General features: G+C 43.5%; 6 protein-coding genes across 8 annotated transcripts; 3 read left to right on the top strand and 3 right to left on the bottom strand.

Annotated features, from left to right (window-relative positions):
- Positions 1 to 11,495: 11,495 nt before the first annotated feature.
- LOC138789487 (transmembrane protein 272-like) lies at positions 11,496 to 23,139 on the bottom strand. 2 transcript variants are annotated; one of them, XM_069968149.1, is made up of 6 exons: positions 23,092 to 23,139; positions 18,790 to 18,826; positions 18,174 to 18,233; positions 15,591 to 15,767; positions 13,739 to 13,907; positions 11,496 to 11,714 (listed from the first exon to the last, which is right to left on the bottom strand). In XM_069968149.1, exons 2-6 carry the CDS (start codon positions 18,815 to 18,817, stop codon positions 11,705 to 11,707), a joined length of 444 nt encoding a protein of 147 aa, XP_069824250.1. In that variant the 5' UTR covers positions 18,818 to 18,826; positions 23,092 to 23,139; the 3' UTR covers positions 11,496 to 11,704. The 2 variants fall into 2 exon arrangements, with proteins under 2 accessions (XP_069824250.1, XP_069824251.1); XM_069968150.1 differs by lacking the exon at positions 23,092 to 23,139 and adding an exon at positions 21,310 to 21,340.
- Positions 23,140 to 43,557: 20,418 nt separating this feature from the next.
- SART1 (spliceosome associated factor 1, recruiter of U4/U6.U5 tri-snRNP) lies at positions 43,558 to 64,444 on the top strand. The gene is made up of 21 exons (XM_069965235.1): positions 43,558 to 43,631; positions 47,368 to 47,613; positions 48,337 to 48,391; positions 48,568 to 48,623; positions 48,709 to 48,835; positions 49,303 to 49,408; positions 50,771 to 50,845; positions 50,939 to 51,035; positions 51,128 to 51,273; positions 53,474 to 53,680; positions 53,809 to 53,924; positions 54,448 to 54,569; positions 56,485 to 56,606; positions 57,347 to 57,517; positions 57,616 to 57,726; positions 57,934 to 58,021; positions 58,891 to 58,981; positions 61,562 to 61,697; positions 61,780 to 61,869; positions 62,447 to 62,568; positions 64,093 to 64,444. The coding sequence occupies exons 2-21, from the start codon at positions 47,370 to 47,372 to the stop codon at positions 64,109 to 64,111; spliced, it is 2,301 nt and encodes a 766-aa protein (XP_069821336.1). The 5' UTR covers positions 43,558 to 43,631; positions 47,368 to 47,369; the 3' UTR covers positions 64,112 to 64,444.
- Positions 64,445 to 65,794: 1,350 nt separating this feature from the next.
- On the bottom strand, positions 65,795 to 78,314 carry EIF1AD (eukaryotic translation initiation factor 1A domain containing). Of its 2 annotated transcripts, none has more exons than XM_069965232.1 (6): positions 78,221 to 78,314; positions 77,724 to 77,891; positions 75,646 to 75,754; positions 72,102 to 72,210; positions 70,883 to 70,936; positions 65,795 to 66,302 (listed from the first exon to the last, which is right to left on the bottom strand). In XM_069965232.1, the coding sequence occupies exons 2-6, from the start codon at positions 77,808 to 77,810 to the stop codon at positions 66,131 to 66,133; spliced, it is 531 nt and encodes a 176-aa protein (XP_069821333.1). In that variant the 5' UTR covers positions 77,811 to 77,891; positions 78,221 to 78,314; the 3' UTR covers positions 65,795 to 66,130. The 2 variants fall into 2 exon arrangements, with proteins under 2 accessions (XP_069821333.1, XP_069821334.1); XM_069965233.1 differs by having other exon boundaries at positions 78,179 to 78,225.
- Positions 78,315 to 78,387: 73 nt separating this feature from the next.
- Positions 78,388 to 83,762, top strand: BANF1 (barrier to autointegration nuclear assembly factor 1). Its single transcript, XM_069965234.1, has 3 exons — positions 78,388 to 78,508; positions 82,395 to 82,535; positions 83,410 to 83,762. Exons 2-3 carry the CDS (start codon positions 82,410 to 82,412, stop codon positions 83,554 to 83,556), a joined length of 273 nt encoding a protein of 90 aa, XP_069821335.1. The 5' UTR covers positions 78,388 to 78,508; positions 82,395 to 82,409; the 3' UTR covers positions 83,557 to 83,762.
- Positions 83,763 to 88,287: 4,525 nt separating this feature from the next.
- LOC138789486 (cystatin-2-like) lies at positions 88,288 to 101,714 on the bottom strand. Its single transcript, XM_069968148.1, has 3 exons — positions 101,412 to 101,714; positions 93,837 to 93,944; positions 88,288 to 88,425 (listed from the first exon to the last, which is right to left on the bottom strand). Exons 1-3 carry the CDS (start codon positions 101,625 to 101,627, stop codon positions 88,342 to 88,344), a joined length of 408 nt encoding a protein of 135 aa, XP_069824249.1. The 5' UTR covers positions 101,628 to 101,714; the 3' UTR covers positions 88,288 to 88,341.
- Positions 101,715 to 114,372: 12,658 nt separating this feature from the next.
- ZDHHC24 (zinc finger DHHC-type containing 24) lies at positions 114,373 to 121,660 on the top strand. The gene is made up of 5 exons (XM_069968147.1): positions 114,373 to 114,564; positions 115,695 to 115,952; positions 117,904 to 118,181; positions 119,697 to 120,052; positions 121,587 to 121,660. Exons 2-4 carry the CDS (start codon positions 115,705 to 115,707, stop codon positions 120,008 to 120,010), a joined length of 840 nt encoding a protein of 279 aa, XP_069824248.1. The 5' UTR covers positions 114,373 to 114,564; positions 115,695 to 115,704; the 3' UTR covers positions 120,011 to 120,052; positions 121,587 to 121,660.
- The last annotated feature ends 22,519 nt before the right edge of the window (positions 121,661 to 144,179 follow it).

The raw sequence follows: 144,179 nt of genomic DNA, 5'->3' as shown, positions 1-144,179 counted from the left end.
AATAATGCCCCCTGCTGTGCTCCCATATAGTAATAATGCCCCCTGCTGTGCCCCTATGTAGTAAAAATGCCCCCTGCTGTGCTCCCATATAGTAATAATGCCCTCTGCTATACCCCTATATAGTAATAATGCCCCCTGCTGTGCTCCCATATAGTAATAATGCCCCATGCTGTACCCCCATATAGTAATAAAGCCCCCTGCTGTGCCCTCTATATAGTAACAATGCCTCCTGCTGTGCTTCCATATAGTAATAATTGCCCCCTGCTGTGCCCCCATATAGTAATAATGCCCCCTATATTGTAACAATGCCCCCTGCTGTGCCCCCATATAGTAATAATGCCTCCTGCTGTGCCCTCTATATAGTAACAATGCCTCCTGCTGTGCCCCATATAGTAATAATGCCCCCCTGCTGTGCCCCCTTATAGTAATAATGCCCCCTGCTGTGACCTCTATATAATAACAATGCCTCCTGCTGTGCTCCCATATAGTAATAAGGCCCCCTGCTGTGCCCTTTATATAGTAACAATGCCTCCTGCTGTGCTTCCATATAGTAATAATTGCCCCCTGCTGTGCCCCCATATAGTAATAATGCCCCCTATATAGTAACAATGCCTCCTGCTGTGCTCCCATATAGTAATAATACCCCCTGCTGTGCCCCCATATAGTAATAATGCCCCCTGCTGTGCCCTCTATATAGTAACAATGCCTCCTGTGGTGCCCCCATATAGTAATAATGCCCCCTGCTGTGCCCCCATATAGTAATAATGCCCCCTGCTGTGCCCTCTATATAATAACAATGCCTCCTGCTGTGCTCCCACATAGTAATAATGCCCCCTGCTGTGCCCCCATATAGTAATAATGCCCCCTGCTGTGCCCTCTATATAGCAACAATGCCTCCTGCTGTGCTCCCATATAGCAATAATGCCATCTACTGTGCCCCCATACAGTAATAATGGCTACAGTAAAAAAAAAACAAAGACAGCACTTCATGTGCAGGATCAGATTCAATGGGATGGAGAGAATTCCAGTAACGGAGTAAAACCGGGTCCCCTCTCACCTGGCTAAGTTGTGCAAGATCGAGGCACAACTCTCCATGCGTATACTCAAGAAGGGAACCAGTGTGCAGCCTTCCTGCAACAAGATGACGTAACAAGATGCAGTTCTCCTCTCGCAATTCCAGCAGGATTAACAGGTGCAGCTTCTCCCAACAGATGAAGAGACCGGTCCGGTCTAGAAATGAATGATGCTGAGCCTTTTATATATGTTTTTATTATTTTAATACAGTCGTTTTTTAATACTTCATCAGTTGGGAGTAGCTGCACCTGTTAATTCTGCTGGAATTGGGAGAGGAGGGTTGAGCGGCACAGGAGGGAGACCATGGGGTGAGCGGCACAAAGGGAGAGGAGGAGTGAGCGACACGGGAGGGAGACGGAGGGTTGAGTGTTACGGGAGGGACACAGAGTGGTGAGCGGCATGGGAGGGAGAGTAGGGGTGAGTGGCATGGGAGGGAGACGGTGGGGTGAGCAGCACAGGAGGGAGAGGAGGGGTGAGAGACACAGGAGGGAGACCGAGGAGTGAGAGGCATGGGAGGCTGAGGAGGGGTGAGTGGCACAGGAGGTAGAGGAGGGTTGAGCAGCGGCGGGTAGGAGGTGGAAGGGTAAGCGGCACGGGAGGGAGAGGAGGGGTTGAGCGGGTAGTGGTGGATGGCCTTACTTTCGGAGGGGGGGCTTATTTTCGGGGGGTGCCTTACTTTGGGCTACTTGGTAGATTAATTGGGGTGTCTTATTTAAGGAGGATGCCTTATTTTCAGGGAAACATGGTATATGTGAGTACAGATGGGCCTAACTACTATATGGAGGCACAGAGGGGCCTGACTACTATATAGGGCCACAGAGTTACCCTAAATTCTATATGGAGGAACAGGGGGACTTGTCTACTATAAGAGAGTACAAATGAAGGCCTTTCTACTATGTCAGGGCATAGAGGGGGCCAGCGTACTATCATTGTGCATTGGGCACAAAGAGGGCATTATTACAGTTTGGTGCAATAAGGATAGGGACTTTGTACATAGGTGAGGACAGTGCTGTAGCCAAGAACCTAAAGTGTTTGTCTGGTAGATTCTTCAGAGAAGAGGCATTACCAGTACAAGTATTCATCATGGCTGGGCCAGATGGAGAAGAAAAGGAAAATTAGGTGACTTCAATCAGAGAAGATGCCTCCTGTGAGTCACTTACTGAAATTGCACTGTAATCACTTAAAGGGGTTATTCAGGATTAGCAGAACATAGGTTGTCTGCAGTATTAAAACATGGCTTAGGAGAGGTGTTGTAACCTTTTCGCCCAGTTCCCGGAACTAGCTGGTATATTAACATTTGGAGGAACCGGAGACAACCACTACTAGTAGCTTCAATATAGATATCAATATAGTTATATACAGTATATGGCTATGTTCACACTACGTATATTTCAGTCAGTATATTTCAGGCAGTATTGCAACCAAAACCAGGAGTGGATTAAGAACACAGAAAGGCTCTGTTCACACAATGTTGAAATTGAGTGGATGGCCGCCATATAACAGTAAATAACTGCCATAATTTCAATATAACAGCCGTTGTTCTAAAATAACAGCAAATATTTGCCATTATATGGCGGCCATCCACTAAATTTCAACATTGTGTGAACAGATCCTTTCTGTGTTTTTAATCCACTCCTGGTTTTGGTTGCAATACTGACTGAAATATACTGACTGAAATATACATATACTGACTGAAATATACGTAGTGTGAACCCAGCCTAAACCTGTAATTACAACATATACTCAGAAAGTTGAAAAAAAAAAAAAGAATACACACTTACAAAGGGTAGAAGAACTGGATCGCTCCATTTTTCCAGTCTGTAAAACATAATTTTACATGAAGGACTGATAAATTTATTGTATGAATAGCTAGGAGGAGAGTGCTGATGGGTTTCCATGTCAGCCAGGGCCTGTAAAATACAACCCCCCCCCCCCCCCCCCCACACACACACACACACACATATTGAAACTGCAATTCACATTAAATTATTTAAAAAAATAAGGATTGTATAGCTGTCTCTTGAGCTTGTTTGAGGCCAAATAGCAATTGTTACTTTATAATGACTTGCCTGAGCTGCATTAACAGCATTTAGCGACATGCTTTACAGCAAGTCTCATGGGCATAGATTGCAATAGACAGACTCTGTCCCCTTAAGATGAAAGTAAAACACATGATGCTGTAATGTTGTACAGATCACTATACAGCAGCCTCCTCTTATCATTACAGACACAACAGGAAGTCCCAGCTTAGTTTTAGCCCCAGTGGTGGGAATGAAAACTAGAAGAATTCCAGATTATTTTATAATATAGAGAGAAAAATTGAAAATGAGAAAAAAAGTTACTAAAAATTCTTTAAAAATATGTTTATCTGAGATGCTGACAGTGTGCTGTAGTTAGTAGTCCCCTTGTCAACATGGTGTGGTGTCCCACTAAGGGTGTTACTATTATCCACACCCTTCATAAAAGTCTGTACTTTTTGAAGTCGTATTGCAGCTAAATTGTTACTGGAGAGGACCACTAGATGTCGCTGTATTGTATAACTGAAGTGTGAAAGCTGTACAGCTGAAATATCTTAAAGGGTTATTGTATTTGTGTATACCAGATTCTGTGAACCAGTAGGATCTCTACTTTCTTCTATCCTATCACCTCTTTCCCTTCTGCTCTTCTATTGCACTCTTTCCACCCAACCACAGCGCGCCTCACACGTTAGACGAAAGGGGAGGAGTTTTTAGGTTTAGTCCGATTCTTAGTCAGTACCCTGCATGGGTAGGACGGAGGACAGTCACCTCTTACAAACTTCTTTCTTGAAGCACCACACCTGCATTATGCAGTGCTAAATCCTTCAGGAGAGGACTAGTGTAATTACAGTGCAGGACAGTGTCCGCAAAAGAGCCAGAGAGCTAGGAACTGATCCGGGTGGAGCAAAGTTACAGAAAGTCTATTATTTTCATCTCGCAGCGCAGGTGTAACCAGAAAATTCTGACCATTTCGCTCATCCCAGATAACGAGGTCTGGGGCCTGTGTCACCCATTAGTACGGTTCAGCCAAAGCTAGTTGGCATAAGGTGGTGTGAAGACTATAGGAAAGTCAATACATGGGCACAGGTTGTTGTTTCTTCTTCTTCTACAAGTATTCTTCTATGCACTCCAACATCCCGGCAAAGCACATTACTACTTGGGTTGAGACTCTCACGGCACTCTCCTCTGTACTACGCTACCTCAGTACTACCCTATCAACTCTACTACATCCTACTCTGCACTTATCGTGCAGATCTGGTGGTTCTATGTTTGTGTATTTATTTGAACTATATCAAGTGAATCTCAAGATTTGTTGTATTACCTGCTGCATATTAACAAGCATTAAACCCAGTCAACGTTATCAACTGAGTCTGTGATTATTCACTACCACCTGCACAGCACCTCTACCGCAACCTTGGGACATTTTCCCTTTCTGTGGGTGGCGGGTCCTACTATTACTTGGGAGGGTCATTACACCGCTCTGGCCACCTGTGATAACAACATCTGTGACTATACTACCCCAAGGGACCCTGCAGCCACCCGACAGGACACTGACCACAGGGGAAAAGGGTACAACAGGCCCTACACTCTAAAAGCAGGTGTGCCATCACACCTGTGTGCCCACCAGGCACTGGCGTCACGTGACAAAACCCTAAGGTGTTACTGTATCTCGGCCATCCACCACAGTAGTGGTGTCACACTTCCGTCTAGCAAGTGACCGGCCGTCCCACCGCTAAAACATCATCCGGGGGCTCACCACAATGGTACCTTTTGGAAATTTGTCCATGTAGTGGGTTATGCACAATCTCAGGTCTCCTACTGTAATGAAGAGTCAAACAGGTGTTGTTTGTGCCGCACTCTGGCACCCCTCACCACTCCTTCCCCCTTCCTCCTCTTCATGAATAATCAATGCTGCCCGGCCTCCTGCTGGCTCAGCTGTCAGCCAGTGTCTCTGATTGCAGATCAATCCTCTGTAGGCAGGTTATGTCTGAAAGAAACACTCAGATATAGTCGAATCTCTGACCCCAAATGTGTAGGAGCTGTTTTAAAGGGGTAACTTACCTGTCTAGAAACCTGCCAGCAGTTCATTCTTTGGTTTAAATCCCTACTGAGTGGATGGCTGCCACTTAATGGCAAATAATTGCAATTATTTTAAAACAATGGCTGCTGTTTTGAAATAATGGACGTTATTTGCCATTAAATGGCGGCCATCCACTTAATTTCAGCAGTTTGTGAACATAGCCTTTCTGTGTTTTCAATCCACACCTAGTTTTGATTGCAAAATACTGAGCAAAAATACTGTGTGTGAACATACCCTTAAAATGATACAATAATGAGAAAAAAAATTAAAAAATACGGAGTATATATTTAATTTCCATCAAGGGATTTGAACCAAAGAATGTACTGCTGGCAGATCTCTAGACAAGTGAGTTACCCCTAGACCACGGCTACATTATATTTGGGTGCAAAGATTCAACTATATCTGAGTGTTTCTTTCAGACATAAACTGCCTACAGAGGTCTGATCTGCAATCAGAGACACTGGCTGACAGCTGAGCGAACAGGAGGACGGGCAGCATTGATTATTCATGATGAGGGGGGAGGAGAAAGGAGTGATGAGGTGTGCCAGAGCATAAAAACATAATTAATTAATTAACATAAAAACATAATATAAGCTATGTAATTTTATGATGACCAATTCCCCAGGATAGCTTAGCAGTCACGGGGTGGGGGTGGGAATTTATTATCTTTTTATGAAGTAATCTGTACCCATGTAGTTGTTGCCACATGGTAAATTCAGCTCTGCCACTCCCACCTTGCGGGCATAGCAGTGTCTGAATACCAAATCTGCAGAAGAAAGTGGTGGAATAAAATGGCAGCCATTAGTGCTAAGACTCCTTCAACTCTCCAGACAAGTGAAACCAGTGCATCAGCATCTGAAGTATGTAGTGCAGATGTCTGTGCACCCTCCCCAAACAATACACAGAATACCAGCAAGCGGCCAGCACAGAATCTGTTCCTTCACCGGCACAAAAGAGAAGGAAACATAAAGGGAAGAAAAAATAGAAATCTCGAAACTATTAACAAAACTTTTTGTTGAACAGGCATGTGTTATGGCGACTAGACAATGTTGTACTACGCCAACGACTGCCCTATTTCCTTGTTCTGACGGGACATGTAAATTTTCCAAGAATATTATCTCTATTATGTTTAATATCCCCCCCCCCCCCCCCCGGTATAGTGGCCAAGATAGAGCTTAATGTGTGCATTAACCTACAAATCACCAAGCTGCAGGAGAATACACAATGAAGAAAGACAGATATAGCCAACATTTCGAGGTATTTATCCTTTAGGTCAAATTTGTCCTACAGTGGCTTAAAAATAAATAGTTTTTTATTTTGCTGGTTTTCTACTTTTACAGTTACAAATATTTTGGTTGTTCCTGTTACAGAGGTGGCAGCAGAGAGCACCGTTTCAGACTGGAGGGAATACATCACATCCTGCAGGACATACAGCAGCTGATAAGTACTGGAAGATTTGAGATTTTTAAATAGAAGTTATTTAGAAATCTGTGTAACTTTCTAACACCGGTAGATTACATAAAAAATTCTCCAGAATACCCCCTTTGCATGTTAATTCATAAAGGTTTGGTTTACACAAGCAGTGTCTGAAGCTGCAGAATGCAGCTGCCATTACCAGATGTCACTGTATTATTTGCACGGCTGACTGTTAACTGATTGCTTTGTTTATTGCATGACTCAGGGCTCACAGGGAATGGAAGAGTGTCCATTGCCTGCTAAAGGACTACTTCCAGGGCCTGGCCAGGGGACCAGAACCCCTGAGTGGGACTTTTATCTTTTTCTCCTAACCTCTGCTCCCCTAGCCATGTCCGACTAGAACATTGTGAGTTAGGGGCTGTGGAAAACACCGGGAATATATCCTATCCATGCTGGATAGCTGTTTTTCTACCGCTGAATGCTACACAAGATTTACTAAGGTACTATACATGTAAGTAGTTTAGCACAGTGCAAGGGCCAAGTCTCTACCGCAAACCTTCTAGGATCCCTATGGGGTACCCCCGATGGCTAGCTCTCCCACTAGGTGGGTCTGTAATCCCTCATCGTATTTAACTCTGTGCCCACAAGATAGCTTAGGCGGATGTTCATTCCCGTGGATCAGTCTTAGGGGCCTATTCCACAGAGCAATAATCGGCCGAATCGGCCCGATGATTAGAGAAAACGATCAGCCGATGATTGTGTCAATGGCTGATCGTTTATTTAGGCCCAAACCTAAAATCATCGGTCACCCACCGCGCATCGCTACGTGGAATAGGGGTGCGCGGCGGGCGACCAACAATTTGAGAAGCAGCATACATTACCTAGCAGGGCTTCTCCTCCGCTCCGTCTTCCTCCCTGGGTACCGCGGCACAGCATCAGCTTCGGTGCGGCCTGACTGAGCTGTCAGACCGCTTAGCCAATCACAGGCGGGTGTTTTTGATGCGCGGTGGGACCCGGGGAGAAAGACAGAGTGGAGGAGAAGCCCTGCTAGAGGTAATGTATGCTGCAAGGGCTGCAAGAACATCGGTAACGATGTCCCTGCAGCCCTCGCTAACAATTGTCGGGCCGTGGAATAGGCCCAGTAGACGAGCGCCGATCTAGCAGATCGGCGCTCGTTTACATTGTTGATCCAGCCCTGCTCGGCCCGTGGAACAGGACCCTTATCTTCTTTTGTCTGTCAGATATAAGCAGCATTTTCAATGATAAGTATTTTCATTCTGCAAGACATTTCCTATTAAGAATTTAGATAAAAAAAATAGTGTGGTACCGTGATAGGGTACATGCTCACTATGGAATGGCGACAGAAAACCCGTTGCAGATTCCGCAGCTCGCGGACTCTGGCGGCCACGCGCATTTATGCCTGTGCCATAGACTCCATTATGACATGTCATTTCTTTCGGCAGACAGCGGAATCGGCCCAACTATAGAATGGTGTCTGTGGCATGGGTGGAGAGTCTGTGAGCGGAAGTGAGCGAGTTTTCCATCGCCATTCCGTAGTGTGCATATACCCTTAGCCAGAAAAATCCATGTGGTGGTAAATACTTTCGATCAAAGTATTTTAGGAATGATATCCAAGTTAGTCAGACAAGACATTTTCATTTGTAAACTTGTCTGATGAAGGGATCCCAATTTTGAATCCCGAAAGCTCACAATTCTAACAATTTTTTTGTTGACCAATAAAGTTAATACTCCTTTTTTACTTTAAAGGGGTAGTGCGGCGGTAAAGAATTATTGACAGAATAACACACATTACAAAGTTATACAACTTTGTAATGTATGTTATGTCTGTGAATGGCCCCCTTTCCCGTGTCCCACCACCCCCACCCGTGTACCCGGAAGTGTGGTGCGCTATACATACCTGTCACGTGCCGACTCGTCTCGGATCTTCAGTCTGCGACGTCGTCTTCGGACGGCCGGGCCGAATCCCTCCGAGCGTCCTGAGTGCTGGCCGCCCTCTGCAGCGTCATCCGATGCTCAGCCGCGATTGGCTGAGCATAACTGTGCTCAGCCAATCGCGGCTGAGCACAGTTATGACGCGGCGGAGGGGGGACAGGCGGCAGCAACTCGGCCGTCCGAAGATGACGCTTGGCACAAGATGGCGGACGGCCCTCGACACGGATCAGGTAATGTATAATGCACCACACTTCCGGGTACACGGGTGGGGGTGGGGGGACACGGGGAACGGGGCCATTCACAGACATAACATACATTACAAAGTTGTATAACTTTGTAATGTGTGTTATTCTGTCAATAATTCTTTACCGCCGCACTACCCCTTTAACATTACCCAGTCGTCGCTGGAGCGGGGGTCCTTGTTTGAAAATGCTGCTTGGTTCCTGCCAGTTCTATGCACTGGAGGCGGGCCCGGTGTCGCCAGTGGAACGATATCCCCTCCGCTCTGTGGGCCGCTCCTGTTGAGTTAATGGAGGCGTGTCACAATGGGGGGTGCCCACCTCCAGTGCATAGAGCCAGGCCAATGCACGGGTAAAGATCAGAAAAAGGCGGGCACTTTCAAAAAAGGAGTGCACCATCAGGATCCCTGCATCTGCTCCGTCATGCCAACTCCAACCTGTAACTCCAATGTGTGCAAACATACCCTAAAGATTTGAGGGACCATTCAGAAAGATTTGATTTCCAAATCAAAGGTCAATCTAAAAGGTCTTACATTTTATGAGACCATGTCAACTGAGTTTTCTATGGTACCTCACGATTACAGGTAACGTTAATGTTTCGGACAATATGTAGTGTAATAGACAATATAAATAGAGATGAGTGAACCTCCAGCATGCTCGAGTCCATCCGAACCCAATCGTTCGGCATTTGATTAGCGGGGGCTGCTGAAGTTGGATAAAGCCCTAAGGCTATGTGGAAAACATGGATATAGTCATTGGCTGTATCCATGTTTTCCAGACAACCTTAGAGCTTTATCCAAGTTCAGTAGCCCCCGCTAATCAAATACCGAACGTTCGGGTTCAGATGGACTCGAACCCGGTTTGCTCATCTCTAAATATAAGATTCAGATTCCACCTTTCATTTTCTAAATACAGCGATACCTTGGTTTAAGAGTAACTTGGATTAAGAGTGTCTTGGTTTAAGAGCTCACAGTTTTTCAAAATTGTGACTTGGATTAAGAGCATTGCTTTGGTGTAAGAGCTCCCTGTACTGGGTGGGAGGGGTAGTGAAGTAGGGGCATGGTCTACACAGCGGGGTCTACAGCTCTGTAGAAGGAACGCTGCAATATGATTGTATCAGCTCACCATGCCTCAGTAATGGTTGTATTGCGGCTCTCCGGAATAAGAAGCACGAGAGACCTATACTGCGGGCCGTGTCCCGTGTAGATAATAGGAGAGGAAAGGATTTCGGTCTCCAGCTTCTTAAAAAGTACAAAATTTTATTGAAGCATCAACATCTAAAAATCCAAAATTAAAAACACGCCGACGCGTTGCGAGGTAGACACCTCTTAATCATGGCCATGATTAAGAGGTGTCTACCTCGCAACGCGTCGGCGTGTTTTTAATTTTGGATTTTTAGATGTTGATGCTTCAATAAAATTTTGTACTTTTTAAGAAGCTGGAGACCGAAATCCTTTCCTCTCCTATTATCTACAGCTCTGTACTCTGAACCAAGAAATCTCCCTCACCTTCCAAATCATAGCAGATCCACTTCAGGCTGGGGCTTACATCAGGGGACAGGACTGTGGAGGTAATCTCTTCATAGCTCCCCAGACAGAGAGTGCTGCTATATACTGTGCTCACTCTACACCCTGCTCAGTCCTTCATACTCCCTGTAGTCTCTGTCAGCCCTTGTGTTTCCCATCCACACCATAATGGGGATCTGTACCTCCATCCTGTATCCACAAACTGCTGCTGTGTTATCAGGTTTATGCCCTTACTATACATTATACTCCACATGCTGATTGATATACTGTACCTTATAATATCATATATTCAGCTGTTCTAAATGTTTGTTTCATCTGTTTTACCTGTTTTTCTAAATAAAAAAAAATCATTATTTTTGGGGTGTGGAACCAATTGTCTGCATTTCAGTGATTTCTTATAGAAAGTTTTGCTTTGGTTTAAGAGTAGATTTGGATTACAAGCGCGGTCCCGGAACGAATTATGCTCATAATCCAAGGCAACACTGTAGTCTGTGAGGAATGAAAGGTGGAATCTGATTGGTTGCTAGGGGCAACTGAGCCAGTTTCACTTTACACCATGTTTGATAAATCTCCCCCTATGTGTTTAAAGGAAACCTGTCACCGGGGACGTGGGCACAGAGCCGGCCCGACCCCCGGGTGCAGCCCCCGGATACTTACCCTTTCCGGCGAGTCCTGCTCCTGGAGCCGGTCCGGGGACAAAGATATCAGCGTCTAAAGCCCTGCGTGTGCGCACTGCTGAGATAAGTCCGACGCCCATAGAGAATGACAGCTCCATTCATTCTCTATGGGTGTCGGACTCTCCAGGAGAGGGACTCGTCAGAAAGGGTAAGTATCCGGGGTCGGCAACGGGGAGGTCAGGTAGGCTGTGTGCCCACGTCCCCGGTGACAGGTTCCCTTTCCCAATATCCAAGCAGGAATGAGTTATCTGGATACATTCTACAACCTATATAACATTGCAGCTGGGAGATTGGTCCTAGGACACTGCACAAAGCTCAGTCTCGCAGACGCAAGGCCCCAGCTATCTTATGAGCTTACACTTTACTTCTCCTCCACTGGCATCTCTTCTAAGAAATGAAGACACTGCAGTATCGGGGGGGAATCTGACTCACGGCTCCAGGACGGACTCCAGAGTAATCTGCACTTGTTAAGATATTACTTCCTATTACCAAATGAAGAATCTGCTCCATAGTTACACGTCACAATTTTATTACTATAAAAAGTATGTAAGCAAAGTCCGTAGTCCAGTTACAGATATCACGAAGCGAAATAACCGATAAATGTGGAAATTTTAATTTCTGTAAATTTTTCAGATCTGAACAATTCTGACATTTAATGTTCAATTTACTAAAATGGTTGAACCTTCTGGCAATTTTTGCCTTTATTTCTGTATGTGGTTTATCAATCCAACCTAAAACACAATGAGAAAGATCATCATTAGCAAGTAGCACAGGAGCGTGGACGTTCACACATACAGTGATACCAATTATATCTAATTTGTAATTTTTTGTTATTTGAAAAATAGCTAAAGGGGTTTTTTTTAGAATGTTTACCATGGGGAATTTTATTTACGTTTTTTAAAACTTTTTTTTAGTTCCCCAAGGAAACTTGGCTATGTGATTGCTTGTACAGTACACTGCAATACTAGTTTATTACAGCGCACTGTCAAATTAAAGGGGTGCTCCAGTGTAAATCTTTTTTTTTTCTTCTTCTTCAAATCAACTGGTTTCAGGAAGTTTTATAGATTTGAAATTTACTTCTATTTAAAAATCTCAAGTCTTTCAGTACTTATCAGCTGCTGTATGTCCTGCAGGAAGTGGTGTATTGTTTCCAGTCTGACAGTGCTCTCTGCTGCCACGCCTGTCTGAGAGAGGAACTGTCCAGAGCAGGAAAGAACAGGGGTTTTCTACTGCTCTAGACAGTTTCTGACATGGACAGAGGTGGCAGCAGAGAGCACTATGTCATACTGAAAAGAAAACACCACTTCGTGCAGGACACACAGCAGCTGATAAGTAGGGGAAGACTTGAACATTTTAAATAGTAAATTACAAATATACAAACCGGTTGATTTGAACAAAAAAGATTTTTGCTGGATAACCCCTTTAACAATCTCCTATTACAACTTACCAATGCAGCAAACTCAGAGTATTGTGTTAGGGAAGTGACATGATCAATTTCCTATTATTTAAAAGGATATTCCAATTTATAACATTTATACTCTGTCCACAAGATTGGGGATAAGTGGCATGTATGTGTTCAACTATCTCTGGTAGCTCCATAGACAATGAATAGAGCCTCAGCATACTTGTGAGACTCACTGCTCCATTCCAAGTGAGACTCAGGCTTCCATTTTTTGGGATCAGAGGGTAATCCAAGTGGGTGGACTCCCACAATCAGACCAATGCTTTACACCAGGGATGAGGAACCATTGGCCCTTCAGCTGTTGCAAAACTACAATTCCCATGCCTGGGCAGTCAAAGGTTTAGCTTTGGCTGTCAAGGCATGATGGGAATTGTAGTTTTGCAACAGCAGGAGGGCTGAAGGTTCTCCATCCCTGCTTTACACCCTTTAAAACCCTAAACACACTACTCAGTGAGCAAATTGAGGAAGAGCTGCTATTTGCTAGGGAACGCAATAATATCATTACATGAATTCCTAGTGTAGCGGGGGCTCCAAGGCATGCAGAAAGGATGCAGCCTGCATTTACTTTACATGTTTGTGTATAAAAATCACTAAAAACAGTAAAAAAGAATGTAAAAAGTAATAGATTGTTGATGTGTAAGAAGCCTTTTATACTGCCGAATGGGAGGCAGAAAAGGAGATCAGTTTATCTAACCAAGACCAGGGCTTCTGAAGCCCGTCAGTTCCAAACACGGCCACTGGAGGCAGCAGAGGGGCTGTGCTGCTGCTGCCAGTCAACAAAAACATTAAAAAAAAAATTTTAAAGTTATATTACAAAGTTAGGCTGGGTACACACTACATATTTGCAATTTGTTTTTTTCATTCGATTTAGCAAAAAACTGATGGAAAACCGGATGCAATTGTGTGCATCTGTTTTTCCATTGATTTCCATTATAAAAAAAGGGATCAAAACGCAGCTTTTTTTTTTTACGCACACAAAAACATACTTGACCTTATTTTTGTGTACGTAAAAAAAACAAAACGTTTTGATTCATCTGTTTTTTTATCCGTTTCATATCTAACAGATGAAAAAAAAATTATTTTTAAAAAACGTAGTAAGAACCCAGCCTTAGTTATTTAACTTTATGAAAGAAATGAACAAAAAAATTTTATTTTCTACAGAATACTTCTCTAACATAAAAATATTTCTCCTCAAGCTAAATAACTATAATAAATATATATTTTAAATAACACCCCCCCACACACACAAAAAAAATAAGAAAAAAAACCCAACAACGATAAAAAACAACTCACCTCTCATACCAAAATGTTCTTAGTGACCAACGAAAGCATGGAATTATCAGGCCTAGGCCAATAAAAACATATTCTAATATCAAGTACCCAAAGGCAAAATAGTAGAGATTCTGGTCACATTGGTCCGGGCCCTTCTGGTCATGATACAGACTGAACACCCAAACACTGCCTAAAATGGAGATAAAAAAAATAGATCCTTAAATAATGACATATTTTTGTGTTTCAATTACATTAGGCATACACAGCGAAGCGTAAAGATTCTGGGACCCCAAATTGCTAGAGTCCCATCTACCAGGTACCCCACCCCGGCAGAATTTTTGCCTTCTTGTTTTTTTTTCAGAGAACGTAAATGATGACACACAAACTTTTTTTTCCCACCACTCATGGTTAGTGGTTGGGTGAAGCCACTACTGTTTTTTTTCTCTTTTTAAATCATAATGACAACCAAAACCATCCAAATGACTGATCAAAAGTGTTGTGGATGAGGCTCTTTATTTTCTCAGATGGTAAAGCTGACCATTTTTCTTGGCAAAAAGCCTCCAGTTCCAGAAAATTCCTGACTGTCTTACATGAACTGTCCACTTGAGACCTCCCCAGAGTGGCTCAATGAGATTGAGGTCAGGAGACTGAGATGGCCACTCCAGAACCTTCACTTTGTTCTGCTGTAGCCAATGACAGCTTGATTTGGCTTTGTGTTTTGGATCATTCTCATGTTGGAACGTCCAAGTACATCCCATGCGCAGCCCCAGGGATGATGGGCGCAAATTTGCCTCCAGTATTTGCTGATAACCGGCTGCATTCATCTTTCCTTTAACTCTGACCTCATCTTTCCTTTAACTCTGACCAAGTTTCCTGAGCCTTTGTAGCTCACACATCCCCAAAATATCAGCACCTCTTCGCTTTACAGTAGGAATGGTGCTCTTTTCATTGTAGGCCTTGTTGACACCTCGCCAAGTGTAACATTTATGGTGGTGGCCAAAAAGTTTTGGTCTCATCCTTCCAAATGACCTTGTTCCAGAAGTTTTGAGGCTTGTCTCTGTGCTGTTTGGCATATTGTAGGCGAGATACTTTGTGGCAGCGATGGCTTTCTTCTGGCGACTCGACCATGCAGCCTATTTTTCTGTCCGAAAGTTTTGTTGTTCTACCTGACTGTGGTTTTTACACAGCCCCTGATTTGGAACGCTGCTGACTGGCATTATCAATCCCTTGGATATCAGAACAAAGTGAAGGTTCTGGAGTGGGTATATGAGTCTCCTGACCTCAATCTCATTGAGCCACTCCAGGTAGATCTCAGGCATGCAGTTCATACAAGACACTCCAGGAATGGGCAAAAAGAATGGGCAGCTTTACTATCTGAGAAAATAAAGAGCCTCATCCACAACTACCACAAAAGACTTTAAGCTGTCATTGATGTTAGAGGGGGCAACACATGATATTAAGGACTGGGGTATGTAAACTTTTGATCAAGGTCATTTGGATGTTTTTGGTTGTCATTCTGATTTAAAAAGATAAAACACGGTAGTTTGATAATAAATGTTTTTAAATCAACTGGTGTCAGAAAGTTGTACAGATTTGTAAATTTATTTCTATTGAAAAATTCAACTCTTCCAGTAATTATTAGCCGCCGTATGCCCTGCAGGAAGTGGAGTTCCCCTTCCATTTTGACACAGTGCTCTCTGCTGCTATCTCTGTCCGAGATGGGAACTGTCCAGAGCAGCAGCAAACAAATCCTCATAGAAAACCTCTCCTGCTCTGGACAGTTCCTGTCATGACTTTTATATTGGGAGGCCATGTCTGGTTCCATTGTAATCTTCCACTATTGGTTAATATGCAAATTCTCATAAATACCTACCTATTATAAACCAAACAAAGCTGAACATTCCAATCATGCCTTTTAGAATTTCGGTGCATATGTCAAAACCGCATTTTAGACAAAACAAAAATCCAATCACCAAGTGTGTGACTCCAGTGACCATAAGAAATATGGGTATGCGTGGCTGGACTGGACAATCATCTTTATAGATGGCTCCTGTAGATAGGTAAAGAAACAGGTTAGTTTTCATTTAATTATTAAAACAAAACTGATCTTGAGCCTGGCTATTATATAGGCCCCAGCCTGACCACAGGTCTCATCACCGGACTGACACCTGTCAGGTCAAGCTTTGTGTCCATAATATGGAGCTGTTGAACCTGAATTGAGACAAGCAGTGGCGTAGCTATAGAGGTCTCAGGGGTCACACCTGTGACCTGGCCCGTAATCAAGGGGGGCCGCACAGCCCCCATCACCTTATTGAGTGCAGCTGTAACTGTACCGATGGTTCTCACAGACCCAGCAATTCCGTTAGCAGATTGTAACACACACTGCATAAAGTGTATGCTGGATTAGCCCATAGTGTGCCTCCCTGTGCTGAACATAGTCCATAGTGTGCCCCCGTGCTGTACATAGCCCATAGTGTGCTCCCTGTGCTGTACGTAGCCCATAGTGTGCCCCCGTGCTGTACATAGCCCATAGTGTGCTCCCTGTGCTGTACGTAGCCCATAGTGTGCCTCCCTGTGCTGTACATAGCCCATAGTGTGCACCCTGTGCTGTACATAGCCCATAGTGTGCTCCCTGTGCTGTACATAGTCCATAGTGTGTCCCCTGTGCTGTACGTAGCCCATAGTGTGCCTCCCTGTGCTGTACATATCCCATAGTGTGCCTCCCTGTGCTGTACATATCCCATAGTGTGCCCCCTGTGCTGTACATAGCCCATAGTGTGCCTCCCTGTGCTGTACATAGCCCATAGTGTGCCTCCCTGTGCTGTACATATCCTATAGTGTGCCCCCCTGTGCTGTACATAGCCCAAAGTGTGCCTCCCTGTGCTGTACATAGCCCATAGTGTGCCTCCCTGTGCTGTCCATAGCCCATAGTGTGCCTCCCTTGTCTTGTGCATCATTCATATTTTGCTCCAGGGCCCATGAGCCTCTAGCTATGCCCCTGATGCACAAAGTTCTGCTGCACACAGGGCATGTCAGTCCCGTTTACTTTCGTGAAATGAACTTGCAAATGGACATTGTCTTTAAAGGGTTTGTCCAGTGAAAATCTTTTTCTTTCAAATCAACTGGTTTTAGAAAGTTATTTAGATTTGTAATTTACTTCTATTTAAAAATCTCAAGTCTTCCAGTACCTATCAGCTGCTGTATGTCCTGCAGGAAGTGGTGTATTCTTTCCAGTCTGACACAGTGCTCTCTGCTGACATCTCTAACTGTCCAGAGCAGGAAGGGTTTTCTATGGGGATTTGCTGCTGCTCTAGACAGTTCCTGTCTCGGACATAGGTGGCAGCAGAGAGCACTGTGTCAGCCTGGAAAGAATACACCACTTCCTGCAGGACATGCAGCAGCTGATAAGTACTGGAAGACTGGAGATTTTTAAATATAAGTAAATTATAAATCTAAATAACTTTTTGAAACCAGTTGATTTAAAAAATAAAAAAAAATTACTAGATAAACCCTTTAATGGAAATCTGGAACATGGAAATGTGGGGAGAGGTGCCTTTTCACAATTCTTCTCAAAAAGTAAAAAAAAAAAAAAAAAAGACTGGGAGTTGAATACTTAACATCTTGGATAGGTTTACATTGCGCACATTATTAACCAGTAGTAAGAATGTACAGATTGTCAACATAAAGGCTGCTTAAAGGGGTACTCTGGGATAAGGAAATAGTTTTAAGTAATAAAAAAAAATCCAAAGACATATAACTTACTAATATAGAGTTATCACTAATAATACTGGCTTCAGCGGTTTTTACTTGATTTACCCCTAGCAGGAAATGAAGAAAGATAGAACTACATAATGTGGTGTTGTCTCCAGCTTCCTAGCTCCTCCCTCTTTCTGGAGACTACACACCATCTATGCTACCTCAGGAGGATTGGCTGGAACTAACCTCTATGCTCAAGCCCCTCCCCCAGAGTGATGTCATCAGGGTACATAGAAAACGCTTACGAGGGCCTACCTGCTTATGTTTTTTAACTGAGTATAGGTTGCATCACAGAAAAGTAGTGAATTTGTGACGCCATCTTTCTCCTTGTGTCTTGAAATCGGTGTATGGAATTAGGGCTCATCCAGGCTTAGAAAAACATGGCCTCTTTCTTTCAGAAACAGCACTTCTCCTCAGTTTGGATGTAGTATTGCAGTTCAGTTCCATTGAAGTGAATGACGCTGAATTGTAATACCACCCACAACCTGAGGACAGGGGTGGCGCTGTTTATGCAAGAAATAAACAGTTTTTGCTAATCCTGGATAACCTCTTTAACTGGCACAGATTTCCCTCTGATCTGCATTGCTGAAGCAGGGGAGGGGTTTTTCGGCAATTGCACAGTATGGCCTTCTCATGACGCTAGACCTGGGTATGAATTAGGGCAAGTCTAAAATGTAATGACATATTTAATATCACTTACCCATTGCAATCAAAGCTGCGCTTAATCCAATCCAGATGATATACGAAATTATTTGTAAACCTAGAGATCAAAAAGATTTAAATCATTATATTTTGTATAAAACCTTAGGTTATGTTCCCACAGCTATTTTGTGTAATAATATAGTTCCACAGCCACACAAAATATTTTGTTGCATGACTTGGATGTGCCGGCCTCTCTGCTTCCTTAAATAAATAATATTGCCCTCCATGTACCCAGAAACAAATAATAATGGTCACTCAATTTCCTGAATATATAATATTTCCTAATAATATATCACTTTGCCCCCTGAAATAAATAATAACAGTCTGCCTCCTGAAATAAATAATGACAGCAACTCTGCCTCCTGAAATAAATAATGATAGCAACTCTGCCTCCTGAAATAAATAATGACAGCAACTCTGCCTCCTGAAATAAATAATAATTCTCACTATGCCTCCTGAAATGAATAATAATTCTCACTATGTCTCCTGAAATAAATAATATCCTCTCTACCAAATAAATAATTAGGAGAGAACCTGCTAGATCCCACTACCCTTATGCTTTATTGCTCTAATTTCAACACATACTGAGAGAGTTAAAAAGAATACACACTTACATAGGTTATTAGAACTGGAGGAGTCCATTTTTCCAGTCTGCAAAACATATATTTACATGAAAGATGGATGGATAAATCTATTTTTTGAACCGATAGATAGATAGATAGATAAATAGAAGATAGATAGATAGATAGATAGGAGATGGATGGATAGATAGATAGATAGATAGATAATAGATAGATAGATAGATAGATAGATAGATAGATAGATAGATAGATAGGAGATATATAGATAGATAATAGATAGGAGATAGATAGATAGATAGATAGATAGAAGATAGATAGATAGGAGATAGATAGATAGATAGATAGATAGATAGATAGATAGATAGATAGATAGGAGATAGATAGGAGATAGATAGGAGATAGATAGATAGATAGATAGATAGATAGATAGATAGATAGATAGATAGGAGATAGATAGGAGATAGATAGATAGGAGATAGATAGGAGATAGATAGATAGATAGATAGATAGATAGATAGATAGATAGATAGGAGATAGATAGATAGGAGATAGATAGATAGATAGATAGATAGATAGATAGATAGATAGATAGATAGATAGGAGATAGATAGATAGATAGATAATAGAGAGATAGGAGATAGATAGAGCGAGAGAGATAGATAGGTGATAGAAGATAGATAGATGTGAAGGTGCTCAGTGTTTTCAGAAGGTGGCCTTCACAATCACAGGATGGTTGGACACAGCATTGCCTCCAGCTATATGGGTTCGGCTCCAGTATTTTCAGAGACTGAAGTTGCAGAGGAACTTGCCCGTTTAAAGCTGAATAAGTCGATGGGTCCAGATGGCGTCCATCCCAGGAACTGGGATCTGTGATTGCTGCCCCCCTGACAGATCTGTATAACCAATTCCTGCTAACAGGAGATGTCCCCGATGATTGGAGAATGGCCAATGTTATACCAATCCACAAGAAGAGGAGTAGAGAAGAGCCCAGTAACTACAGGCCAGTGAGCCTGACATCTGTAGTAGTGAAAATGATGGAAACTCTTCTAAAAAAGAAGATAATGGATCACCTAAGAATCAACAATTTGATGGATCCAAACCAGCATGGCTTTACTGAGGGCCGATCATGTCAGACTAATCTCATTGATTTCTTTGATTATGCCACAAAAGTGCTGGATGAAGGTGGTGCTGTGGATATCGCCTATCTGGACTTCAGCAAAGCTTTTGATACAGTTCCCCATAAAGATCTGATAGAGAAGTTGGAGAAAATTGGACTTAAAGGGGTAGTTCACCAAAAAATTTTTCTTTCAAATCAACTGCTGCCATAAAGTGCCAGAGATTTGTAATTTACTTCTATTAAAAAATCTCAAGCCTTCCAGTACTTATCAGCTGCTGTATACCCAACAGGAAGTTGTATTATTTCCAGTCTGGAGAGCAGGAGAGGTTTTCTATGGGGATTTGCTCCTGCTTTGGACAGTTCCTGACATAGACAGAGGAGGCAACAGAGAGCACTGGGTCAGACAGGAAAGAAAACACAGCAGACACACATCAGCTGATAAGTACTGGAAGACTTAAGATTTTTTAATAGAAGTGAATTACAAATCTCTGGCACTTTATGGCACCAGTTGATTTGAAAGAAAAAACATTTTTGTGGACTACCCCTTTAATCCCTGGATAGTTCAGTGGATTTGTGGTTGGCTGAAGGATAGATATCAGAGGGTTGTTGTTAATGGTGTATATTCCGAGCAGAGACTGGTTACATGTGGTGTACCTCAAGGGTCTGTTCTGGGTCCTATTCTTTTTAATATGTTTGTAAGTGACATAGGAGAAGGGTTGGTAGGTAAAGTTTGTCTGTTTGCTGATGACACAAAAGTGCAACAGGTCTGATGTTCCTGGAGGTGTCAGTAATATGGAAAACGATTTAGCTTTGCTAGATAAGTGGTCCAAACATTGGAAATTGAAGTTCAATGTTTCCAAATGTAAAATAATGCACTTGGGGAGAAGGAATCCTCTATCCAAGTATCACATTGGCAGTTTTGTGTTGGAAAAGACTTTAGAAGAGAAGGATTTAGGAGCAGTGATTTCTGACAGCCTTAAAATGAGTCACCAGTGCAACCGGGCGGTGGGGAAAGCAAATCGCATGCTGAGCTGTATAACCAGTAGGAAGAGGGAGATTGTGATCCCGCTCTATAGAGCTCTGGTGAGGCCACATCTGGAATACTGTGTCCAGTTCTGGAGACCTCACCTGAAAAAGGACATTGATAAAATAGAGCGGGTCCAAAGACGGGCTACAAAAATGGTGGAGGGTGTGAGGCATAAACCATATCAGGAAAGACTGAAGGATTTGAATCTGTATAGTCTGGAGGAAAGAAGGGAAAGGGGGGACATGATAGAAGCCTTTAAGTATGTTAAAGGACTAAATAAGGTTCAGGAGGGAAGTGTTTTTAGTAAAAAACTGAGCTCAAGAACCAGAGGACACAGTGAGAGGTTAGTTGCGGGAAAGATCAGAAGCAATGTGAGAAAATATTATTTTACTGAAAGAGTAGTAGATACCTGGAACAAACTTCCAGCAGAGGTGGTTGGTAAATCTACAATAACAGAATTTAAACACGTCTGGGATAAACATATATCTATCCTAAGATAATAAGAAAGAAAATACTGAAAGGGCAGACTAGATGGACCCAGTTGTCTTTTTCTGCCGACAATCTTCTATGTAGATAGATAGATAGATAGATAGATAGATACAGTTCAGAAAAATACTCCACGGCAACTCTAATGCGTGTCAAATGTGATTCAAATTTATTCCATCGTGTGGTGTATCAAAGCAATAGTGCAGCACAGCAAATCAATATGCGACGTTTCGACAGTCTCTCACTGTCATTTTCAAGCACAGTGAGAGACTGTCGAAATGTCGCATATTGATTTGCTGTGCTGCACTATTGCTTTGATACACCACAAGATGGAATAAATTTGAATCACGTTTGACACGCATTGGAGTTGCTGTGGAGTATTTTTCTGAACTGTATTTGTTTGGTCCGTGGTCGGGACCTATCTACGGGCACCCACACTATTGAAAGTAGTGCCGCTTTGAGATTGAGTGAAGATAGATAGATAGATAGATAGATAGATAGATAGATAGATAGAGTCTTAATTTAATATACATATTTTTTACTATATAGCACAAAACAGGCAGATACATATAAGTATACATACATAAGATACATATAAGCATACATACTTAACATACATATAAGAATACATACATAACACACATAATAGCATGCATACGTAACATACATATAAGCATACATACATAGCAGGGGCGTAGCTAGGATTCATGGGGCCCCATAGCAAAAACTGTATGGGGCCCCATGAATCCTGTATGCTCCCCTACCCCCCCCCCATGCCAAACACAGACAATGACGCACATATACACACACAGAGGCACCATTAACATATATACAGATACGCCACTGACATACACACATATATACGCTGTAATGTGATTACACTAGTGCTGATGAATACACCATGAATAGACTGTATACAGGGAAATCATCTCAGTGTAATAAGAAATACTCAACCAGAAATAAAAGAAAATGCAGCAGATATTAATGGTGGGTTCTTTTATTATAGCCCAGCATTAATAGAAGCTGCTGCAGAACATCTTTGGGAGCAATTCTGTCAATCACTTGAGACACTACTGACATACACAAACACATACACACACATATACACCAGTGCTACAGACATTGCTGACATACACACACATATAGCCACAGATACATACATATACTGACATATACATATACCCACAGATACATATATACACTCACTGACATATACATATACCCACAGATACATATATACACTCACTGACACATATACACAGCACTTACAGCTCCCAGGCTTCCCCCCTCCTCCTCCTGTAGTCCGGGCTGATCTTCACATAGGTATTGAGGACCTTTGGGTCATGTGACCCAAAGGTCCTTCATCCCTCTCCTGTGCCGTCTGGCAGGTCCTGCTCCTCTGTTCAGCCCCCTCACCCGGCACTACAGTGAGGGGGCTGAACAGTGCAGTGGGGGTCCCTCTTCCACTGGACCCCTGGAGGTACAATGGTCCGATGTCAGTACCTACCATGAAGGCAGGGCAGGCTTCCTCGGGCCCCCTTCCTGCAGGGGCCCCATAGCAGTCGCCTTCCCTGCCTTCATTGTAGCTACGCCATTGATACATAGGATACATATAAGCATACATACATAACATACATATAAGCATACACATATAACATACATATAAGCATACATACATAGGATACATATAAGCATACATACATACCACGTATCATCAACAGACTACAACGGGACTGACAAGGTTACTAACATATTCCTCAACTTTGTATAAGAGAAAATTTTGTCAAATGGGAAGTGAAACTAGAGAAGCTGAGAACTCCAAAATGTTACAAGTTACATTGCCTCATGAAAGTGTCCCCCCCTCCCCCTTTGTGTTTTCCCTGCATTGTTGCATTACAGACTGTTACAGTTAAATGGAAAATATACCTTGCTTAACCCCTTAGTGATTGCCCATGAGTGTTGCTATGGTGACTAAGGGGCTCAGGGCCTAAAAAAGGCGGCAGCCTAGCAGCCCAGCATGGGTCTCCAATCCTGCTAATATAACTAGTTGCATGTGTTGGTCAAACTAAGGGGATCTGCTGATATTCCCCTATAGTACTGGGGATGCTGAGGAGGAAGGGATGTGTCTTGCCTCGGGGCTGGTCCAGCGCTGTTAGTCGTGGTAAACTCCGCTCCGGAGCACTGCCCCATCATCCGGCCAGCCCCTTCTAATGATAATCAATGAAAGAGGGTGGTCCGGAAGATGCGACAGTGCTCCTAACATGTAAGACCGGTGCAGAGGAGGAAGGAAGGTAAGACACATACCTTCCTCCTCAGCATCCCCGGTGCTATAGGGGGCAATCAGCGGGTTAGATTCGTCTAGCGATATAGCGAACAAAAAAATGCATATTTTTCATTCTCCTCCCCAAAAATTCCTCCCGGGCAAAATGTATTTTTTTATATGTTATTAATTATGGAAAGTTAGACAAATTTCTAATATACACTAATTATGGGAAATGCACATAAAGTGCTATTTCCCTCAATTTAGTAGATCAGGCAGACTTCAATTTTCCTAAAAAAAAAATTGACGTCACAAATCAGAGCAGGGCTGGATGTAATTCCTATGAAGCGTACAGCAGGGGGCGCAGTGTATGGAGAAATTACATAGTAAGAATAACTATCACAAGTGCCAGCAGCCCCATCCACGGCACATAGGATGGGGCTGCTGGCACTTGTGGTGCAGCTGCCCCTGTGCCTGCAGCCCCCCCAGTGAACACCCCCTAAAGACCCCCACCTACCCCCATCACAAGTGCCAGCAGCCCCATCCACGGCGCATAGGACAGGGCTGCTGGCACTTGTAGTGCGGCTCCCGCGCCCCACTCCACGACAGCAGACCTCAGACCAGCTCCCCCCATGGGCCTTATGGGGTCCTTGGGGGGAGTCACTGGTCTGAGATCTGCTGTTGCGCGGGAGGGGGGGGCTGCTGGCACTTGAAGTGCAGCTGCCCCCCCCGCGTCAGCAGACCTGAGGCCAGTGGGCTGAGGTCTACTGTCCGGGGGGGCAACCACACTACAAGTGCCAGCAGCCCTGTCCTATGCGCCGTGGACGGGGCTGCTGGCACTTGTGATGGGGGTAGTTTGGGGGTCTTTAGGTGGTGGGGGTGTTCACTGGGGGGCTGCTGGCACGGGGGCAGCTGCACCACAAGTGCCTGCAGCCCCATCCTATGTGCCATGGATGGGGCTGCTGGCACTTGTGATAGTTATTCTTACTATGTAATTTCTCCATACACTTCGCCCCTTGGACGCTTCATAGGAATTACACCCAGCCCTGCTCTGATTCGTGATGTCACGTTTTTTTAGAATTTGAGAATCGATTTGATTTTGTTTGAAAATCGATTTAGAAAAAAAATCATTGTGAGCGGGCGGGCGACGTGTTGGTCGGGCCTCCAGTTACTGAAGTAGATCTTGGGAAGAGAGAGTGCCCAGCAGTGTCCTCTGTCCCTGCCACTGACCCGCCCCCATAGCAGAATAAATACACGCGCTCCCCTCTCGGGTATGTGCCCTTTGCTCCCCCAGGTCTGCCCCATGTGTCCCATGCTCTCCCTCGTGTGCCCCAGGCTTTCCCCCGTGTGTCCCATGCTCTCTCCCTTGTGTCCCATGCTCTCCCCCGTGTGCCCCATGCTCCCTCCCCCCCAGTGTGCCCCATGCTCCCCACCACCACCACCACCGTCTGCCCCATGCTCCCCCCAGTCATCAAGTTTTCATGGGGCCCCATGCTCCTAGCTATGTCCCTGCCCCTCATCTGTTCCTGTACTACTAAACACCCCTCATCTATTCCTTGATCTTTACCTGTACTACTACTACACCCCTCATTTGTTCCTGTACTACTAATACTACACCCCTCATCTGTTCCTGTACTACTACTACACACCTCATCTGTTCCTGTACTACTACTACACCCCTCATCTGTTCCTGTACTACTACTACTACACCCCTTATCTGTTCCTGTACTACTACTACACCCCTCATCTTTACCTGTACTACTACACCCCTTATCCACTATACCTCCACAATACACTTGTCTCAAACATCATTAAAATAGTATCTGCAAATAGAAAAATGTTGTAAATCGAGATTTAAATCGAGAATCGGCCCCAAAAAATCTAAAATCAAGATTTTTATTTTTTGGCCATATCGCCTAGTCCTACTCTAAACCAGCAGTAGATGTGATATGAAGCAAGTTTGCAAATTGCATTCATAATTTTTTTAAATTATCATGGAAAACGCAGCATTTCCTGTGTTCTGACTTTTTTTTCCTCAAAGAGTGTAAACACAGGAAGTCCCGTGTTTCCCAGGTCATCTGAGCGCTCACAGAGAAGGCAGTCATGTGATTGAGCATTGAGCCGTGACTCTCTGTACTGGCCGTGACTTCATGTGCTCAGTCTCTTTTTTTCAATCAAAAGACTAAAAAGCTTCAGGAGACTGGACCTGGATTTCTGGTAAGAATAGCTGTTATATAGCTGCCTTTAGTAGACTGGACCTGGATACAGTAAGTATAGCTGTTATATAGCTGCCTTTAGTAGACTGGACCAGGATACAGTAAGTATAGCTGTTATATAGCTGCCTTTAGTAGACTGGACCAGGATACAGTAAGTATAGCTGTTATATAGCTGCCTTCAGGAGACTGGACCTGGATACAGTAAGTACAGCTGTTATATAGCTGCCTTCAGGAGACTGGACCTGGATACAGTAAGTATAGCTGTTATATAGCTGCCTGCAGGAGACTGGACCTGGATACAGTAAGTATAGCTGTTATATAGCTGCCTCCAGAAGACTGGATCTGGATACAGTAAGTATAGCTGCTATATAGCTGCCTGCAGGAGACTGGACCTGGATACAGGTAAGTATAGCTATTATATAGACTGGCCCTGAATACAGTAAGTATAGCTATTATATAGCTGCCTTCAGGAGACTGGGACTGGATTTCTGGTAAATATAGCTTTCCTTTACAGCATGAAAACTGAAAAAAATAATGCATGTATATTGCAAATTTGCTTTATATAACATACTGGTGTAAGCCAGTGTTGCAAGCTTCATAAATGTCTCCCATATGTCTGAGATGACCCTAGGTAGCGGGAAATGGCAAAACATTCCTCTTCCTTATTTCTCGGTATTATCATTGCACAATACAGATCTGTACACAGGACATTGTGCCTTTATAAAGACTGAAAACGGATTCTGTATATTGGGTCAGTAGCCTGTGTGTATATACCAGACCTCCACTTGAAGACATAAGCTTCAACATTTTTTTTCTTACACATTTTGACCATGGCAATTTTGACCTCCGATTTGAGCGCCAGCTTTACGTGACAGCTCTTGCAACAAACTGGTCATTTCCAGGGTGACCCGTGAAGTAACAATGTACGGTACACTTCCCTTTTCTGAAATCTGATGTTTGACAAAAAGAACCAGACTTATTATTGTGAAACACTGGAAACCATGTAGCATGTAGCCGATACAATAACTCACAATACTGCACTTTATTAGAGGCTTAACCCCTTCATGAAGTTCCATCAAGTTCTAAATGACTTAAAGGGGTTCTCCAGAAAATTTCTTTTTAAATGAGTTGGTGTCAGAAAGTTATATGGATTTGTAATTTACTTCTATATAAAAATCTCAAGTCGTCTAGTACTTTTCAGCTGCTGTATGTTCTAAAGGAAATGTTGTATATATATATATATATATATATATATATATATATATATATATATATAGGCTGGCCATAGCAACCAGTCACAGCTGGTAATGATATGAATGGGCAGCATACACTAGTCTTACACATGTGGTGGATAAGTCTGGTTCTTCCTGTTTATGGAGCCTGTCTCTAAGGCTGTGGTCACACAGTGCAGTTTTCCTGCATTTTTATTGCAATTTTTCTGAAACTGTTTTTTTTTTAATATGCCCAATTTTTTGCTGTCATTTTGGAAAAATCGCAGCAAAAACGCACAAAAACTGCACTGTATGAACAGTTTGAATGAAGGTCCAACTCAGGTAGACCTCACCTTGTGTAACAGGTCCATCGATCAGCCGATGAATGAGCAACCCTCGCTACTCAGCTGACGGCTTAAAGGGAATGTGACCTATTGGTTTTAAATTTGGTAAAAAATAGTTTTTTGGGGGACATTTATCAAGAGTGACGTACTCATACACCAGTCCTTAATTAAGCCCCGCCCTCTTGACAAAGAGACACACGACTCTTAGTAAAGCTGGCTGGCCATGTTCCCATTGTGGAACAAATTATACCTGCTTAGGCGTAGGTGTAGATTTGTATCACAATTTACGCATGCCCATCAGGCAAGCGATGAATATGGCTGGTGTACGCCACGAAAAAGGGGTAAATCTGAGCCAGGGGCCCATGATGATAAACATCCCCCCTTATGTTAAACCTATTTTTTAGAAGTTTTTTTTTCCCATATTACTATCAATATTATAGAAAAAAACTGAAATCTTACCATTTCCATTTTATTAGGCACTAGGCTTAAAACTAAGCTGAGGCTGGAATACAGTGATAAGTCACACCAGTATATAGGTAAAGCAGACAAGAGTATAGTGACACCAGTATATAGATAACACAGATAGGAGTAGAGTGATAAGTGATACCTGTATATAGATAACACAAACAGTAGTACAGTGATAGGTGACACCAGTATAAAGATAAAACAGACCAGTACACAAATAACACAGACAGAAGTACGGTGACAAGGAACACCAGTATATAGATAACACAGACAGGAGTACAGTGACAGGTGACACCAGTATATAGATAACACAGACAGGACTAAAGTGACAGGTGACTCCAGTATATAGATAACACAGACAGGACTAAAGTGACCAGTGACACCAGTATATAGATAGCACAGACAGGAGTACAGTGACAGGTGATACCTGTATATAGATAACACAGACAGGAGTACAGTGACAGGTGACACCAGTATATAGATAACACAGACAGGACTAAGTGACAGGTGACTCCAGTATATAGATAACACAGACAGGACTAAAGTGACCAGTGACACCAGTATATAGATAGCACAGACAGGAGTACAGTGACAGGTGATACCTGTATATAGATAACACAGACAGGAGTACAGTGACAGGTGACATCAGTATATAGATAACACAGACAGGACTAAAGTGACAGGTGACTCGAGTATATAGATAACACAGACAGGACTAAGGTGACCAGTGATACCTGTATATAGATAACACAGACAGGAGTACAGTGACAAGTGACACCAGTATATAGATAGCACAGACAGGAGTACAGTGACAGGTGACACCTGTATATAGATAACACAGACAGGAGGACAGTGACAGGTGACACCAGTCTATAGATAACACAGACAGGACTAAAGTGACCAGTGACACCAGTATATAGATAGCAAAGACAGGAGTACAGTGACAGGTGATACCTGTATATAGATAACACAGACAGGAGTACAGTGACAGGTGACACCAGTATATAGATAACACTGACAGAAGTGCAGTAATAGGTGACACCAGTATATAGATTACACAGACAGGACTTAAGTGACAGGTGACTGCAGTATATAGATAACACAGACAGGACTAAAGTGACCAGTGACATCAGTATATAGATAACATAGACAGGAGTACAGTGACAGTTGACACCAGTATATAGATAACACAGACAGGACTAAAGTGACAGGCGACACCAGTATATAGATAACACAGACAGGAGTACAGTGACAGGTGACACCAGTATATAGATAACACAGACAGGAATACAGTGACAGGTGACACCAGTATATAGATAACACTGACAGAAGTAAAGCGACAGGTGATACCAGTATATAGATAACATAAATACACAATAGCTGCTGCTCACAACGCAGCTCACAAATGCTGTTAATAGCAGCCTGGGTAATATTCCTGACCCCATAATGATGGACTACTAATAACATTTAAAAAATCAGGTGTCCTCTCTTCTGAAATACTATGAGCAGGATAGCCGCCGGCTGTGCAAGCATTCAGTCACAATGTAATAGCAATTTTACGGCTGTTTAATTTATTTATGAACGGATGTCAGACATTGTTGTAATGTAATGTAATGCAGGGAAATAATATAAGAGTAATATATAGGCTAATGTTTGTAGGAGGACCAGAATCCATACAGCTTCACGTCGTAGGGATTTCAGACTCAGCGGTTGTTACAGATTCTAGATGAAAAAATTAAATACATTATTTATTCTTTAGAATACAGTAATATGTTATTATAACAACATTTATGTTAAAGCGGAAAAAAATGTTTGAAATGATCTGGTGTCAGAAAGTTATAGAGATTTGTAAATTACTTCTATTTTAAAAATCTCAAGTCTTCCAGGACCTATCAGCTGCTGTATGTCCTGCAGGAAGTAGTGTATTCTTTCCAGTCTGACACAGTGCTCTCTGCTGCCACCTCTGTCCATGTCAGGAACTATCCAGAGCAGTAGAAAATCCCTATAGAAAACCTCTCCTGACAGTTCCTGACATGGACAGAGGTGGCAGCAGAGAGCACTGTGTCAGACCAGACATTTTTTTTAAAAAAGGAACCTCTTAATATTATATCAATCTATCTATGGAAGAAAGGTGAGACACAGCTCCTCTGCTATCATCAATAGCTATGTCACATGCTTCAATAGTAATACAAAGCCTTCCCTGATGTCTATATAATACATGTTAGCATTAGAATAGACATTACACTGGAGGAAGCTGTCTGTATCATTAGTGCTGCAGCCTCCTCTGATGTCTACATAATACATGTTAGTATTAGAATAGACATTTCACTGGGGGAAGCTGTCTGTGTCACTAGTGCTGCAGCCTCCCCTGATGTCTATATAATTCATGTTAGCATTAGAATAGACATTACACTTGGAGAAGCTGTCTGTGTCACTACTGCTGCAGCTTTTTAAACACTTTTTGAACATTTTTATGGGGACTGCCATCTTCCCTAAGCTGTTTTAACAGCATTTAGTGACATGCTTTACAGCAAGCCTCATGGATATAGACAACAACAGAGTCTGTCCCTTTGAGATGAATGTGAAACATTACTGAGCATGCTCTGTGGTCATTTCACAGGAAGCTTCTATTGACTTAGACTGATGCTATCTATCTACTGGTGTCACATGACGCTGTAATGTACAGATCACTTTACAGCAGCCTCCTCCACAGACAGGACAGGAAGTCTCAGCTTAGATTCAGCCCCAGTCATGAGAATATTGAAAGCAAAATGGAAAATTAGAAAAATGTCTCCACAAATTCTTAAAATATATATGTAACATAAAAAACATTATTTAGGCTATGTTCACACTACGTATACGTCCGGCTGCATATTTTCGTGGCCGGACATATATGTGTTAAACTCCGGCCGGGGATTTACGTAAGTTGCGGCCGGCTACGTACGGTTCGCGAACTTACGCCCGTAGTCTACTTACGCTTCCCGAACGCCCTATGTAGCGATCTGACAGCGGTCTTTTACTTGGAAATCTTCGCCTAGCCCCGGACACCCCACAGAACCTTTTGGATCGGCAAAGAAAAGTGCAAAAATAAAGAAATCACCACTACGTACGGGACCGCATGTTACGCTACGGGCGTAAGTTACGGCATTTTCGTCCTCAAACAATGGTCTGGTTCATTTTTTACGGCGCCGCGTGCGATCCAGGCGTAAGTTCTTACGTAGTGTGAACTGTGCAGCCGTAGATCGTATACTTCCATTGTACGCAAACTACGTAAATCTCCGGCCGCTTATTCACGGAACGCGCTACATCCGGAAACTTACGTAGTGTGAACATAGCCCCCAACAGTAGGTCATATTCTGATGACACATCCCCCTTAGAGGAAATATAGCTGGACGTATACACAACCCATAGGAGATATGCTTACTAAATGTTTCCTTACCTGCAAAAACAGCAAAAATGACAACAATGACCATAATCCCCAAAACGGCAAAGCCGATGCATTTAACAATGATCATTGCAATGACATAGTAATGAGTTGTATATTGGCAGCCGACAGATAGGTCTTGGAAAACCCAGACAGCACCTGAAATAAAGGAAATCATTACACAGCTAATAGAATGAGGCATAATTAAAGGGGACCTATTTCCTCCCTGATGTAGTGTGACCTGGCCCAAGTACCTTTTAGCTGCCAGACAGAGCTCACCGGAAATTTAAAAAAAAAATAATCCATGTTTAATGCTCAGTCCCGACGCCTGGTAACTAGGCATGAGGGTGGTAGTCACTAGTGATAGGGAGCATGCTCGCTTTTGTCATCTGCAGCCAGTCTGCAGGGTTGCTTTATTTTTTAGTGCAGCCATAGCCAACCTCACTGCTTATTGTCCTGTGTAAGAGGTGGCATACACCATATAGCACCACTTACACACAGACTCTATACGACTACCTCCAAAAGTAGTCGGAGTAATATATTTTCTTGGCTTGCTGTGATCTGTAGTGCAGCTAACTCAGTCTTGAGTGTGCAGTGTCCATAAAATGGTGAACCCCAGGGGTAAGGGTCGAGGACAAGCGCGTGGGGTTCCAAGCGATGCAGTGGGCAGAGGCCGTGGTTCTGGGCAGGGTGACACAACACCTGTTGAGGAGGAAGCAGTGGCACACCGCAGACACTCACTCCCTAGCTTATTCTCAGGGTCCACCGCTATTGAAACCGCAGCATTTTGAACAGGTGATGACGTGGATAGCGGATAATGTGTCCGGTAACTTATCCACCACCCAGGGTACCCATGCTCAATTCTTAGCTGTTGAGCGTGTATGGCCTGAAGAGGAGGAATTGGTGGAGGAGGAGGAGGAAATTGAGAGTCAGCCTATTGAGGAGGGAATTCTTGCGTGTTGGGACCATGGCACACATGGCTGACTTCATGTTAGGCTGTCTTTCCCGTGAGCCTCGGGTTAAAAAAAAATTCTTACCGCCATGCTGTGTCAGGCCTAATTTTTGGGAGGTTACACGCCTGCCTTATGTACCTTGTTCACTGAGTTCTCACCGCAATGCTGTGTCAGGCCTAATTTTTGGGAGGTTAAATGCCTGCGTCATCTACCTTGTTCACTGAGTTCTCACCGCCATGCTGTCAGGCATAATTTTTGGGAGGTTCCACGCCTGCCTCATCTAAACGCCGGAAAAGGACACTTTATGGACTTTTTTTTTTTTCAATCTTCGATTTCAAATTTCAAATTAAATCGACTTCAAGTCAAGTGCTATTTTGCAGAGCTGTCCGGTCATCTATTATATGTATCTCCAAGATACAAGCCACAGCAAAAAGGAACAGACAGTGAAAATGGTGGATCCTAATTTAGAATCCTTGTGTTGTCCATTTCAAACCATATAAATGATGGATGTTAACTTGCGGGTGTCCTCTGCCGTCCTTTCATTTTGTAGCTGTTTCAAAGGCAGAAGTCAGCAGCTCGGTAAAGGCCACTGTATGGGCTTTTTTTTTTTTTTAAATCTTCGATTTCAAATTTCAAAACAAATCAAATCGACTTCAAGTCAAGTGCTATTTTGCAGAGCTGTCAGGTCATTTATTGTATGTATCTCCAAGATACAAGCCACAGCTAAAAGGAACAGACAGTGAAAATGGTGGATCCTAATTTAGGATCCTTGTGTTGTCCATTTCGAACCATACAATTGGTGGATGTCAACTTGCGGGTGTCCTCTGCCGTCCTTTCATTTTGTAGCTGTTTCAAAGGCAGTAGTCAGTTGCTCAGCAAAGGTCACTTTATGGCCTTTTTTTTTTTAATCTTCAATTTTAATTTTCAAAACAAATCGACTTCAATTAGACTAATAGCCTAATTCAAATTCGACTATTTTGCAAGGCTGTCTGGTCATCTATTGTATCTCCAAGATACATGCCACAGCTAAAAGGAACAGACAGTGAAAATGGTGGAAAAAGTCCACCCACTACTATCGCACTTGCCCTCTCTTAGATACTCTTTAACCCTTTAAGGACGGAGACAGTTTTCATTCTTGCGTTTTCGTTTTTTTCTCATGTTTAAAAGGCCACTGCGCTTGCATATATTCCCCTACAGACCCATATGAGCCCTAATTTTTTGCGACACCAATTATACTTATTTTTCTATAAAATATGCTGAAAAAACAGAAAAAAAATATAAATCAGAGGGGTCAGATGTAGCATTTAAACATTACAAAGAAGTCAACAAAACCTGTAAAAATGTAATAAAAGCAGCAAAAATTCACAATGAAAGGCAGGTAGCTATAGAAAGCAAAAGAAACCCCCAAAAAATCTTCAAATATATTAATGCAAAAAAACCAAGGTCAGAGCATGTAGGACCCCTAAATAATGGTGAAGGGGAATTAATAACTGGGGATCAGGAGAAAGCTGAGTTACTTAATGGGTTCTTCAGTTCTGTATACACAAAAGAGGATGGAGCTGTGGTGGGTGGGGCCAGTACTGAGGTGGGTGGGGCCAGTGCTGCTAACACATGTAATGTACTGAACTGGTTTACTATAGATATGGTCCAAGATAAATTAAACAAACTCAATGTAACCAAAGCTCCAGGGCCTAATGGATTGCACCCCAGAGTTCTTAGGGAACTCAGTTCTGTAATTTTTCTACCCTTGTATGAAATATTCCGTGATTCTTTGCTTACTGGTATTGTGCCGAGGGACTGGCGTAAGGCAAATGTAATGCCGATCTTCAAAAAGGGCTCTCGAACTTCCCCAGGTAACTATAGACCCGTAAGCTTAACGTCCATTGTGGGGAAACTATTTGAGGGGCTTATAAGGGACTACATCCAGGAATATGTAGTGGCTAATAGTATTATAAGTGATAACCAGCATGGTTTTACTAAGGACAGAAGCTGTCAAACCAACCTAATATGTTTCTATGAAGAGGTAAGTAGAAGCCTGGATGGCGGCGCGGCTGTGGATATAGTGTACCTGGATTTTGCAAAAGCGTTTGACACAGTTCCTCATGGACGTCTGATGGGTAAGTTAAAGTCTATAGGTTTGGAAAATGTAATGTGTAACTGGATTGAAAACTGGCTTAATAATCGTACCCAGAGAGTGGTGGTCAATGATTCCTACTCCGAATGGTCCCCGGTAATAAGTGGTGTACCCCAAGGGTCAGTACTGGGCCCTCTTCTGTTTAACTTGTTTATTAATGATATTGAGAATGGAATTAACAGCAATGTTTCTATCTTTGCAGATGACACCAAGCTTTGTAGTACAGTACAGTCTATGGAGGATGTGCAGATGTTACAGGATGACTTAGACACACTGAGTGTTTGGGCGTCCACTTGGCAAATGAGGTTCAATGTGGATAAATGTAAAGTTATGCACCTGGGTACTAATAACCCGCATGCATCATATGTCCTGGGGGGAGTTACTCTGGGAGAGTCACTGATAGAGAAGGATCTGGATGTATTTGTAGATAATAGACTACAGAACAGCACACAATGTCAGTCAGCTGCTTCTAAGGCCAGTAGGATATTGTCATGCATTAAAACAGGCCTGGACTCTCGGGACAGGGATATAATATTACCGCTTTATAAAGCTTTGGTGCGGCCTCATCTGGAGTATGCTGTCCAGTTTTGGAACCCGATTCATAAAAAGGATGTTCTAGAGCTGGAGAGGGTACAAAGACGGGCAACTAAACTAATAAGGGGAATGGAGCATCTTAGTTATGAGGAGAGATTAAAAGAATTACATTTATTTAGTCTGGAGAAGAGACGTTTAGGGTGCGTTCACACCTACCGCATCCGCAGCTTATTTTTCCGCGGAAATCCGCAGGTCTGGTGGTGCAGATTTCAACCTGCGAGAAATCCGCGTATGTGTGCGTTTTGCGGTTTTTCTGCAGCAAGTTTATCGCAACTGAAATGTCCATTTAGAATGAGAGACATTTTAAACTGACATTTCAGTTGCGATAAACCTAATGCAGAAAAACCGCAAAACGCACACATACGCGGATTTCTCGCAGGTTAAAATCTGCACTACCAGACCTGCGGATTTCCGCGGAAAAATAAGCTGCGGATGCGGTAGGTGTGAACGCACCCTTAAGGGGAGATATGATTAACTTATTTAAATATATAAATGGTCCCTACAAGAGATATGGGGAAAAGATCTTCCAGGTAAAACCCCCTCAAAGGACAAGAGGGCACTGCCTCCGCCTGGAGAAAAAAAGGTTCAATCTCCGGAGGCGACAAGCCTTCTTTACCATGAGAACTGTGAATCTGTGGAACAGTCTACCACAGGATCTGGTCACAGCAAAAACAGTAGAGGGCTTCAAAACAGGGCTAGACAAGTTCTTAGAGCAAAATAATATAAATGCATATGTATAGAACCTATCGCCCCTCCCCCTTCCCTGTATCCATCCCCTCCTTGGTTGAACTTGATGGACATGTGTCTTTTTTCAATTGTATTAACTATGTAACTATGTGCAGTGAAATTTGAAAAGCAGGTGCAATTTCTTTTGTTTCGAGGGGTTTCGTATTTACGTCGTTCGCCCTATGGTAAAACTGACATGTTATCTATGATAATATAATAATAATAATTTTTATTTATATAGCGCCAACAGATTCCGCAGCACTTTACAATTCTGGGGTACATACATAGACAAAAATAGACATTACAGAGAGATACATATAATTATCCATACATGAGGAGTGAGGTCCCTGCTCGCATGCATGAGCTTACACACTATCAGGAGGGGGTGCGAGAAAAAATGGTAGAGGGGCAAAGTGCATCATTGTTCTTATGGCCCAGCCATAATTATAAATAAGGCAGTGCAGGTAAGGGTGGGTGAGCCTGTCACCAGACAATGCCTGCATGCACAGGTCTAAGTGCTTAAATGCTTGGTGTGTGTGTGTATGTATGTATGTATGTATGTATGTATGCGTGGTGGAGGTAGGTAGGTGTGTGTGTGGGGGGGGGGGGGGGAGGGTAGCAGTCAAAATTAGGGAACCTGGTAAGCCTGCTTGAATAGATGAGTTTTGAGGGTACGTTTGAAGCTTTGTGTATTGGAGGTGAGCCTGACAGTCTTGGGTAATGCATTCCATAGAACTGGTGCAGCTCGGGTGAAGTCCTGGAGACGGGAGTGAGAGGTGCGGATTAAGGTGGATGTTAGCCTTAAGTCGTTAGAGGAGCGTAGGGCACGGGTAGGGCGGTAGACAGGGAGGAGATATAGGGAGGTGCAGCACTGTGGAGAGCCTTGTGGGTGAGCAGGAGGACTTTATATTGTATCCTGTGTTTAACAGGGAGCCAGTGTAGTGACTGGCACAGGGGGGGAGGCATCGGTATAGCGGCTGGACATGGGGATGAGCCTGGCCGCTGTATTGAGAATGGACTGGAGAGAGGAGAGTTTAGAGGAAGGAAGGCCGATTAGTAAGGAATTGCAGTAGTCAAGACGGGAATGGATCAGAGCGACATTGAGAGTTTTAGCAGATTCAACAGGAAGGAAGGGACGGATTTTAGAGATGTTTTTTAGATGCAGATTACAGGAACGTGAAAGAGATTTAATATGAGCAGTGAAAGAAAGATCTGAGTCAAATATAACCCCAAGGCAGCGGGCTTGCTGTGTAGGGGTTATGGTCGCACCACAGACAGAGATGGAGATGTCAGGTGGAGGGTGTTTAGCAGAGGGAGGGGAGACAAGATCTATGTTTCCCATATCAGTACAATTACAATGATATGTAACTTGTATAACTTTTATATTATTTGATGGCTTTTAAAAAATTAAAACCTTTTAAAAAAAACTAAATGTGTTTAAAATCGATCTATTCCCATCCTTATAACGCTTTTACTGTTTGGTCTATGGGGCTGTGTGAGGTGTCATTTTTTGTGCCACGATCTGTTCTTTCTTTTGCTACCTTGCTTTATATAGTTTTGAAATTTACTTCCATTTTAAAGTCTCAAGTCTTCCAGTACTTATCATCTGCTGTATGTCCTGCAGTAAGTGGTGTATTCTTTCCAGTGTGACACAGTGCTCTCTGCTGCCACCTCTGTCCGAGACAGGAACTGTTCAGAGCAGTAACAAATCCCCATAGAAATCATCTACTGCTCTGGACAGTTCCTGTCTCGGACAAAGATGTCAGCAGAAAGCAGTGTGTCAAACTGGAAAGAATACACCGCTTCCTGCAGGACATACAGCAGCTGATAAGTACTGGAAGACTTGAGATTTTTAAATAGAAATAAATTACAAATCTATATATGTGTTATTGTGTTTTGGGAAAGGAAGGCAAAAAAAATTGATGTTTTTAAAACTTTTCACACATTAAATGTCAATTTTGTGAAGAATACATTTGCTATTTGGTAAAAAAAAAAAAAAAAAGGTGAAATATGTTCAATTTTCAATATTTTACAGAAGCCTAACATCTATAGTGTCTGCACATACAGAGGAGGACATCCTGCACTGTCTTTGTTTCCACAGATGCCTTGCTTGTAATATGATCCTGGAGCTAGCTACACGATGGGACTGAGCTACTTTTTCAAAGTAGAAGAGAATCTAGCAGCAGGATGCTTGATAACAAGAAAAGGAAGCATTTTTGTCTGATAAGATATATTACAAAGTTTCTTATATTCTATTAATCTATGTAAATTTAGTTGAAATAAAAGTGCCTATTTAACTAGTGTATGAAAGAATAAAAAAAAAAAGTACCTGGTCATTAGGGCCGGGAATGTCATTCAGGGGAAAAGGGTAAAATGTGTCGGTGGGGATCATTCAAATGCTCACTGCCATATGCAGAAGATGTGCACCATTATAAGTCTATGGGGCCGTTTCCTGCAGCTGTCGATCACACTGTGTGATGCAGGCGATCACAGAGAGCCGGTGAGTGAAGCGCACAGCTCTTTCTAGTGATCGGAGGGGGTCTAATCACTAGGACAGTGACCAGTCAAAACTTTTGACGTGCCTCTGTGACATGTGAAAAGTTATATTAAAGGGGTATTCTGGAAAAATTAGCTTTTCCCATATTCACAGGACAGGGGAAAAGTAGGAGGTCATGGGGGGGTTCCGACCCCTGAGCCCCCCACGTAACCCCCTATTGGGCCCCGCCAGCTTGGTTATAAATAGAGCCCTGGGTCGGCACGTGACCCTCAGCTCTATTCATTCCTAGGGAGCGATGGAAAGAGCCGAGTACTCCATAAAAATGAATGGAGGAGCGGGTCGCGTGCCGACCTGGGGCTCTATTCATAACAGAGCTGGCGGGGCCCAATAAGGGGATCACGTGGGGGGTTCAGGGGTCGGATCCTCCACCACCGCCTACTTTTCCCCTGTCCTGTGGATATGGGGAAAATATATTTCTCCCGGAATACCCCTTTAAATGACAGGGACACAAATGAATGTTCTTTGCAACGCGAACAGAAACTGCACAGCTCTTTAAATCATGAACAGAATACCCACTAACCTGCGATGACCCAGCAAAAAGCGAAGGCGATCAAAACACTCTCTATGGCAATGAATACTTTTCTATAGAAAAGCTTCAGAGGAACCAAAAGGCAACATAACGCATCGACGACTCCTCCGACTATCATATATATTGGTATGTACGGCTGACCACGGCAGTCATCTATGCGTATACCACCTAGAGAATGATAAAAAGAATATTCATAAATGAAAATATTTAACAATAATATTAAAAGAAATTGTCAGTTCTATCCCCCCATAATAGCCAGGGGAAGGCATGGTTATAAATGAACTATAGCCCTATATAAGTATAATGGAGCTTATCTCATGCTGCAAGGGGGAAAAAGTACATAACCACTTTCTTCCCCAGGCTATATCGAGCGATCAGTGGGGTCTGAGCACTGAGAGTCTGAACGATGAACACTGCTGACACGTTCTTGTGACACGCCAATAATCCGTTCCAGGGGCCACAGCCCACAGAGCTCTGGGAGTCGGGTCGTGACATCACCATTTTATCCAGGAAGTGACATCACCATGTTATCTAGGAAGTGAAGCCTTGATGCAGTAGTAAGTGCAGGGGAAAAAGCACTTTATAAGCATTTCCCGTAATAAGCGTATATTGGTAATTTGTATAACTTTTGGGGGGCAATACAGTACAAAACTTTTCGCTGAACTTCTCCTTTAACTGTTTAAGTGCAGCTGTCAAAACTGACAGCCACATTTAAATATAGTGAATGCGCGTCAGTGGCGGTATAGTGGGACTGCAGGCTACTAATGACATGATTGCTGTCATGGCAGCCCAAGGCCTGCACTACAGCTCTGTGGCTACCGGGACGGCTCTATTTCTACAGCTTGGCATAATCAGGCTGTAGTAATAGAGTGCCAATCTGATGGCTCAATGCAATACTACAATATTAAATTGATCCCTATGAGTAATCAAGCAGATGCTGATAGAAGTCTCCTATAGGGACTAAAAAAGTTTATTAAAAAATCCCCTCCCTAATAAAAATTCTAATTAATTAAAAAAAAAATGTAGAAAAAAAATTGATGTCTCCGCGTGTAGAATTGTCCGATCCATTAAAAAAAAAAAAACGCCAAAAATTGGGTATCATTGTACCACAATGCAATGTACTATAAACGGCATAAAAATACCCCCCCCCCCCCCCATCATCTCAACATTTATACAGATGTAGGTCCCACCTGTTTAACCCCTACCTATCCTTAAAATGTGGATTTATCTGGCATGCGTCAGGAAGACAGTCAAATGGGCTGCCGTGCACTCACATTACGTAACTCCCATACTGGACCTAAAGACGTGTCAGTAGGACCCCTGAGGAAGCTTGATAGGATGTTTATTATTTCTATGCCACCCAGCAAAATCTAAAAAAAAGTATCCCTTTAACAATGAATAAAAATGTTAAAAAAAAATATATTTTTCAAATATCTGTTCCAAATAGAGTGGCGAGTTCTATCTATGACAAACACTAGGGGCCCAGGGGGTCCCAGCAGTTAGATAAATCCCCTGACACTTATCTCCTACCCTGTGAATAGGTGGATAGATTGTTTTAACTTGGAAAATCCCTTTAAATATAATTATATGGCTAAAGAATCACATAGTATGTATGTATTAGTCCCTAGAACCATTCAGCTCTATTCTACAGCAAAAAGCACATGAGAAGCAGCGACTATGTCAAACTGAAAATTCTTATTCTAAGATGATGTTACCTATAGGGTATCTTACCTACAACAGCCATAGCAATATTCAGTATAAACCAAATCACCACCGACACGCCAAACTTAGCCGCTGCAATGTAATAGAAACAGGGTTCAGTCATGTACAGCCATCTGCCTGTAAAAGTTATATTTATATAATATATTTTATATATGACTTACAGTCTAAGTCCATTGCGGGAGAATAACGTATTCTGATGTGGAGGCTGAGCTGGACAAAGGTTTGCTTCCTCGGGCGTAAGCAGAAATGAGGCAATCATTTTACAACCATTAATTGCACTTGATAAGTATAATAAAATACAGCTTTTGTTAGATGAAGAAATAAAGGGGTTGTCCACAGAGAATTTTTTTTTTGTTATACCCACCTCCAGGGCAATTTCAAGGTAATTTGGCCAATAGGGCGAATAAAAAAAAAAAAAAAAAAAGCCAACCCCTGCCCCCTGGCCCCCCCTCCCTGGTTTAAAGGAGAAGTACGGGCAGACCACTTTTTTTTCCACAAGTCCCGGGGAAGCCAGGGAGGTGAGAGCATGTTACTTCTTTTATCCTCCCCTTCCCCGCAACTTGTGAAAAAAAGAGGTCTCCGCAGACTTCTCTTTTAAATATTTCTGAAAATCAAGGGCTTCCAGAGGCCCAAACCGAGTCCCCCTTATAATATACACCATGTTCCCTGAAATTCATTACAACATACACCATATCCCCTAAACCGCCTCAATTATAATATACACTGTGCCAGGCCCTGAATTCTGGTGGGCCACTTTTGGGCCGCAGCTTTAGTAATAGGGATTCCATAGGACTACACCAATAATATTAATATAAGTATACTTTCAGGAATAATAGGCTAAGTGTAATGAAAGGGTAATGATAATAATAAATATTACGAATACTGGGGGAGATTTATCAAACATGGTGTAAAGTGAAACTGGCTCAGTTGCCGCTAGCAACCAATCAGATTCCACCTTTCATTTTACAAAGAGTCTGTGAGGAATGAAAAGTGGAATCTGATTGGTTGCTAGGGGCAACTGAGCCAGATTTTTACTTTACACCATGTTTGATAAATCTCCCCCACTATATTGATAAGTTTGTGTCGTCTCCTTTCTTTTTTGGTAACTAAGAAAAAGATGTAATATAATTTCCATATACTGTCTTTTTCAGACTATAAGGGTATGTTCACAGTGAGTCAAACAGGTGGAATCCCGCCTGCCTCAGTGTGTCAGTGGGATGGCCTGCACAGAGGCGGAGCTCCCTGACGTCCTGCTCAGCCAATCAGTGGCTGCAGCGGGAGAGCGCACTGATTGGTCGGGAGCCACAAAAGCAGGCCAGAGTATGGATGGGTAAAGTATACACCAGTCAGCAGTGGGTTAAGGGGGGGATGGGGTTCACATACTCACAACGGAATGAAAGATCTGCTGCGCGTATGTAAACCCATACAGTAAGTAAACCCATATCCATTCATGTATGTGTGGAGACACTCTTATGGTGCGTTTACACGGAATGATTATTGTTCGAATTTTCGCAATAACCATCGCATTTGAGCGATAATCGCCTTATGTAAACACGACAAACGATCAAGGGACAAGCGAGAAATTGTTCATTGTGATCTTTCAACGTGTTCTCAAATCCTCGTTGGTCGTTCGCTAAAAATTCACAGATCGCTTTGTGTAAACAGTCTTTCAAAGATTCACCCTATGTCTGAGATGGGCTTAAGCGATCTTAAAAATGATCGCATAACGATTTTTTAAATGATTTTTTACTTCGTCGTTATAAAAACCAAATTGTTGCTTCAAAATCGTTAAACGATTGATTGGGCGAATAATCGCTCCGTGTAAACAGACCATTAGGCTATGTTCACACACAGTATTTTTGCTCAGAATTTTTCAACCAAATTCACTCAATTTTAACAGTCTGTGAACATAGTTTTTCTGTGTTTTCAATCCACTCCTGGTTTTGGTTGAAAAATACTAAGCAAAAATACTGTGTGTGAACATAGCTTAAAGCAAATGTACTATTCTAATAAAGCTGCGTCAACCTGCCTCCAGTGCTTCAGCCTGGTGCCCGGTAATAGACTGGCGCCACGCATTGGAACCGGGCCATGGTTAAAAAAAATTACCGATGCACCGGCTTTCCTGTGTCTGTGCCGTTCTATTGATATGCCACACTTAAAACGAATGTACCTGATGGTACATTCGCTTTAAGGCTGTGGCTACGTAGGGGCCACATGACCAAAAATCACCATGTCTTACCCATCGCAGTGCATCATGCCTAATGCAAGTAAACCCCAAGGTAACAGCGACCATGACCAAGAAAAATTCATGTTGAACTGACTTCTTGAGATTGCTCAGTCACGGTCGCCGACTTGGGTGAGACATGGCGATTTTTTTGTTGCACGTGTCCCCAGCCTAAGGGTGCGTGCACACTGCGGAATGACGACGGATAACCCGTCATGCATTCTGCAGCTCACACCCGCCCGCGGACTGATGGGGGGCACGTCTTGCCCTTGTCATATACTCTATTCTATGCACGGGCGGGGTCCACCCTCCGTCCAAAGAATTAACATGTTCATTCTTTGGACGGATGACGGAATCCGGCCGTGCATGGAATGGAGTCTATGAAACAGGCGGAATTGCCAAATGCGTGCCTGCACCAGTCCGCCGGCGGGCGTGAGCTGCGGAATGTGCGACGGGTTATCCATCGTCATTCCACAGTGTGCACGCACCCTTAGGGTATAAGAAAACTCCATACACACCCTATTGGAGGCACTGTACTATGTACTATAATATTTACATATATGTGGAGTTATATATCTATACACTTAGGTAGACATATTTAGACACCATTTTATTTTTAATAAACTCCTCATCAGGAGCAATATTCAGCATTGCTTCTCAGCCACTGGGTTCTCCAGCTCATCTAAAGTAAGGAAATGATGGAAGTTCCTGGAAAAGAAACTCCTAAAGCGCATGCGCGCTCAGCGAGGAGCTGCCCCGGAAGTGATTACTTTCCAGCGCCCAGGTGATGCGCACGCATTTCCGGAAGCGCCAGTGGCTGTGCTGTCGTCATTAGCGCGACTACTGTGCGACCATCTTGGGGAACGGAGCCGAGACGCTGCTATAAGTAAGTGGATCGGGCCGGTATTCGGCAGGAGATGTATGTTAGTAGAGCCGCACGGTCATTGCTGCCGTATAGAGGGGTTCTTACATCTATAGCAGACTGTCGCCTCCTAGTATGTGCGCAGCTGCCGCTTGGCTTGTGCTGTACTAGGTCAATGTTTACACCGGCAATCTAATAGCGTTATTCTGTGATAGCTGTGAGGTGGGGTCACGTGTTAGTGGAGGGCTACCCTATTGAACCCCAGATCTGTAATGTGCCCCATAGAGCGAACCTTTAGGTGTCTCTCAGTATGTCAGAGTGAACATCCTACTTAAAGGGCTTGTCCAGGATACACATTTGATTCCTTTAAAAAAAGAGAAAAAAAAACATGGCGCCACATCTGTCTACAGGTTGTGTGTGGTATTACAGCACGGCTCAATTCACTTCTAAGGCAATAAGATGCAATTATAATTGTAAACTGAGGGCAGGTGTGGCGCTGTTTCCTGTAGAAAGCAATGACAGGAGATAGTTATCCGCTAGTCATACAGTAAGAATGTTCTTTGTTGCCCATAGCAACCTGTAAGAGCATATTATATACCTGTAAGTACCCCTGCTGGTCGGATCACCATCAAATTCCTATCTTAATCCAGAGGTTTGGGGTCTCCATGGATACAAGCGAACATGAGACCGCAATGTACAGAGAAGAGATGAGTCCCATGTCCATAGGAAATCATTGAGCAGTGACTTCCTATGGACATCGATCATCTCTGCTCATTGGCATGATGGGCTGTGGGGCTGACATCCAAAATGCCACCGGGAGGAGAGGATAAGGATCGGGTGCTGTATAAACAGGAAGTGTGGGTTTGGCCCCAGTCTCCTGGCTGACAGGTTCCCTTTAATAGATCTCCCCCATTTAAAGGGTACCTGTCCCTTTAAAAAAAAAAATTAAAAATTAAATTTCTGACATTCAGAAATTTTGATTGGTGGGTACTATCGAGCCAACCTGACAAAGTGTTTGGGTTCAGCAGTGTTATTCTAACCCGCACGCACATCGTTTGATTTTGAAGTTGGATGCCGCTCTAGGGCTGTCAGGAAAATATGGATTCAGCCTATGGTTGCACCTATGTGTTCCAGGACTCCCTAGGGTGGCGGCCGCAGAGAATCAAATGCTGAGTGTTAAAGGAGAAGTCCGGCAAAATTTTTTATTAAAGTGAGTGACTGTACCACCAGGCCCAGGCTGAAGCACTGGAGGCGGCCGACCCACCTTTAGTGGGAAGAAACTCCAGTCCCTGGCCATGACGTGACTCCATTAGAATTAATGGAACCCTATCACAGAGGGGCTAGGGTTTCCTCCCACAAAGGGTGGGTCGGCCCGTCTCCAGTGCTTCAGCCTGGGCCAGGTGGTACAGTCACTTTAAGAGTATTGTATCGTCCCCCAAAAGTTATACAAATCCCCAATATACACTTATTACGGGAAATGCTTATAAAGAGCTTTTTTCCCTGCACTTACTACTGCATCAAGGCTTCACCTCCTGGATAACATGGTGATGCCACTTCCTGGATAACATGGTGATGTCACTTCCTGGATAACATGGCGATGTCACTTCCTGGATAACATGGCGATGTCACTTCCTGGATAACATGGGGATGTCACTTCCTGGATAACATGGTGACGTCCCGACCCAACTCCCAGAGCTGTGCGGGCTGTGGCTGCTGGAGAGGATGATGGCAGAGGGACACTGAGGGACACAGGGCACTGGAGGGACACTGAGCATCCCCCTGCCATCATCCTTTCCAGCAGCCACAGCCCGCACAGCTCTGGGAGTCGGGTCGTGACATCACCATGTTATCCAGGAAGTGACATCACCATGTTATCCAGGAAGTGACATCCCCATGTTATCCAGGAGGTGACATCTCCATGTTATCCAGGAAGTGAAATCCCCATGTTATCCAGGAGGTGACATCCCCATGTTATCCAGGAGGTGACATCCCCATGTTATCCAGGAGGTGACATCCCCATGTTATCCAGGAGTGACATCCCCATGTTATCCAGGAAGTGACATCCCCATGTTATCCAGGAAGTGACATCCCCATGTTATCCAGGAAGTGACATCCCCATGTTATCCAGGAAGTGACATCCCCATGTTATCCAGGAAGTGACATCCCCATGTTATCCAGGAAGTGACATCCCCATGTTATCCAGGAAGTGACATCCCCATGTTATCCAGGAAGTGAAGCCTTGATGCAGTAGTAAGTGCAGGGAAAAAAAGCACTTTATAAGCATTTCCCATAATATTGGTGACTTGTATAACTTTTGGGGGGCAATACAATACTTTAATAAAAATTTTCGCCAGACTCCTCCATGAAGGTTTGGATAACGTTGCAGATCCCCCAACATTTAGCGTTGTTTTCTGGAATGATTGGGCGCCGCTACAGTACACACTTTTTTGGTGAGATGCTGATGTACTACTGCATGAACACAGTGTTAAGCTGACCCTAACGGACGATAAGAAGCTGAAAAAAAATTACAAAAATTTCAGTTATCCAAAACATCTCCTTTAAAGCGAATGCACCATTACTATCAATACAGCCTGCGCAGACTGTGATGGTGGTAGTCATTTTTTAAAGCGCTGCTCGGTTCCTGAGATTAGCTCCTTATATATGCAGATTAAGTTGCTTGGTGCAGTGGAGGCGGGCCCAGTGCACCGATATTTCCTCCCCTGGGAGATGTTCAGAGTCGGGCCGGATTTGATTCAGAAGGTGGCGCGTCACCCAGGGGAGGAGATGGGGAGCTTTCTGTGCACTGAACCCGTCAGGGTCCCATTCACTTATATTATGGAACGTTGATCAAATTGCCATGAAAAAATACAGGCTTCTCGTGGGACACGGTAAAAGTTTTTAAAAACTTTGTGACCCATTAACCCCTTCATGACCGAAGTCATTGATGCACGGATGTTCAGGTCAGATTAATGCAATGTTGCTCCTCTCCTAAGAGCCATAGCGCTTTTATGTTTCCATCCACAGGGCTGGTTGAGCTGTAATTTTTGTGCCATGATCTCTAGTTTTTATTAGTATCATATTGGTGTAAAAGACATTTTTTGATGACTTTTTATTATTATTTTTTTCTGATATATCATTTAAAAAAAAAAATCAGCAATCCTGGTGTTTTTCTTTTTTCCATTTACTCCGCTCATTGCGGGGGGAACACTATTGTTATATTTTAAAGATCTGACAATGCCGCACACTACGATATATAATATGTTTGTTTATTTTGCATATTTTTATTTTTATAATGGTTAAGTAAATATTTTAAACTTTTATGGGGGGGATTATAAAAGGGTTTTTTTAATAAAAATTTTTTTACACTCTTATTCTACAGTTAAACATTCAATCATTAGATTGCATATACTGATGAATGCTATGCCATAGCATAGCATAGATCAGTACTATTGGGGATCTGTTCATAGAGTCTGCCTGTGAGCAGACTCTATCTACAGATGGCCTATCCAACAGGACGGAGGTAAGAGTCTTACGCCTGCCGGTACAAGAGATCGGAACCCGATCAGTCAGTGACAGGTGCCTAACCTGTCACTGACTTCATCCAGGGGTAGTGGGCGGCATTGTCTGTGAATCTTCAGTATATTCATCTTATCCACCTCCTATATAAATCTCGGCACGTGTGCCTTCCCTTTGACCCTGATAGGAGTTAAATAAGGCAGAGTAGATGAATAAACTTGTTTCATGTCTTGTCTTTTCTCAGTAATGGGTTCCTCTAAGAAACATAAGGAGAAGGACCGCGATCGGGACGCCTCATATGGAGGCGGTGCAAGTGAAGATCGTCACAGAGAGCATAAGAAGCACAAGCATAAGGAACGAGAGCGAGAGAGACGCAAGAGGTCTAGAGAAAGGGAAAAAACTCGGGACAGTGATGGAAGATCCCGCTCACGTAAGGACACAGAGTCCCGCAAGATCAAAAAGGAGACGATGGACCCCGACTATGAGCAGAGTGAGTGATCGGTCACAGGTGGCCTAGTACAGGTTTACTTTATATATGTGTAACTGGTACAGAGCAAGTTTTAGAGGTTGTCTCCTCCCGATCAAGACGCTTTGGCTGATAGCAGCCGGGAGGAGCACAGTACAGAGTCCCTCTTACTTGTAAGAAGGATTTGTCTGGCCCGTTCAGCCAGTCACTGATGGGTTCTTTATGTTCACGTTTGCACACCCTAATATAAAATAATGCAAGTATCTGAATTGCCATGTTAAAGCAAACCTGTCACCCCTGAATGCTGGTGATACCGCTGGATAGATGTTAATAAAGGCAATCATATCATAACTGGGAAGCCTGTGTCTGTGTTTTTATATCCATAAAAATGTTTTTTTGTAGTGAGAGTGTCAAGTAGGCGGGGCCTAGTACTGTGCCTCACTGTGGTATATGCTTGGCTCACATTATCAAGCCCTGCCATGTACTCTAGTGTCAGCACAGTGAAGGTTTTGAACCCACAGGCCAAGTTGTCAGCCTTAGTGAAGTTTTTTTTATTTATTTATTTATTTTTTTTTACTCAGCTTCTTATTGTCATAATGTTGCTTCGTGGATTTGAGACATGGTCCGATTTTCATTTATATTGCTGTCCTTGTACACATCTCGTGCGCTTTGTTACTGTGGTTGATATGTTTTGAATTTATCATATTAATTCAGATACTGACTACATGTTCCTGTGTTCATGTACAGGTGTCGCTCCAAAGTCATCCGGTGGGGATTCATCATTAAGCATTGAGGAGACAAAGTAAGTTTACATATAGAAGCTCCTCCTATGTGACTACTACAGTGTTGTATTAGGTCATGTGATGTAGCAGTACAGACATCCTGATGGAAAGGATGTTCAACAGGATGCAAAAACATGATGTGAACAGGGCCTTATGGGCTTATCGGATATCAATTTATTTTCTCCTTTTTCTCTAGTAAACTTCGAGCTAAACTTGGATTAAAACCCCTGGAGCTAAATACAGCTAAAACAGGTATATGTGTGGTATATTGCTTTATGTGTATATTGCTTATGTCATCTTACTGTTACCACATTCAAACCTTTGTTTGGTTTTGCAGAGAGCGGCACTAAAGAAGACCCAGTTGCCGCCGCAATTATTAACCCACTGATTCTAAGGCAGCAACAGGAGCTCAGGGAAAAACTTGCAGCTGCTAAAGAGAAGAGAATGCTAAACCAGAAACTAGGGTAAGGAACAAGCGCTAGATAGCGACACAGAGCACTTATTTTCACAAAAGTTGTTGGCAAGTAGGAGAGATTGATGGAAGAAGCACTCCCAGAAGGCAGATGTTACTGGCTCTAGCTGCCTATGTAATGCTGTGCTGATGTATCATGGGATTGATTCTAATGGAGCGACATCATAGAGGGGCGGGGGTTTCCTCCCACTAGGGATGGGCCGGCCCACCTCCAGTGCTTAAGCCCTGGCCGGTGCCCGGGAATAGAACGGCCCCGTACCTGGGAAACGGGGCGCGGTTCAATAAAAAGACCACAACATCGACTTCTCTGCGCCGGGGCTGTTCTATCCGTGTGAGTATCGTAAAGCAAATGTACTGTTGGTACATTCACTTTAAGAAAAAAAAAATCCTTACATTGAACTTTGCATTGGTTGGGAGAACATTGCCATTGCTTCTCAACTCTCTTTCTTCCACTTGCAGTAAAATTAAATCCTTGGGAGAGGATGAGCTGTGGTTGGATGATACAGCTGCTTGGATTGAACGAAGTCGTAAGCTTCAAGCGGAGAAGGAGAAAGCTGAAAAAAGGGTAAGTATTTTCACCGTAAATAGGTATTCCCATCTCATCTTATTGGCGTCCCAGCCCCTGGAAGAGGTGAAGAAGCAGGTAACAGCCAGAGTAGGTGAGTTACGTACGTGTACGTGACTTATTTCAACGCTTTTTTTTTCCGCTTTGACCTCTTCCAGGACCACAAAAAGGCAGAGGCTGGAAAACAAAAAATAAAACAACTGAGGTTGGAGAACCCCTTTAAGGCTCTGTTCACACTTTTTTTCTGGTGTTTTCCATTGTGATTAGTGAATTTCTATGTTTCACAATGCGTTCATCAATCAAACAAAACTGTTCAGCTTGCATCGCAGCCCTATCATATATATGTTGGAAATAAAGCAGATGTCCAGCCTTCTGTCTGTTCTGCATAGTTTGGTGTGGAGAGATTTTAGATTTTTGGGTTGCCAAGACAGCTGTAGGATGCCCATCAAGTTTCCTCAAGCACTTTTCTAAGTAATAGGCCTAATTGGACTATGTATACAGCCGCCCAAATATGCAACTTTTAGGCTTCATAGACTGTAATGAAGCAAAAGAGTTGGCTTTGATTGGCAGCTCGGGAGATATGCTTTGCCACGCATGTCCCTCAGCTGTATCTCAAGATTGACTTTTGACATGTCTATTAGGTAGTACATATGTCAGTAATGCTTTAAAAAAGGTAATAACTAGAGATGAGCGAACCTCCAGCATGCTCGAGTCCATCCGAACCCGAATGATCGGCATTTGATTAGCGGTGGCTGCTGAAGTTGGATAAAGCTCTAAGGTTGTCTGGAAAATATGGATACAGCCAATGACTATATCCATGTTTTCCACATAGCCTTAGGGCTTTATCCAAGTTCAGCAGCCACCGCTAATCAAATGCTGAATGCTCGGGTTCGGATAAACTCGAGCATGCTGGAGGTTCGCTCATCTCTAGTAATGACTTAAAGGGCTTCTCCTGGATTACACAGAAGCATTTCTTGAAAAACAGCACCACCCTTTTTCTCAGGTTGTGGGAGATAATACAACTTGGCTCCAATGAAACTGAGCTGCAACCACACCCAAACTGAGGACAAGAGTGTTGCAGCTTCTGGAACCAAACAGTTAAGCTACTATCTACTAATAACCCCTTTAAATTCACGTTTTCACATATGCGACTATTGAAAGATCTTTGTGATGGGAGTACTCCTTTACATACTGGTAGCTGATGTTTATTCTGCCAGTGGTGGGGGTCACAGAAAGTTAGCTCCCCATGGTTATGGCTCTCAAAAACAATCATGCGTGTGGCTATGCCCTAAGTGTCTGTATATCCAGAATAATCATTATATTATTTATCTGTGGTTTAATCATTTGTTTTTCCCCCCACAGGCAAAACTGTTAGCAGAAATGGATGAAGAATTCGGGGTGTCCAATCTGGTAGAGGAAGAATTTGGACAAAAGAAGGTGAGCATTGCCGTCTCAACACATCTGTTTTCCCCCCCCCCCCCTCCCCCCCCTGATCCATTGAATGTTCTGACGATGTTTTTCGCTTTATAGGCTTACTCATCTCAAGATTTACAAGGTCTGACTGTAGAGCACAATCTGGAATCTTTTACTGAAGGAAAGACTGTAATACTGACCCTAAAGGATAAAGGTAATGAGAACCATGGTCAACTTTATAATGCGTCTTCTGCAGCCCTGCAGCTTGTGCTACTATTAAGTTTATTATGTGCTGCGTCAACATAGGTGTCCTTGATGAAGATGAGTCCGACGTCTTGGTTAATGTGAATATGATCGACAAGGAAAAAGCTGAGAAAAATGTGGAGCTTAAGAAGAAAAGACCTGACTACAAACCGTATGAGGAAGAGGAGTCTGTGGATGACATGGTGGTGGTAAGTGTGCAGCCCTTTAACATGTCGTTGCCCCTTCTTCCTTTCCAAAGGTCATTCCACCGGAGCGAAATGAGTCATTTTTATTAATGATTTCCATGGACAGTCATTGGTAATTCAGACAGCCTCCTATCATATAACGTCTGTTTGCAAAGGAGACAAACTTTTTATGGCTATTAAATTGCTAGTCTCGTATCATAAATTTACATTCTGTGGACACGTTCCAGGTCCTTGGCCTTTGCTCTTCACTGCTTGTTCCTGTCTCTGAAACTAATTGACCGGCCCACTCAGCAAATCACTAACTGAAGCAAGACACTGCTTTAGGCTGTGTTCACACACATTGCAGTTTATTTGCAGCATTGACAGCATGTATATGCGTATATACCCACTGACTGTTATGAGTTACTTACTAAATAATTTGTTAGTACTTTTAACTTGATTGCCAGTTCTTCAGTGAATTGAAGGGTGTGAGGGGTTTAACCAGCACCCTTACGACACAGTTACCATGATAGTCAGAGGCCTTCTGAAGCCCCCCATGAGCATGAGCAGAGCATGGATCTAAGGATTGCTTATTAATGTCCCCCAGGGACAAACCTGTGTGTATGTTTAGGTGGGAGGGGGGGTATAGTCCCTAAAATAATAATTCAAATCTCTTCTTTACCCATTGAGAATAAATACTGTCTTTTTCCAAAAATAAGACTGGGTCCAGTTTCTGTAAAGAAAAGGGCTTATTTTCGGGGTAGGTCTTATTTTCGGAGAAACACAGTATGTGGTACCACCACATGTGGAATTTTTCAAACTATTCGCTAAATGTTGTTAGTGATCCTGCGTGGTGAGCGGCGTAAGTGAAAAATACTGTGTGCCAAAATTGCTAATTTTCAGTCACATGATATAGTAGATAAAATTGAATAAAAAGTGAACAGAAAGTCCCATCTACCCTAAATTGATACCAATAAGAATTACAGATCACGTCAATGTGGTGTTCTTATACGAAAATTTAATAAACTTAATAGTAAATAATTAAAAAATTACAGATCACGTCTCAAAAATGAGCCCCGTAGACGCTTTAAAGGTCAGAAGATGATAAATCAAATTTTTTAACGGTACTAAGACGTTTCGAGTTGTATAAATTGGGCATCTCTGTAATTGTACCGACCCGCAGAATAAAGGTGGCATTTACTGCAAAGTGGCAGGTGTCTTTAACCCCTTCAAGACAGCGCCCTTTGATGCCTGGATGTCTGGGTCAAATTAATGCAATGTTCCTCCCTGCCTTCTAAGAGCCACAGCACTTTTATTTTTCCACCTACAGGGCTGGTTGGGGTGTCATTTTTTGCACCATGATCTCTAGTTTTCATTAACATCATATTGGTGTAACAGAAAAATTTTGATCGCTTTTTATTAATAGTTCGGACAATTCCACACGCTGCAATATGTAATATGTTTATTTTTAATTTTATTTTTATAATGGGCAAGGGGAGTTTATTAAACTTTTATTGGGAGGGGTTTTTTTTAAGTGTTTTTTAAATACTTTTAAAAACTTTTTTTTATTACACTTTTTCACTGTAAAACATGCATTTATTAGATTGCATATACTGATCTATGCTAAGCCATAGCATAGCATAGATCAGTGTTATTGGCGATCTGTGCATAGAGCCTGCCTGAGAGCAGACTCTATACATGGATCGCCGAACCCCCGCCCGTCGGTACATTCGACCGGGACCCCCGCAGCATGGCTGTGGGGGTCCCGATCACTCAGTGACAGAAGCTTGTTCTGTCACTGAATACCTTAAACACTGCGATCGCTATAGATCGCAGTGTTTAACTGGTTATTGAGACACAGCTGCAGGATTGCAGCTGCCTTTCATTACCTCTGGCACCGGACACACTGATGTGTGCGGGATCGCTCTCACTGCAGCGGTCCCGCACACATCAGAAGCCCCGTCAGTGCGGGAACGTATATATACATTCCTACTGCACAGGGTATGTGCAGTATGAACGTATAAATACAGATTACTGATAGGAAGGGGTTAAAAAAGTGCAATCTGTCTTGTAAAATACTCCTCATGTGGCTCTGTATTTGTAAAAGTAAAGTTATGTTTAAAAGTTATGTTTAAGTTAAGTGAAGGTACAAAAATCAATTACAGGGAAGGGTTAATGCAATCGGTAATCTTTGATGGAACGTATATGTCTTTTCTTTACTCAGTTTAGACACAAGTCCGTACTTTCAAAGTATGACGAAGAAATAGAAGGAGAAAAGAAGAAATCCTTCCGCTTGGAAAGTGGCGGCACAGCAGATGGATCCTGGGAGAAAGAGCTTCAGAATATCCGCCAAAGCCTGCACAACCAGGCCCAATCCCTAGACATTCCAGCCCTGAAAATTGCATCCGAGTACTATACCCCTGAAGAGATGGTAAGGTGCTAGGACCGGGCTCCCATGGGGTTTCATGTATCGTTCAGCTGTTAGGAACATTTTATTATCAATGTACAGTCCAAGCAGAAGAGCTCAAGATGTAAATGCTGCTTTCTTTTCAATTAAAGGTTTCCTTCAAGAAAACAAAGCGACGTGTGAAAAAGATCCGTAAGAAAGATAAGTCTTTGACGGATGACCTGTTGCTAATGAAACCTGATACTCGCGAGAATGACTTTGGTTCGAGGTAGGTAGTTTCTTCTACCCTTTTATAGAAAAAATATTGACGGTAACAAAGTAATACAGTCCAAACTTAGACTAGACAGTCTAAGAATAAGTCAGATGTTTGTGTATCTGGCATATATTTAGATTGTCTAGTCTAAGGGTGTCCTTACACTTTATACTACATTTGGCTAAACCCGATGCTGTTGGCGCATTTGGCCAACTCTAAGGTATATGGCGGCTTCTCGATTCTCCACCGACAGATGATATCCATGCAGAGAAGGGTCAGGATTGCCAGTATCATCGCAGTCTGGTGGCAGCTTACCCCATCCCTTCACCATAGACAACACATGAACGTTCAGCACTGGAAAGTTCAACATTTGACCAACAGCTTTTAAAGGTGTATGGCCAGCTTAGGTCTGTACCTTCTATTTTTGTGCCGAGAATTACTTGTATCTAAGCCCTGCCAATGCTCTGCATCCCCTGATGTGTCCATTTTGCATTCACCTGGTTGTTTTTAAACAGGTTTAATACTCTGTTTGTTTTAGATCCCGTGGCCGTGGCCGAAAGCGAGCCGCCTTGGATGATGAAGAACATGAGGTGCACTTAAAACGCGCCATGCCTCAGTCAGATGATGTGCGCGTGGAGCGTATGGACATTAGTGACGAAGGTTAGGCTGCTTCTTAAGGATTATGTAAAATCTTATGACTGCAATATTCTTGTGATCAAGTCCTCTCGGTTTAGCTCCTTAAGAGTTGCTTTTTGCTGGGTCTACCTTTTTATTGGGGTATGAGAACTATACTTACTATAGACCATCTGTATCAAATTGATGGGTTTCATCTACCAGCCAATCAGCTTATTGTAGGGGAGAGTGCTGCAGCCTCCGTACTTACCAGGTACAGCTCTGTAGATGTGATAGTGGCTATAGCTGATCTTGCAGCTTGCCATGCTCACCCTTCAATAAGCTGTTTGCCTGTGGTGCCTGGAGTCGGACACTGATCTGCTATTATGGTGGTTGTCCAGCGAAAATGTTTTTCTTTCAAATGAACTGGTGTCAGAAAGTTATATAGATTTTTAATTTACTTCTATTTAAAAATCTCAAGTCTTCCCATACTTAGCTGCTGTATGTCCTGCAGGAAGTGGTGTTTTATTTTCAGTCTGACACAGTGCTCTCTGCTGACATCTCTGGCCAAGACAGGAACTCTGTTTTCTATGAATCCCCATAGAAAACCTCTCCTGCTCTGGACAGTTCCTGTCTCGGCCAGAGATGTCAGCAGAGAGCACTGTATCAGACTGAAAATAAAACCTTTCCTGCAGGACATACAGCAGCTGATAAGTATGGAAAGACTTGAGATTTTTAAATAAAAGTAAATTACAAATCTATGTAACTTTCTGACCCCAGTTGATATGAAAGTATTTTCGCTGGACAACCCCTTTTATTAGCCTGTTCTAAGTATGGACCATCAATATGTAAGTCCCAGAAAATTCCTTGAAATATACACATGTCAATGTAACAGATTGTCAGGTTGTGTCTCCTAGTCATGATTTAAAGGAGAAGTCTGGGCAGACCTTTTTTTTTACTTTTTCACTTTTTTTTTTCACTTTTTCTTTTTCACTAGTATCGGGGAGGAGGAGGATAAAAAAACTTACATGCTCTTACCTCCCCGGCTCCAGCTCTATTGTCTGCAGACCGCCGATCTGGACCCTGGCCGCTTCCTGGTCTCAGTGGGGACCCAGGTTGTAATGTGTGAGGTCTGCTGAACTAGTCAGTGGCTGTAGCAGGGTCCTGCCTTGGCGGCTGACTGGCTGAGTGGACCTCACACGCCACTACCCGGGTCCCCACTCAAACCAGGAAGCGGCCGGGGACTGGATTGGCGGTATGCGGACACCAGCAATGGAGCCGGGAGGTTAGAGCTTGGTATTTATTTTATCCTCCTCCTCCCCGTCACAAAAATAAGAGGTCTGCCCAGAATTCTTCTTTAAAGAGTCACTGTCGTATTTTTTTTTTTTTGCAGAAATCAATAGTCCAGGCGATTTTAAGAAACTTTGTAATTGGGTTTATTAGCCAAATCTGCCATTATCTGCATGTAAAAAGCCTTTTCCCAGGTCCTTCCCTCCTTCCTCTTTTTCATCCACTCTGAAAAATCTGAAAATTGTGACTTGTTGCAGGAGACGTCCCCTGTCTGCTCTAGGGAGAGGGGAGGGGGGAGGAGGAAGGAGGGAGTTAGCCGGCACGGAGCTGGGTGACAGCTGTAATCCGAGCTCAGACAGGTCACTGGTGATGGTCAGAACAGATAACGGATGAGTGATTTGTAGATTAACTCTTTGTTGTCCTGTTTTGGTCTTTTCTTTAGCTCTCTCCATAGGAGAACAATGAAGACAGGGGGGAGAGCTTCAAACTGCTTTTTCATGATAAAAATGCATTTTTCGGATAATAAACCCAATTACAAAGTTTCTTAAAATCGCCTGGACTATTGATTTCTGCAAAAAAAAAATTCACGACAGTGACACTTTAACATATTTTTATAGGGCAGTATTCATTGTGTTCTTCTCACTTGCTTTCTTTTTCATTGTTTGTTTTACAGAAGAGGCTCCAGATTCTCCAGCTATTTTAGAGGAAGACGAATTAGAAAATGAGTTACACAAACAGCTTGAAAAAAGTAGACGACTAAAGCAGATTCAGCAGCAGAAGGATAGCAGTGAGAAGGTAAATGTACAGACTTAAAGGGGTTGTCCCTCAGGAGGATAAAGGGAGACTCTGATCCCCCCACTTTCCCCCAATCTAGTCACTCAAGGTTGTATTACATGTAGCGATTTTCGTTTAAAGATTCGCTATAACGATCGTTCGCTAGCAATAACTAGCGATTTTTTTTTTTTTTTTTTTTTTCTCTGAGGTTATTACATTCACTGATTACTGTTACGAACGATCGCTTTTACACCGTTATATAGTCGCAAATCGGTTCTCAGGACATCCCACACAACATGTTTTATCGTTGAACGACTTATTACGCGAACGATTGGCGAACTACCAGCGATAATTTTTCAACATGTTGAAAGACCAAAATGAACGATTTTCTATTAGTCGTTTCATCGTTTGGTGTAATTACACGGACAGATAATCACTCATTTCGATCGTTTTAGCAAATTTTTAAACGATAATTGTTCCGTGTAGTAGGGCCTTCAGATTGATGTCGCCGCTGCAGACATCTCTGGCGGCTTCCATAGAAGAGAAATGGTGTGGCAAAGCAGATCTGCGTCATGCTGCTCCCTCGACTCGATCCCAGTCATTATCACAGGCAGTCGTATGTTATGTTATAATTGAGAAATTTACATTGGAGAGAATTTTTACTTCATATATACACTTCGGCATTGCATAGGTTAAAAAATTTTTACAAATGTAAAACCCCATTGATCTGATCTTTCTCGCTTGTTTTTTTTCTCTTTTAGATTGCTTCAATGGTAAAAAAGCTCAACACTCAAAAAAGCCAAGAGGACGACGATGACGACGATAAGAAAGGGTCCATTGTATTTAATGCAACGTCTGAATTCTGCAGAACTCTTGGGGAGATACCGACGTACGGCTTAGCCGGCAACAGGGAGGATCAAGAGGATTTAATGGTATGGGACAGCACTATATGTAGTCATGTAATAAATTCTGTGTGAATTTCCATACTGGTACCATGCAGGTGTATTCACTCTTTTATTGTCTGTCTTAGGATTTTGAGAAGGATAAAGAGGAGTCTGAGAATGAACACGGAGACTCTGAAGGCGATGAGAACATTGGTTGGAGTATGGTGAACCTTGATGAGGAGAAAAACCAACAAGATGTAAGTAAAGTATCTGTAGTTGTCAGTTCTCCATTGTCTTGTCCCTATTATATGTATAAATGTACATTTTGGGAAGTTACCAGGGGTATGTTATATTGTGAATTTATTTACGGGCGGAACTCTTCTTAATGTTTTCATTACAGTAAATTAGAATGTTATAATCCTCATGTTCTGTTTCCATAACCCTATAATTCCTTTTCTTATTAGTATTCTGCATCTTCCACCACCATTTTGGATGAAGAACCCATTGTGAACAGGGGTCTAGCTGCAGCTCTACATCTCTGTCAGAACAAAGGTATCACACTGTGGAAATAGGTCATTTTTCTAAGGGAGGTTGGAAATGAGGCATTTGATTGGTCCTTTTTTTTAAATATATATATATATATAATTTATTTATTTATTTTTGTCGCACACTTGTTGGTAGGTCAACACTAACAACCAATTGGCCTTTGAATAGGGCCTCTGGTCAATTAAAAAAAATAAGGCTAAAAGGAAGTGAATCAGGCCCTGATTCATGTCTCCTCTGCCTCTCCCAACACCCAATGAGCCTAGTCTTCACAACCATTCAGCCTTCCATATACATCTATGAGCCTAAAGTTTACACCCCTTAGCCATGTATTCACACCTCCAAGCCTTGCATTCAGAGTCCCCTAAGCCTCACATTCACAATCATGAGCCTAGAATTTGACCCTTTTTAAAATTGTAAAGTTTAAGCTCATCTGGCTATTTAGAGAAAATATAGGCAACCATATAAAAACTTAGGGGCATATTAGTAGTTTAAAAAATGGAATTGGCACCAGAGACTATTAAAAAATCTAAATGAATTATATATATATATATATATATATATATATATATATATATATATATATATATATATATATATATATATATATATATATATAATTATTAAAGTGGCCATAGGTGCTCTTTAATCCCACAATCTCATCTCTATTTAACATCCATCCTGTTACAGTATAATGACCAAGTAAGCTCTTATAAAGAATAGGGGCGCAGTCATAAAAACCTCTGGCCCCCGAATCCCCCAATCTTGTAGAATAAACTTGGGTCATTTGATGATTCCTTAGAATAGCAGAATATGAAATGATTGCAGCCCCTGATACACTTTATGCTTATTCTGTTGTTTTTGTTTTTTCTTGTCAGGCTTACTGGAAACTACAGTACAAAAGGTTGCACGTGTTAAAGCTCCCAATAAGTCCCTCCCGTCAGCTGTTTACTGTATAGAGGACAAAATGTAAGTAATACTTCCAGCTTCCCAAAGACTTCTCCTGGCCCTAAAGGTGATGGCAGATATGTTCCACTGCTCTTTTTCCCCCCCTCTATATTGACAATGGGGGAGATTTATCGGTTATGAGCTCCTAGAAAACGCCAGGGAGAAGGGGCAGATTCTTGTAACCCCTGTGCGCCTTATGGGTGATCGAGGCGGGGGAGTACGACTATAAGGCGGGGAGGAAGTGTGGCCTCCTCCCGCACCTGGAAATCATGATACAAAATCTACATCTGTTCTCAAGCAGGTGTAGATTTGTTTCGCAATGCCTGCTCCAGAAGCAGGGCCGTCTGGCTTTACTAAGAAGCAAACACCTCTTGCTATTACACAAAGCGATTTTTCAACAATAAACGATCTCAATCGACTGCTATTGAGAACGGCCTGAAATCGTTCACCCAATTACACGGAACGATGATAGTTACTTACGATCGTTCTTGCAGTCAAGTGCAATCTGTTTCATTTTTAGCTCTGCTGTATCCCTTCGTTCTACTGTAGCTGGGTCATGTGACCACCAAAAATTGCATGGCTTTCTGTGTCTCAGGAAAAGGTCTATCCTGGGTCAGCTGACTTCCAATGAACTATATGACAACAACATTATCATCGTCATATTCCTTCTGGCCGATCAGATCCCTTCCCAATGTTGATGTCACAATACCAGAATTTTAACCCTTTCATTGATGCACAAAAGTCCAGGTCAAATAAATGCAATTATCCTCCCCGCGTTCTAAGAGCCATAGCGCTTTTATTTTTCCACCTACAGGGCTGGTTGGGGTGTCATTTTTTTGTGCCATGATCTTTAGTTTTTATTAATATCATATTGGTGTAACAGAAAAATTTTGATTGTTTTTTAATTTTTTCTGATAATTTAATATCAGCAATCCTGGTGTTTTTTTTTTTTTTTTTTCGTTTACGCCGTTTACTGTGTGGGAACAATAATGTTATATTTTAATAGATCGGACAATTCCGCACGCTACGATATGTAATATGTTTATTTTTTTTCATCTTTTTATTATTGGCAAGGTTTTTTAAACTTTTATTGGGAGGGGGTTTATGAGGGGTTTTTAATAATTTTTTTTTTTATGACTGTAAAACATGCAATCATCAGATTGCATATACTGGTCTATGCCATAGCATAGATCAGTGTTATCGGCAATCTATGTATAGAGCCTGCCTAAGAGCAGATTCTATTCATAGATGGACGATCCGACAGGACAGAGGTAAGTGACTAGCCCCCGCCTGTCGGCACAAGAAATCGGGACTCCCACAGCATGGCTGTGGGGCTCCCGATCATTCAGTGACAGATGCTTGATCTGTCACTGAGTACCTTAAACGCCACGACCGCTATAGATCGCAGCGTTTAAGGGGTTATGAGATGCAGCTGGGATCGCAGCTGCCTCTCATTACTTCCCGCATTGGACACACTGATGTGTGCGGGATTACTCTCACTGTCCTGCACACATCATTAAGCCCCTCAGTCAGGAACGTATATGTACATTTCTACTGCACGGGGTATGTGCACCAGGAACATACATATACATGTTACTGACGGGAAGGAGTTAAAGAAGAAAACCCATTAAAGCTGCACATAATATGAATTAACACCAACCCACTTCTGAGTTTAAGCTGTTCATCTGGTTCCAGTTGTTTTTATTGACTCATAAAGGGGTTGATTTCAGTTCACACCATGTGCAGTTTTGAAGCGTTTTGTTCATAGTGGCATGGGATAAAGTCATATGACCTATGTCACATAATGTAGCTCTCAAGTTTTAGAAGATACTTTAGGATTACTATACAATTCAGAGCAAGTGCGGAGAACAAACACCACCTTTTCTCGCTGCAAAGCAAGGTGCATTTTGGGAAATGTAGGGTGCATTAGTAAATCATTTCAGTAGGCTAAAAACCCCTGCATGGCCCATCAACTAAAAGAGGAATACATAAGAACCTCCACCTCATTCTACATTAATAGTGTGTGCTGTACTATATAAGTAATATGTATACCATTGAACATACTTATAGGCCCCGTGCACCCGGCAGAAGCTGAGTGTGCTCTTTTTGGCTTATAGCTTTAGCAGTAAACAGCTTTCCTATATAGAGGGACATTGCAAACATATACTTACAACACAGTATAATGAATAACTAGCTGAGTAAGTGGTGGCTCTGACCACAAGGGCCCCACATGATCTCAAGAATGGGGACCCCAATCTCCCAATGAATGGCACATATATATATGTATGTATGTATATATATATATATATATATATATATATATATATATATATATATATATATATATATATATATAATGTGTGTGCCAATGCACTTTTGATTCACTGTGGGACTTGTAGAAACAGTCAAATGCAGTGTTCTCCCATACAGAATGAATGGAACAAGTAATCTTTCACTTCTGCAATGTGTAAAACTAATCTGCCAATGTAATAGGATATGTGTGGTCGAAGCTGTATAATAGGCTGTAATCCTCCTTGTTTCTCCCCCCAATTAGTTTTTTTCCCCCACTCATATACGTCTTCTGCTCTTACTATAAAACAGGGCAATAGATGACAAGTACAGCAGGCGAGAAGAGTACAGAGGCTTCACACAGGACTTTAAGGAAAAAGATGGCTACAAACCAGATGTTAAAATTGAGTATGTGGATGAAACTGGGAGGAAACTTTGTCCAAAAGAGGTAAGCACCGTCCAGTCTTGATGAACGATCATCTTCTAGAAAGTGTTCTGTTCTAATCTTTCCTCGATTTCTATGAACACAGGCCTTTAGACAGCTGTCTCATCGGTTCCATGGTAAAGGCTCGGGTAAAATGAAAACTGAAAAACGCATGAAGAAACTGGATGAGGAGGCGGTGAGTGAAGCGAAACTGGGATAAAATTGCACCAGCAAATTATTTCATCACAGTCATCGATCAGCAAATCTCTAAACAGGCACTGTCACTTTAAAAAAAAAAAAAAAAAACTTGGCATGTCATAAGGACTAGTCAAACTCTTTGATCATTTAGGGTCTCGGATATCAATTGATCAGTGGATCGAACAGAGAGTAGTGCGATCTACGTGTGTCCTCACCTCAGTTCTTGTGACCGATACAGACATCTAAAGTAATGTCTATAGGACTGTCCCGTGTTGAATGCACATGCTAGCTGGGGGGGGGGGGCCCTGAACACTCCAACACTGTGTTCAAAATATGTCACAAGTTATTTTTTTTTTAAAGTTACAGTTAGACTTTAAAGTCAGCATTTTTAGAATACCAACATTTCAGAAATGGTTTCCTGTCCTGGGCAGAGGCTGTGGCCTGTACTGGCAATCGTCCACCCAGCAAGTAGAATAGGAAGCAGTGGGCAGATGTGGTATTTTCTGTGGTGCTCAGTGTCTGTATTGCTCATATTTATAACAACTAATATTAATCTGACTTATCTTTTTTTTCAGCTTTTGAAAAAAATGAGTTCTAGCGACACTCCTCTTGGTACAGTCGCCCTCCTGCAGGAAAAGCAGAAGGCCCAGAAGACGCCATACATTGTGCTCAGCGGAAGCGGGAAGAGTATGACAGCGTGAGTAACATAACACTCATTACAGGTGTTACTATCTGTATATATGTTACTGTAGCGCCACCTGCTGTTCATCTTCAATAGAAATTGTGCCAAGGTGGACACACATGCTTAGGATTTTTTATTTTTTTTCACAAAGATAAAATAATCAGTAGTCGCCCACACATCTTCCATTAAATGTGTGAGCCACTATTATGAGTGCAAACTAGCACCGATCAGCAAGGGTTTGCAGCGTCCTCTCTGCTTCTCATAGGTGAAGCTCAACAAATGCAATTGCCCAGCAGAAAAGAAGCTGCAGCATCCAGCTCGGTGCACTAGAGATCCATCCACATACCCAGCAGAGAAATAGGAAGCAATGCTTTAAAAGGGAACTATCAGCAAGTTAGACTAATCTGACCTGCTGATAGCCCCCAATTGCACAGAAGATGTCAAGGAGGAAGGTATGTCTCTTACCTTCCTCCTCAGCGCCACTTTTGTGCAGTTAGTCGTGTTCCCCATGGTCTGGTTAAACCGTTAGAGCACTGCCCGTCCCCATAGCACCGATCTGCCCCTTTCTAATGATAATGAATGGCGCAGCGGGCTGGATCGGTGCTATGGATGCAGACAGTGCTCCTGACGGTCTCACTGGACAATGGGGAACACGACTAGCTGCTCCGAAACAGCGCAGAGGAGGAAGATAAGAGACACACCTTCTGTGCTGTAGGGACATATCAGTAGTGTCGAGGTGGAGACAGCCAACAACAGTAGGCCTTCTTTGGGAAGGCACCTCGACATTATGTTAGATTCATTGTAGTTCCCCTTTAAAGGGGTTGGCCACTTTATAGTAAAATAGTTCAGTATACAGTATTAGTAAGTGTACTCACTGTATATGCTGACAGCAGCTTCCTGTGTACCTCATAGAGCTAACATCATCCTCCAGGCTGTGGTGCCCTGCTCTGTTTTGTGTCTGTACATAAAATGGCCAACATGGAGGAGCATGTGACCGTGCCCCGCCCCCCAGTGTCCACCACTGAGCCTGTATATGTCTATGCAGGACACAGAGGGCGGGGCATGGTCACATGCTCCTCTATGTCGGCCATTTTAAGGACTGAAACAAAACAGAGCAGGGCAGCCCAGCCTGGAGGAGGAGGGGTGTCTGATATTGGCTCTATGAGGTACACAGGGAGCTGCTGTCAGTATATACAGTGAGTACACCTACTAATACTGTACACTGACCTATTTTACTATAAAGTGGCCAACCCCTTTGAGGGCATTCCAACCCATATAAAATAGTCTCCCATCCACAGGTGTCTGACTGAGGGGGAGGGGCATTAAAATAACGCCCCTAATGCACAGTTTCTATTGTGGACTCAGTAAAGCTACTTCTCAGAAACAGGTGGCGCTGTAGTACTATTATACCTGATGCAGCTCTTATAAAGACATATTAAGATACTTTTGGACCTATGTTATTGAATAGTTGTGTACCTGAAAATTCTTTAAAAAAAAAAAATTCATTTCCCCGCCCCCCTTTTTTCCCCCTACTTTTAGGAACACACTTATCAAGTGAGCGATAATAAATCACTGAAATTCCACTGAAGGAGAAGCTGGCTGACATGAGCGGATGAGCACGATCAGCTTCTGCACACTATATGGACGTATATTCCAAGCATGCTGGACTGGTGTGGATTGGTGAACACATGGGAAGCTGCGGCCATGCAGACAGTCTTTACAGCTTGGGAGTTTGGTGGGATTTTTTTTTTTAACTAGGTTCTGTAAGATTGGGGTGGTCTGGAATCCAGACATGCTCCAGTTACCATGATAAAATACATCAACGGGTTGTCTGTAAATCATCTATTAAAAGTGTTGTAATATGAAACCATTAAAGTTTCTTCTTACTGGATGATTTCTATGATGTTCCCTGACGATAATAATGTGTGTAACATATAAAATGGCTGCATGGGGTGTGGTCAGAATCAGTTCATATGAAGCCTGGGCTCTTCTGGTCTGGGTGTACAGTGGAGCGGCACATGCTAAGCGAGATCACTGAGTGACATGATGTCTGCACTTCTGTGTCTCTATACACAGCCTCAGGCCTTGTGTACACAAAGGAAAATTCCCTCGCCAACATTGTTTAGAAATCCCCTTTTTGCACGGTCTGAAGGGCCAAGGGAAATAAAAATATACTGCCCTGGCAAAGTTAAGGTCTGTTAACTGACGCCAGAGACTAAATCAGTATTTTTGCGTTATATCGCTCACCCCTAAAAATTGTCTGATCCATACAACCATGATATACAAGCAGCTCAAATTGTATATCACGGACTGAATACTTTAAAGGGGTTGTCCAGCGAAAATCTTTCAAATTAACTGATATCAGAAAGTTATATAGATTTGTAATTTACTTCTATTAAAAAATCTCAAGTCTTCCCATACTTATTAGCTGCTGTATGTCATGTAGGAAATGTTTTATTTTCAGTCTGACACTGTGCTCTCTGCTGACATCTCTGGTGGAGACAGGGACATTGTCTCGGTTTTCTATAAATCCCCATAGAAAACCTCTCCTGTAGAGATGAACTTGGAGCATGCTCGAGTCGATCCGAACCCGAACTTTCGGCATTTGATTAGCGGTGGCTGCTGAAGTTGGATAAAGCCCTAAGGCTATGTGGAAAACATGGATATAGTCATTGGCTGTATCCATGTTTTCCAGACAACCTTAGAGCTTTATCCAAGTTCAGCAGCCACCGCTAATCAAATGCCGAACGTTCGGGTTCGGATGGACTCTAACCCGAATCCGGTTCGCTCAACTCTACTCTCCTGCTCTGGACAGTTCCTGTCTTGGCCAGAGATGTCAGCAGAGAGCACTATATCAAACTGAAAATAAAACACTTCCTGCAGGACATACAGCACCAGTTGATTTGAATGAAAAAAAATTTCCGCTGGACAACCCCTTTAATTCATTAAGATGTAGTGAGCTCCGAAACAGCTAAAGTGCTGCACTACTGAGCTCAAAATGTTACCCAAGAATCCTAAAAAACTCTAATAATTCTTTGATAGAACACAAAGTACGTGTTACACACTATTCTTAGTTGAGAATGAAGTCGCATTAGGTACAGGATCATAAAAAGTAGTTCATCCAGCAAACAAGATGGCCGACCACTTCTGCTCCAATACCGATATCTAGGGGCAGATGAGAACGTTCCTGCAGGGAGAGGAGTCTGTACCGCGACATCTAAATGATCAGGACTTTTAAAGGTGGTGTGAAAATTTCTTTTAATCAGGTAACTGATATTTTCTCTTTTCTATAAGCTTTAGCTGAGGTTCCTAAGCAGCCGTGGTAGTACCAATAGGCTCATGGTTCCTCAGCAGTAATGGGAATGCATAAAGAAATGTCCAAAACCTCAGCAATAAGAAAAATATACAACATGAGAGAAAAAAAACAAGACATGATCTTCAAGCTCCAGGGGTCTCTGGGTAAATCCAGGGGGCACCGGATCTTTACAGAGCAGAAGTGATCCCGATGCTGTGGACCCATCTTCTCTATTCGAGTTTTTGCTTTCTGAAATCATTGCATTATTTTAGTCCTCGATCTTCACTCTTTTCCTTCTTCGTTCTCGCTCTCTTCTTCGCTTTCAGACTCCTCTTCGCTGTCTTCATAGTAGACGCGGTTAGTGTTGACAAACAGGTCGCCATCATCCTCGCTGTCATCGTCGTCAGTCCCGGACTTATCGCCTTTGGAATTCTGTGATTCTGCTCCTTTGTTGCTAAGAGTAAAACAAAAAAAAATTGACAAAGTTTATTCGCTCAACAAATCTTTGTAAGGGTGTGTTCACACCTACAGGATCTGCAGCAGATTTGATAGTGTTCAGTTATTTAAATGAAATCTGCTGCAGATCCTGTAGGTGTTAACGCACCATAAAAGCGTATATATCTGTCACTATATGTATCGGTTGGGATATAAGGGTTCAGACTGATCAGTAGAACGGCCGGGGAGAGAGTGCTTCTCTCTCTGCTCAATGTCTATGAGACCTGGATGGCCACATAGACTAAGGGCCCTATTCCACCGGACGATTATCGTTCAGATTATCGTTAAATCGTTCGAATCTAAACTATAATCGTTCGGTTGAAATGCAGTTAACGATTAACGACCGAACGAGAAATCGATCGCTTTATAAGACCTGGACCTATTTTTATTGTTGCTCGTTCGTAAATCGTTCGCATTGAATAAGACGTCGTTCGGTCGTTTGCAATAGATACGAACACAATAGCGAAGAAAAAATTATCGCAATTATGATCATAAGTAACGATTATCGTTCCATGGAAATGAGTGAACGTTTGAGATCGTTAACGATTATGCAAACAATAATCGTCCGGTGGAATAGGGCCCTTAGAGTTTCTCTAGGTCATGTGACACAAACGTCAGGGAAGCCACTAAGTGTTTACTACTTCTGGTTTGTTATCATGAGTCGTCGGGGTCTGAGTATCTATGACCTATCAAACTGTTTCTTTTAATGACATAGGGGAGCGACGCAATCTCCGCGTCTAGTGCCGGCCGGGGTCTGCGCCGCTGATCCCAGCTCTGCATTCTATTGCGTTTGGCTGCAGCAGCCAAAAGCAATAGAACACTGATCTCATCGATCTATGCTGTATATCCTATACAGCATAGATCTCTATGAGAGATCAGAGTGCATATACTAGAAGTCCCCCAGGGGGAACAACCCTAACCCCAGGGGGGCTTCTAGTATATGTATTAAAAAAAAAAAAAGGTGTTATTACGAAAAAGCCCTCTCCCCTAATAAAAGTTTAATTTACCCCCCTTTTCCCATGTTATAAATAAAAATAAATCAATAAACAAACATGTTTGGTATTGCCACGTGCGCAATCGTCCGAACTATTAATTAATCACACTCCTGATCTCGCACGGTAAACGGCAAAAGCGCGAAAATATCCTAAAGTGCAAAATTGCGCATTTTTGGTCATATTAAATCCAGAAAAATTGTAATAAAAAGAGATCAAAAAGTCGCATGTGCGCAATCAAGGTACCGATAGAAAGAACACATCATGGCGCAAAAAATGACACCACACACAGCCCCATAGACCAAAGGATAAAAGCTCTATAAGCCTGTCATTGCAAAGTACAATTAGTGACGCAAAAATAAGGGCTCATGTGGGTGTGTAGGTGTAAAAATGCAAGTGCTATGGCCTTTTAAGCACAAGGAGGGAAAAACGAAAACGCAAAAACAAAAATTAGCCCAGTCCAGAAAGGGTTAAAGAGGTTATCTAGGCAAAATAAAAACACCCCCAGGGAAGGGGCAGGGGGCGGCAAGAGCATAATAACCTAGTTATACTTACCCATCCCGGTGCCCCTACAGCTGCAGCTTGCAATGCCGCTTCCTGTGATATCACAGCCCCATGGGAACTGGCCACTCAGCCAGTGATTGAGGCAGGACACCGCTGCGGTCACTGATTGGCTGAGCCGCTAGTTCCTGTGGGGTTCTGACATTACAGAAACTGGGAGATAGAGGAGACCAGAGTAAGGGTATGTTCACACAGTGAAATCGGCGGAATCCCACCTGCCTTAGTGTCTCTATGGGAGGGCTCATGCGCCTCCATTCCCGCCGTTCTCCGTGCAAAGAATTGACATGTCAATTCTTTGAGCGGAGAGCGACGGAAGCAAAGGCATGGTGTAAAGTGAAACTGGCTCAGTTTCCCCTAGCAACCAATCAGATTCTACCTTTCATTCCTCATAGCTGTTAACTTGTATGAGGTGTTTTTCTTTGGTGCTTTAAAAGGGGTACTCCAGCAAAAAAAACTTTTTCTTTCAAATCAACTGGTTTCAGATAGCTATATAGATTTGTAATTTTACTTTATTTAAAAATCTCCAGTCATACAGTACTTATCAGCTGCTGTACGCCCTGCAGGAAGTTATGTATTCTCTCTAGTCTGACACAGTGCTCTCTGCTACCACCTCTGTCCATGTCAGGAACTGTTCAGATCAGCAGAAAATCCCCATAGAAAACCTCTCCAGCTCTGGACAGTTCTCTGGAAAAGGGTGGCAGCGCTGTGTTAGGCCCCGTTCCCACTGAGCAAAGCTAGCGGAATTCCGCGACGGAATTGTCCGCCGCGGAATGCCGTTAGCCTCCCGCTCATAATGGGACTCTATGGGAGGCGCGCGCTCCTGCCCTGTCCGCGCTGAAGAATGAACATGTTCATTCTTCAGCGCGGACAGGGCAGGAGCGCGCGCCTCCCATAGACTCCCATTATGAGCGGGAGGCTAACGGCATTCCGCGGCGGACAATTCCGTCGCGGAATTCCGCTACCTTTCCTCAGTGGGAACGAGCCCTTAGACTGGAAAAAATACACCACTTCCTGCATTACACACAGCAGCTGATAAGTACTGGAAGAGCTTTTTAAACAGTAGTAAATTACAAATCTAACTTTCTAAAATTTTGCAAGAGTTTTGCAAGAATTAAATACTGTGTTAGACAGACCGTTATTCCTAATATTTAAAGATTCTATTACGACAGGGATTGTTCCACAGGACTGGCGCATAGCTAATGTGGTACCAATATTCAAGAAGGGGTCAAAGAGCAATCCTGGAAACTACAGGCCTGTATGTCTAACATCTATAGTAGGTAAAGTATTGGAGGGGTTTGTTAGAGATGCTATACTGGAGTATCTTAATGAAAACAATCTTGTGACGCAGCATCAGCATGGAGTTATGAGGGATCGGTCCTGTCAGACTAATCTGATCGGCTTCTATGAAGAGGTAAGTTATAGACTGGACCTGGGGGAGGCTGTGGATGTTGTGTATCTGGACTTTTCAAAGGCATTTGATACTGTGCCGCATGAAAGGTTGGTCTACAAAATGAGGATGCTGGGACTAGGGGCAAATGCAAATGGGTAAGTAACTGGTTGTGTGATAGAAAACAGAGGGTGGTCATTGATGGAACATATTCAGATTGGGTTTTAGTTACTAGTGGGGTACCACACGGGTCAGTGTTGGGTCCACTTCTTTATAATATTTTTATTAATGATCTTTATGAGGGGCTACAAAGTAGAATCTCCATTTTTGCAGATGATACTAAACTGGGTAGAGTAATCAGCACAGAGGAGGATAATATCATATTACAGAGGAATTTGGAGAAGCTAGAGGCTTGGGCGGTGAAATGGCAAATGAAGTTTAATGTGGATAAATGTAAGGTTATGCACTTGGGCCGTAGAAATAACAAGTACAGTTATGTGCTAAATAATAAAACACTGGGTAAAACTACTTCCGAAAAGGACCTGGGGGTATTGGTGGACAGTAAACTCAACTTTAGTGATCAATGCCAGGCAGCAGCTGCCAAGGCTAATAAAATAATGGGGTGCATCAAAAGAGGTATAGATGCTGAAGATGAGAACATAGTTTTGCCTCTTTATAAATCACTAGTCAGACCACATATGGTATATACTGTGTACAGTTTTGGGCACCGGTATATAAGAAGGACACAGCTGAACTAGAGCGGGTGCAGAGGAGGGCCACAAAGGTCATTAAGGGAATGGGTGGGTTACAGTACCAGGACAGGTTATCACGCTTGGGGTTATTTACGCTAGAAAAAAGACGTCTTAGGGTCGATCTGATCACAATGTACAAATATATGAATGGACAGTACAGAGATCTTTGTAGTGGTCTTTTTACTCCTAGGTCTGTAACCATGACAAGGGGGCATCCTCTACGTCTAGAGGAAAGAAGGTTTCACCATCAGCATCGATGCGGGTTCTTTACTGTACGAGCGGTAAGACTGGAACTCTCTGCCACATGATGTTGTCATGGCGATTCATTAAATAAGTTCAAGGGAGGCCTGGATGCTTTTCTTGAACAATATAATATTACAAGTTATGGGCATTAGATTTCCGGTGATACGTTGATCCAGTGATTGTTCTGGTTGCCATTGGAGTCGGGGGGGGGGGGGGGGGGGGGAGAGTTTTCTCCCTGTGGTGGGGTGGTTGTCGTCTCCCTAGTGGGGTTTTTTGCCTTCCCTGGATCAACACAGTAGGATTTCCCTAGGTTGAACCTGATGGACTCTTGTCTTCTTTCAACCTTATTTACTATGTTACTATGATTTGAAAGAAAAAAAGATTTTCGCCAGAGTTCCCCTTTAAAATACACAATGTATTGAACGGAAATAATTGACATGCCAATTATTTCTGGCCGTCCTGCATTGATTTCAACGCTATTTTCAACGGCCATTGTTTTTGAGTGCCAAACAATAGCCATTGTTGGTACCGCATGTGAACATAGCCTTATAATGAACACACCAAGACAATATCCTAAAAATACAAAAAGAAACAGAAGTCATACCTCTCTTTTTCCTTAGCAGGGGTTTCTGCATCTTCTTTATTGAAGCCTGATGGCCTTAAAGATAATAAAGAGAAATACTCATGAGGGGGAGATTTCTCAAACATGGTGTAAGGCCCCGTTCCCACTGAGCAAAGCTAGCGGAATTCCGCGACGGAATTGTCCGCCGCGGAATGCCGTTAGCCTCCCGCTCATAATGGGAGTCTATGGGAGGCGCGCGCTGCTGCTCTGTACGCGCTGAAGAATGAACATGTTCATTCTTCAGCGCGGACAGGGCAGGAGCGCGCGCCTCCCATAGAGTCCCATTATGAGCGGGAGGCTAACGGCATTCCGCGGCGGACAATTCCGTCGCGGAATTCCGCTACCTTTGCTCAGTGGGAACGGAGCCTAAAGTGAAACTGGCTCAGTCGCCCCTAGCAACCAATCAGATTCCACCTTTCATTCCTCACAGACTCTTTGGAAAATGAAAGGTGGAATCTGAATCTGAGCCAGTTTCACTTTACACCATATTTGATAAATGTCCCCATCAGTTTTTAGCCTACAAGAACACGGCCATTTTATTTTGGCCATAGACCTATATTAATAGCATTAGTAAAGATTTAAAAGAGAATATAGGTAGTACAGTTAAAAAAGTGTATATTATATATATATATTATATATATATATATATACACACACACACACAGCAGTAAAAACACCTGTAGGTGTGTAGACTTTTAAAAAATGTTTAAACTATTACTTTAAAAAAATTAGATGTTGTTATGGTGCGCTGACACCGACAGATTATCTGGCAGATTTTTGAAGCCAAAGCCAGGAATGGAGGTGAAAAGAGGAGAAGTCTCAGTCTTTCCTTTATGACCAGTTCTCTGTTTATAGTCTGTTCCTGGCTTTGGCTTCAAAAATCTGTCAAATAAATCTCTCTGTGTAAACGCACCATTAGGTCATGGTGACACAGGGGCACCTTTTATATATCTGTCTGTGCTATAGATATAGATATATAATAGATCGGACAATCCCACTATCAGCAATACCAAATATATAAGATACAGCTCAGTCCCTATGAGCAGATCAGTCACGGGAAACAGATCGCACCACTATACCACCAACGAACCCCTAAAATTAGATGTGCACCTGTTTCTTTGTGGGACTGCCCCTTTAAGACTAGAGGCAAATGTGGTAAAAATGTTCTAAGAAGCCAAGTACGGCAGGAGAAGCATCTTACCACAGGCCTTCCTTCTGCAGGAGGCGCTGATGATCCTTATAGATGATAAAAGCGATCTCAGCCTTCACCTTTTCTCCCTCAGCAATAGGATCAACAATAACAAAATCACCTAAAAGGGAAGAAAATTCGGTATGAGGACATATAAAATAGAGTTGTACAGCCGATTTTAAGAAACTTTGTAATTGGGTTTATTAGGCATATATGCCATTATCTGCATTCAAAAAGACTGTCCCCAGGTCTCCCCCCCTCCCCCCTCTCTCTCATCCACCGCTCATTATCAGGAAATCTAGACTCTTTTACATCAGTCGGGTCCTGTGTAGCCTATGGAGAGGGGAGGGGGGAGGAGGGAGATTAGTCGCCAGCAGAGAGCAGAAAACAAAGTATTACACAGCGGGAGCTGTGGGAAAGCCGGTATTCAGAGGTCACAGAAGTCCGTGCTGATTTCAGAGGAGATGAAGCTGTAAATTAACTCTTTGTTTTCCTGTTTTGGTGCCTCATCTCCCTCCACCCCTCCCCTCTCCATAGACAATCATAAAGACAGGGGGGAGAGCTTTGAACTGCTTTTTCATGATAAGGCTATGATCACACTACCTAAAAGTACGGCCGTTGTTGCCAACAACTGAACAGTGCCTATTGCGACCGCATCAGAACCCTGTGGCCGAAAGATCATCCGGCTGGGGTCAAGGAACGGCCGGTCTCTCACGACGTGTGAACGTAGCCTAAAAATGAATTTTTCGGCTAATAAACCCAATTACAACTTTTCTTAAAATAGTCTGTACTATTGATCTTTTTATAAAATTTTTTTTTTTTTTTCAAATTGAAATGACAGTGACGCTTTAATGGCCACCTCTGATCCTAAAGGGGTTATCCAAAATTAGAAAAAAAAAATGCTGTATTCAAAAAACTGTGCCACACTAGCCTCCAGGTTGTGTGGGGCTCCATTTACTTCAATGGAACGGAGCTTCAAAACTAAGGACAGGGGAGACACTATTTCTAGAAGAAAGTAGCTATGGCGTTTCTAATACTGAATAACCCAGAAAAATAGATCAAACAAGTCTCAAGCACCAGGCTGCACGACAGTTCCCATAGACTGCTATGGTCTTTTATTGTCCCTCTGTAAGCCTCCAATTTTATATAGGGTCCATGGAAGTTTATTTCTCACAATTATTTCAACAAATAAACACCATAGTATTAAAGGGGTATTCCGCTCAGATTATCACTTTTCATATGTTGCTTCCCATTGTGAGACTAACAATTCCTTCCATACTTGTTATTATCTATTCAGTCTCCTTCTACCAGTTCTGAGCTTCTGCTTTCTGCAAAAGAAGACACAAAACACTGTGTTTGAGCTTTTTTCTCCATTTCCCCCTCCTCCCTTCCAAGACGACTGATGTACGTACACAAGTCCTTATCTGAAACTCTGTTACAACTTTCTAATGCCGGGAGGATTAATCACAATGAGTTAATCAGCAACTCCTCCCAGCATTACAAAGAAGCTTCAATGTTGCAGATAAAGCCTGCCAGGGACTTGTTTACATCAGCCGTCTCAGAAGGGAGGGGGGAGGAGGGGGAGACAGAGAGAAAAGTTCACGCACAGATTTTTTTGTGTCTTCAGCAGAAAGCAGCAGCTTAAAACGGGGGAGGGAGACTGAATAGATAACAACAAGTATGGAAGGAATTGTTAGTCTCACCATGGGCAGCAGCATATGAAAAGTTATGTATGAGTGGAATACCCCTTCAACCACTAGGCGACCCTGGGCGTACCTGTATGTCCAGGGCTGCCTACGGGTGTTCAGAGCGGAGCCGCGCTCTATACCGCCACGATCCTGGGTGCCGCATGTAGCCCGGGACCGCGGCTATTAGCGGGCACGGTCCAATCGCCGTGCCCGCTAATACAGTAATCAGATGCAGCTGTCAAAGTTGACAGCTGCATTCGATTACCTTATGCAGCCATTCCCTGGTGTCAAGTGGGGTGGATCGCTCCTCCGGGACGTTGTCCCGAAGGAGCAAACCACACATCTGTCTCGAGCGGGGTCTGCGCCGAAATGGAGCTGATCCCGGCTCGGCACTTGGTTGCTTCCCGCTGCATCTCATGGATCTATCATGGATCAGTGTACTTATACTTAAAGTCCCCGAGGGGGAATAACCCTAACCCCAGGGGGGAATAACCCTAACCCCAGGGGGGAATAACCCTAACCCCAGGGGAAATAGCCCTAACCCCAGGGGAAATAGCCCTAACCCCAGGGGAAATAGCCCTAACCCCAGGGGAAATAGCCCTAACCCCAGGGGGGAATAACCCTAACCCCAGGGGGGAATAACCCTAACCCCAGGGGGGAATAGCCCTAACCGCAGGGGGGAATAGCCCTAACCGCAGGGGGAATAACCCTAACTCCAGAGGGAATAACCCTAACCCCAGGGGAAATAACCCTAACCCCAGGGGAAATAACCCTAACCCCAGGGGGGAATAACCCTAACCCCAGGGGAAATAACCCTAACCCCAGGGGGGAATAACCCTAACCCCAGGGGGAATAACCCTAACCCCAGGGGGAATAACCCTAACCCCAGGGGGGAATAGCCCTAACCGCAGGGGGAATAACCCTAACCCCAGTGGGAATAACCCTAACCCCAGGGGAAATAACCCTAACCCCAGGGGAAATAACCCTAACCCCAGGGGGGAATAACCCTAACCCCAGGGGAAATAACCCTAACCCCAGGGGAAATAACCCTAACCCCAGGGGGGAATAGCCCTAACCGCAGGGGGAATAACCCTAACCCCAGGGGGGAATAACCCTAACCCCAGGGGAAATAACCCTAACCCCAGGGGGGCTTCTAGTATAAGTGTAAAAGTAAAAAAAAAAATCCCCTCCCCTAATAAAAGTGTAAATCCCTCCTTTTTCCCATGTTATAAATAAATAAACATGTTTGGTATAGCCGCGTCCGTAATCGCCCGAACTATTAAATTATCCCATTCCCGATCTCGCATGGTAAACGGCGTAAGTGCAAAAATATCCCAAAGTGCAATATTGCGCATTTTTGGTCGCATCAAATCCAGAAAAATTTAATAAAAAGCGATCAAAATGTCGCCTATGCGCAATCAAGGTACCGATAGAAAGAACACATCATGGCGCAAAAAATGACACCTGACACAGCCCCATAGACCAAAGGATAAAAGCGCTATAAGCCTGGGAACGGAGCGATTTTAAGGAACGTATATTTGTTACCAATGGTTTGAATTTTTTACAGGCCATCAGATACAAGAAAAGTTATACATGTTACATATCGTTTTAACGACTTTTTAAGCACAAGGAGGGAAAAACGAAAATGAAAAAATTTTAATTGGCCCGGTCCTCTAAGGGTTAAGACATTCAACTTTATTGGTTTAAGGGGAGGGAATAAAGTGCTTCATGGATACTTGATACAGCGGGATGTGGGGCACCTCCATGCATAGTCCAGGTGCATGACCGCTCTATAAACCAAACCACATATATACATACATTCTTATCTTAATGTGTAGATTTTCGGATGTTTTCATGGATTTTCTTACCTCTCTTGATCCAGATGTTCTTTCGGAATTTTGTGGGCATACTGGCTAGAAACCTGTCCCCTTCAGCCGTCTCAACCTCGTGTAGATTATTACCAGGACTTCCCAAAACCTTAAAACAAGAAATGTACATATTCCCATGTTTATGTTAGATATGGAAATTACTTCTATTAAAAAATCTCCAGTCTTCCCATACTTATCAGTTGCTGTATGTCCTGCAGGACATGGTGTATTATTTCCAGTCTGACACAGCGCTCTCTGCTGCCACCTCTGTCCATGTCAGGAACTGTCCAGAGCAGGAGCAAATCCCCATAGAAAACCTCTCCTGCTCTGGACAGTTCCTGACATGGACAGAGGTGGCAGCAGAGAGTGTCAGACTGGAAAGAATACACCACTTCCTGCAGGACATACAGCAGCTGATAAGTACTAGAAGACTCAAGATTTTTTTAATAAAAGTAAATCACAAATCTCTGGCAGATTCTGGTACCAGATGATCTGTAAGAAAAAAAATTCTAGAGCTTATACGAGTACTACGGTCTCTTAAGGGTCTGCTTGCTCTTACATGGTTGGACTATTATTTGGCAGTATAGGGTACACCAGTGTTGCCCATTGAAGTGAACTGGGCAGCGTGTGTGTATCTTCAAAGGGTTCAATAAAGAATAGGCCATCAATTTATACGGCCTAGATAAACCCTATAAAGTGTGACTGTCACTGCCAAAAGCTGCTATAACAAGTGGGGAGAAGCGCATGGCTGGGCGCTTCCTCTTCCTGCTCTGTGCACACAACAGGTCCCCCATTGATGAAAACTTTTGGCATATCTCTAAGAGATGGTAAAAGCTTATGGAGGTGATTGTGCCCATTGATATAACTATGTGCTACTATGATTTATGGCCACTTCTCAACAACATTGATAGTGAAATATTTTATAAGACATCTAGGCGGTAATGGGCGGACACTCACCCTCCTCACTAGGCGGTAATGGGCGGGCACTCACCCTCCTCACTAGGCGCTAATGGGCGGGCACTCACCCTCCTCACTAGGCGGTAATGGGCAGACACTCACCCTCCTCACTAGGCGGTAATGGGCAGACACTCACCCTCCTCACTAGGCGGTAATGGGCAGACACTCACCCTCCTCACTAGGCGGCAATGGGCGGGCACTCACCCTCCTCACTAGGCGGCAATGGGCGGGCACTCACCCTCCTCACTAGGCGGCAATGGGCGGGCACTCACCCTCCTTACTAGGCGGTAATGGGCAGACACTCACCCTCCTTACTAGGCGGTAATGGGCAGACACTCACCCTCCTCACTAGGAGGTAATGGGCAGACACTCACCCTCCTCACTAGGAGGTAATGGGCAGACACTCACCCTCCTCACTAGGCGGTAATGGGCGGACACTCACCCTCCTCACTAAGCGGTAATGGGCAGACACTCACCCTCCTAACTAGGCGGCAATGGGCAGACACTCACCCTCCTCACTAGGCGGTAATGGGCAGACACTCACCCTCCTCACTAGGCGGTAATGGGCAGACACTCACCCTCCTCACTAGGCGGTAATGGGCAGACACTCACCCTCCTCACTAGGCGGTAATGGGCAGACACTCACCCTCCTCACTAGGCGGTAATGGGCAGACACTCACCCTCCTCACTAGGCGGTAATGGGCAGACACTCACCCTCCTCACTAGGCGGTAATGGGCAGACACTCACCCTCCTCACTAGGCGGTAATGGGCAGACACTCACCCTCCTCACTAGGCGGTAATGGGCAGACACTCACCCTCCTCACTAGGCGGTAATGGGCAGACACTCACCCTCCTCACTAGGCGGCAATGGGCGGGCACTTACCCTCCTCACTAGGCGGTAATGAGCAGACACTCACCCTCCTTACTAGGCGGTAATGGGCAGACACTCACCCTCCTTACTAGGCGGTAATGGGCGGACACTCACCCTCCTCACTAGGCGGTAATGGGCGGACACTCACCCTCCTCACTAGGCGATATGGGCAGGCACTCACCCTCCTCACTAGGCGGTAATTGGCGGACACTCACCCTCCTCACTAGGCGGTAATTGGCGGACACTTACCCTCACTATGCGCTGGTTCTCGGTGGGCTGCACATAATCCAGCAGAACCTCTTTCACCACGTGTTTCCTCTTTGTGGCCTTGGACATTGTGTTCCGGTCAGTAGTGATGATTACTTTATGGCTTCAAGGTTTTCCTCCGCGTTCCTAAAACATGGCGAGAGTTGTGACCTACGGCCCACAACGGGAGACAAAAAAAAACGTTATACAGGGTCACCTCTCAGATCAGTGAGCAATGACACCTCTCAGATCAGTGACAGATCCTCTGTCAAACTATAACTCCCAGCATTCCCTGAAAGCTGGAGGACTGGATTGGTTTTAAAGAAATGGCAGAGCTGTAACATTGTATATGAGGATCATAGAGTCAGACACACAAGAGAAGCAGAGCCAGCAGCAGTAATAAATTATTAACACACAGTGAGACACTCTATGTGAGCGCAGCTGGGTCACACACCTACCGCTAAATAGCCCACATGTTCTATAAGCATGGGCTGCATTACCTGACACTTCCGGGATACACCATCCGCCTCTAGTTGGAGTACAAACATGGCCGCAGGGACGTTTCCGGTGACGTCACGAGCGGGCGTTACCATTACTCCGAGCAGGGGGGGGGGTGGTATGTCCTAGTGATAGAACTCCGCCCAGCGCTCCCTCCTCCTCTCTGTTGTCGTGATTCAGACGTTTCCACCCCCTGACGGCTGAGGAAGTAGTAAGTTCTGGCCGGAAGTGTTTGCTCAGTGTGTGGTGCGGCTTCTTGGCGGGAAGGAGGAAAATACGCGCGTGTAAAGGTGAGAGCTGTTACCGGAGCCGTGTACACAGGGGAGCACGCGCGGTTATTGTGTGTGTGTGTGTGTACAGCGCCCACAGCTGTGTGACTGCAGTGTCAGGAGGTGTGCGGCGGACTGTACCAGGGACAGTGGTGACCAGTACTTATCCTAAGGACTCGCCCCTTCTATCCCAGTGACTCAGGCTGCTCTATAGATTTCATATTACGCGTTTAGTGGTGTTATTTTTTTTTTTAATACCTACTTTGGTTGGTTTAGGGTAACTTCACATCGCAGCTGCTTTTCTGTTGCGGATCCGCAGCAGATTTGACTAAATGAATGAACACAGCATTAAATCCGCACTGTAAAATCCGCAGCAGAAAATCAGCTGCGATACGGTAGGTGTGAAGCTACCCTTAAAGGGATTGTCCAGAGGAAAAAAAATGTCCCAGGTCAAAAGTTTTCATTGGTTGTTTGGGTGCTCAGATGTCTACAACAGGCAGGGACTCTACTGTATACCACTATACTACAGTCCTCTATAGTATATAGATCCCGCAGAGCCAGGGACACAAGTCCCTATGCCAATGATCCTTAGGGGGGGTGTACACCTACATCTTACTGATAAAACTTTTGACAAGTGTTAATTTTTTTTTGTTTAACAATTTTTAAAGCACTTGGGATCCCACTTTCTCTCCTAGGGGATCTCCAGCTGTTAAAAAGCTACAGTCCCCATCATGGCTGGACAGTCAGAACTCTTTGGCTCTCCAGGCATGATGGGAATTGTAGTTTTGAAACGGCTGGAGGGCTGAAGGTTCCCCATCCCTACTTTATGACAAATCAGCTTTGTGTGCGTTTAAAGGGGTTATCCCAATTTAAAGGGTTTCCATGACTTGTCAGGTTTGGTGGATATATAGCTGATTAAATAGATTTTATATTGCATTAGTAAAGGTATATAACTTTTATAACAGTATTTTTTTTAAAGTGACTGTACCACCAGGCCCAGGCTGAAGCACTGGTGTAAAGGAAAGGGGCAAATAAATTCTGCAACATTAGTGGAGAAGGGGTTAAGTAGTGGGGGAAGCTGCCTGACTTCAGGAGAACCCAGAGTGCCTATAGGCAGGTCACATGACCCCCTCTGTGCATTCCTTTCCTTGTACAGCCTGATACAGACAGGTGCTATACAGGCAGGAATGCTACCCAGGGCTGAGTTGTCTGTTGCTGAGGTGCTGTATACGTGATACATATACCTATATGCCTCTTTCTCATAAACCTTGACTGCTTGTTGAACTTGGTGTAAAGTTGTAAAAATTGACAAATGATCGGCCGTGAAAATGTGCGTCAGGCATACTTTATCAGCTTAAAGGGACTCTGTCACTAGGTTTATTCCGCCTTAAATTCGGGCAGAAATGCTGAGCAGTTCGTTGAATTACTTACATCATTCTGTTCAGCCGTTCTCCTAATATGCAGGAGAATAAGATTCTTGCCCCGCCCCACAACTGCTGATTGACAGCTGACTGCCTATATACAGCATGGAAAGAAAACTGCCAATCAGCAGCTGGTGGGCGGAGTTTTCTGCTTGTCATGAATATCCAGGACTACTGAGCACATGCACATAATGGAGAAGTCTACTTATTGTCCATGTTATTCAGGAGGAGATCTTTGTATCAGCTGCACAGAACAATGTAAGTCATACATCATTCTGTTCTAAAGAATCTTACAAGTTTCACCGTGCTGAAGCCATTTATTTTAGAGCAGTAAAAGATAAAGGGAAAATGGAGTGAGCTCGGCTGACATCTCCAGCAGACACCTAATGACCGTCATCAGCGATCACACTAATGTCAGTCATTTAACACTTTCAATTCCCAAATCAATAGAGATCAGATTATTTAGATAGCAAAATATCAGCTTGTGTTGGGTCAGTGATCCGCACCATCATGGGGGACGATCACTTTAAATGGCAGGCAGAGGCCTGTGCTAGGCTTCCATGCCAGCTGTATTGGCTCTTCTCTCCTCAGGGCAATGTAATAATGTTTGTAATACTAGTTATCCATATGGAATAGGTCATAGAATGGAGCTTATTCTAAACTAGCCATTAGATGCCATTTTTGAGGCTTTTATATACATGTTTCAGTTGCATTATAACTAGTGAGAGAGTTGCTCCTCTTCTGTCCCCAGGAGCCATTTCTCCTTTCTTACAGGTGGCTCATGTGACTATGAGTAAGTGTACAGGAGTGCTTAAAAAAACTAACAAAATCCTGCATAAGGGGGCATTCACACGCTCCGTAGATCACGGCTGCTAGAAGATTTGGACAGGTTCGGAGCTCCCGACATCATAGTGCTAGATGATGCCGGGTGTTCCTGATGGCAGCCTGCAGCTTCACACTCCATAGCATCCATGATCTGCGGAGTGTGTGAATGCCCCCTAATAGTTTAGAGCGGTGACAAGGTGGTTTTTGTGCTCACTGTGGTTACTGAGCCATGGGAACCCCCTGATGTGATGTATATACACAGGTTCTTCTCCCTCCCACACTACTTTGGCCAATCACATCACCCACTCTTCACTGCTGTGCCATGATGTGGTGCTCAGCTGATGAAAGAGACTGTCACTGTCCGGGCGGTACATTACTATCATGGTATGAGGTCGGAGAAGGGGTTACTGATCCCACTTGGTTTGCAAGGGGCTAAGGGGCTGTATGAGCAGAAATAAGAGACAGCTCAGCTAGGAAATAGTTACACTAAGCACTGAACTGTTGAGACTGACATGAGGGGAAAGCCTTGATTTACCTTTCAGGGACAGTGTAAATCCTCTAGAGCAGGGGTAGGGAACCTTGGCTCTCTAGCTGTTGCAAAACTACAAGTCCCGCCATGCCCGGACAGCTAAACCTAATGATGGGAGTTGTAGTTTTGCAACAGCTGGAGAGCAAAGGTTCCCTACCCCTGCACTAGAGCAGTGATTTTCAACCAGTGTGCCATGGTCAGGTGTGCCGCGGGGAAGGTTCCCCAAACTATGGTGCCCCTGTGAAACAGGAGAAAACAATGGGGGAGAGAAACCTGGGGATGGGGGAGAAACAGGGGAGAGAAGCAGGGGGAGAGAAACATGGGGATGGGGGAGAGAAGCAGGGGGGAGAAGTATGGTGGGGAGAAGCACAGGAGAAGTGGGGGGATAAGCACAGGAGAGAAGTAGGGGGGAGAAGTATGGTGGAGACTGAAGCACAGGAGAGAAGCACAGGGGGGAGAAGAAAACAGGCCCAGGTTTCACACTGAGTGAGTATAAATACATTTAGAATCTATATTATTATCTATATGTATAATATGTACTGTTTTAGTGTCATTTTGTGCCATTTTGGTTGGTGGTGTGCCCCGGGATTTTTTAACTATAAAAAGTGTGCCGCGGCTCAAAAAAGGTTAAAAATCACTGCACTAGAGGACACACAGGCTCGCAGATTGCATACATATATGCTGGTGCTATAGGTTATGCTGGGAGAATAAGCAAAACATAAAAATGCCAATGTTATCCGCCTGTTTTAACAGGCTCTAAACTGCTTAAAGGGCAACTCCAGCAAAAAAAAAAAAATTCTTTCAAATCTACCAGTGCCAGGGATTTGTAATTAACTTCTATTAAAGTTATCAGTTGCAGTATGTCATAGACATAAACATAGATATGTAGGGCATACAGCAGCTGATAAGTACGGGAAGACTTGAGATTTTTTTTTTAATAGAATGACATAACAAATCTCTGGCACTTTCTGACACCAGTTGATTTGAAAGAAAAAGAAATTAGCTGGCGTTGTCCTTTAAGTAATGATGTACATGGTGTTTGTATGTGATGTAATCAGGATCCATGACTGATCTTTCTGTAACAAGATTTATTTATTTTTTTAAGTTTTTTTTTTTATTCTTTTCTGTTCAGGTATAGCCGGCAAAGATGTCTTCCACATCTCAGAAACACAGAGACTTTGTGGCGGAGCCCATGGGGGATAAGCCCGTGCAGGCTCTCGCTGGCATTGGTGATGTACTGGGAGGAAAGCTGTCAGATAGAGGCTTTGACAAGGTAACTTTTGATTTTTCATGTTTTTGTTTTGCTTTTGTTACTTGGCTGTAGTAACAGTGAATGCTGTTCTAGCCAATATTATCGAATAGCTCGCAGAATATTTGATAAATATTCGATAAGCGTTCAAATCCCCCAGCTTCCGGTTTTTACCTCCAAGTGGTCGAATAGATGTTTTTCAATAATCGAATACTTGTTCCCATAGACTTTAATGGGATAGAATATTCTGGAGATATTCGACGAATATCAAATATTCGAATATTTCACTATTCGCTTATCACTACTGAAGAAGAATCCAGACAACGAGCTATGACTTTCCATATGGTAGTCACTGATCAGAGCAGGGGTGCAGGAACCCCCTTATTTGACCCCTTCCAGCTGTGAACTGGCACGTATACCCACCAGCGATGATCGGTGTCCTGCTGCGCCGTTCAAAGCCCACGCACGTTAGCGTCACCGCTATTCTGACCCCATGTTTATTAAAGGCCGGAAGTCATACTCTCCCTTAGAGAAAGCGCTGGAGAACGTGACTTAAGGTCTTCAATCGACATGGAGACAGAAGAGGACGTGAACGTGCCGGATTGAGACTGTCAGTTACGTTCTCCAATGTATTTTCTACGGGAGAGTGTGACTTCCGACCTTCAATCAACATGGAGACAGAAGAAGAGCGGTGACGTGAACGCGCGCGGGATTTGAACGGCGCCACAGCACCGGAAGGAAGCCGTGCCGCAGGACACCGATCATCCCTAATGAGCATACACGCCAGCGCACAGCAGGGGAGACAAATTAAAAAAAAAAAGTAACAAAAAAAACAGAATGCTTCTTTAATTAAGGTCTACATGATATGTCTCTAAGGCGCCATCGCTTTGTCTTCTAGGCCTACATCGTCTTGGGGCAGTTTCTTGTGCTAAGGAAAGATGAAGAGCTTTTTAGAGATTGGCTGAAGGACACCTGCGGAGCCAACGCCAAGCAAGGACGCGATTGTTCCTCTTGTCTGAAAGAATGGTGCGATGCTTTCTTGTAAGACTGTCGCCTTCCCAAGTCCAGCCTCCGAAGTCCATGTCCAGCCATGTCTTACTGTTAGAGTATCCAGCTACGAGGGCGTCTTCATACATTGGACTGCACCCGCTGCAATACCCCCCATTTTAATTGTTATAGGACGTTACGCCATGTTGCCAATCCCCACTTCAGAGTAGCGCATCACTACTTTTATAAGGCCTTGTACACACGGCATATATGCCAAACTCCAGAGCTGCGCCACTTGAGCCTGTTAGTGTAACGTACAGTATAGACATTTAGCATAGATCCCTTTATGACGCTCTTCTCTTGCATATTGCTGTACTTTGTTGCAGAGTCTACACTGGAGGTCCAGGTTAGCCCTGTGTGAACACGCCCTTAGTTTGCTACTTTGCGCAGTGCGTCATGATTCCTTAGCACACAGGTGTCAAACTTGCTGCGTTCCAGCTGTTGCAAAACTACAAATCTCATCATGCCTGGACAGCCAAAGCTTTAGCTTTGGCTGTCCAGGCATGATGGGATTTGTAGTTTTGCAACAGCTGGAAAGCAGCAAGCTTGACACCCCCTGTCTTAGCGGATTATGTTCTTCACAGGATGGGTTTCCCGCCTTCTGCTTTGCATATAGAATTTTAAGTCACATGATACACAAAACTTTTAAATTGTCACAGTACAGATGCATGACTATTGTCGCGGTACTGCGATCGGCCACCTTATCCTTTTATGAACCTTTTAAAACAAATGTTGTCCTATGGAGTTGAAGGGACTTGGAGGCAGACTTGGGAATGTAATAAAGCGCAGGTAAACCTTGTCATTAAACTGGTGCATTTCATCGCCTCCTACACAAATACAGTTGTATTGAGTTTGAAGTTATTCGCAGCTGAAACACGGAAATAAAATTTATACACGGATCCAGGCAGTTTCTGTGTGGTCACCAAGACCGTGAAACAGGAACATGTATTTTTTATGATGGGAACACGCTCCTGTTGTTGTAACTTTCTCAAATGTTACCTCTAAATGTTAGTTCTGGTTTTAAAAATTAAAATGTTAAAAAAATTCTGGATTTATTGTTGTTTTTTAATTTTAAGAATATCTTTACACGTAGTCACATTTGAGGGGAAAAAAAGGAAATTAATTGTGAATTGCAGTGATGGGGCCGACAACACCACATGGTAAACTAGCCTTATTAGGTTAATCTAATTCTTAGGTGATAAAAGATGGTTGGTCAACTTAAAGGGAACCAATCACCTAAAAAATCGATATGAAGGCAATAATCTGTGCTATAATACACCCTCTGTCTGTAAGGTCTGCCCCTGCCCCATACACCCCAAAATCATACTTTGATCTTGTCCCCGCCGTATGCAAATTCCAGTAAGTTAGTCATGTGGGCGTGATGCTTCTGCAGAAGTTTCATTTTTTTAACCTCTACCTGGAGTTCCCCTTTAATGCAATGTTCCTCCCCGCCTTCTAAGAGCCATAGCGCTTTTATTTTTCCACCTACAGGGCTGGTTGGGGTGTCATGATCTCTAGTTTTTATTGGTATTATATTGGTGTAAGAAATAATAATTATTTTTTTTTTATAATTATTATTTTATATTATTCACCGTGCGGGAACAGTATTGTTATAATTCTACACGCTATATGTAATCTTTTATGATTAAATGTTAAGGGGGTAATATATAAATCTTTATTGGGACTTTTTTTATTAGCTATATATATATATATCTATATATATATATATATATATATATATATATATATATATATATATATATATTTGTAATTTTTTTTTTTTTTTACACATTTCGTATTGCATATATAAGTTCCTTAGGGGACTTATATATGCAATGCTCTGATGAATGCTATGCTATGGTATAGCATTTATCAGTATTATCGGTGATCTGTACATAGTCTGCCTGAGAGCAGACTCTATCTACAGATCACCGATCCTACATGACGGAGGTAAGTGGCTTACCACTGCCTGTCGGTACAAGTGATCAGAACCCTGCTGCCTGTCATTGTGCCCTGGTCTGGGGACAGTAATGTGTGCAGAGTTGATTGCATTGAAACCCCTTCACTGTCAGAAACGTTTATATACATTCCTGCTGCACAGGGTATGTGCAGCAGAAACGTATATAGCCGTATGGCTGACATGAAGGGGCTGAAGACTAGTTAGTTGGGGTGGGGTAAGTAAACTAGTTCAGGTTTTTAATTGCAAAGCAAAGAACAGATCATAAATGAAGGATATGTATAAAGGAAAGATGGAGGCTTCTCTTTTCATATCCATTTCTAGGTTTGTATTTAAGAAAAGAATTTCAGTATGCGAACATTAAGAACCACAGTGAGAATAGCCTAGGTCTGTTGAGGGCCAGATGTTAGTGGAAAAAAGAAAAGTTTATTAAAAAAAACAACAACTTTTACTACAGGATGCAATAGTAGCCATCTGTACAGCAAGATGCTTGTCTGTCTTGTCAGACCAGTTAGGATTTCCTCCCTCGGAGTACCTGAGAAATGGCGCCATGTCATCTTCACCTGTTCTTAAACGGCCTTCTAACTACTGATGATTTAGCAAATCCCATGCACCTTTCTGCAAGATCTGTATTTCTGCTTTAATACTGCATGCGGCCTCATCTGGTTGTGTTCCTGGACTGGTGACGTGGCTGACACATGGGTGAGAAGGACAGACTTTTTGGCTCAGACAGCACTTCCCACTTTGCATATATTTTCTGTGCTGCTGGACCTTTCTATACAAGGCTCTGCTTTAGATAGCAATTACAGACGAGCGTATCTACAGCATTAGGGTCCTATTACACGGGCCAATGGTGGCTCGATCAATACTGTAAACAATCACCGATCTAGCAGTTTAATGGGCCTGATAATCCTTTAGCAAGGGCTGCATGGACATTGTTAGCGATGTCTGTGCAGCCTTTGCCTAAACAGTTTTTACACTACCTGTCCATGTTCCTAGTTTCCTCCTATGCTCTGCTTTCTCCCCGGTCCCACGTGCTACAGCTTCAGGAGGAGAGCGGAACATGGACAGGTAATGTAAAAACTGTTGAATTGTCAGCCGCCGTGTATCACTATTACATGCGCAGTTGGCTCCCGTTGATTTTAGGTCAGGGCCGAAAAAAACGATCAGCTGAATTGGGCCGGTTATCGCTCTGTGTAATAGGAGCCCTTAGCTTAATGCTTTGTTACTGGGGCCCAGAAAAGCTGCATGCAGTCCTGGGAAAGTTTGCTCATCCCTAATAATAACTAAAGGCTTTCCTATAACACACATTTTTGCGCCATTTTTTTTTTTTTTTTTTCCAGCCTGACACAACTTACCATATGAGGTGCTTTTTTTTTTTTTTTTTTTAAGAACCATAAGTTGTGTGTCTTTATTTAAAGGGGTTATCCAGCGCTACAAAAACATGGCCACTTTCCCCCTACTGTTGTCTCCAGTTTGGGTGGCGTTTTGAAACTCCGTTCCATTGAAGTAAATGGAGCTTAATTGCAAACCGCACCTGAACTGGAGACAACAGTAGGGGGAAAAGTGGCCATGTTTTTGTAGAGCTGGATAACCCCTTTAAAAAAAAAAAAAAAAAAAAGCCTCCCTGCAATCCATGTGGCAGCTAAATGAAGATCCCCTACATTTGTTAAATGTTATCAATTTTATTTTATTAAAAATAAAGGCAATCGTTCATGTAGTTATCAGCTGCTGTATGTCCTGCAGGAAATGGTATATTATTTCCAGCCTGATATGGTGCTCTCTGCTGCCACCTCTGTCCATGTCAGGAACTGTCCAAAGCCAGACAGGTTTTCTATGGGGATTTGCTACTGTTCTGGACAAAGGGGGAAGCAGAGAGCACTGCGTAAGACTGAATACATTACTTCCTGCAGGACATATAGCAGCTGATAAGTACTGTAAGACTTGAGATTGAAGCCACACACACCGATACACTTGCTATACCTAGCCTCCTAAAAATGGAACCCTTTTCTTATTGAGTGAAACCCTTCCCCCCACTCAGTGGACCGGATTGGCTTTGTAGGTAATATCTCCCAGACGCACTGACAATAAAACACACTAGTGTCACTCTCCTAACATCGGGAACCCATTGTGTTATACTTATTTTACTGTACCTTATCCCCCTGCCTGGGGTCATGTTGCCCTGTTGTTTCTTGCTATAAAAATGATCCAAGAATTAAAAGAAAAAAAAAAACTAATTAAAAATAAATTTGCTTATTTTGTTTATTTTTCCATCCTTGAGGTTGTATGATCAACTTTTTAATAGTTTTTTTTCTGATAGATGATGTGTTCAAAAATTCAACAATTTGGGATTTTTTTTTCCATTTACCCTTGAATGTTTCATGATGTATATTTCATTAGCTCGGACAATTCTGCATGCATGGATATGAACATGCATCGAGACCGCAATGGATCCAATAGGGGTTGCATTGCCTATTCATATCCATGGAGACTGGAACTGCCGGATGAAGAGAGGAACTCGCTGATAATCCGTCCGGACAGGTACACTTTAATAATGTCACCTTCTCTCTTTGGCTCTAACCAGACATTCGCTTCAGTACAATAGTCATTCACTAGGATTGTGTCAGTATGTGACCTTATAGGCAGGCACGGTAAAAACACTGATTTAATGTTCTTTCACGGATACATTACGTTCCCCTCTTAAGTGTTGATCAATACATTAAGTCAGGGCTGGTTTTCCTTTAACAGAATTTTTGGCTGCGCAGCCTCTTATTGTTGAAGAGTGTACACAATGAGTTGTCAGCTCCGATGAGTGATGATGGCAGATCACATTTGTTCGCATGTTTTGCCGATAACCATTAGTGTGAATCTTGGAGGCCGCTTCACTAGAAAGTAATGACATCTTTCCACCTAGGATACAGAAAAGACAGACATGAAGACAAACAACATCGTATATTTAAATATTAGCTATATTTTTCAGTAATTAAAGGAATAGTCTGCGTTGGACTACTTGAGAATAGAGAATGCGTCCAACTGCTATTAAAGTGATATTAAAATGACTCTGTACGCACAATCTGACCCCCGAACCCCCCCCCCCCCCCCCCCCCCCCCCCCAAACCGCTTGTACCTTTGAATAGCTACTTTTATTCCAAGATCTATCCTGGGGTCCGTTCAGCAGGTGATGCAGTTATTGTCCTAAAAAACAACTGAAGACAAGTAGAGGTACAACGGCAACTCACCAAATTGGAGTGAAAAATCAGATGCTTTATTTCAGGGACAGAGCAGTGTACAAACAAGCGGTGCGTTCCACAGATAAGAGCAACGACGTTTCGCGCTTGCGCGCTTCAACTGGCTCACATAATCTACGTCATACGGCAGGCGCAGCTTTATGCGTGTGCTCAAGCCGTTGCTATAGTTACCATATTAACTCCATATGTAACGATACAAAAGACCGCAAAAACACATAACAAAGTGTATACATAAAAGAAACATATAGTTAAAACCATAACATACAAACATACACAGTGAATTTGCAATTATATGAAAACACTCATGTCATTTTTATCATTTAAGCCCAGGGCCCCTAGGGCTCCTGTTTTCATGATCCACCAGGATTCTCGTTTCAGCAGCCGCTGATGGCGATCTCCTCCATTTCTAAAAGGTTTTACTACCTCCAGACCTAGGAATTTAAGGACATTTTTATCACCATTATGTTTACTGTTAATATGATCAATTAGGCGAGTACAACCTACTCCTGTCCTTATAGAGTTACAATGTTCCCTAAATCTAACAAACAGTTGTCTGATGGTCTTACCTATATAGAAGTGACCACAGGGGCACAAGATGGCATAGACAACAAAATTAGACCTACAAGTCACCAGCTGTCTAACTTCCCACCTTGTGCCACCTATAGTCACCTCACTACCCTCCCGCATATGGCTACAAAAAGAGCAAAAACCACATTTATGATTACCTCTAGGACCACGATTTTCTAACCAGTTATTTGTTCTCATATTGGTAACATTATTGGCTTTAGATGTATTAAGTGAGTCCCTGATAGTACGTGTACGTCTATATGAAAATATAGGCTGTCTAATAGCGATATCCCTGACCTCTTCATCACTTTCTATTAAATGCCAATGTTTCCTGATCGCATTCTGAATAACCTGGTTCATTTCTGTGTATCTAAAAGAAAAAACAAATCTCCTATCTCCTCTTTTTCTCTTTCTATATTTCACTACTTGTTCTCTAGGCTGACTCCACGCTCTATATTTTGCTTCACTAATGATTCGGTGGGGGTAACCTCTTTCTTCTAACCTAATGGACAGTTCCTGGGCTTGTGCCAGAAAACCTTCATCAGTACTATTAAGGCGTCGAAGTCGCAGGAACTGCCCATAAGGAATAAGGAATTGGACTACCGATTCTGACTCAAGTGTCCCTGATGAGTCCTCTGGGAGTCACCTGCAACAAGGTGCACGTCCAAAATTAGGTCAATCTGTCCCTTTGGGAAGCGCACCAGAAGGAGTCGCAGGAAAAAGACCCCCACGCTGGCACCAAGGCCAGAAACGGAAACAAGTCACTTGGACTCATTAAAAGTTACGGGTACGAACTGTCATTGTAATGTGATTAACCTGACTAATACCGTTCTGTCTGCAGATTGTTTATCTGTTTTAGCTAAAGGCCTGAATTTCTGTGTGGCGGAAAACTTTAATGTGCACCAGTTTGAAATAGATTTATTTAAGGGAATTAGGAAAATTAATCTCTGTAAATTCTTCTCTAAGAAATCTAATATTCATGTTAATAGACACCTGGGTGAGGTTCCTGCAGCAATTGGGCCCCTCGGTTTTAGTGCCACTATGGACATCACGGATGATGTTGCTAGAGGTGCCCAGTTGCTCATGGAGCTCACTGACGAGTCTATCGCTGACTCTGACTCTCCTGTTGAGGTGGGTGACTTCACAGGAGGGAATAAGTCTCAATTCTGTCCTCCCATTACACCAGGTGGTCCGTTGGACCTTTTCGCCACTTTGGTCCGGAATGATGTTAAAGCGTTACTTTACCCGCCTTGTACTGACAATCTTTCTTCGGGTGAGAGGCGAGCCCTGTCTTGGCTCTCATCTCACCCGGAATTGATTGTGAGAAAGGCGGATAAAGGTGGGAATACTGTGGTCCTTAGCCGTCTGTATTACCAAGAGGAGGCGATGCGCCTGTTAGGTGACAGATCGGTTTATTTACCACTAAAAGAAGATCCCACCCTAAAATACTCTAACCAACTTCAGTCCTTTCTTAGGAGATCGGTAGAATCAGGAGTCATTTCTAAAAAATGTGCTGAAAGATTGTTTTATACCCATCCCCGTAAGCCATCTTGGTATTTCTTGCCCAAAATCCACAAGTCACCGAGCCGACCCCCTGGTCGCCCTATTGTGGCGGGGATCGGCTCGGTGACTGAGGGATTGTCCAAATATGTTGACTGGTTATTGCGCCCCATGTTACAAGATATCCCTGCCTACCTGAAAGATACAGGCGATTTTTTGCAGACTTTACAAGACATTACTTGGCAAGAGGGTTATAGCCTTGTCTCCGTGGACGTCGAGAGCCTGTACACCCGCATCCCTCAGGATGCGGGTGTGCAGGCTGTCTGCGAGGTCCTCGCCGACATTGGAAAACCTGCTCCATATGTCAATTTTGTAGGTGAGGCTTTGGATTTTATCCTTTCTCACAACGCTTTCAGATTTCAGGAGAGCTGGTTTAGGCAAACGTCAGGCGTGGCCATGGGGACCCCAGTTGCATGTTCCTTGGCCAACATTTTTTTGGCCGTATTTGAGAAGAGGTTTATCTTCTCACTGACCAATGAATTCATTAAATATGTCGTCACATATAAACGCTTCATGGACGACATATTTATCATTTGGTCAGGGACCAAGGAACAATTCTCAAGCTTTGTAGAATACCTAAATAAAGATGCTAAAATGAATATGGCGTTTACATCAGTATATGGAGGCGACACCTTGGATTTCTTGGATGTAAAAGTGGAAATATTGGATGGCCACATTACGACGTCTGGTTTTCGTAAACCTACTGCCTCCAATGCTTTATTACACTATGATAGCTTCCACCCTTTCCATGTTAAGAGGGCTATTCCTTATGGGCAGTTCCTGCGACTTCGACGCCTTAATAGTACTGATGAAGGTTTTCTGGCACAGGCCCAGGAACTGTCCATTAGGTTAGAAGAAAGAGGTTACCCCCACCGAATCATTAGTGAAGCAAAATATAGAGCGTGGAGTCAGCCTAGAGAACAAGTAGTGAAATATAGAAAGAGAAAAAGAGGAGATAGGAGATTTGTTTTTTCTTTTAGATACACAGAAATGAACCAGGTTATTCAGAATGCGATCAGGAAACATTGGCATTTAATAGAAAGTGATGAAGAGGTCAGGGATATCGCTATTAGACAGCCTATATTTTCATATAGACGTACACGTACTATCAGGGACTCACTTAATACATCTAAAGCCAATAATGTTACCAATATGAGAACAAATAACTGGTTAGAAAATCGTGGTCCTAGAGGTAATCATAAATGTGGTTTTTGCTCTTTTTGTAGCCATATGCGGGAGGGTAGTGAGGTGACTATAGGTGGCACAAGGTGGGAAGTTAGACAGCTGGTGACTTGTAGGTCTAATTTTGTTGTCTATGCCATCTTGTGCCCCTGTGGTCACTTCTATATAGGTAAGACCATCAGACAACTGTTTGTTAGATTTAGGGAACATTGTAACTCTATAAGGACAGGAGTAGGTTGTACTCGCCTAATTGATCATATTAACAGTAAACATAATGGTGATAAAAATGTCCTTAAATTCCTAGGTCTGGAGGTAGTAAAACCTTTTAGAAATGGAGGAGATCGCCATCAGCGGCTGCTGAAACGAGAATCCTGGTGGATCATGAAAACAGGAGCCCTAGGGGCCCTGGGCTTAAATGATAAAAATGACATGAGTGTTTTCATATAATTGCAAATTCACTGTGTATGTGTTGTATGTTATGGTTTTAACTATATGTTTCTTTTATGTATACACTTTGTTATGTGTTTTTGCGGTCTTTTGTATCGTTACATATGGAGTTAATATGGTAACTATAGCAACGGCTTGAGCACACGCATAAAGCTGCGCCTGCCGTATGACGTAGATTATGTGAGCCAGTTGAAGCGCGCAAGCGCGAAACGTCGTTGCTCTTATCTGTGGAACGCACCGCTTGTTTGTACACTGCTCTGTCCCTGAAATAAAGCATCTGATTTTTCACTCCAATTTGGTGAGTTGCCGTTGTACCTCTACTTGTCTTCAGTTGTTCAGTGGACTCTGGTCTTTTACAACCGGCACCACCGGAGCGGCTATGTGGTATATGGATCGCTGGACTGTTGGAGTATATTGAGTGTCGTAGTGCCTGCCTTTCTCCCTCTTCCTGTGTATTTATTGTCCTAAAAAACATTTTAAACTTGCAGCCCAGTGTCAAATTGGCGTGGCCTAGAGTACCCATGCCTTAGGCTTGCCACGCCCATCCATCCCTTCTCCCCGCCCTCTTCACCATTTTTCCTATTCATCACCTGTCTGAACACTGCACAGGTGTCTTAACGATCCAGCTCATGTGCAGTATTCACACAGGTGATGAATAGTAAAAAATGTTCCAGGGGCATTCCTAATAAGAAGGGCGGGGAGGAGGGACGGAGGGGTGTCACAATCCTAGTGCATAGACACTCTAGGCCACACCAATTCGACACATGGCTGCAAGTTTAAAAGTTGTTTTTTAGCACAGTAACTGCACAGTAACAGTTATGCTCAGCCAATCGCGGCTGAGCAGCTGATGACGCGCCAGAGGGGGGCGGCATGAGGGACGGCTGGAGCTGTCCATCCAGCCTCCCGAATATGACGTCATTGTCACGAGATGGCGGCCGGGGGTCGACACGAATGTGGTAAGTATAATGCACCACACTTCCGGGTCTAGCGTGGGTGGGGGGAACACGGGGAAGGAGTTAATTCACATACATAACATACATTACAAAGTTGCATAACTTTGTAATGTGTGTTATTTTGTGAATAAATGTTTAGGTTTTTCTGTCACTCTTTCAATCAGTATTTTTTTTTTTTTTTAAACCAAAACCAGGAGTGGGTTGAAAACATAGAAACTGTGCACACCTTTCCATTATAATTTTTCTCTGTCTGTTCCACTCCTGATTTTGGCTACAAATACTGACAGGACAACTGACCAAAATGCTATGTGTGTACATAGCCTAAAACTATAGTTATGATACCAAACATAAAAACAAGTAGTACCGTCATGTCATCAAAGCCAGGGGTCTTGCAGGTTTCTAAATCTTCTTCTTTGAGGCACCCAGTTTGCTCTACAATAACTGTAAGCTGGTAATTAATCACATTAGAGACCTAAAAGAAGCCAGAAGAAGAAAGAATCAGTTAGTATAAGTTTTAGGATCACCTCCAGTTACCGTTCCTTTACCCCCATGGATGACCACAATATTGTGGCCTGTACATTTTCTCAATGGTGTTGCCTCTATGGATATGTCATAAACGCTTTTATATATGTTTAGTTGGTTCTATGTGTTACACCATGGTAAGAATTGATCGTGGTGTTTTTAAGGCTATGTTCACAAAACATATATTTTCGTAAAATCACGGCCGTTGTACAACGGCCGTGATTATTACGAAAATATATGTTACCTCTCCGTCTATAAAAATCGTTGGTCGTTTAAAAGAATTTGGACCTATTCTTATAGTTGATTGTTCGCATGTAATAAGACGTCGTTCGGTCGTTTGCAGTAGTGGCGAACGCAGTGGCGACGACAGAATGAATGCAATACCGATCATAAGTAACGATCATCGTTCCGTGTAATTGGGTGAATGATTTTAGGTTGTTCGCCATAGCGGTCGTTTGAGTTTGTTTATCATTAATCCTCGAAAATACCCTTATTTATCTCCGTGCAGTCAACTCAGCAATATTCTGATAGAGTCTGCCACAGGTAGACTCTAATAGAGTCTACCTGTGGCAGACTATCAGAATATTGCTGAGTTGACTGCACGGAGATAAATAAGGGTATTTTCGAGGATTAATGATAAACAAACTCAAACGACCGCTATGGCGAACAACCTAAAATCATTCACCCAATTACACGGAACGATGATCGTTACTTATGATCGGTATTGCATTCATCCTGTCGTAGCATAGCATTGAACAGGGTTTGCAAAGTAATGAATAAATCTAATAGTCCCCAGTTTTTAAAAATATGACATAGCCCTCCCCCACTAAAAATTAAAATCGCCCCCCTTTCCCATTTTAAAAAGAAAACACAAAAAAATAAGTAAATAAACAAATGCGGCATGGCTCTTAAAAGGGAAGGAGGAAAAAATATAATCACAAATTGGCGCAGTCCAATCCAAGGCCAAAATCCACTATGCTGCCCACTCTTGTACATACCGCTGGTAAGACGATGAAAGTTACCAGATTTGACGTTACTTTATTTGGCTGCTCAGATGGTATATATAGTAAGATGGAAGAATTACGATTTCTCAGGCAAGTGGGAAAAAACTATAGATGGTTTTCATCATATATCGGAGACAGGTCATAGCTACAGAAGAAGAGGTTAAAAAAATGTCTTTGTTCAACATCAATGACATTAGCTTAGAGAAACTAAAATAGGGAGGCCTCATTGTGGATGGAGGAGACAGAACACATGGGCTTAAAGTTTCATTATATAGGTGATGGAGCCCAGTGGGAAATTCCTATGAGAGGTTGTTGTATCCACCCATGAAAATAAGAGGTTTGGAGGTCCTTACTAGACCATCCTAAAGAGAGATCTGATTGATTCCTGAGATGCTCCCCCTATGGGGGGGGGGGGGGGGGGGGGGGGTCATCTCAGGATAGTTGGGTCTCTAAAATGGGCATATGTGTGGGATTAAATGAATGGGAGGATAAGGATGAGGAAATTAGTAAATTGCGAATGATTGTCTTTGGGACGAGTGAGATAAAGTGTGGATCCGAATTTCCCCCATGGCCATGGCCAAGCCCCCTAAAACTAGAAGGGGAGCGCCGCGATGCGGAACCCGCCGCTGGAACCACTTCAGGTCCGCTCAGCCAGTCAGTGAAGGAGGCGGGATCCGTTTCAAGTCCGCTCTGATCCCGCCTCCTTCACTGACTGGCTGAGCGGACCTGAGACGTCACGTCTCGGGCCCGCGTCAGACACCCAGAAACGGCCGGGAACTGGGCACCGGAGCGCCGTGATGCGGGACCCGCCGCTGGAACTGGGGAGGTGAGTGGACGTCTTTTTCCTCAGCCACTTCGTTCCTGGTCCCAGCGAAAAAGTGCCCCCCGCTGGAGTACCCCTTTAAGTATAATCATAATTGACTATTTTTTTTCTTTTTAGATAGATGGAGGTATGGAAATTTAGATAAATCAATAGGGTAAAGTGCTGTAGGAGAACAGTGCTGGTACACAATAATGTGTGTGTGTGTGGGTTCCATGACAGTTCATGGGAAAATAATACATTGTAACCACTAAAGTTGGCTATTATTCCCTTGAAAAGTAATTTCTCGTGTTTATATGGATTTGGTGGGTGATGTGATAAAATATTTAATAAGGAACCTAATGGAAATGTAATCTGAGTATGTGCTGGAGATGTTACTTAAGTTTTTCTTTTTATTTAAAATTTATAAATAAAGATTGGGGGAAAAGGAATACACAGATATAATCCGGCCAAGATGATCTCTCCTCATAGTAATCCATGAGATATGGCAAATGTCTATATAGTCAGCACACTGCACAAACACTGACGAAAGAATCCAGTCACTGTTCTGTTCAAGCTGCTTGTGAAATCTACTGGAGCTATTGCTTTACGTGGTGATACGTATTCTAAGGGCAAAGCCAGGCGAAACTACTCTTAAAAGACGTATACAGTTTTTTTTTATTTTTAAAAGAGGCCCCCTCCAGCCTGGATAAAAGATGAGATATGGTTGGTCACCTCTAGCCTGGATGGAAGATGAGATACGGTTGGGCACCTCTAGCTTGGATACAAGATGAGATATAGTTGGTCGCCTCTAGCTTGGACAAAAGATGAGATACGGCTGGGCACCCCTAGCCTGGATAAAAGAATAGATATGGTTGGACACCTCTAGCCTGGATACAAGATAAAACACGGCTGTGTCCCTCTAGCCTGGATAGAAGATGAGATACAGTTGGGTACCTCTAGCCTGGATACAAGATGAGATTCAGTTGGACAACTCTAGCTTGGATACAAGATAAGATATGGTTGGGCACCTCTAGCCCGGATACAAGATGAGATATGGTTGGGCACCTCTAGCCTGGATACAAGATGAGATGTGGTTGGGCACCTCTAGCCCGGATACAAGATAAGATACGGTTGGGTACCTCTAGCCTGGATACAAGATGAGATATGGTTGGGTACCTCTAGCCCGGATACAAGATGAGATATGGTTGAGCACCTCTAGCCTGGATACAAGATGAGATACGGTTGGGCACCTCTATCCTGGATACAAGATGAGGCACCGTAATACATGGCAGATACAGTGTCTGTATGGCGTCCTGCAGCACATTCCCCACAGATGTTACAGCTGGGCCTAAAGATCCTGCCCGCTCTTAGGTTGCTTCCCAGCTGTCTCGCTATATCTTCGGCAGCCCAGCAGGCCAAGAAAGTATTACAATCTGGAGGAGACATTTCTGGAAACCCTTACTGTGTGTTGTGACCTTTATCCTGCAGCCGGAAGCCATGAGAGACAACACATGTGGGTGCAGGATGTCCTGTATATATCACTGAGCTGTTAGGGGAAGATTAATAAAAACTGTTGGAATTGGCTCAGTTGCCCCTAGCAACCAATCAGATTCCGCCTTTCATTTTCCAAAGAATCTGTGAGGAATGAAAGGTGGAATCTGATTGGTTGCTAGGGGCAACTAAGCCAGTTCTACTTTACACCATGTTTGATAAATCTGGAAATGGTCTGGGAAGAGACGGGGGGTGTACTGGAGGGGGCGACTGTGTCTGGACAGTGGGCAAGGAAACAATCTGTGTCTGTGCTTGTGGGCAGATCAAACAATCCAATATACTGGCGATCTGTATGGAGTATCTAGTCCTTGTTCACCGTATTTGTGCCCTCAGGTAACCACTACTCCCAACAACTCCTAAGAGCTTGGTAACAACGGCCTAGACAGAAATTTGTCAAACAACCATCCCTTCTCTTAGTTTAGTGATGTATCTTCTATTAAAGCCTGTGAACTGCGCAAAGTGCATTGTAGAGACAGGTCTAGCAGTAACTGATCTCTCATCAGGAAGGACAATACCCAAAAGTAGCCTCTGAGGGCCTTAGTATAGGGCATAAAGGGCATAAATACCTCCCTTACCCTAAGCTGTTGAGATAATAGTAATCGCTTCATCTTTTGTTCAGAAGATGTCTTGCTTGTCTTTTTTGATCAAATAAAGAGGGGCCTTACTAGGTTTGTTTCCCCACTGATGCCCACTTAAAGTGTACCTGTCTTTTGGAAAAAAAAAAAAAAAAAAAATTGACATGTCATAGAGACATTTCAAAAGTTTTGAGTGTTCATACCCGTGCTGATCGGGAAAACATGTGATCAGCCGATTGCTATGGTCCAGCTTTTCTATACCTTGAGCTCTAATAGAACATATGGAGAGAAGCTGACATGATGAGATGATGCTCGCAGCAGGTTCAGCTGTCATATACAGTGTATGGGGCTCTCCAACAGGTGATGTGAGTGGGGATAGGGGTCGAATGTGATGGAAAATCACTGCCCGACTTCTTTGTTCTTGAAGAGTTAAGCCACAGCCTGAGTTCTCTTACTCCTCCCCTTTCCATAAAGAACACAGGAACACTTGGCTGTGCTGAATGTTCCTGTGTATGGGGAGGACAGGAGACATAGTTATTGAAGGTGTATGGCCACCTTAAAGGGAACCTGTCAGTATGAAATTACTACCTAAGCTATCACCATCATATTATAGAGCAGAAGGAGCTGAGCGGATTGATATATATCTTTATAGGAAAAGGTTCAGTATAACTTGTAATTTATTGATTGAAATCTCTGATGTTTCCAGGCTAAAGAGTCCAGTTCATTGAGTGACACCGCCCACTGGACTCCTTATCACAGAACGAGAAGGGATTTCACTCAACAGGTTACATGTTATATTGAATCTTTTCCCACAAAGATATATATCAATCTGCTCAGCTCTTCCTGCTCTATAACATGATGGTGATAGATTAGATAGCATTGTCTTGGTGACAGGTTCCCTTTAAGTTTAGAGATTTTGCCACTAAACATTCTTTAAACATTACCACATAACCTAATCCAGTCTTGCCCTTTGTAAACTGTCCTGCTATTTACTAGTGATGCAGAAGGAGGGATTGTGAAGGTATTAAGAGGGTAAATACACAAGCTGATAAGTTCAGTCAAAGAATTAGAAATATAAAACCGTATCAATTTTTGGAGTGCAATGCAGGCATGGCACTGGAGTGATGCCTATTCTGACCTATGGTAAGCAAACCTGTGGTATCCAACCAAATCCAGATTATGTGAGTCATAAACCACACTCACATGTACTGGGGAAGCGACATGCACTCGGGGTTGTTCATATGAGACATGGGAAGGGGATGCAGTGCTACATGAGGTCCCCAGAGACTGGACCCCTAGCAACCAGAAAGTGATGGCGTATTTTAGACCTAGGTGTCCGAGCCCTATCCGTCTGGTTCTAGACCAGTAAGCAGCTCCAACTTTTATCAAGACCTGAGGTGCTTACACACCTTCAATAGCTCAGCTAACACATGAACCTCCCTTCTATGCAGTGGCTTATCTCTCTGAGAACAAAGGGGTCAGACAGTAAAAAGTCATCATGCCTGCCCCCCCTATCTTCACTGACATGTGTCGTGGACACTCAGGAAGCTGCCATACACCTAATACTGATGGCCGAACCCACCGCCAATGGCGGGTTCAGCAGACAGTATACAGTAGTATAAAGTGAATAAGGACCTTTACTGATACCTCTCTCATGCTCCACCAAACAAATTCAAGAAGCTTACTGAAACCCCTATTAACTTCAACAGACACTGATCGCTCTCATCGATAACTAGGAAAGATGAATGAGATGGTACCATAAAAAGCAATGCAAGAAAAAAACTTTTGAGATGTCATAGAGATATATGAAAAGTTTTGATCGATTGAGATTTGAGTGTTCAGACCTTAACCGATCACTAGAACGAACCGGGGAAAGTGCTTAAGGGTCCTATTTCACAGAGCGATAATCGGCCCGAATCGGGCTCCATGGAATAGAGACAACAATCAGCCGATGATCGTGTCATCGTCTGATCGTTTGTTTAGGTTCAAACTTAAATTCATCGGGCACCGACCGCGCATCGCTACGTGGAATAGCAATGCACGTCGGGCAACCGACGATTTTACAAGCACCATGCTTTACCTAAGCACGTTGCAGGTCTTCTCCTGCACTCCTTCTCTTTCCCGGTCCCGCCCTCAGCAGCTTTGGTGCGGCCTGTCTTAGCTGACAGACTGCTCAGCCAATCACAGGCTAGGACTGTCGTGGCCAGTGATTGGCTGAGCGGTCTGTCAGCTCAGACAGGCCGCACCGAAGTTGCTTCTGCACGTGGGAACGGGAGGAAGAAGGAGCGCAGGAGAAGACCTGCAACATGTGTAGGTAATGTATGGTGTTTAAACAAGGGCTGCAAGGACATCGGTAACAATGTCCCTGCAGCCCTCGCTAAACGATTATCGGGCTGTGGAATAGGCCCATTAATAGAGCGCCGATCTAGCAGATTGCCACTCATTTACATTATTGATCGGGCCCCCATCGGCCCGTGGAATAGGACCCTGCATGCAACTGAGATGGTCCCGTAGACAAGGGGTAGGTAAGCTTGGCTCTCCAGCTCCCTGCAGTAGATTGTACCCCTGTCTCACGATGTGTAAAGAGCCAGTGCTCGGCCAACAAAGAGATCTCTTTTTCGTTAGCAGACATTAAAATAATCTCGTAGATGCCCACACCTCTTCCAGTGTAAAACGTCCATTACATTGGGAGTCACTCGGCACTGAGCTGAGAGAGGATACAAATGTATTTGTATATATTTATTAACCCTTTCACGGCCAGGAATCCTGGCTGCATCTATGCAAACATGAAATCTTAGCATCCCGGAACTAATGTAAGCAACAAAGAGCGGCTAATAACAATCTGTCAAAGACGCAAGACATTTGTTTTCAGATCCATCAATTACAGTGGAATATATCAGCAGTCTATGCCAACTATGCATAATAAGGCTTGGAGTTCTTGGAAGAGGAAAGCGGTGGCTGTGATTGGTCGCTATGAGCAGGCCAGACACATATTGATACATCTTAGGGGAGGGGGGGTTCTCTTAGGCTGGTTTCACACTATGATTTTGCAATCCTCTTTTTTCGTCATCTGTTTTTGCAAAAAAAAGATGCATTTGTGTGCATCTGTTTTTCCATTGACTTTCATTATTAAAAAAGGACCAAAACGCATGCTTTTTTTTTATGTACACATGTACATGTATGTAAACGTAGCTGACCTTACTTTTGTTTACTTAAAAAAAAAAATGCATGCCTTTTGATCCGTTTTTTTATAATGGAAATCAATGGATAAACAGACGCACACAAATGCATCCGTTTTTCCATCCGTTTTTTTTTTTGCAAAAAAATGGCTGCCTGTGAACGCAGCCTTATCTGTGTGATGTCCTATCGTTGTCTATGGATTGTGCCTTGTTGTTTATTTTAGGATGCAAAATATAAAAACCATAAACAATATATAACAAATACGAAACATTCACAATACTAAAAGTACAACTAGATTTCTTTACCTGCACCTTTGCCTGCTCCACTTCACTGAACTTGCTCCAGTACAAACTGGGACTCCTCTTATTGTACGAGTTCTCCAGAAGCCGCACCATGTGAAGGACTTTTTCCGCAGGCACCGAGTTCCATCCTCCAAGTACAGGAGCGACCTCGGCTTTAATCACCTCCTCCTCGGGAACGCAATAAGGGACTAAAGAGAAAAGGAGTAGTAAAAGAATCATATTCCGATCCTATAAATGAGATGAGACAAACAAGAACAACAAGTCAGGTGTCTCTGCCGTGCTCAGATGGTGACACCTTATATACAAGCGACCGGCTTCCAGCCTCTCCCTCTAAGTACACCTGTGTGCGGCCAAGGCGTGTAACATTACTAATAGCAAATATTAACAAGGGAAGGGGGTGTAGGTTGTGTTTCTTAGTTTACACATCCAAGTCCTTCAAAGCTTCTTCTTATGGTTCAGCTCTTAGAAATCACAGTAAAACTCTGATATGACATGGTACTGTTAAATAAACAAGTATGTTATCCGAAGCCTGAGCGTCGAGGGAGCAGGGCATCCTGAAGAGCAGGTAGTACACTGGGGTTACGCTTAGTAGTGACTGCAGCTACTGAAACAATGCAGGCAGCGTTACATAGAAACATAGGAAACCACATAGTCCATCTAGTCCGCCCTTATGTCATTTATCTTAGGATAGATATATGTTTATCCCAGGCAGGGTTACATTCACTTACTGGAGATTTAGCCAACCATATCTGCTGGAAGTTTGTACCAAGCATCCACTACTCTTTCAGTAAACTAATATAGGGGCGGCAGAGTATATATACAACAGGGATGTGGAGGGAGGACAAAGTAGATTATAAAATGTCCAGAGAAGGGTCGGAATATAGAGGTAGGAGGAGAAGAGACCTGTGGGGGAGGAGAAGAGCAATGGATAAGGAAATTCATTTATTACAAATGAGCAGTGGAAACAATTGTAGCCATAAAATGTTACTGATATTGAATGTGTTAAACTAGAGAGCAATTTAAAGGGGTATTGGGACGTTTAACATTTATTCACTAAATAACAAACATTACAAAATTATACAACTTTGTAATGTGTGTTATTTAAGTGAATGGCCCCCTTCCCGCCCACCCTGGAAGTATGGTGTAGTATACTTACTCAATTGTTGTTGACCCCGGCCGCCATCTTGGGTCGACGTCATCTTCAGGAGGCCGGCTGGACCGCTCCAGCCGTCCCTCATGCCGGCCCCCCTCTGCCGCGTCAGCAGCTGCTCAGCCGCGATTGGCTGAGCATAACTATTACACTATATATAGATGTATATATATTATACACTATATATACACTATACCACAATATGTCTTCATTATAGATATATACAGCACCCAGACCAACCATTACTTTTAGATCACTGTCAACCCAATATTATACTCCTCCATTTGCCAATGCTTCCCTTCCCCACCTCCCTTATGTTTTATTTTTTTCGGGCTTCACTTATTTTACTTATTATGGTCCAGAAACCATTCTGGACACTTTAACATTCCCACCTTGATGGGAGTAGGATATCCCCCCATTCTATTTCTCTTCCCCTCCCACCCTATCCCCCATGCCCCCCATCATGTCCTCCTCACACACGCCTCAGACTTGCATGTGGGTTCCCTGAATGTGAAAGGATTTTCACAACATGAACACCTGCACATTACCTTCATACAGCAAACACTCGTTCCCACTTGTGTACCAGTTTCTCTATTCGTAAGGGGCAACTCAAACGGGACTTTGATAACAAGTACTAACTTACCTCTCCCAGTGCCTGTGATGAGTGGTGGGACTGGCCTCGGGACCCCCGCTGGGCTCCGGGATCTCTTGCACTGAACACATCATGACCCAGCTGATGAACTGGCTGCTCAGCCAGTCAGTGACTGGGGCGGGACGCCACTCCAGTCGCTCATTGGCTGAGTGGTCAGTCCATCAGCCAGGACAGGCATTTTCCCTCGAGTAGTGACGTCATCTCAACTCAGGGGAAAAATGCCTTTCGGCAGGGGGGTGTCCTGAGGCCAGTCCCATTGCAAGGGGAGAGGTAAGTTAGTACTCATTATCAAATTCCCCCCTGTGCCAGACTGGCGGGACTCCTCCTTTAAAACAAATCTGTACCAGCTGCCACCCACCTCAAACCGCTGGTACCAACACCATGGGTGTCAGTCATTATGCTATATATAGTTTCGGGGGGGGGGGGGGGGGGGGGGGGGGGGGGGGGGGGGGGGTCAGCCTTCCTTCTGGGACTGGTATCATGGTTGAAAACAAGTTTTATTCTGGTGGCGCAGTGATGCAGGGAGTCAATGGGGCGGGGCCTAGAGCATCTGTGCCCTAGGCATGCAGCTCCTTACTCCCCACTTCTCTTATTTATCGACACACCACTGGGCTGGATTGAGGGAGAGAAGCACTGCTGGCCTAGGGCACGGATGCTCTAGGCCCCACCCCAGTGACTCCCTGCCTCAACGCACTGCCACAATAAGGGTCCTATTACACGGAGCGATTTTTAACGACTAACGATAAACGATCGCAAACGAGATTGTTTATCGTTAACCGGAAATCGTTCACCATATCACACAGAACGATAATCTTTAGATACTATCGTTATTGCAATCGTTTATCCCTTCTGATCTCAGGAAAACAATGGGCAATGTGCTATTATACTGAACTAAAAATATGAGACCCACAGATGACACGGCTCACACCTGGTCAGCATACACTTAGCAGGCCTGTCAGACTGGCTATAATTTCACTTGCTGTGGTGTTTAGCAGCCAGAAATTCTATACCATAAATCAGCAGTAACACAAATCTTCAAAGAAAAAAAAAAAAGCAGCAGCACTCACCAGTGAAGCGTGAAATTGCTAAACCGGTGTAACAGGCCTGAATATACCCCCAGCCTAGACTATACCGGGGTTAAAATGGCCTAGGCTAGATTATACCCTGGCTATATTTTGGCCTAGGCTAGATTATACCCCGCTCAGGCCATTTTATACCCCATGAAATCATCAGCAGTGAGTGATATACACAAAAAAAATACTTAATTTTTACACATTTTATTGGGGATTCTGCATTGTCTGCTGAGTTTAGTGAGAAGCTACTGATGGAAATCTTAAAAATCTAAACACACTGGGGGAGATTTATCAAACATGGTGTAAAGTGAAACTGGCTCAGTTGCCCCTAGCAACCAATCAGATTCCACCTTTCATTTTCCAAATAGTCTGTGAGGAATGAAAGGTGGAATCTGATTGGTTGCTAGGGGCAACTGAGCCAGTGTCACTTTACACCATGTTTGACAAATCTCCACTCTAATAACAAATCTCTTGGCTAATAAGGAGATTTTGAGCAATTTACAAATATCTGTGCAAGACTTAAGGATTCTGCTCTATTTTCCATCAGTTTCCACTGCCTGCACCTTTTTTTCAATGTTTGCAGGGGGGGGGGGGGGGGGGGGGGGTTGTTCTATTGACTATTTTTCATTAGATTTATCATAATTATTTTGGTGCAAAATCCTACCCTAGCGTAGCTTTTTAGCCATGCTGTTTTCGTCTGGGTTCACACTGTTTTTGCAGTCTGTTTCCCCCCCCCCCCCCATCTGTTTTTTGAAAAAAGGATGAAAAAAAGAAAGCGTTTGCGTGCCTCCGTTTTGATCAGTTTTTCCATTAACTTCTATTATAGAAAACGGTTTAAAAAACTAATGAAAATGCATCCTTTTTTTAGCGTACACAAAAAAACGCGGTTGACCGTATTTTTGTGTACGCTAAATAAAAAATGCATTTAGATTCGTTTTTCAATTAATTTTTTTTTTTTTTGCAAACAAAGGATGAAAAAAACGGACTACAAAAAATGCAATGTGAAACCAGCCTTAGGCATAAAATGTGGAATAAATTAAGCAAGATGTATCAAGGCCCTTGCATCTAATGATGATTTCTGCACAACAACCGTAAAAATTTTGCGCAGCCCATAAAAACCTCCTCTTGCTCAAAAAAATAGTGCAGATGATGCACTGATGGGACAGCGCCATCTACTGTCAGCTCCATATAAGCACTGTACTGTATATCCCAATAAGAGGAAGCAGCTGTGTGTCTGAGTATGATAAAAAAAAAAAAAAAAAGATCTGTGCACTTTTTAACAAGTTAGAGATAAAGTGAGAAAACCAGTGAAGTGATAACACGAAGACCTATAGGGATATAGTCTGGCCTAGGCTATTTTACACCCCCGGGTATAGAATATATCCCCCTGGGGTATACTGTAGCCTGGGCTAAAACTGAGAAAACCAGTGACATTATAACTTGGAGGGATATAGTCTGGCCTAGACTATTTTACTCCCCCAAATATAGAGTTTATCCTCCGGGGTATACTGTGACCTGGGCTAGACTATACCCAGGTTTATAGTATGGCCTAGGCTATATTACACCCCTGGGTACGAAAATATAAGCCCTAGGGTATACTGTGGCCTGGGCCAGGGGTGAGAAAACCAGTGAAGTAATAACATTATGGCCCGGAGAGATATAGTCTGGCCTAGGCTGTTTTACACCCCCAGGTGTAGGGTTTATCCCTCGGGTATACTGTGGCCTGGTTCGACATTAGATGGATATATTCTGGCCTGGATGGGTATACTCTGGCCTAGGCTATGTTACACCCCAGGGTATAGTTTGGTTTAAGCTATTTTACACACCGGGTATACTCTGGCCTAGGCTATTTTATACCCCGGGGCATACTCTGGCCTAGGCCATTTTATACCCCGGGGTATACTCTGGCCTAGGCTACTTTATACCCCAGGGTATACTCTGGCCTAGGCCAAACTATACCCGGGTTTAAATGGACAGGGGTTAATCTGGCCTTCTACACCGGTATACAATGAACCAATTCTTTCCCCAATACAGTATAACCAGAAATGCACGTTATTGCACATACATGTGTGAACAGGTGAAAAAAAGGGCAATTTTCTTGAAGCAGGTAGTAAATAATGGGCGCGTTCATTATTTTGACAATCAATTTCGTAATCAATTATGGATATTTTTCTATACTGTGACTTTACATACAGTATTAGCAGCACAAAGGATAGAAATGAATAGGTCAGAGAAGAGAGTAAAGCCTTGACTTACCTCGTCTGATGTAAAAGAGTCAGGATTTCCTGATAATGAGCAGTGGATGAGAGAGAGGAGGGGGGGGAGAGACCTGGGGAAAGTCTTTTTAAACTAGGATAATGGCATATTTGCCTAATAAATCCAATTACAAAGTTTCTTAAAACCTTTAAGGATTTTCAAACGATGACAATTTTTTTTAAATCATTTTAGCATCTGCAACTCAGTTTATACAATAGTGCCATTTTGGTCACAATTTTCTTTTAATCGATGTAAAAACACAAAAAAGCAATGTGTGAACACAGCCTATGGGGGGATGAGCATTTCTAGGACTTTGTACCATTCTCCTTAGGGTCGCTGGAATGTTCCCATTAGTAAGAGAAGCTATTATACAGCCAGTGTTAGTTCTTCTCTCTGTACATACCCACAGGACTTGGTAAATAACTTAGAGTTGACAAACAGTTGACATAGAGTACCATAAGCGCAAGCGAGGAGTACCCAAACTGACAGAGACAATGGTTTTGAATACATAATATCCCTTTAAGAGTCACTGTAGTTTTCAGTAACTTTTGTTGTATGATAGGAAGAAGACTCTAGTACCTCGTTGGGCACCGCTAGCCTGGATACAAGATGAGATATGGTTGGGTACCTCTAGCCTGGATACAAAAGGATATGGTTGGGTACCTCTAGCCTGGATACAAGATGAGATACGGTTGGGCACCCCTAGCCTGGATATATGGTGAGATATGGTTGGGCACCTCTATCCTGGATAGAAGATGAGATACAGTTGGGCGCCTCTAGCCTGGATACAAGATGAGATATGGTTGGGCACCTCTAGCCTGGATACAAGATGAGATATGGTTGGGCACCTCTAGCCTGGATACAAGATGAGATACAGTTGGGCGTCTTTAGCCTGGATACAAGATGAGATACAGTTGGGCACCTCTAGTCTGGATACAAGATGAGATATGGTTGGGCACCTCTAGTCTGCATACAAGATGAGATACAGTTGGGCACCTCTAGTCTGGATACAAGATGAGATACAGTTGGGCACCTCTAGTCTGGATACAAGATGAGATACAGTTGGGCACCTCTAGTCTGGATACAAGATGAGATACAGTTGGGCACCTCTAGTCTGGATACAAGATGAAATACGGTTGGGCGTCTTTAGCCTGGGTGCAAGATTAGATATAGTTGGACACGGAAACTGGAGAAAAAGGAACGGCTGCACATCCCATCTATGGCTGATAATAATGCCGCTAGGCCTATATTAAAAATCAACACCAGAGTGTCTGTATATGATTTGATCAAGCCATAATAGCCCCGTGTACCACCGTGCAGGTCCTCTGGTTCACACGGGTCCCTACGCTAACTCCACACCGTGTCGGTCAGTGACCACCACCCCCACAAAGCGTGCACGTGCAGGGAAGGGGGGCCATGGAATTGCCCTGCAACCCCCATGTCACAGGACCAAACCCAAATAGCCCCACCAGAACCCGGCCAGCACCACCGGCGGGAGAGGCTGCCCCCAAACAACACAAGTATGGATATGGTATTACACTCACCAAAACTGCCGCAGACAGGATGGGAAAAACATGAAGGTACTGACATGTGAGCACAGGCATATCCTGCTAATTTTGGTCATGCGGGTCTTATAAAGGAGTGCGAGCTGTTCAGAGAGGGAGAACTGTAAAACACGGAAACTGGAGAGAAAGGAACGGCTGCACATCCCATCTATGGCTGATACTAATGCCGCTAGGCCTATATTAAAAATCAACACCTCTAGTCTGGATACAAGATGAAATACGGTTGGGCGTCTTTAGCCTGGGTGCAAGATTAGATATAGTTGGACATAAAGGATACCAGTTCTACATGTTGTCCTGCAGTACATTCACCACAGATGTTACAGCTGGGCCTGTAGGTCCTGCACCATGTAGGTTGCCATCACTGGCTCGCCATAGATTCTGGACTGGTGAGAAATCTGGGGATGGGACAGCCAAGGAAGTGTTACAATCTGGAGGAGACATTCCAGGGAAACCTTGCTGTGAAGCTTTGATAGACAACACATGTGGCTGCAGGATGTCCTGTACATATATCTGAGCTGTTAGTGTCCTCGTATCACTACCAGGGGTGACCACTGTCCTATGTGATGGCTACTATATCATCGCACCAGCAGGGGGCACAGTGCGTCCTCCCCAGATCATCACACACACAGGGGCAATGTGTCCTTCCTTCATAATCACATCTGCAGGAAGCAGTGTGTCTTTCCCACAGTATTTCACTAGCAGGGGAGTGTCCTCCACATCATCACACCAGCAGGGGCAGTGTGTCCTCCACACATCATCACACCAGCAGGGAGACGGTGTGCCCTCCCCCCATCATCACAACGGCAGGGGGCAGTGTGTCCTTTCTACATCTTCACACCAGAAGGTGTAGTGTGTCCTCTCCACATCATCACACCCACAGGAGACAGTGTGCCCTCCCCACATCATCACACCAGCAGGGGGCATTGTGTCCTTTCTACATCATCACACCAGAAGATGTAGTGTGTCCTCTCCACATCATCACACCCACAGGACACAGTGTGTCCTCGCCACATCATCACACCAGAAGGGAGCAGTGTGTCCTCCCCACATCATCACACCAGCAGGGGGCAGTGTGGCCTTCCTACATCATCACACCAGAAGGGAGCAGTGTGTCCTCCCCACATCATCACACCAGCAACGAGACAGTGTGTCCTCCCCACATCATCACAACAAAGGGGGGCACTGTGGCCTTCCTACATCATCACACCCACAGGGGGCAGTGTGTCTTTCCCACATCATCACACTAGCAGGGGGCAGTGTGTCCTTCCTACATCATCACACCCACAGGGGGCAGTGTGTCCTCCCCAGATCATCACACCCACAGGGGGCAGTGTGTCCTCCCCAGATCATAACACCAGCAGGAAGCAGTGTGTCCTCCACATCATCACACCAGCAGGGGGCAGTGTGTCCTCCCTAGGCTCGACAGGCAGCCTTTCCCCCACATGGCTTGTTTTTTAATCTGAAACACATTTTCAGTAGAGATGAGTGAATCGGGTTCGAGTCCATCCGAACCCAAACGTTCGGTATTTGATTAGCTGGGGCTGCTGAACTTGAAAACATGGATACAGCCAATGACTATGTCCATGTTTTCCACATAGCCTTAGGGCTTTATCCAAGTTCAGCAGCCACCGCTAATCAAATGCCGAACGATCGGGTTCAGATGGACTCGAGCATGTTCGAGGTTCACTCATCTCTAATTTTCAGTTGTAAGACAGGGGCGTGTATTTCCAAATCCCATCCAATTTGCAAGTGACTCCAATCAAGCTGCAGAAACATCTCAGAGATGATCAATAGAAATGGGAGACTCCCAGAGCTCTTAAAGGTGATCTCTGTCTAGGACCATTTTTTTGCAAAACACCTGGGGAGGGGGTGGGTGAAAAAATTAACATCAACTTAGGCCTTATTCCCATGTTCTGTGTTTCATGGACGACACGGACATGGAAGGCCTGTAGTGGAACCCACCCCCCTTGGACGGCAGCATCTCTGATATGATGCTGAGAACAGGGAAATGGTATGAATATTAGCTGTAATGAAGCTACAGGCCTTCCACGTTTGTGTCATCCGTGAAACGCGTGACCTGGGAATAACGCCTTACCTCCCCGACTCCAATGCTGCCGCATGTATACTGCTGCTCCAGTCCCCGGCCACTTCCTGGCCTGAGACAGGACTTGGGACATGACGTGGAAGGCCCACTCACCTATTGAGCGGCAGAGGTGGGACACAGCTACAGACGCTGACTGGCTGAGCAGGCCTGCCACGTCATGTCTCAAGTCTTGTCTCTGGGACTGGAGCGGCAGTATGGAGTCACTAAGGTAAGTGGATATTATTGTTTTCACCCAGCTGCTCCCTGGGCTTTTTGAAAAAAAATGGACCCCGTTTCCTTTGATATAAAAAAAAAATAAAGGCGGGGGGGGGGGGGGGGGGGGGGGGGGGGGGAGACAAAAATAAACTGGTAAACTCACCCCTCCTTGTGCTTCAGTTGAGTTGCTCCAGGGTCCCGCTGCCCGACGCTAGATGTCACCTGCAGCTGGAAACCAGGTTTCAAAATCCAGTTGCAACGGCACGGCATGGCTGAGTGATCGGTCCTGTACCAGTCACTGATTGGCTGAAGGGGACAGTCAGAGACATGACGTTGTAGCTAGGAGAGCAGAAGGTCATCGGCGGGTGTGAATGGGACCCTGCAGTGGCGCTATGGGGCATGAAGTTAACATTGTTTATTATTTCCCCCCACCCCCGTCTGTCTGTATTTTTTCTTTTCCCTTGCATGAGACTTCCCCTTTAAGTCTTGTTTTATGTCCCCTTAGGGGTACTTATATATTGTTACGAATTCATTAGACCATCCTCAGCACAAGGTGTCCACACATTCCTTAAAGGAACTGGACAGGACTGACAAATCTATTTACAATCCTGAGCTGCTGTCGTGTCTGCAAGGCCAAAACAATGCAGACCCTGCACTAGGAACATGAGCGCTTCCTCCTCCTATTATATACTTCCCCCTATGAGATTGCTGCTCAAGGTAAGTTGTACAAAAACCAAGAAGGAGGGTGACATAAGAAGGTCACAGGAAGAGTAATGGAGTGGGGTATGGGGGGAGGGATGTATAACTTTAGGATGACTGTAATATATGGAGAACAGAAGTGCTGAGGGACTCTGGGCTGGCTGTATTACTGTCACAACGCCGCCCCCTGCAGACAGGAAAGAGGACTGTTTGATGAAAAGCGCTCAGTTTGCCTCACGGATGGGGCAGCCCTGAACAGACATTAGAGCATACCTCCCAACTTTTGCAAAGAGCAAAGAGGGACATGTGCGCCTCGGTCCCCATAGCCACGCCCCCATAGCAACCCTCCATAGCCACGCCCCCATAGCAACCCTCCATAGCCACTCCCCTACAGTCACCACATGCTGCTGACTGAATAGTGCCCTATACAGTATCCAATCCCCCATTATAGTGCCCCACATAGTATCCAATCCCCCATTATAGTGCCCCACATAGTATCCAATCCCCCATATAGTGCCCCACATAGTATCCAATCCCCCATATAGTGCCCCACATAGTAGCCAATCCCCCCATATAGTGCCCACATAGTAGCCAATCCCCATATAGTGCCCCACATAGTAGCCAATCCCCCATATAGTGCCCCACATAGTAGCCAATCCCCTCATATATGCCCCACATAGTAGCCAATGCCCCCATATAGTGCCCCACATAGTAGCCAATGCCCCCATATAGTGCCCCACATAGTATCCAATCCCCCATATAGTGCCTTACATAGTAGCCAATCCCCATATAGTGCCCCACATAGTAGCCAATGCCCCCATATAGTGCCCCACATAGTAGCCAATCCCCCATATATGCCCCACATAGTAGCCAATCCCCCCATATAGTGTCCCACATAGTAGCCAATGCCCCCATATAGTGCCCCACATAGTAGCTAATGCCCCCATATATGCCCCACATAGTAGCCAATCCCCCATATATGCCCCACATAGTAGCCAATCCCCCCATATAGTGTCCCACATAGTAGCCAATCCCCCATATATGCCCCACATAGTAGCCAATCCCCCTCATATGCCCCACATAGTAGCCAATCCCCATATATGCCCCACATAGTAGCCAATCCCCCATATATGCCCCACAGAGTAGCAAATACCCCCCATTTGTGTGGCCCCAGCGGAAAAAACAATAAATCAGTTACTCACCTGTCCGCCGGTCCCAGCAGCTCCTCTCCCGGCAGAGCGCGCACTCCCGTCATCCTCCGGGGCGGGCAGCGGGGTATACAGACACTGACTGTACCGGAAGTAATTCAGGATGGAGGCTGCAGGTCACTTCCGGTACAGTCAGTGTCTGTATATCCCGCTGCCCGCCCCGGAGGATGACGGGAGTGCGCGCTCTGCCGGGAGAGGAGCTGCTGGGACCAGCGGACAGGTGAGTAACTGATTTATTGTTTTTTTCGCTGGGGCCACATATAATGCGGGACACTGGGGGCCGTTCCGGGACCGCGGGACAGCACCCCGAAAACGGGACTGTCCCGCGAAATCCGGGACGGTTGGGAGGTATGATTAGAGCGTAGAACGTATGGGCCGCTAGGAGGCACCCAGTGATGCCAGGCAGACACTGACGGAGCAACGTGATTGGTTACTCACAGTGCTGCACAACTCAGCGCCAGACAGAACTCTTTTTCCAGGCAGGATTCGCTAAGATGCGTACGCCGCTTAGTAAATGCGGCCGGCCTCACGAATCTGCGCCTGGTGTACCAAATCTACACCTGCTTCCAGCAGGTGTACATTTACGTCATGATTTACGTCTGCGAGCAGGCGTAAATCATGATAAATGAGGCGCAGGAGGCCACGCCTCCTCCCCACCTTATTACACTCCCCCAAGCTCTGCCAGCCCGCCCATCGGGCAAGCTGGGCGTACGGGAGGTATACGCCAGGGAGAACCCCCCCTTAGTGTCATGGTTATGTCCCACTAATGTTACAAACTTTGTGCCTCCCTGAGCGCTAATATGTTGGTTTTTTAGCATACAGAAAAACAAGATCAATGTTTTTGTTCGATATGTTTTTGTGTATGTTAAAAAAGCAGATGTGTTTTGATCCATTTTTTTTTTTATCCTTTTTTTAGATAATGGAAGTCAATGGAAAAACAGATCACTGGATCACTGTACTGGGTGGGAGGGGGAGCTGGGAGTGGAGTGGTCTGCATAGCAGGGTATACAGCCCTGTACTCTCATCCAGGAAGTCTCCCTCATCTTCCAAATCATGGCACATCTGTCAGCCTTTGTGTTTCCCATCCTCTCCATACCTGCTATAATGTGCCTGCACTCACACTCAGCTATACACACTGCTGCTATAATGTGCCTGCACTCACACTCAGCTATACACACTGCTGCTATAATGTGCCTGCACTCACACTCAGATATACACACTGCAGCTATAATGTGCCTGCACTTACACTCAGCCAGTCACACTGCTGTATATAAAGTTTCTGTCTCTGCCCTCCTGCACAGCTCTGTGATTCTCACTTCCTGATTGGTCCATGCTGAACACACACCCCTTTCCCATTGCTGTCATGTGACCACACAGACCTGTGACAGCAGCCCTGCTTCTCTAGTCTAGCCTGTTGTACTACATTACTGCATTATGGGGATCTGCAGTTCCATCCTGTATCTACAAACTGCTGCTGATTTTTCATTCATATGCACTTTATGCACTATACATAAGGCTAGGTTCACACTGCGTTTTCAGCATCTGTTTAACGGATCAGTTTTTTTTTAACGGTCAAAAAAGTAGTGTCAACAGTACTTTATTGTGCGTCAAAAAAACGCATCTGTTTGGATCCGTCTTTTTTATAATGGAAGTCAATGGAAAAACGGATGCACACTGCTGAAAACGCAGTGTGAACCTAGCCTTATACTCCACATGCTGATTGCTATACTGTACAGTGATGACATAATATGACATATTCAGCTGTAAATGTTTCTAAATGTTTGTTTCATTTGTTTTTCATGCTGTTTCGAATATAAGATCATTATATTGGGGTGTGGAACCACTCGTCTGCATTTCACTGATTTCTTTGGTATAAGAGTGGAGTTGGATTACAAGCGCGGTCCCGGAACGAATTATGCTCGTAATCCAAGGCACCACTGCATATATATATATATATATATATATATATATATATACACACACACACACAGAGCTGTGCTGTAAGAACTGTTCTCGCACTCACTCCCAGCTATGCTGCTTCTATCTCTCACACACAGCAGGCTCCTCCCCCAGAAGATCACATGGTGGTGACGTCATGAAAGGTCCTTCAATTCCTCATCTTCTTCTTCCTGCTATGCCCTGTGCTCTCTGCCTGTCATCCATGAATGAAGTCACCTGACACTGTGTATTAGTATACGCCGTATACTATACGGTGAAGACGTTTAGGTGTCCTGTGTGTGTGCGGTGCCTACAGGTAACACGACTCTCCTCCTTTCCTCCCCTCCATACATTACAATTGTAGTTTCCTGTATATTGTACTGAAGGGACAGACATGTGGGGACTGTAATGCTGGGGACAGACGCCCTCTTGTTATGTATGGGGTTGTCATGGCGACATTGAGCTCACCCCTTCCCTATCTACATGTTGCTGATGTATGGAATCTGCACCGAAGAATCATTTCCGCCAGTAACCAATCAGGTTGATGCTTTTGTTTTTCAAAGGCTCTTTCTAAAATCTGATTGGTTGCTATAGGTAACGGCTGCACTTTTGCCCGGCACCCGTCTCGGTGACTCTTCTCAGGGTTGTCACCCGATGCTCTTGATATGTTATTAGGACGTGTTCACACAGGTCATATCACGTGCTCTTCTTTAAAGGGGTTGTCCAGCAAAAATCCTTTTCTTTCAAATCAACTGGTGTCAGGAAATTATATAGATTTGTAATTTACTTCTATTAAAAGATCTCAAGTCTTCCCATAGTTATCAGCTGCTGCATGTCCTGCAGGAAATGTTTTATTTTCAGTCTGACACAGTGCTCTCTGCTGCCATCTCTGGCCGAGACGGGAACTGTCCAGAGAATGAGAGGTTTTCTATGGGGATTTATAGAAAACCGAGACAGAGTTCCTGTCTCGGCCAGAGATGTCAGCAGAGAGCAGAGTCAGACTGAAAATAAAACATTTCCTGCAGGACATACAGCAGTTAATACGTATGGGAAGACTTAAGATAGAAGTAAATTACAAATCTATATAACTTTCTGACACCAGTTGATTTGAAAAAAAAAAAAAAAAATTATATATATATATATATATATATATATATATATATATATATATATATTTTTTTTATTTTTTTTTTTTCCCTGGATAATCCCTTTAATCATGCAGTGTCACCTTTAAAATCCCTAATCCTAATATCGCATCGAAAAGGAGTAACATGTGGTTATGTGCTGAAGCTCCCATTAAAGTCAATGGGAACATCAGAGCCTCCACTAATGTAAACTATGTCAGAAGTTTTTTTTTAAGTGACCGGAATACCCCTTTAAGAATGTGCATTGATACCTTTACAGCATTCTGATTTATGGCATATCTATCACTGTTTCTCTTTGCAGGTATTTAACCATGCAGAGCCACCACTGGGACCCCTCCATTGTGTTACCTGTGCTCATCACCTGCATTCTTGTAACCTCCGTAACTTTGGAAGTGTTCTATCTAATCTTCACCATGTCGGGGGGTGCACAGTTACCTCTTCTGGGGGTGACATTGTACCTCTTATTTAATGTGGTGGGGAACATGGTGAAGTTTGTGCAGAGTAATTCTACTATTAAAGGTGTCTTCCTGGAACACGGGAGCCTGGGTCAAGGCTGGGTGTGAGTATATCATGTATATTGTATTCCAGCAGATGGATCTGTAGGTCATACCTGTTCTTGTTTCAAGTGAACTGAAATATATGCATGTGAATTAGTGTCATCCTAGACTTAAAGGGATATTCCATTAATACTAGCCTGGACCCCTTATAAAATAGAAGAAAATAAGATACTTACCTAACCATGATCCCCCATTCAGCTACTGTATGTCCCTTCCCCCATCTCTTTTCTTCCTGCTCCCAAGTGCTTGTCTATGGCTAAAAATACCCCTTTAATTTACTGCAATACTGCAGTAAATACCCCTTTAACTTACTGCCTGGACAGCACATGAGAACTACATAATTGTAGTTTTGCAACAGCTGGAAAGCCAGAGGTTTCCAATTGTTAAAGGGTTATTCTACTCAAAAATAACATTTCATATGTTGCTGCCCATGGTAAGAGTAACAATTTCTTCCACACTTGTTATTATCTATTCAGTCTCCTTTCCCCAGTTCTCAGCTGGTGCTTTCTGCTGAAGACAAAAAAATCTGTCTGTGAGCTTTTCTCTCTGTCTCCCCCTCCCTTTTGGGACAGAGTATGTAAACAAGCCCCTGTCTGCAACATTGTAGCTTCTTTGTAATGCTGGGAGGATTAATCACAGTGAGTTCATCAGCAGCTTGACCTCAGGTTAACTCTCCCACCAATACAAAGAAGCTGCAATGTTGCAGATACAGCCTGCCAGGGATTTGTTTACATCAGCTGTCTCAGAAGGGAGGAGAAGAAGGAAGGGGGGAGACAGAAAGAAATGCTCACATACACATATTTTTGTCTTCAGTAGAAAGCAGCAGCTCAGAACTGGGGGGAGGAGACTGAATAGATAATAACAAGTATGGAAGGAATTGTTAGTCTCACCATGGGCAGCAACATATCAAAAGTTATGTTTGTGCGGAATACCCCTTTAATTTACAGCTATACTCTGTTACCTCTTATCTATATCTATCTTATCTATCTATCTTATCTGTTACCTAATGAAATAAACCTAGAAAAGTGAAAACTTTTCAGTGGGAGTACTCCTACAATTTTGATCCTGACTCCTATTAAATATATCCAAAGTTCACATCTGTGTAATCCATAAAGCTTGGACACAACACCCCACAGACAATCCTACTGTGGTCCATTGGTGGCCTTATAGGTGCCAATATTTCACTTGAAGGAGTATTAGGAGGAAATATTTTTACATTTCACACTGTCCAGGGTGGGGGTTAAAATCAAGAAAACTATACTCACCTGCCACCGATTCCATGATGGCGCCCGCTGTCAGCACTTACCATTCTCTTTCCTGACACATAGGCAATGCCTGATGGCACAATCACTGGCTGAGTTTGGTCACCACTGTGGGCAGTGATAGAGCCTATGTGTGGGGACAGAGAAAAGGAAGCACTAATAGTTAGCAATGGCAACTTGGACCGGTGGTGGGTGAGTACACATTTATTTGTATAGTCCCTGCACCATCTGAAGCAGGTGAGGCTCAGAAATGATAATAGGGAGCAGTACCTTAAAGAAGAAGTCCAAGGGGGAAGTGAGAAATCCACCTTTCATTTTCCAAAGAGTCTGTGAGGAATGAAAGGTGGAATCTGATTGGTTGCTAGGGGCAACTGAATCAGTTTCACTTAACACCATTTTGATAAAATTGATAAATTTCCCCCAATGCCTTTTTTTTTAATTTTCCGCCCACCCCCTGCTGGTAATGATTTTTTTACCCCAAACCAAACCTTTGGCTGTCCAGGCATGATGGGAATTGTAGTTTTGCTATAGCTGGAGGGCCGGAGGTTCCCGATCCTGGCTCTTGGATATGCTCTAAGAAAAGTTTTTTTAAAGTGACAGTAACACTTTAAAAAATCAGGTTATATCACTATATATATTTATCATGCATGTATGTATTTTGGTGATCTCTCATGTTCTTCTATATTTGTAGGTATTGTTACAGCTGTCAGTCCCACGTTCCCCCGCGATGCCACCACTGCTATAACTGTAATGTGTGTGTACTTCGGCGGGACCACCACTGCACCTTGCTTGGAAAGTGCGTCGGCTTCTGGAACTATCGCTATTTTTTTTGCGCGCTGCTTCATGGGTTACTGGCACTGCTTCTCGCCACCATTCTCAATGCTGAAATCTTCATGGATTTGCTTCATCAGGGCTTCAGCCTCCATAGTCTTCTTCTTCTTCTTATGCCGTGGATGATGTTCATTACAGGTAAAGACATTGGTTCAGCTCCACTTACACCAAATAAAGATGGATGGAAGGAATAACTATGTAATCATGGTGGGGGAGGGTATATGTAATGATATAAAGGGGTCATATCTCCCCCACTCCCATTCTTGTGGATTGGATCTCTCAGATCCAGCCGCTCCAATAATTCTCTATGGGAGCTGCTGGAATGAGCCGAACACTGTACTCAGCTATTTCTGTGGATTCCAATTTTTAAGATTACAGGGATCCCATAATTAGCTTGTCAGATGGAACCTCAGGTTTAAAGGGGTATCCAGGCTTAGAAAAACATGTCCGCTTTCTTCCAGAAACAGCATCTCTCCTGTTCTCAGAATATGGTATTGCAGCTCGGTCAGGTAGGGGTTAACTGCAGCTAAATAAAAAAAAAAAAAAACATAACTCACCTGGGGCCCGTTCTCGGAGCCTCCGTCATTCTCCCCGGCACAGCCAGTGTACGTCACACTGCCTGTGACGGGAACGGGCGAGGGGACGCGCGGAGGCCGGAAACGGGCCCCAGGCGATTTAACTTTTTTTTTTTTTATAATGGTCGCCCAATACGGTGGGGATACGGCCATTTTTAAGCCCCCCCATGGTATGGGGCGACCATACCCAGCGTATAAGACAACCCCCGACTTCTAAGAAGATTTTTCTAGGTTAAAAAGTCGTCTTATACGCCAGAAAATACAGTATATAGAAAAATACCTTTAGAGGCTTTTATATAACATCAGATTACGGAGTACCGTAAAAACCACGACTTCATCTGCTGTATGGTGCCACCATTTGGAATAGGACCATCGCATATTGGAGGAAATTTAGTAATACTGTTTATTTTTAAGACAGCAATTAAAACACGGATTGTTGTAGGTCAAAAAATTCCACATTTGTGATGTGCAGCATTGCTTTTTTTTTTAAAGGAGTTGTTCACCAAAATTGATTGAAATTTGTAATGGTGCGTTTACACAGAGAGATTTATCTGACAGATTTTTGAAGCCAAAGCCAGGAACAGACTATAAACAGGGTGCAGGTCATAAAGGAAAGACTGAGATTCCCTGTCTTTTCAAGTCCATTCCTGACTTTGGCTTCCAAAATTGGTCAGATAAATCTGCCTGTGTAAATGCACCATAATTTACTTCTATTAAAAAAAATCTTGTCTTCCCTTACTTATCAGCTGCTGTATGTCCTGCAGGAAGTGGTTTATTCTTTCCAGCCTGACACAAGTGCCCTCTTATGCCTCCTTTCCTGACTGGAAATAATACACCACTTCCTGCAGGACATACAACAGCTGATAAGTACTGGAAGGACTTGAGATTTTTTTAATAGAAGTAAATTACAAATCTCTGGCACCAGTTGATTTGAAAAAAAAAATAAAATATTTGGTGAACAATCCCTTTAAGACACACCTCTCTTCATCCATGCCATGCCAGTACCATCACATCTGCAACATTTATAGTACATGTGAACATAGGCTGATGGTTTTCTATATCTTTCTCCGCTCCTCAGGACAAGTCTCGGGCTCAGCCTTCATGTTTGCCTTTGTTTCGGATACCTGTGTAGTCGGCTTCCTGTTCTGCCTCGCTTTCCTCGTTCTCCACTGTCTAATTCTCTACCGTGGATCAACAACCAAGGAGTGGTTCAATGGGCACGAAAGAGATTATGACCACGGATGGAAGAAAAACGCCAGAAACTTCCTGGGAGAAAGGTGGTACCTTGTGTGGCTGTCACCGTGGGTTCAGTCAAGACTGACCGGTGATGGAATCAACTTCGAGCCTCGAGATCTCTCATCGGTCGCGTCGTCCAAAAATGTGACTCAGTAGCCGGACGGACGTGTATCAGAGCTCTCATTTACCTCCTGTCATGTAAGTATTTTTCCCACCGTCCTAAAAAATAAAATGGGAGAGATGTATCAAACTGGTGTCAAGTGAAACTGGCTCAGTTGCCCCTAGCAGCCAATCAGAATTCATTAGAATTGTTTTGACCGCTTTTTATAGTTGTTTACAGCAGAGGCAAAGGGGCACAAAACGTATCAGCACTCGGACCCCCACCAATACAAACTGAAGGAGGTTTGCACTAAACGTATGCCCTTCCAGCTCTATGCCATGTGCACAAAGAGTGGGGAGAGAAGTGCTCAGCCTCACACATCTTTTCCATGGCCTGAACACTCAGACCCGACTGATCAAAATTTTTCACGTCAAAAGCTATTTTTTTTTTTTTTTTAATGTGACAGGTACATCTTCTGAACTCAGACATAGAAATGTAAGGATATGTTCCGCCCAACAATAACATCTATAGTTTGTAGCCAATGATTGTTAGGGTTTATTATGAGGAAGCATAACATAGTACTGCCCCCCCCCCCCACGCCGGTGCAGGAAGGGTTCATTCAGGGAGCAGAAATTTCCCTCCCCGACGTCCCACTTCCACGCTCTGAGATGACAGGGAGAGGGTAGCACAGGGGTAGGGAACCTTGGCTCTCCAGCTATTGCAAAACCATTACTCCCATCATGTCTAAAGCTTTGGCTGTCAGGGCATGATGGGAGTTGTAGTTTTGCAACAGCTGGAGAGCCAAGGTTCCCTACTAGAGATGAGCGAACCGGGTGCGGGTTCGAGTCCATCCGAACGTTCGGCATTTGATTAGCGGTGGCTGCTGAACTTGGATAAAGCTCTAAGGTTGTCTGGAAGACATGGATACAGCCAATGACTATATCCATGATTTCCACATAGCCTTAGGGCTTTATCCAAGTTCAGCAGCCGCCGCTAATCAAATGCCGAACGATCGGGTTCGGATAGACTCGAGCATGCTCCAGGTTCGCTCATCTCTATTCCCTACCCCTGGGGTAACAGATCACGCATCACAATCATCGCTGTGTGGGTGAAACCACAAAAAACATGGCTTTGCTGCATGCGATCATTGTCACTTGCCACCCGGCCCCTCTTGCTTCAGAAGGTATGTTTTTGGGACTTACAAAGGGTGGAAGTGGAATATCGGGGAGCAGAATGAGTAAGACATTTTTACTCTCCAGATAGGTAAGACTGGGTTCACACTGCGTTTTTTTGCATCCGTTTTGATCCATTAACTTCAATTATTAAAAAAAAAAAAAACGGATCAAAACGCATCTGTTTTTTTTAACGTTCACAAAAACATACTTGACTTTATTTTTGTGTACGTTAAAATAAAGGATGCGTTTTGATCGTTTTTTTTATTTTTTTTTATATATAATGGAAGTCAATGGAAAAACGGATCAAAACGGATGCACACACATGCATCTGTTTTTCCCTCTTTTTTTTTTTTTTTTGCTCCTTTTTAATTTTCTATGATAAAATTTACCAGACCATCGGTAGTGACAATAAGCAGCTATAGCTTCTAGGTGAGTAACGTCTCTTCTTCTGTTATAGGTCCAAGCCCTTAATGTTCCTGGTGGAAGACATGGAATAAACTTATGGACTATAATAAAACCACTTCAAATACATCTGTGTAATCGGCAACATGTCTACATATGAGGGATGTATGTATAAGGTATACTAGACATTAGTGCCTGTTTATTAAGTGATTAGTATTGAACAGACCTGTCAAACTGTTTGAATTCAGTTCCATTAATTTTATTGGAACTGAGCTGCAAAACCCACATCCAACCTGAGTAGAAGAGTGGCGCTGTTTCTGGAAGAAACCATAGGGGTAGATTTATCAGACATGGTGTAAAGTAAAACTGGCTCAGTTGCCCCTAGCAACCAATCAGATTCCACCTTTCATTTTCCAGAGAGTCTGTGAGGAATGAAAGGTGGAATCTGATTGGTTGCTAGGGGCAACTGAGCCAGTTTCACTTTACACCATGTTTGATAAATCTTCCCCCATGTCTTTCTCATTGTGCCGCACATTGTTTACCCCAGGGGCGATATGCGGCTATAATTTAAATGGCCAAACAAAAGATCCAGTCAGCCATTGATCGGCCAATCACTAGCCCTTTTACATAGGCCAGTTATTGGGGACACCCGCCAGTTTAAAAGGGACTTTACACAACTATAGTCAGCTCGGACCCTTTCGCCTCTGGAAATGTTTCTATTTTAGGAATCGCTTTTGCAAACCGGAGATCCTATGAAAAAATATATTTTCTGAAAAAATTCACCTTTATCAATACTTCAAAGCAAGAAAAATTCAGATTACATACCCCCAATTGTGATATTAAAAATGCCTAAAATTAATTTCATACATTTTATAACACAATTCCTATGAGCGGTCACTTGGCTGTTAACTGTTAAGTTTAAAAACTAATTTTTAGGCCCATAAACTGATATAGAACTTAAGACGGTTTTCTGATGCATTCTCTGATAGAAGATGTTGCTGCTGTTGAAGGGGTACTCAAGCGAAGATCTTGTTCTTTCAAATCAAACGGTTTCTGAAAGTTATATAGGTTTGTAATTTACTTCTATTTAAAAATCTCAAGTCTTCCAGTACTTATCAGCTGCTGCATGTTCTGCAGTTAATGGTGTTTTCTTTCCAGTCTGACACAGTGCTCTCTGCTGCCACCTCTGTCCATGTCAGGAACTGTCCAGAGCAGGAGAGGATTTCTATGGGGATTTGCTGCTGCTCTGGACAGTTCCTGACATGGACAGAGGTGGCAGCAGAGAGCCTGGAAGGAATACACCACTTCATGCAGGACAAGCATCAGCTGATAAGTACTGGAAGACTGGAGATTTTTAAATAGAAGTAAATTACAAATCTATATAACTATCTTAAACCAGTTGATTAGAAAGAAAAATAGTACCTCTTTAAGATCACAATACAAATTTAGAACAAAATATTAGAAAAAATCTTACAAGCTAATTTTTAATATACTGTAAGTAAGTCCAGGACCAAGTGTGGCGTATTTGCTGCAGATTCATGATGCAGATTCTTCTGCAGTTTTTTCTTTGTGTACTGTGAAGGAGTATTCTATGTAACAGACTTATCCTCTATATACAGGATAGGAGTGTTTTATTGCCGGGGGTCTGATCCCTGCTGCTCCCCCGACAAATCTCAAGATTATGTTTGTCTTAGGGTCCTATTCCACCGGCCGAGCAACGACGTAAACGAGCGCCGATCTGCTAGATCGGTGCTCGTTTACTGGGTCTATTCCACGGCCCAGATGATCGTGAAACAAGGGCTGCAGGGACATCGTTACCGATGTCCTTGCAGCCCTTGCTTCATACATTACCTGTCCAGGCGCAGGTCTTCTTCTCCCGGTCCCGTGAGCCGCAGCAGCTTCGGAGCGGGGCTGTCTGAACTGACAGACCGCTCAGCCAATCACTGTCCGCGGCGGTCCCAGCCAGTAATTGGCTTAGCGGTCTGTCAGGTTAGACAGCCCCGCTCCGAATTCGGCCGATTATCGCTCCTGTGGAATAGGCCCCTTAGTCTTAGGGCCCTATTCCACTGGACGATTATCGTTCAGATTATCGTTAAATCGTTCGAATCTAAAAGATAATCGTTCGGTTGAAATGCAGTTAACGATTAACGACCGAACGAGAAATCGTTGATCGCTTTATAAGACCTGGACCTATTTTTATCGTTGCTCGTGCGCAAAACGTTCGCATTGAATAAGACGTCGTTCGGTCTTTCGCAATAGATAGCGAATAAATAGCGAAGAAAAACTATCGCAATTACGATCATAAGTAACGATTATGGAAATGAGTGAACGTTTTCAGGTCTTTCGCAATAGCAGTCGTTTGAGATCGTTAATCGTTAACGATTATGCAAACAATAATCGTCCGGTGGAATAGGGCCCTTAGTTTGCTAGCTGTCACTCCATTCATTCTCTATAAGAGATGTCAAAGAGAGCTGAGCGTTGTACTCTGTGGCAGCTCTATAGAAGTGACCTTGTTTCTGAGATTGGGAGGGTTGGGGGGGCACAATCCTTTCTAGCACATATTCCCTATCTCGTGAAAAGAGTATGTGTGTGCATGTCTTTTTTTTTATTTTTTTTAGAATAAGCTGTCCTGTGACTTGTACCTTGCTCCAGTATCAAGGACAGTTTACTAGAAAGGGGGAGATAAAATGCTTGATAACATTAGAAGAAAGCATTTTTGTCTGATAAGATATATTACAAAGTTTTTTTTATATTTGTTTGCATGAGAATATACAGTGCCTATTTAGTAAGGAGTAAGAAGAGACTGTTAAGTTAGTGGGTGATGGTAAGGTAAGACATGAATAAAGCCTGCAAACAATGGAGATGATTCTGTGTGCATAGATACACTGTGCAAACCGTAAACATGTGACGTACATACTGTAGAGTTATCTCTCCCGGCTTTCTCATACACAAGAACATTTGGCATGACCAAACGTTCATGTGTTCCATGTACGGTGGGCTGCAGGCAGACAACTCTGGTGCCAGCTTTTGCCTCTGAGAACAAAAGGGTCTAGTGTTGAAAATCCATCACTCCGAGTATTTAACTTATAAAAAATGTGGAGCATGTAAACAAGTTTTTGGTGCAATTCACATAAGCTTTTTGGTTTATTTCCACAACTGATGGAAATGCCACAGCATGTATTATAACCTGCATGATAAATAAATACCAGACAGTACCAGAACAGCTGTATTATGTTAAGCCCACCTCCTAAATAAGAAAAACAAAAAATAAGCAAAAATATCAGCAAAAAAAATAGACATAAAAAATGTCTTCAAAAGGTGAGAGGGGATCAAAATGAATGTCAAAACAGGCTTCAGCGCCAAGGGCTTAAAGTTACTCATAGCAACCAATTAGATATTTTATGGGTCTGTATGGGTACCTAAGCAAAAAAATCTGAAAAAACTTATCTTAGTTATAGGGGTTATAGGGTAGTGACGGCCTGCTGAGCCAATCACTGAAGTGGGACTCCACTGTGACTGGTGACTGCCTGAGTGGTCTGTCACTGCCAAGTGAGCAGCGCAAGTGGTGCCGCAAGATGTCACTGGGAAGGGGTTTCCCCTTCCTATTTTAACTTATAGTGTCACTGTCGTTTAAATTTCTTTTGCAGAAATCAATAGTACAGGCGATTTTAAGAAACTTTGTGATTGGGTTTATTAGCCGAAAAATGCATTTTTATCATGAAAAAGCATTGTTCTCTATGGAGAGGGGAGGGGTGGAGGGAGATGAAGCACCAAAACAGGACAAAAAAGAGTTAATTTACAGCTACATCACCAGTCTATCTCCTCTGATGGCAGCACTGACCTCTCTGACCTCTGAATACCGGCTTTCACACAGGTCCCGCTGAGTAATCCTTTGTTCTCTGCTGGTGACTAATCTCCCTCCTCCCCTCTCCATAGGTTACACAGGGCCCGACTGATGTAAAACAGTTGAGATTTCCTGATAATGAGCAGTGACTGAGAGAGAGGAGGGAGGGGGGGGGGGGGACCAGGAGAAAGTCTTTTTGAATGCAGATAATGGCATATTTGCCTAATAAACCCAGTTACAAAGTTTCTTAAAATCGCCTGGACTTTGATTGCGGCAAAAACAAAAACAAAAGTGACACTTCAAAGGAGAAGTGATCTGAAAAGTCACGCAGTCAGCAGGGGTGGCTACATAACAAACAATCATTACTTCCCTCTCCCCGTGCCTGCGGTGCACCATATGACAGGCTTAGGGACCTCTGCTAGAAGGCATCCCATCCCCCCGAGTTCTGATGACGTCACGACTCGGGGAACAGTGCCGAAGTTGGATGCAGCCCTAGGAATTCCAGGATAACATGGCTGTATCCATGTTTCCCCCTGATCCCTAGAGCTGCATCCAACTTCAGAAGCCACAGGTTAGGACGACCCTGTGTGTCCGAAGTTTGCTCAACTCTAAACAATATAAATTTTATTAGTGGACTGACTGTAAATTATTACTGTTAATGCGCTTCATGTGATGAAAGAGTCTGCATTCACACGTTCAGTGTTTTTCCAGCCCCGTGATTTGCGCAAAACCGTCCGCATTGTCATCCGTTTTGATTCTGTTTTGCATCCTTGTCCGTTTTTTTTCACGGCTATGATTCTAAATTACATTTATTACATCACATCTGTGTTTTTTACGGATGAACACGGATGTCACATTCTTGAAAAATACAGATCTCTTTGATTTCTATGGGGAATCCGTTCTGTGCGTCCGTTCCGAGTTACGACGTATCCTATAACACTGAACATGTGAATAGCCCAATACAAAGCAATGGGCTATAAATTTGTCCGTGCGCACGGACAACTTCACGGAACGTGTGAGTGCAGGTTAAGGTTCCTTTTTACATGGCACTGCCGATAATCAGCCTGTATAAAAGGTCAGCGATCAGGTGATCGCATCCTCTAAGGGTACTATTACACAAAGCGATTTTTCGATAATTACCGATAACCGAACTCAAACGACCGCTATGGCGAACAACCTGAAATCGTTTACCCAATGATCGTTACTTATGATTGTTTTTGCTTTTGTCCTGTCGTCGCCACTGCGTTCGCCGCTACTGCGAACGACCAAACAACGTCTTATTACGTGCAAGCAATTTGCAAACAATCGGCGATAAAAATAGGTCCAAATTCTATTAAACGATTTCTCGTTGGTCGTTTAATCGTTGTCTGCTGTTACACTAAACGATTATCGTTCAAATAGGAACGATCTAACGATTTTTCAAACGATAATCGTTCCGCGTAATATCCCCCTAAATTGACCAACTATATAACTGAAGACAAGACGACTTAAAGGGTCCACACCGCAATGATAATTCTGTGACCATTTTGCGATGTGACCTTAGTTAGCGTGGCACGAGTCTATCCGTAAAATAACGTCAATCGAGAGGTGAAACTCGAGAACGTTGATGTAATAAACCACAGATCCCGTTCTTAAAAGGAAAGCAAATGTTTTCTTTGGGTGGCATAATCCTGCCTCAAACAGCATTGCTTTTTTTGGAAATCCCCTACTTATACAGCATTAACCATCAATCTCTTCTTAATCCTTTGTTTTATTGTCTCAGATTAAAACCCAGCTTGAGGTTAGGATACGGCGTGGCACTGAGCCACATCTAAACATGGCAATTTCTCACAGTCAGATGACATGGTCTAGTTTACGCTAAGACATAAGGGGTTATTGAGGCTTAAAATAAACATGTCCGCTTTCTCTGGCATACAGCGCCACTCTTGTCCTCTGGGTGTGAGTTTTGCAGCTCAGTTTCAGTAAATGGCTGAATTGTAATACCACACTTAACCTGAGGACAGGGGTGGTGCTGTTTTAGCAAGAAAGTGGCTCCATTTTTATCTAGTACTGGATAACCTCCTTAAAGATGTGTTGTACCTACAGTGGGTCCCAGTGGTTGTTCCCCTCCCACCCATTAGATACTATAACCTGTGTTAAAAGTGATAAATTATAATCATGGGAGAGCCCCTATAAAGTTGTGATGTCATTTATAAAGTAAAGGAGTTATCCAGGCCTAAAAAAAACATAGGTGAAAGGGATAATGGGGGAGATTTATAAAACATTATGTAAAGTGAACCTGGCTCAGTTGCCCCTAGCAACCAATCAGATTCCACCTTTCATTCCTCACAGACTCTTTGGAAAATGAGAGGTGGAATCTGGTTGGTTGCTAGGGGCAACTGAGCCAGTTTCACTTTACACCATGTTTGATAAATCTTCCCCAATGTTTCTCCATGAATAGAATGTCATAAACATATATGGAGACTTATAGGACACCCTAATCTTTACTTATCGGGGCAATATCCACAAAACAGCCATATGCTATATACTACCAGAGAGTTGTGTGGCTTAAAGGGGTTGTCCAGCGAAAATCCTTTTCTATCAAATCAATTGGTTTCACAAAGTTATATAGATTTGTAATGTACTTCTGTTTAAAAATCTCAAGTCTTCCCATACTCATCAGCTGCTGTATGCCTTACTGGAAATGTTTTCTTTTCAGTCTGACACAATGCTCTCCAGAGCAGTAGCAAATCCCCCATAGAAAACCTTTCCTGCTCTGGACAGTTCCTGAGGTGGCAGCAGAGAGCACTGTGTCAGACTGAAAAAAAATACATCACTTCCTGCAAGACATACAGCAGCTGATAAGTATGGGAAGATTTGAGATTTTTAAATAGAAGTAAATTACAAATCTATATAACTTTAAGGTGGCCTTTAATACCTTTCGTCCCAATGATTGACATAGTTATAAAGTGTATGGGAACCTTTAAATTCCCAGTCAAGTCCTAAGGCATCTTATCAGAGCAGGGAAAGCCCACCAAAAAGGAGGCATCAGAGAGCTGCTTCACATATCCTTCTTCTATGCATAACACAGTGACTGGCATGTTCCAAGCCCCATGTACCAGCTGTATGTGGAAATAATGGTGTATACTGTGTGTAGTTGATTTAGCAAATATTTACGGGAAAAAAAAAAAGAATTGTTTGTATTACGTCCGATAATAATAGCCGAGTGTTTAGCAACGTATATGTTAAACGTGAGTTTAAAAAATGTTCAAAAAAATCATAACTGGCGCAGTATATCAGACACAACAACTAAACCAAAAGTAAAATAAGAAAAAATTAAATGTAAAATACATTAAAAAAAAAAGGTCTGCAAATACAATAAGCACAACACAATAATATAAGGTACTACACATGTGGATTACTGTGTACGTTTTTCTCTGTATAAAAAATATTCTATATGAACATAGCCTTCTGGTGGCTTTGACGCCCAGATACAAGGTCCCTGCATCCCTCAGGCTGCTTCATTATGTATGTCTTTACTCTTTTACTGTTAAAGATAACTTTTTGCACTTTTTTTTTGTTAGTTTACCGCTTGTTTTTTTTTTTTTTTTTTTTTTTTTTTTGTTTCCAACTTGCACTGATAAATCAGAATAAAATCTATTTTCTTTTTTCGTGAATGTGTGATAATTCCGGTAATATTTGTATATTCCGTGGTTTGTCTGCACCACACTGATGATCTCGCGCCTGACCCCAGAATTATTGCTTTTAGAATTTGCTGGTATAATTCAGAGTCCATTGTTTGATCAGCTGATCATTCATGCAGCCCTGGCCTCCCAATACTGAGCTGTATAATAGGCTCTGCATTCTGCCTGCACGCCAACCATTACATCCTCTCTGTAGAACAAGCAGCTGCATTCTACAATATGGCCACTAAGAGGCGGTAACGCTAAGAAAACACCCACAGGATGCTCCTCTCCAGTTACTTCTGTATCTATACCTATGTATATGAATAATGCATAATTGAATAATTATTACATCACTAGATGAGTGAGAAGTTGGACTGCAGTCAGGGAGATGTGCAATAGGCTTTTAAATTCTTGCTTAAAGCCACATGACATAAGTGTGGATTTGTATGTTCCATAACCTGTCGCTACTAGTTACATGTTGGAAAAAAAATGATATTTTCGTGGCTCTCGAATACATTTCAATGAGAGTTGAGTAGTGAGAGCAAATTGGAATACGCTCTGAGCATGTTTCATGAAAGCTTGTCCTTGCTTGTGGCTGTCAGGAGGCAGCAGATTACATTAACCTCATTGATTTGTCTGCAGAACATCTCAAACCCAGTCAGAGTTTCAGCTGTCAGAACTACATTAAAGAGATGTATGTCTCCCTGTGCATAACACAATCAACGTTGGCATACTTACCTCCCCCTGCTCCCTTGCCGCTGCTGCCGTCAGATCTTCTGGTCCTCACTGCAGTCCTGGTTTTCCTCCTTTTAAAGATTCAACCTTGTATGGGTACTTGGTACTATACATAGCTTCCTGTCCCTTTAGGTCAGACTGTTTTCATATTCTTCTAAAGTCCCCCCCCCCCCCATTTAATGCACATTTACCATCCCTAGTTCAACCTTGCACAATTTTTTTTTTTTCCAGCACAACGGTATCCGTGCGTTTCATTATGGTTGCTTGATCATGTGATCACCTGACTGACCCATAGAAAATCACAGTGTTTAATTAGTCATGAGTCAACTGACTTCCTTCATCATCTATCGTATGCCTCCTGGCAGTTCACAGACCCCTCCACTCAGTTGTATCTGTAGGCTGCTACTATCTCTATGGAATCATATATGTTGTAGTTGTATACCTCACCTGCAGATATTAGTTTACCATGAGTGAGCAAATCATGGTAAAAACACTGAAGACACCTTAGTTGTGGCTATAGGTCACATGGGAACATGCAGTGTGAATAATAACACATTAAAACTGCACATAGTGTGAACTGACGTCAACCGTCATATGAGTGTAATTGGTTCATTTAGGTTTCACCTGAACTCCATCACCAGCCTAACTACATTGAACTGTTGAGACCCTCACCCCCTCTAAACAAAGCCAGAGACATCATGAGAAATGTAGGCAGTAATCATTTCAATGGGGAAAGACAAATCAGTACGCTTGAAAACCCATGTCTGTCACGTCGGCTAAAACAGGTAAGAAGGCATTCACAAGAATCTCTAGTGGTCCCAAGTTGCTGGTGCACTGCTACTCCTGCTCGCTGTGTAAATATGCATGCTGCTGAAGTTGGTCCTGCTAAATCTTAGGGTCCATTCACACAGAAAGATTATCTGACAGATTATCTGCCAAAGATTTGAAGCCAAAGCCAGGAATGGATTTGAAAAGAGAAATCTCTGTTTATAGTCTGTTTCTGGCTTTGGCTTCAGATTTTTGGCAGATAATCTGCCAGATAATCTCTCTGTGTAAATGGACCCTTAGGGTCCAATTACACTGAGCGATTTTTAACGATTGACGACTAACGATAAACAATTGAAAACGAGATCGTTTATCGTTAACCTGAAATTGTTCACCATATCACACAGAACGATGGTCGTTGGTTACGATCGTTACTACAATCGTTATTGCGATCGTTACTATGATTGTTTACTCCTTCTGATCTCAGCAATACAATGAGCAATGTGCAATTACACTGAACGATTAGTGAACGAATGTGGAATTACATCGAACGATTATCGACCGATTACCGATAATTTTAGGTTCAGATCTAAATCAATGATCAACGACATACGATTTTTCGATCGTTGCCTGCAATTACACAGAACGATTATCATTTAAATTTGAATAGTTTATAACGATTTTTTGCACAATTATCGTCCCGTGGAATAGGGCCTTATTGTACTGGATGATTATCGTTCGGATAAACGTTAAATCGTTCGGAACGAAGCAATAATCGTTCAGTTGAATAGCAGTTAACGATTAAATGACGGACGAGAAATCGTTGATTGCTTAATAAGACCTCAACCTATTTTTATCGTTGCTCGTTCGCAAATCGTTCGCATAGAATAAGACGTCGTTCTGTCATTCTCAGTAGCGATGACAAGACGACTGTAAGACCGATCACAAGTAATGATCTTCGTTCCGCGTAAATGGGTGAACGATTTCAGGTCGTTCGCAATAGTAGTCGTTTGAGATTGTTTATCGTTAATGATTATGCGAACGATAATCGTCCCGTGGAATAGGGCCCGTTCACACTATAGAAAGCAGGCAAAATTCTGAGCGGAATCCCCGCCGCGGACTCCGCTTGGAATTCCACCTGCCTCAATGTTGAGTATAGGGTGCCTCCGCTCTCCGTGGTTCTCTGCTGAAAGAATTGACATGTTTGTTAGTCAGACAGCGACTGTATGGGAGCCAGGAAACTGATTTGCTGCAGCTGAGAACTGTAGCTGCCCGGCCTGGTCAAAGGTCCAGATAGTACCCAGATAACGTGTGCATGGTGGTTTACAGCAACACATCTGCATTGGCTGAACCATAAACTAGTGTATATAGTGAGCCGACCTCCTGCAAGTAGATATGGTGCGAGTATCTATGAATAACACAGTACTATCTGAGTCAAGTTCTGCTATCGCTTTCGAGTACTTGGTCAGTGGTCAGAGACCATATTCTAGTGTTGGGACAGTGACAGAGCTGAGACAGAGGGTAGGTCACCAGAACCTGATAGCTGCATTATGGCTAGGGCAGGGGCTACGAACCATCTTCGGTGCAACCTGACCTCCTGGAGGACTCATGATATAGTGCACTCTCTAACCCCTGAGTGATGTCACTATTTCTGATCAGCCCCTATAGTCTACATCACCATCTCCGGCCAAATACATAAATACATTTATACGTTTAGGTACAGTGAGCTGCGATTACAGCATGCTGCCTTGTGATGAATGATTCTACAGAAAGAGACAGGGAGTGAATGCAGCAAGTGCCCCAACCTCACTGATAGTCTGCAGTGAAGTGAGTAGTTCAGCTTTGGGCAGGGATCTTGTAGGAGTGCTGGGGGAGAGGAGTAGGCAGGGTGGGAGGACTGTGATGGAGAGCTGAGGGAGACCAATGAATTCTGTGAATTGTAGTACTGGGCAATTTCTTTTTTTTTGGGGGGGGGGGGGCAGACGACATTCATCATAATAGTGGTAATTAAATATGGAAGACTCGCAGAACCAAGACGGATCACTTTCAGACTGTTGTTTTGCAGGGCCATTTCGACAGTCCTAGTCTGCGTTCAGACTCTATACAAACAACGGCCATAGACGACTATTGTTTTACGCAACCTACGGTCGGAATTACTGATCATGATCATTAACCCGGCTGTAGGTGGCGTTAAACAATGGAACGGCCGTTGTTTGTACAACGTGTGAACATAGCCCTATTGTGGTCTAATTCTAGTTGAGTAGAAGCACATGAGATATTGCAGCCAGAACGCAGACCCTAAAGTCCTCCCCCATTACAGTTGCCTGACAGCAGGATCGGTCAGCGCCTCCTAACAGGAAACAAGTGGCCGAAGGGAAGCAAACAGGACCGAGTCTCAGCAGATATCTGCACCTGCTCATTTATTGCGCTTTGTTAGGATTTGCTGACTTCATTTGCTTTTTTTTGTGTGTGATAAAAATGACAGGACTGAATCTTGGCCGCCGCTGTGTTGTGATCTTTTCATAGGAACACTTCCTGTTCAGAATTCACATTAAAGGGAAACAATCACAAGAAAATCTCCCCTGAAGCTCTAAGTACTTTGCTACCGTGTTTCCCCAAAAATAAGACAGTGCCTTATATAAATTTTTCCTCCCAAAGATGCACTATGCCTTATTTTCACTATGTCTTATTTCTATCCCCCCTCGGCCTCCCCCCTTTGGCTTTCTCCCTCCGGCCTCACCCTTTGTCTCTCTCCCACCGTGGCTTCCCCCCTGGCATACTCATAAACATCCAGTAGGACCAGGAGACGTCGAGACGTGCGGACGGACGGACGTAAGGGCCATGGAACAGTGTGCCTGCGGCGCCGGCTGTCAGGGTCCACGAGGGGATTAGGTGAGTGGGAGGGGTTGGGTCGGGTGGGTGGGTGTTTATAGGTTTTACTTTTGGAGGGTGCCTTAGTTTAGCATGGGGGTGCCTTATTTTTGTGGGTATGCCTTATTTTAGGTTATTTGGTAGGCTAGCTGGGGTGTCTTAGTTTAGGAGGATGTCTTATTTTTTGGAAATACACGGTATATGGGCCCAAGCACTGTTTCCAGCTATCAGCGTTACTTATATAGCCTGAAAAAGTACTTTGTAAATCATACCTATGCAGTCATGGGGGGCGGTCCTCAGCTGCTAACTAGTCACGGCTGACGGGAAACATCTTCAGGGAGGGTTGATTGCCGAAGATGTTTCCCGCCAGCCGTGACTAGTTAGGAGCTGAGGACCACCGTCATGCCTACATAGTAGGATTTAAGTTTTTGGGCCACATATAACGCTCATAGTGATTACTTATATAGCTGGAAACGGTGCTCAAGGTCATATAGAAATGTATTTATAGCTGAAAGGGTGATTTTCTAGTGATTGGTTCCCTTTAAGTGTTATCATAGACAGACTGAGGGATCGTCATCAAAGCTGATGTAACTACTTCCATTTTCCGAGGAAACCTGGAAAAGTGAGAACTAGAACTTTTTTGTCTGCTATTGGCACTATTGGTTCTCTCGTTCTATTGTAAGAGGGAGACTTTTGTATAAAGAGTGGACCACCAACATTCCTTCCCAACACACAATATGGCAATTGTCCCTTAGGATAGGAGGTAAGTTATCTTAACTTGGAATATCCCTTTATAATTAAGCATCCAACCCCTTGTGACTTTGTCAGGTTCCGTGCCACCTCTAGATTGCACCATGAGGGTGGGTTCACACTATGGAATTCTCAGTATGTCACTTCTTTCGGTGGATAGCGGAATACGCCGGGCCATAGCATGGTGTCTATGGAGCTGGCGGAAAGGCGCGCGGCCGTGCGTGCGGACATACTGTGGAATTCCACGGAGTTTATCCGCAAGAATTCCTCAGTATGAACCCACCCTGACAAAAATGGCCATCCCTCATTTTGCTGGGATCTGTGGCCATCACTATTCGCTGGGTACTGTTTACTGCAAACAATCCAGGCAATCCTGCCTACTGCTATATGGATACAATACAGATCCCAGCAATCCTGATAGCTGCAGTTTGTGGTGGTTTTATTTTTGGGAACATGTAGATGAATGGTTCTGGACCAGTGTTAAACATCCGTATAATACCACTTTTTCCAAATCCCGGACACGCCTAAATACCAACATTCAGGTCCATTATGATGTGAACACTGATGTGTATGGATATCTGGCTCGGCAGCATGAAGGACATGAAGAATAATTGTCCATTGACACCAATGGGATTCTGTCCAACATGAACCTAAGAAGTACTAGAAATGGAATCCCAAAGGTTGGACAAGGACAGAACAGTGGAAACATGGTTTCTATGGCTAACCCGATGTGTATTAGTCATCACGTTGTGGCACTGTGTTGTCGAGGACTGTGGCCTTGTTTCACCATTTCCCTTTTTATATAGCTCCTTTCCTTCCTCATTACTATAAAGTAGTTACCAGTAATAATTTTAACATATGGAAGAAGTAGTTACTCTATCCCAGATATAAACCTTTTGTAGACTTGGTCGTCTGGACACCACATGAGTTGTCACCATCTTCACCGGCCGCACTTTACATCATGGCATCCTCAGCTCCGCAGAGCCTTCAGTTGCACAGTGTTCACACAGCAGCGGTTCCGGAGTTCGATCACCTCTATGGTATGAAGAAAATAACAGGAGATGGCACACCATCGCGTGAAACCCTGATGGACTGAGACAAAGGTGGCAGGGGGAGAAGAAACCTGCAGTTGTACGATTCCCAGGCACAATGTTAGTAAAAACTCAGCTGAGGGGGATGGTGGGACTGCTATTCCCTCCATGTCTGGCAAGTTAGGCTGCTGATTCAACAGGAGGTGAGCCAGATTCTTGAGAACTGCTATTAATTCTTGCCGAAGTTTAAGACAAAGTGTTTTTGAGAATCTCAATTCTTGACTTGATGAAGAGAACTCTGAGATCCTTAAAACATGTTGTCTTAAACTTTTTCAAGAATGAATACCAGTGTAGCACTCCCAAATTCAGCTCACCCCCTTTGCTTCAGTGCCTCCATGGCTTGACAGAGACCTATAGTCATGTTGAGGCTTCCTGAACCAGTGATTTGTTCACTTTGAACTTCATGGACACAAGTGTCCCTCTTGACGTGACAAGGTAGCTTTTATCATTTCTCATGGATTTCTTCTGGGCCAAGACCCACTGGGAATTTGGAACATCAGAAACTGAAAATCTACAGACTCTTCTCCATTGAGGTTCTCTCACTGTGAAACACCATGCTATACAGGGCTGTCTGAACTTACAGACCACTCAGCCAGTCACTGGCCGGAAACGCTGCGGCCAGTGATTGGCTGAGCGGTCTGTCAGTTCAGAAAGCTCCGCTCCGAAGCCGATGCTGCCCCTCGGGACCGGGAGAAGAAGACCTGCGGCCCGGACAGGTAATGTATAAAACAAGGGATGCAAGGACATCGGTAACGATGTCCTTGCAGCCCTTGTTTCACTATCATCGGGGCCATGGAATAGGCCCAGTAAACGAGCGCCGATCTAGCGCTCATTTACATCGTTGTTCGGCCCGTGGAATAGGGCCCTAAGGGTCCTATTACACGGAGCGATTTTTAACGATTAATGAATAATGATAAATGATCGCAAACTAAGGGTGCGTTTACACAGAAAAATTTATCTGACAGATTTTGGAAGCCAAAGCCAGGAATGGATTTAAAAAGAGGATAGATCCCAGTCTTTTCTTTATGACCTGATCCCTCTTTATAGTCTGCTCCTGGTTTTGGCTTCAAAGATCTGTCAGATAAATCTGTCTGTGTAAAAGCACCATAAATTGTTTATCGTTAACCTGAAATTGTTTACCATATTACACAGAACGATAATCGTTAGATGCGATCGTTACAACATATTACGATCGTTAATATGATCGTTTATTCCTTCTGTTCCCAGCAAAACAATGAACAATGTGCAATTACACTGAACGATTAGTGAAAAAAATGTGGAACTTGAGCGGACGAATGTGGATTTACATCAAACGATTAGCGAACGATTAATGATAATTTTAGGTTCAGATCTAAATCAACGATCAATGACAAACGATTTTTTAAATTCGAACTATATAATGAATTTTTGCATGATAATCATTCCGTGTAATAGGGCCCTAAGAGCTCTGTTCTCTCTGACCACCTGGATACTTATGTACCAAAGCTGCCCATGAAAAAAAAAGAAAAGAAAATCTCACGCCCTTGTTTCATGGGCTCTTGCCGACTGCTACTACTATTTTTTCTGAGGAGCCTATGTTGAACATCTCAAGCTCACTGAGTAGGAACGTCAATGCCTAACCAAATTTTGGTGGCAAGGCACATTATACTGTATTTTCAAATACCCCCTAAGGCCATGTTCACACAACGTATGCTTTACATAAATCACGTTGTTGCAATTTGCCAAGATTCTATCCGGCCGCACGAAAAAATGACATGTCAGTTTTCTGAGGCCGCTATTCATTGAATAGTGGCCGCAGAAGACATGTCAGCTCACACAATGGAGCGTGCGGCTCTGGCCGCACGCTCCATTGTGTGCAGCGGTGATTTGGGATGCGGGCGCACACAGGTCCCAATTCATCAGAAATGAAGATCATCTGGCCGGTTCTGCAGACCCGGACGGGTCACAGAACCGCCAGTCTCTTACGCCATGTGAACATGGCCTAAAGTTGGAAAATTCCAAGACGTGATCTGCTGTCTCATAATTTCTGGTGGCCTTGTCTCTCTATTGACCTGTACCATTTAAACCCATAAAAAAGATCTCTAAATCAAGGCCTGTTGGTCTTCTGCTAGCAGTGCCTGCTACCGATGCTCCTTCTGCCAGCTATATTACTATCTGTTTTATGGTGGATTTTAAGATGGCACAACTTCTGCACTCGTCTTGCCATATTGTGGTATACATATTCCATTCCATTGTTTCTGAACACAAATTATCATTCATTTCTTCAGAGAGTTTTCCAGTTTGCCTGATGTAAAACTGGACTTCTCTTCTGGGAACCACCTTCATCCAACTCACTATCCTATGCACTACTCACATAATTTCTTCTCCTCTTCTTATGACAATTGGGACAATTCTGGAAGGTTCTCGGAATCTTCTACTTTCTTCATTCAGCCAGTATCCACATGTTCCACTACCTATACCTGCCACAGATTCTTCCTACAGGAATTTCCTGCAAATCTGGCAACAAACCAAGCCTACTATCTGTCAAGCTATACGATGAAGAATAACACTGACAAGAAATGCAGACCTTCTTATTCCCCAGTTTTCTCCCGCAGATAAAGTTTGGCTATCTTCCAAGAAAATCCATATCAAGATTTCTAGTTACGCTCTGGTTTCTCGATCCTTTTGAAGTTCTGAGACATATTAATCCAGTTTCCTTTAAGCCCTGTCTGCCTTCCTCTCTCAGGGTCCCCAAAGCCTTTCATGTCTCCCCACTCAGACTTCTGGTTCTCAATAGGTAATCCAAGACCTCCCCTGTCACATCTGCGCCTGTTTCAGAAGGTTTCATAACAAAGTTGGAAGTAAAACTTTTTACATGAAGGACTAGAAGGTATTAGATCCCTAGAAAATATGGTGGGAAGCGTCAAAAAACAGATTCCACACCAATCAGCTGTTCTGCACCCATACTACTTACTGAACACATTGAGTTTGGTTCCATTCACTGTGTAGCAGTGGCGATGTGCTACTGCAGCTCAGCTCCAGTTTAAGTGAATAGTAGCTGAGCTGCAGTTGCCCATCGCCGCCACTGCACAATGAACCGAGACAAACTCTGTTCAATGTGTAGTCCAGGCAACTGATTAGCGCAAGTGCCGGGTTTTGGCAACCTGAAGATCAGTTAATTTTGTCCAGAAAACCACCTGATGGTACATTCGCTTTAAGTATTACCCATGTATAGAACGGCGCTGGCACGGAGAAGCCGGTGTCGCAGTCCTTTTTTTGAACTGTGGGTTGGTTCCTGCCCCCAGTGGGAGAAAAACCCCTCCCCTCTTTGACACGGCTGGAAAAAAAATTGACCGCGGCACTGGCTTCCCCACGCCGGCGCCATTTTATACATGGGTAATACTTAAAGTAAATGTACCTGATGGTACATTCGCTCTCATGAGATGAGACATGAGAGGCCACTGCATGAGAGATGAGATGTAGCTGTAACAAGTCAACATGTACTCAAGATGATTATTGGCTGGCAGGAATGCTCATTGCCGATAATCAACCCATTTAAAAAGAATTGACCTTTAGTGATGGAAACTTATTCTTGGAGAACATATACAGGACCAGCTCTTGGCACCCTGTGTGGAATTATTTTGGGCCATAGGCTTACATTATTAGGCTGGGTTCAGATAGTGTATGACAGCGGACGTTCTGTGACATGGCCATGTCACGGAATGGCCGGTGTCAGTAAAGCTCATCCCTGCAGTACTGGTCAGAACTTCTTTTGATTTGGAATGTGGGCACATTCTGGTGTGCCCACATTCCAAATCACCATAGTTGACAATGTAAACTGCGGCCGGAGCCACACTTTACATTTTAGGTCAGTCTTGTGCGACCAATATTCAACTGACATGTCAGTTTTTTGTGAGGCCGCTTGGAATCCTGGCCGGGGTGTATACAGAGTGTATACACTCCGTCTGGGATTCCATAGTAATTAATGTGATCGGCAATTTCATTAAATAATGGATTAAATAATGGACGTAACTATGCAACTATGGTCGTTGTTTAATGAAATTATACATAGTGTCCCTATTTAATTTTTTTTTAATTTTTTTACAAACCTCTATAAGGGTGCGTTCACACCTACAGGATCTGCAGCAGATCTGCAGCAGATTTGATGCTGTGTTCAGTTATTTAAATGAAATCTGCTGCAGAAAATCTGCTGCAGATCCTGTAGGTGTGAACGCACCATCAAGACTGTTTTAGGATTAGAGGCCACCTCTTTGTGTCCATAACTAAATTATACCCTGTTCCCATAGTTGATCAGAGCTCGGAGGATATAAATGTCACAGTCTACGTTATGATGAAAGGACAACAGATTTTGTCTATCGTCATTGTTTGAATACTCCTCTATATGTGGATGTGACACAAAGAGCATTACATCATAGTAAAAAAAAAAAAAAAAAGATCACAAGAGGATTATGAATCATAAAAAACATTTCACTGATGTGACACGACACAACAAAAGAGAGATACAAGCAGAATGTCAGAGGTGACAGACCGTGGAATGTAGAGAAGAACTGTCAAAGATACTGATACTACAGTGTTTAGCCTTCTGTGGGATAGCCTCAGTCCATGACATGAATAGGATATTACTCAGGGCTAAATAAAAACACTTTTACGTAAACTGAAGCTCTACAATGTTTTTACACCTTGTGGGTGGAGGCCCAGCACATTGTATTACATACGGTGTAGCTGTTTCCAGTGATTGTCCTAAGTTCACAACACTTTGACTTGAAGTGTTAGTTGTGGCTATATGGAAATTCTACGAGGAATTCAGATTTTTTTTTGTAGTTACATAATTTTGGGGCCTCAATGGGCTGTGGTATAATTCCAGTGTCTGTAGGTCAGGGCCCGAACTGGGAATAAAATTCAGACCTGGCATTGGAGAGCGTAGAGGCCCACTTGCTGTCTGGTTTATGCAGGGCCGGCCTTTGGGGTGTGCGACCTGTGCAATTGCACAGGGCGCATCACTCCTGGCCAGCTAGGGGGCGCTCTGGCAGACAGAGAGCTGCACATATAACTTAGACATGGGAATCTCTAAGTTACATGTGCTGTCTGCAGGAGCGCCCCCTCTAGCTGGCCGCCTCCCCTCCTCCCATGCTGGTTTCTTTGGGGCTCTCCTGCAGGCACTCAGCACATGTAGCTTAGAGATTCCTATGTCTCAGCTAGATGTGCAGCCAGTAGGGAGGCGCTCCCCGACCACCAGCTTACTGGGGACCCGGTAAATTACTGTTCCTAGTATGTCCGGTAAGCTCCGCCCCCTGTATGCAAGCCCCGCCCCCCGGCGCTGGCCGCGAGTGGGACACTGGGTGCAGAGTCTTCATTGTCCTGCTGAGAAGCATCAGGTTAGGAGAGGGAGATAAAGGAGAGAGTGGGCCTAAAGTGAGAATAGGGACAGCAGCAGCCACATCCCTCAGTGTCCATGCTATGAACCAGAGCCAGCAGCAGCAGCCTGTGCTCTGCACTGATACTACTGCCATATGCTGCTGGCTGGAAGGAGTCTTTCCTGGGCTAGTAAAATTATATGGTATTTGTGATTGGCAATGATTTATCGTAGTCAGTATTATGGGGGTCACCCAGCTTTCCCAGCATCCTGTATGTCAGTGTAATGGAGGTCACCCAGCTTTCCCAGCATCCTGTATGTCAGTGTAATGGAGGTCACCCAGCTTTCCCAGCATCCTGTATGTCAGTGTAATGGAGGTCATCCAGCTTTCTTAGCATCCTGTATGTAAGTATAATGGAGGTCATCCAGCTTTCCCAGCATCTTGTAGTCAGTATAATGGAGGTCACCCAGCTTTCCTAGCATCTTGTATGTCAGTGTAATGGAGGTCACCCAGCTTTCTTAGCATCCTGTATGTAAGTATAATGGAGGTCATCCAGCTTTCCCAGCATCTTGTAGTCAGTATAATGGAGGTCACCCAGCTTTCCCAGCATCTTGTATGTCAGTGTAATGGAGGTCATCCAGCTTTCTTAGCATCCTGTATGTAAGTATAATGGAGGTCATCCAGCTTTCCCAGCATCTTGTAGTCAGTATAATGGAGGTCACCCAGCTTTCCCAGCATCTTGTATGTCAGTGTAATGGAGGTCATCCAGCTTTCTTAGCATCCTGTATGTAAGTATAATGGAGGTCATCCAGCTTTCCCAGCATCTTGTAGTCAGTATAATGGAGGTCACCCAGCTTTCCTAGCATCATGTATAGTAGTCAGTATAACGGCGGTCACCCAGCTTTCCTAGCATCCTGTATAGTAGTCAGTATAATGGCAGTCACCCAGCTTTCCTAGCATCATGTATAGTAGTCAGTATAACGGCGGTCACCCAGCTTTCCTAGCATCCTGTATAGTAGTCAGTAGGATGGTGGTCACCCAGCTTTCCTGGCATTTTGTACTCAGTATGATGGTGGTCACCCAGCTTTCCTAGCATCTTGTACTCAGTATAATGGAGGTCACCCAGATTTCACAGCACCTTGTAGTCAGTATGATGGAGGTCACCCAACTAGATAGATAGATAGATAGATAGATAGATAGATAGATAGGCATGGTAACCTGCTTATGTTCCCTATGGGAAACAATCAGTTGGGGGCCCACGCAGACTCGCTCGCTCCTCCCCTAGGCTGAACCCCTAGCTACGCCCCTGTGTACAATTGTCTGCAGGAGCGCCAATCAGGAAAGCCATGGACGGCCGCGGAGGCACCTGTGCGTGGGTAAGTACCTTTATGGGGGGTCGGGTGGTTTAGAGGGCTCGGCTTTAGAGGTGGCGCTCATTGTAGTAGGATTTAGTCTACCATATCTAAATCCTTCAGCCTCCCACTACATTTGTGGTTTGATTGTGGGGGCTGTCTGGAGGGGTGGGAGGCTGTGGGATTTAGTCTAAGTCACTATTATGGGGTATCGGGGGGGGCGCCGAAAGAAAGTTTTGCACAGGGCGCCATCTACCCTAAGGCCGGCCCTGGGTTTATGTTAAACATGATTAAGCCGTTTTCAGATTTAACCGTTATTATCGTTAAATCGTTCGAATCTAAACGATAATCGTCCGGTTTAAATGCAGTTAACGATTAACGACCGAACGAGAAATCGTTGATCGCTTTATAAGACCTGGACGTATTTTTATCGTTGCTCGTTTGCAAATCGTTCGCATTAAATAGGACGTTGTTTGGTCGTTCGCAGTAAATACGAACGCAATAGCGAAGAAAAGACGATCGCAAATACGATCGTAAGTAACAATTATCGTTCCATGGAAATGAGTGAACGTTTTCAGGTCTTTCACAATAGCGGTCATTTCAGATTGTTAATCGTTAACGATTATGCGAACGATAACAGTCCGGTGGAATAGGGCCCTTACTTGTCCCCAATCCACAGGATCTCTAGATCTGCGCCCTGGCTCCTTTGTTATGAATGGAGCTGCGGGTTGGTGTGTGACCTTCAGCTCTATTCATTCTCTATTGAGCCGCCGGAAAGATTTGAGTGCTGTGCTTGTTTCTCGGGCTGATCCACAGAGAATGAATGGAGCTGCAAGTCACAAGCCGACCCACAGCTCCATTCATAACAAAGGAGGTCGGAATTTCATACTTTTCCCCTATACTGTGGATAGAGGACAAGTGAGTTTAAACTGGTAAACCCCTTTAGGGTATGTTCACACTTAGCGAGTTTACAGCGGATTTCATGGTGCGAGTTTTACCAGTACCGCTATAGTCTAATGGCAGCAGGAATGTAGAGCCATAGACTATAATGGTACTGAGTATTGCAGTGGATTTCACTGCAAAATTCGATTGTGATGCCTGTGATCCCGGGTGCATAGTTGCGATCCCATGAATATGAGGCCTGGATATTCCAGGGAATCGATCTGGAATTCCCTGGAATATCCAGGCCGCAACTATGCACCCGGGATCACAGGCATCACGATCGAGCGCAGATGCTGCGTCCTCTCAGATGTCCGCGCATCTCTACTGATAAGCTATCCACAGGATAAGTCATCAATCACTGATCAGCACCTGTTCACTTAAATGGGAGCTGAGCTGAGGGTACAGTATGTAAGTGGAACATGCATGCTGCATTTAAAAAAAAAAGCATCAAAGCATGTACAAGTTTTTTTTCTTTTTTCCATTAGCCGGCGCATGATCTAGTGGTCATCTTTAGTAATACAACAGCTATAGTGAGATCCCAGACAAGTACAGACTTTTACGAGGGGTGTGAAGAATAGCAACACCCACAGTGGGACACCACACTAATACTACTATACTGATAATGAATAAAATCCACTATATAAACACAAATATTACCAATGTAACCAGTATATACAGAACAAATAATTCTGTCATACCATGAACACTACCATAATCAGCATACAGTGACTGGTGTTAGGTCCATGTGCGGCCACATTTAGTATTGGGCCCCAGACATTGTAGTCCCAAGCCCAAAAAATCAGGCTTAGGGCCTGGGCAATGCCAGGCTGGTATTACTAGGCTGGGAAGTGGCATTTATTTTGGCCTTTCCCAGCTTTTTGTACAACATGGTAAGACTAAGGGCCCTATTCCACTGGACGATTATCGTTCAGCTTATCGTTAAATCGTTCGAATCTAAACGATAATCGTTCGTTTGAATAGCAGTTAACGACTAATGACCGAACGAGAAATCGTTGATCAATAAGACCTAGACCTATTTTTATCGTTGCTCGTTCGCAAATCGTTTGCATTGAATAAGACATCGTTCGGTCGTTCGCAGTAGCGACAACAAGACGACAGCAAGAACGATCATAAGTAACGATTATATTTCCATGTAAATGGGTGAACGTTTTTACAGGTCTTTCGTAATAGTGGTCATTTGGATCGTTTATCATTAACGATTATGCGAATGATAAGGACAGCAACAACATGCAAGGTACTTATATTCCACTAGTAATGT

Source organism: Dendropsophus ebraccatus, chromosome 4, assembly GCF_027789765.1.
Source record: "Dendropsophus ebraccatus isolate aDenEbr1 chromosome 4, aDenEbr1.pat, whole genome shotgun sequence".
Classification (NCBI taxonomy): domain Eukaryota; kingdom Metazoa; phylum Chordata; class Amphibia; order Anura; family Hylidae; genus Dendropsophus; species Dendropsophus ebraccatus.
The sequence above is the reverse complement of the archived record's forward strand: the minus strand, read 5'-3'. Positions and strand labels throughout refer to the sequence as shown.

Excerpts from the sequence above, each read along its gene's own strand:
- LOC138789487 (XM_069968149.1), bottom strand. The coding sequence starts at position 18,817 with ATGGACTCCTCCAGTTCTAATAACCTAT. Across the intron at positions 18,234-18,789 it reads CTCCAGTTCTAATAACCTAT|GTTTACAAATAATTTCGTAT; the intron begins GTAAGTGTGTAT and ends TTTGATCTCTAG. Across the intron at positions 13,908-15,590 it reads CTTTGTTTGGTTTATAATAG|GCAGTGTTTGGGTGTTCAGT; the intron begins GTAGGTATTTAT and ends TCTCCATTTTAG.
- SART1 (XM_069965235.1), top strand. The coding sequence starts at position 47,370 with ATGGGTTCCTCTAAGAAACATAAGGAGAAGGACCGCGATCGGGACGCC. Across the intron at positions 57,518-57,615 it reads AGGATCAAGAGGATTTAATG|GATTTTGAGAAGGATAAAGA; the intron begins GTATGGGACAGC and ends TGTCTGTCTTAG. Across the intron at positions 61,870-62,446 it reads AGAAACTGGATGAGGAGGCG|CTTTTGAAAAAAATGAGTTC; the intron begins GTGAGTGAAGCG and ends CTTTTTTTTCAG.
- EIF1AD (XM_069965232.1), bottom strand. The coding sequence starts at position 77,810 with ATGTCCAAGGCCACAAAGAGGAAACACGTGGTGAAAGAGGTTCTGCTG. Across the intron at positions 75,755-77,723 it reads AGAACCAGCGCATAGTGAGG|GTTTTGGGAAGTCCTGGTAA; the intron begins GTAAGTGTCCGC and ends TCTTGTTTTAAG. Across the intron at positions 70,937-72,101 it reads CTGCAGAAGGAAGGCCTGTG|GCCATCAGGCTTCAATAAAG; the intron begins GTAAGATGCTTC and ends ATTATCTTTAAG.
- BANF1 (XM_069965234.1), top strand. The coding sequence starts at position 82,410 with ATGTCTTCCACATCTCAGAAACACAGAGACTTTGTGGCGGAGCCCATG. Across the intron at positions 82,536-83,409 it reads CAGATAGAGGCTTTGACAAG|GCCTACATCGTCTTGGGGCA; the intron begins GTAACTTTTGAT and ends TTTGTCTTCTAG.
- LOC138789486 (XM_069968148.1), bottom strand. The coding sequence starts at position 101,627 with ATGATTCTTTTACTACTCCTTTTCTCTTTAGTCCCTTATTGCGTTCCC. Across the intron at positions 93,945-101,411 it reads TGGAGCAGGCAAAGGTGCAG|GTCTCTAATGTGATTAATTA; the intron begins GTAAAGAAATCT and ends GGCTTCTTTTAG. Across the intron at positions 88,426-93,836 it reads CTGGCTTTGATGACATGACG|GTGGAAAGATGTCATTACTT; the intron begins GTACTACTTGTT and ends TCTGTATCCTAG.
- ZDHHC24 (XM_069968147.1), top strand. The coding sequence starts at position 115,705 with ATGCAGAGCCACCACTGGGACCCCTCCATTGTGTTACCTGTGCTCATC. Across the intron at positions 115,953-117,903 it reads AGCCTGGGTCAAGGCTGGGT|GTATTGTTACAGCTGTCAGT; the intron begins GTGAGTATATCA and ends CTATATTTGTAG. Across the intron at positions 118,182-119,696 it reads GTGGATGATGTTCATTACAG|GACAAGTCTCGGGCTCAGCC; the intron begins GTAAAGACATTG and ends TCCGCTCCTCAG.